Source organism: Astatotilapia calliptera, chromosome 2 (genome assembly GCF_900246225.1).
Source record: "Astatotilapia calliptera chromosome 2, fAstCal1.2, whole genome shotgun sequence".
Lineage (NCBI taxonomy): Eukaryota > Metazoa > Chordata > Actinopteri > Cichliformes > Cichlidae > Astatotilapia > Astatotilapia calliptera.
The window spans coordinates 27,286,989-27,391,932 of NC_039303.1; the positions used below are offsets into that span (position 1 = coordinate 27,286,989).

At 41.4% G+C, this 104,944-nt stretch overlaps 9 protein-coding genes and 1 long non-coding RNA gene across 14 annotated transcripts in view; 6 read left to right on the top strand and 4 right to left on the bottom strand.

The window, feature by feature from the left end:
* Positions 1–9,293: 9,293 nt before the first annotated feature.
* On the bottom strand, positions 9,294–12,484 carry LOC113035747 (uncharacterized). The gene is made up of 2 exons (XM_026191410.1): positions 9,970–12,484; positions 9,294–9,869 (listed from the first exon to the last, which is right to left on the bottom strand). Exon 1 carries the CDS (start codon positions 12,409–12,411, stop codon positions 10,342–10,344), a length of 2,070 nt encoding a protein of 689 aa, XP_026047195.1. The 5' UTR covers positions 12,412–12,484; the 3' UTR covers positions 9,294–9,869; positions 9,970–10,341.
* Positions 12,485–21,325: 8,841 nt separating this feature from the next.
* atp5po (ATP synthase peripheral stalk subunit OSCP) lies at positions 21,326–25,315 on the top strand. The gene is made up of 7 exons (XM_026191494.1): positions 21,326–21,411; positions 21,685–21,735; positions 21,820–21,930; positions 22,236–22,365; positions 24,053–24,165; positions 24,340–24,426; positions 25,061–25,315. The coding sequence occupies exons 1-7, from the start codon at positions 21,385–21,387 to the stop codon at positions 25,169–25,171; spliced, it is 630 nt and encodes a 209-aa protein (XP_026047279.1). The 5' UTR covers positions 21,326–21,384; the 3' UTR covers positions 25,172–25,315.
* A 315-nt stretch (positions 25,316–25,630) lies between these two features.
* On the top strand, positions 25,631–27,592 carry LOC113035771 (UPF0461 protein C5orf24 homolog). 2 transcript variants are annotated; one of them, XM_026191470.1, is made up of 2 exons: positions 25,631–25,883; positions 26,047–27,592. In XM_026191470.1, exon 2 carries the CDS (start codon positions 26,128–26,130, stop codon positions 26,872–26,874), a length of 747 nt encoding a protein of 248 aa, XP_026047255.1. In that variant the 5' UTR covers positions 25,631–25,883; positions 26,047–26,127; the 3' UTR covers positions 26,875–27,592. The 2 variants fall into 2 exon arrangements, with proteins under 2 accessions (XP_026047255.1, XP_026047266.1); XM_026191481.1 differs by having other exon boundaries at positions 25,633–25,883; positions 26,152–27,592.
* Positions 27,593–28,344: 752 nt separating this feature from the next.
* nsd1a (nuclear receptor binding SET domain protein 1a) lies at positions 28,345–41,908 on the top strand. Of its 3 annotated transcripts, XM_026191434.1 has the most exons (24): positions 28,345–28,611; positions 28,782–29,031; positions 29,597–30,462; positions 30,807–30,948; positions 31,095–31,267; positions 31,352–33,143; positions 33,239–33,354; positions 34,307–34,526; positions 34,631–34,734; positions 34,839–34,898; positions 34,998–35,192; positions 35,288–35,380; positions 35,490–35,613; positions 35,695–35,895; positions 37,280–37,459; positions 38,158–38,314; positions 38,407–38,612; positions 38,697–38,809; positions 38,902–39,171; positions 39,268–39,384; positions 39,496–39,637; positions 39,768–39,874; positions 39,982–40,186; positions 40,482–41,908. In XM_026191434.1, the coding sequence occupies exons 3-24, from the start codon at positions 29,614–29,616 to the stop codon at positions 41,249–41,251; spliced, it is 6,336 nt and encodes a 2,111-aa protein (XP_026047219.1). In that variant the 5' UTR covers positions 28,345–28,611; positions 28,782–29,031; positions 29,597–29,613; the 3' UTR covers positions 41,252–41,908. The 3 variants fall into 3 exon arrangements, with proteins under 3 accessions (XP_026047219.1, XP_026047210.1, XP_026047229.1); XM_026191425.1 differs by lacking the exon at positions 28,345–28,611 and having other exon boundaries at positions 28,618–29,031; XM_026191444.1 differs by lacking the exon at positions 28,345–28,611 and having other exon boundaries at positions 28,618–29,031; positions 34,310–34,526.
* Positions 41,909–42,607: 699 nt separating this feature from the next.
* On the top strand, positions 42,608–47,506 carry slu7 (SLU7 homolog, splicing factor). Its single transcript, XM_026191457.1, has 15 exons — positions 42,608–42,832; positions 43,064–43,220; positions 43,312–43,465; positions 43,553–43,633; positions 43,779–43,943; positions 44,045–44,110; positions 44,212–44,343; positions 44,869–44,966; positions 45,131–45,198; positions 45,648–45,787; positions 46,146–46,307; positions 46,400–46,501; positions 46,617–46,694; positions 46,794–46,913; positions 46,999–47,506. Exons 2-15 carry the CDS (start codon positions 43,072–43,074, stop codon positions 47,176–47,178), a joined length of 1,695 nt encoding a protein of 564 aa, XP_026047242.1. The 5' UTR covers positions 42,608–42,832; positions 43,064–43,071; the 3' UTR covers positions 47,179–47,506.
* Positions 47,507–49,389: 1,883 nt separating this feature from the next.
* c1qtnf2 (C1q and TNF related 2) lies at positions 49,390–52,311 on the top strand. Its single transcript, XM_026191506.1, has 3 exons — positions 49,390–49,562; positions 49,872–50,129; positions 51,314–52,311. The coding sequence occupies exons 1-3, from the start codon at positions 49,541–49,543 to the stop codon at positions 51,955–51,957; spliced, it is 924 nt and encodes a 307-aa protein (XP_026047291.1). The 5' UTR covers positions 49,390–49,540; the 3' UTR covers positions 51,958–52,311.
* Positions 52,312–55,675: 3,364 nt separating this feature from the next.
* On the top strand, positions 55,676–73,169 carry ccnjl (cyclin J-like). Of its 2 annotated transcripts, none has more exons than XM_026191518.1 (6): positions 55,676–55,951; positions 56,591–56,677; positions 60,113–60,323; positions 69,167–69,466; positions 69,558–69,717; positions 69,809–73,169. In XM_026191518.1, exons 2-6 carry the CDS (start codon positions 56,609–56,611, stop codon positions 70,320–70,322), a joined length of 1,254 nt encoding a protein of 417 aa, XP_026047303.1. In that variant the 5' UTR covers positions 55,676–55,951; positions 56,591–56,608; the 3' UTR covers positions 70,323–73,169. The 2 variants fall into 2 exon arrangements, with proteins under 2 accessions (XP_026047303.1, XP_026047312.1); XM_026191527.1 differs by having other exon boundaries at positions 56,594–56,677.
* A 3,422-nt stretch (positions 73,170–76,591) lies between these two features.
* LOC113029342 (gastrotropin-like) lies at positions 76,592–77,807 on the bottom strand. Its single transcript, XM_026180175.1, has 4 exons — positions 77,664–77,807; positions 77,394–77,554; positions 77,197–77,286; positions 76,592–77,068 (listed from the first exon to the last, which is right to left on the bottom strand). Exons 1-4 carry the CDS (start codon positions 77,728–77,730, stop codon positions 77,009–77,011), a joined length of 378 nt encoding a protein of 125 aa, XP_026035960.1. The 5' UTR covers positions 77,731–77,807; the 3' UTR covers positions 76,592–77,008.
* A 1,936-nt stretch (positions 77,808–79,743) lies between these two features.
* On the bottom strand, positions 79,744–90,538 carry LOC113035805 (alpha-1A adrenergic receptor). Its single transcript, XM_026191540.1, has 2 exons — positions 89,233–90,538; positions 79,744–80,936 (listed from the first exon to the last, which is right to left on the bottom strand). The coding sequence occupies exons 1-2, from the start codon at positions 90,194–90,196 to the stop codon at positions 80,383–80,385; spliced, it is 1,518 nt and encodes a 505-aa protein (XP_026047325.1). The 5' UTR covers positions 90,197–90,538; the 3' UTR covers positions 79,744–80,382.
* An 11,173-nt stretch (positions 90,539–101,711) lies between these two features.
* LOC113035813 (uncharacterized) overlaps positions 101,712–104,944 on the bottom strand; it is a 15,834-nt gene continuing 12,601 nt past the window's right edge. The window contains exon 3 of the long non-coding RNA XR_003274390.1: positions 101,712–102,160. This is a non-coding gene — a long non-coding RNA (uncharacterized LOC113035813). The remainder of the gene's footprint in view (positions 102,161–104,944) is intronic.

Genomic DNA, 104,944 nt, shown 5'->3' on the forward strand with positions numbered 1-104,944 from the left:
AAACCTATACAAGGTGTAGGTCTATTAGTTTCTGTTGTGGGGTTGGGTGTTAATACTGGAGATGCAAGATGGACAAGAAAAGGTCAAAGCCATCAGGTCCTTGGTTTATAAAAAAAATAGAGTAAAGAAGAGGAGAAATGAGCAAAAGATACAGGTAAGCAGATGTGTCTTTGGATAAAGGCAGGTATTATGTATCCTGAAACAAGATAACATTCATTAGTAGGGATTGGGAAAACTTTGTTAGCTACCTTTGTTAGCCACTTGGCTATGATAGTAAACAGTAGACAGACAGATGACACTGATGTGGCTTATTGACAGTGTTGGGACTAACGCGTTATTAAGTAACGCGTTACAGTAACTACGTTATTATTGTGGTAACGAGCACGGTAACTAGTTATTATGCCAAAACCAGGAACGCGTTACTCGTTACTGGGATTTAGATAGGGTCGTTACTCGTTACTTCGTGTGGTGGCTATCGCGGAGCTTCCACAGATTCAGTAACATTAGCAAGTGGGGGAGGCCAGCAGGTGGATGAAGGAAAAGGGAGGCAAGGGGAGAGACCCGAAGTGGCCGCTGGTCCGAGAGTGTCAAGTGAACTGAACTTCAGGTAAGAAGTTATGACCTGCAGTCCATCTGAGTCACATATAAACCAAGTTTAGGTGGAGTTTATTTTCGTACTGCGTGCTAGCTAGCATGACGGAGTTTCTATACAGCTGGGTGGGTGCTATGTTACTGATGTTGAACTTTATTTTGTTCATAAGGTTAATTATTAGAGCTGCCAACCGTTCCTTAAAAAACGGAATCGTCTCGTATTCAGAGAAAATATTACGCGTTTCTTATTGAGGTGAAAAGGAACAGTTTGTCCCGGACTTCAGCTACAATGAAAAAGACACAAAGCTGGATTTATTCTGTGTCTTTGCTGCACAGCTGCCTCTTCTCCTCTCATCCTCTCCCCCTCCCTCTCCTGTTTCTACTTCAATCATGAAACTGATCAGTGATCAGCTGATCGGCTCTCTTGTTTGTTTATCGCCCACTTTGCGCCAGAAAGAGGAAACCAGCGGATGTCGCGCTAAACAACAGCAGCACGTTTAAGCTTGATCAGCTGTTGTTAGAATTTATTTAATATTAATTTCTAGTATCAGCTGATGTTTGCTGGAGCCACAGCTGCAAAAAAGCTGCTGGTCATGATATCGGTTTGGTTATGTGATGAGATGGAAACATGAAGATGAAACCAGGAGATGTCCTTACTGAATCATCAGAGCTGTGATGGAGAAACAGGTTTACCTTTTAGGTCACATGAATGAGTTGAAGGGAAGTTATGAACTGTTTCTGAGAGACAAATAACACCAGGATCCTTTTCTAAGTAGCTGACAGCTGGTAACTGTGCAGGGGCGGGTCTAGCAAAGTGTTGCCAGGGGTCCATGTAGGGAATTAAAAGGGAAAGGGGGGCACAAGGAAATGCTTTCTTATTCTCATTTAAAATGTCTCACTTTTAAAAAATAATTATCTGAGTCTTACAACAAACAATTGATAGATTAATGCATATATACCATCAGAACAGTGTACATCACTGTCACAACAGCGTTTGTTTTCATTCAAAGGCTTTATGATTTTCCTATAATGGTGGGCCGGTCTCTAGTCATATTCCCCGGGATGATTTTTTTTTTGTCCCAGTCCAGCTCTGTAAGCAGCTCATCTTCAGTCTGGCGTTACCTACATCTTCCTATTCAGAAGGCAGAATTTCCGAGTTCTGAGTACAATCGAAAGCACCACGACTGCAGTTTTTGTGTTGGATGTAAAAAGCAGGCTAGAATCATGCGGCGGTCAACGACGGTCCAGGCGTGGGATTTCTCTCGTGGAAATGTGCACATTATTTTTTTCCTTTCTATTGGTAGGTGGCACAGTGCACTTGTGGCAAGTAAGCAAGCTAGAAGACTGGCAATCTTGTTGGGTATCCAGTTACGGAAGCAACACATTAACAAGAGAATTCTGAGTAAAACTAAAGTTACTTTCCCTAGTAACTAGTTACTCTGAAAGTAACGAGTAACTTGAAGTAACCGAGTTACTTTTGATAGAAGTAACTAGTAATGTAACTAAGTTACTAATTTAAAGTAACTTACCCAACACTGCTTATTGAATGTTTTGGACTGTGTTTAGCATAATATTAATTAGCCATTAATTGGGAGAGGTGTATTGTTGATTTGTCTGCTATTGTCAGTGTATGATGAATTATAATGGCTGTTTGTTGACCATTTGCATACTCTTGCTGAGGGAGTGCTCGCCCAGGGCACCAAACAGGCCACGAACGCCCCTGTGTGCAGGTGTTACATTCTGTAATATGTGTTATTTATGGTTATAATACGTCAAATGCTATAAGTATGCACATTTCATATAAACATAGTCTGTGACTTTCTTTAGCCCATATTTCAGTTACATAAAAAATTTAATTTTGATTTTATGCACTGTATAGCATATATAATAAATAAGCATAAGTATAAAATCCAGAAGCTACACAAAATGAGGTGGATCAGTTAGAAATACAAGTTTAACTTTTCACACTCTTTTTATTGAATAATCAAAATCTTATATGCTTTAATTTATACAAGATGTCAGAAATCCCCACTGCCATGAAGACTTGTTTGTTTGTTTTTTCTTTTACCAAAAATTTACTGGGTTAACCCTCTGGGGTCCAGGGTATAATTAGTCGTTTTTTATTATTTGTGATTTTACCTCTATATTTCAACTGTTTATCTTGCCTTGTTTGGTATCATGCTTTTCGGCACAATCTCGCATGTCTAAATAAATGTAAAGTTATTTTTTCATTTTAACATACTGTATTAACACAACTGATTTAAAATGACACAAAAACCCCATAGAATCCAAGTAGGCAAATTATTTGGGGGTTTTTGCAAACAGTAAAGTTTGCAAAAAAAATACCCCAAAATGCAGCCAATGGCTGAGCCATTTTTGTACAAAAGTTTAAAACCACTACTAAAACTAAAATTAAAGAACAATAGGGTATCACAATAAGATGTGACAAATTATTTGTGCTACTCCAAAAAATGCTTTGTTTCCAGCACAAGACAGAGGAGCACATCCAGCTGGAGACACATTGCAGTCTACCTTTGGTGGCCTCTGTCGCATTCACTAGTGCCCTCATTGTTTTACACACAAAGCAAAACTACACACCAAACATGCCAAATGTCACAAATCTCTCACATCTCAAAGCTCGCTATGGATATTACTGTCTCTCTCTCACTCACTCTCTCTTGCCACTGTTAGTCCCAAAACCTGTTCCCTGTTCCTAATCAACCGAATGCTGATTGGTCAACATGGTACATTGGTGCATTGATGCACAACAGGAAAGGGGTTGCATTTTTGTCTTGTTTTTTGTGTTTTGCTTGCAAACAGATAATGCTTGCAAGCGGTGTTCTTAGAAATCACAGTTTTTACCATTTCCTCCTGCGCTAAATGTAGTATTCAGAAAAAAGCATCACATGTGATGACCCTGGTTTTCTGTGGCCTATCAACACATATAGTTTGAAGTCCATTCAATTTCAACACAAGTTGAAATGGAGACTCAGCGTGGCTGCGTCTTGTTGCTCTGTCATCTTTAATCAGTCATGTGATTTGGACACGCCTGCACATCCATCGACCTGAGAGGGTTAATAAAACTCACCTTCATTCTTACGTTCATTTTTAATTGGTGGGGAGGGGATAACACTATGCCATATATTCAGTTTTATAATGTATATTCAATGTTCATTGTAGCTAGGCTCAAAGTGGTAATGCTATTTTATTTTAATAAACAACATTGTTATTGCAAGAGATTATTTTATGGTGGTAACTTCCACCCCATGCCACCACAGTAGGTCTGCCCCTGCTCCCGTCAAATAACTGCGCAAACCACCATGTCAAAAACATGCAGTGATTTATTGAAATGTGCAAAAAGTGTTTTGGATCATTGTCATGTTGAAAAATTAAGTTGTTGCCAGTCAGCTGCTTTCCAGATGTTATTGCATTGTGGATCAAAATCTGAAGGTACTTTTCTGCATTCATAACTCCATCAGTTTTGTCAAAGATAAGAAACACGGGCCGAAATACACCTCTAAACCGTAGAAGAGCCTCCATAGTTTTAGAGATGGCTGTAGACACTCACTGTTGAACCTCTCTCTCTGACCTCCTCTGTACATACTGATTTGAACCAAAAGTTTCAGATTTGGATTCATCACTCAATCAGACCTGTTGCCACCGAGTTTCAATCCAGTTCTTGTATAATGTGACATAGCTCATCCCTTTTCCCTGTATCCCTTACTGAAGAATGGCTACTTGACAGCCATCCTTCTAATGAAATCATTTCAGAATCAGAAATCAGAATCAGAATGGGTTTTATTGCCAAATGTTGAGCAGGTTTACAACATTAGGAAATTGCTGCGGTGCTTCAGTGCAAACATACTGTCATAAATTACACTAAAATAGACATGAAAATAAAAATAAGAATAAGAATTAAAAGTGCTAAGTAGATAGATATATACATGAGTGCAGGTGGTGATCAGTGCTAAACATGGAATGATGCAGTGAACACAGCGTAGGGTCATGTGTTAGTGGTGGGAACAGTCATACGATTTTTGTTCATGTGTCCAACAGCAGAGGGGAAGAAACTGTTCTGGTGCGAATGGACCGGAGCCTCCTGCCTGAGGGGAGCAGGTCAAACAGACTGTGTCCAGGGTGAGAAGGGTCAGCTGAGATCCAAGCTGCACACCCCAGTGTCCTGGAGGTGTACAGGTCCTGCAGAGATGGGAGTCTGCAGCCAATCACCTTCTCAGCAGAGCGCACAACACGCTGCAGTCTCTGTTTGTCCCTGATAGTGGCTTCAGCGTACCACACGGTGATGGAGGAGGTGAGGATGGACTCGATGATTGCAGTGTAGAATTGCATCATCGTCCGTGTTGGCAGGTTGAATTTCTTCAGCTGCCTCAGGAAGTACATCCTCTGCTGGGCTTTCTTAATGACGGAGGTGATGGTGGGCTCCCACTTCAGGTCCTGGGTGATGGTGGTACCCAGGAAGTGGAATGAGTCCACAGAGGTGATGGGGGTGTCAGTCAGGATGATGGGGGGGAGTGGGGCTGTGTGCTTCCTGAAGTCCACAATAATCTCTACTAGGGATGGGTATCGTTTAGGTTTTATCCGATACCGGTGCCAAATCGGTACTTTTGAAACGGTGCCGGTGCTTAAACAGTGCTCGAACCGGTGCTTAAAGAATGGAGAACACAAACTTTGTCCAAAAACCTCTCATGTTCAGCTGTTTTGGGGTTTTTTTGTAAAAAGATAACAATGTTAGCCTTTTCTGCAGCTATGGGGCATATATGGTATCACTCTTGGCTGGAAGCAGTGCTTAAACAATGGAAAAAACACAAACTTTGTCCAAAAACCTCTCATGTTCAGCTGTTTCCCACTTTTTCTTTGGTCATTTTAGCCTTTTTGTCCAGGGTGAAGGGAGTATCTGCCATCAAACAAGAGGACAGCCGCATGTAGCTATGATGATGTTTGCTAGTTCACCTTACATGCATTAATGTAATAACGTGGTTAGCCTACTCAACGTAAATTACACTCGAACAACATTAAGCGACTCACGCAGAGAAGAACGGCTGCTGCTGCATCAATATCCTCATCATTTCTGCTACACAAAGTCCACAAAGTCTTGAGTCAGTACAGAGGACTGACTCAAGACTTTGTGGACTGGTGCCAGCTGAACTACCTCCAGATCAACGCCAGTAAAACCAAGGAGCTGGTGGTAGACTTCCGCAGGCACAAGCATTCTCCACTGCAACCACTGAACATCCAGGGTATGGACATTGAGGCTGTGGACAGCTACAGGTACCTTGGTGTTCATCTGAACAACAGACTGGACTGGACTCATAACTCAGACGCCCTCTACAGGAAAGGGCAGAGCAGGCTGTACCTGCTGCGGAGACTCAGGTCGTTTGGGGTGGAGGGCCCACTCCTGAAGACCTTCTATGACTCTGTGGTGGCTTCTGCTATCTTTTATGGTGTGGTCTGCTGGGGCGGCAGCATCTCTGCTGGGGACAGGAAGAGACTGAACAGGGTGATCCGAAGGGCCAGCTCTGTTCTAGGATGCCCTCTGGACCCAGTGGAGGTGGTAAGTGACAGGAGAATGGCGGCTAAGCTGTCATCCCTGTTGGACAACGTCTCCCACCCCATGCAGCAGACTGTGACAGCACTGAGCAGCTCCTTCAGTGGGAGACTGCGGCACCCACGGTGTGGGACGGAGAGATTTCGCAGGTCTTTCCTCCCCACTGCTGTCAGACTCCACAACAAAGACTTTAACTGAACAAGCACACACATCCACACATGTGCAATAACACTAAGTGCAATAATCTTTTCTGGCATCGTTGTATTTTTACTCAGTTGTATATAGCATTCGTATTCTATTTTTATCTTATTGTATATTTTTATTCTATTTTATTCTACTGTATATAGTATATTATTTTATTCTATTCTGTACAGCTGTGTACTGTATTTATTCTTATTGTATTCTAATTTTTGCGTCATAACTTTTGCACTGTCCACTTCCTGCTGTGACAAAACAAATTTCCCACGTGTGGGACTAATAAAGGTTATTGTAGCACTTACGTGGAGTTACATAAAGTACCAATGGATAATTACTAAAGTAATAAGCAATTTGGGCTAGTGTCAGAAGACTGAGAACGACTCTTAGAGCTCTGGTACACGAATGGCAGAGAAACCAGACAAACACAGTTATGTGGCTTTAAAAGTACTTTAGTGATGTTAAGCCTTGTAAAAGAAATTTGTAAACAACACAGTATTACAACAGGTTTTAACAGAATGTCAAGTATAAAAATTTCCCCCAAAGTAGCAAAAAAAAATAGAATTAAATAAAATTGTGCACAAGTAAAAGAATTAGTCTTTTTTAAGTCCAAATGGTACCGGTGGGGCCCATAGAATTCGTCTGACAAGGAGTGTGTGTGTGATTGTCTGTCCTACCGTACTACTTGTACAGTAGAGGATTGTAGTCCATCAATGTGCAAATGAGTGTGCGTGTACATGTATATCGTCTCCTAGGATCTTGGGTTGGCTCGCCATCCAGTGAACACTGGAACACTCTGGGTTCTGGAATCGCTGACCAGGGCCCTGTTTCAGGAAGCCGGTTTAGTGGAAAAACTGAGTAAGTATACCCTGAGTTAACGAAAACTCTGGGTTTTCGGTTTCACAAAGCGAGTTCAGCTGCAGCCTGAGTGAGTCACTATGACGACACACTCCGTGAAGCTAACCTGCCCCCTAGCAGGTTTACTACAACTAACCCTGACTGTCTCCGCCCCTTTGTCGGAAACCTGACAGTAGGAAGTGTCGGACATGGCGTGCTCCTTCCTTGAAGAGCCAGTAGATCGTGAAGCCCAAATTCTCCGCAGAGCTCTCCGCCGGGAGAGAGTGATCAGAGCGCGTTTGGACATTTTATCATTTCCTGATGATTGTCTGTGCGAACGTTACCGTTTCTCAGCACAATCTATAATTTATTTGGATAACATCCTCAGGCCATATATTACGCATGTGACACATCGCGGACATGCTCTCAGTTCATTGCATATTATTTGTATTGCACTTCGGTTTCTTGCAAACGGGAGCTTTCTGTATAATATTGGTGACGCTGAGCACGTTTCCAAGGCTACCGTCTGTCGGGCAGTCAGGAATGTTACAGTTGCACTGAAACGTCTCCTGTACTCGTTTGTGGTGTTCCCCGGTCACAGACCCACAAGATTTATCAAAGAGGGATGCCACAAAATTGCAGGTATCAGGATGACCAAAACTTAATACATGATGTGGTGATACTTGAACTACTACTTAAATTTTACATTTATTCTCACGGTTCCCAGGCGTGATTGGCTGTATAGATGGGACTCACATGCCAATCATTGCTCCTTCAGTAAATGAAGGAGACTATGTGAACAGGAAGTCTTTCCACAGCATTAAAGTACAGGTACATAGTTCCCTGTAGCATGTCAAACTAACAAATTATTTCATTATAGTAATGGATGCTAATTTGTGTTCTCTGCACTGTGAAGATCATATGTGATGCTGCCAACATTATCACAAATGTGGAAGCCAAGTGGCCAGGCTCTGTGAGTGGTGGTGGTGGAGGACCCCCACCTGTTTTTCGGGCCTCCGCTTTTTTTCTAGTGGCCATAATGGGTCACATTTGAGCATACAGAGTAAGCAAATATGTACTTGTAATGTGCTCAGATAATTTCAATAAGTGCTTACAGAGGGGAAATTAATGTAGCCTCTAACTGTAATTGATTTACATCGGACAAACAGACCAAGCACTATGGCTCATAATACAATTACACCTTACCTGTTTGGACTATATTTTTATATTTCATTTTTACTTGCTACCAGGAACGTTGGGGGCCTGTTGGGTTGCACCTGCGCTCAAATCACATCACAAAGTAAAAGGTATAAAATACAAAATAAAATATAATAAAATAAGTGTTAAATGGGTGGAAATCCCTAGATCAATGTTTAAATTAACACTCACGCATTGACTCTGTCGGCTATGTTTTGCCATGCATGCTCACTTTCTTTTGCAGCTGTGGCTGTGTTACTTTTTTTCTGCAAAATTTGCATGTTATCAGCATATGCTGCCATCAGAATTTCGGCCTCAAGCGCTGTAAAATACATTGACCGCGCCTTCTTTCCCTCCTTCTCCATGGTAATTCGCTTAATCTGTGCTCCACTAATCAGGGCTTTATGTATCCTCGTGCGCGCGCTTAACTTGGGGTTAAAGCAACTCCGCGTTGATTGAACTAATTGTTATCAGCCTTTCTGAAACCGAATATTCCGAGTTGGACAGTTCGGGGTTACTCAACCCTGAGTATCGTTTTTCACTCTGAGTTTTCTAAACCGGCTTCCTGAAATAGGGCCCAGGTCTTTGGATTCGTCCCATATAAAAACCTGACCTATAAACAATGGCCAAATATATGTCACGTGCCCTTTAAGGATAACTCTCACAAATTAAACTAAAGTAGTGTCACAGTGCAGTAACTACTATTCAGATCAGCTATCATCAATTCAATCATCATCAGTTCAGTCATGTTGTACAACATTAAAATATCAAGTTTCAAAGGTCAAAGTATCAATATCCAAAATTTCACAGTATCAAGGTTCAATACTTATTTGTAACCTGCAGTAACATTAAAGATTATCTACAAGGTTTTAAACATTCAGGAATTATAGTCACCATATGATTCACTTTCATTGTAAACATTAATTACATCCATCAAAATAACTCACTGTACATATATATCTAATCACAAATAAATAAGTATATTACCCCTTTTAAGAAATGGAATAATATGCAAATGCTTATCAGAAATTGAACAAAGTGCAAATAATCAATTTCAATAACACGTAAACACAAGGACTCAGTCCACAAATAGGAGTATTAAAATAGACGTGCTTAATCCCGCTTGTACCATAGGCCTACTAGTACAAGTGGAAATACACTAAAAATTACCACCAAGTGTTCAATACTGAGTATTGTAAAACAACCGATTGACATCAAAATTTAAACAGGAAGCAGGATAAAGTCTGCTTACAATTATCTCTCATAAAGTTATTTTTAGCTGCTTTAACCATTTACAGCTTTTCACATGTTAATGACTTAGTTAATGCTCTAACTAGCATAACAACAGTGCGTTTCAGAGACATCGAACAACTGTACCCACACTCCGCACATCACGTGTCTGATTAGCCACATTTAGCTTACCGCCGTCGAGTGGATGCTCAGCATTTACATGGAGCCACAGCTCAGTAAACCCTCCGGTTTCGCTCTGCCCTTGACAACAACAAGTGCAAATACATAATTTGTAAAAAATATCAGTTTAGATGGTATTTCTTTTAACTCGTTAGAGGTTAATTTCTCCAGCTTACCGATAACAAAAGTTTTAGTCTGTCTGCTCTGTTCGGCTGTAGAAGCAAGAGACTGAAAACTTGGGAGCTGGTACTAAGGAGGGACAAGAGCTGCCTAGAGCTTCACCGATTGGCTGACATGTGAGGAGTGGAGTAAAACAATAGGCTCTCATCAGAGCTCATCAACCCTCTGAGAAACTTAACCCTTGTTTGACCAGAGCATATCATATATAATCTGCATCCCTTCTATGTTTAAATAATTATTTTGATCTCATTTCACTTTCATTAACCGGGCCAGTAAGAACAGAACAATGAACATTAAATGTTTTAATTTTTCTTCTCTTTCTGTTTGAGATGATTTTAGGAACTGGGTTACACCCTCCCCTCTTGAATTCATGCAAGTCCCTTTGCATGTCTACTGTGAACTGCATCATCTAAGAACAATAATTCAGCTTTAGAATTTAAAGAGTCAATGAAAGCTGTGGTTAAACCCTGAAATAATGATTTGACCACAGTGACAAGGGGATTTCCCAATTCAGCATAGTCTAGCCTTTTTGGTGGCTGGCGACTTCTTTCTGATCTTCGAACAGGAATTTCTTTGCTTGTTTGTTCATCTCTCTCTTTGTTTACCGTTTCCCTGTCAAATATCAAGTCCTCTCCTTCCTCATCACTCCCTAACATGTCCGAAAGAAGTAGGATTTGTTCATCCCTCATGTCAGGGCGATCCGTAGAAGGTAAGTCTCTTTCCTTTTCAGGTTCGTCATTTCCGGGTAAGTCTCTTTCCTTTTCAGGTTCGTCATTTCCGGGTAAGTCTCTTTCCTTTTCAGGTTCGTCACTTCCAGGTAAGTCTCTTTCCGTTTCAGATTCGTCATTTCCAGATAAGTCTTCCTCATACGAGGCTTCTCCATAACTCGGGTTCTGATTGTCATAAGGTTGGTTATGGTCAGCATGACTGGCTGGAACAACATCGGAGATGGTGTCTGCACAAGCTGGGGTATTACCAGCCAACTTGTCTTGATCTGCAGTCACATCATCTTGACCAAGACTTGATTTATGAGTCAGTAGAACATCTCGCTTGACAATGTACGCCGAGTCATCTGGCACTGATCTATCTGCAAACCAGTGGACTGAAACAATATCATCCTCGTCCGAGGGGTGATCTGCTCTTTCATTGTCTTTCTGAGTGGTCCGTCGCGTTCTGGGCCTTTTCTTGGGTTCTGGTTGTTCAGGTTTCACTTCCTTGGCTGCAGAGAGGAACCCACAAGGGAGTAAGAGGTCTCTGTGTAGGGTGCGTATGGGGCCATCCCCGCCCTCTGGTTTAACGGTGTAGACAGGGAGGTCTCCAGCTCGTTTCACCACCACATAGACGGTCTGCTCCCATTTATCGGCGAGTTTGTGTTTTCCTCGAATGCGTATGTTCCTGACCAGCACTCGGTCCCCGATTTCCAAGGTAGATGTGGTCACATGTTTGTCAAATCTGGTTTTGTTCCTTTCGGCTACCTTTGCAGCACTCCGTGTAGCTATTCTATAGCTCTCCTCAAGATGGGATTTGAGGTCCTTAACATATTGGGAGTGTGACTTGTTTTGTTGTTCTCTCACAGGTAAACCGAAAGCCAAATCGACAGGCAACCGTGGCTGACGCCCAAACATCAGCTCATACGGTGTGAATCCAGTTACCTCGTTCTTGGTACAGTTGTACGCATGAACTAAAGGCTTTACAAAATCCTTACAATGTGACTTGTCTTTGTTCTCCAGAGTTCCAAGCATACTTAAGAGTGTTCGGTTAAAACGCTCCACCGGGTTGCCCCTGGGGTGGTACGGCGTAGTCCGAATCTTCTGTATGCCTGCTACTTCACACAGCCCCTTGATCAACTGAGACTCAAAATCAGGCCCTTGATCGCTGTGTAATTTTTCAGGAATGCCATAGTGTACTATGAAATGGTCCCACAGACACTTTGCGACAGTCCGAGCTTTTTGGTTCGATGTTGGGATAGCGACTGCATATTTAGTAAAATGATCTGTGATGACAAGAACATCTTTCACATTACTGCTGTCTGGTTCAATGGATAGGAAATCCATGCAGACTAGCTCGAGGGGTCTTGTCGTCATGATATTCACCAAAGGTGCAGCCTTCTCAGGTAACGTTTTCCTGCGCACACACCTGTGGCAGGTCTTTATCTTTTTCTCCACATCTGAGGACATTCTTGGCCAATAGAACCTGGCTCTGACCAGATCGAGTGTGCGCTCTATTCCCATATGACCCATATTGTCATGTAGGCTTGTCAACACAGACTCTCGCAGGTCTTCAGGTAAGACCAACTGGTAATGTTTATTACCGCCTTCTCTTCGTGTTCTGTAGAGAATGTCATTGCACAGCTCGAACCTGTTCAACTCTCTCAGCAACAGGACTACGTCTGGAAGTTCTTTCCTCAATGTGGGAGGGGGTTTCTCCCCACTCTCCATCTGGGTAATAACATGTCTGATGCACCGATCAGATCTCTGGCTGTCTCTGAGATCTGCCGGTGACAGGTGGGGAATGATGTGTAAGCCTCCCAATGTTTCTTCCTGCTCAAAGCTGTCAGGTATAGCATCTCCAGAAATGGCAAGACTTTCGACAAGGGTTATACCTGCATCATCACCCAAAGCTTCAGAGGTGGTTGAATGATAAACAAACTGTCTCTCACAGATAGCATGAACAACGTCCTGATCGACTGAGTCAATATTGTCTGGATCTGACAGATGTTGTTTTGCGAACTGGCATATCCGGTCTCTCTCTTTTTGAGATGTAAAGGTCATCAGGTAGCCTGCCATGAGGACGACGCGAGAGTCCATCGGCATCTCCATTTTGTTTTCCAGAACGATACTGGAGTCTGAAATTGAAGGTAGAGAGGGACGCCAACCACCTGTAACTGGTTGCATCGAGTTTTGCTGAGGTGAGGATGTAGGTCAGAGGGTTTGAGTCTGTGACAACGGTGAACTGATTGCCATAGAGGTAGTCACTCAGCTTCTCTGTTACAGCCCACTTTAAAGCCAAAAACTCGAGCTTATGTGCTGGATAGCGGGACTCACTACTTGACAAACCTCTACTCGCGTAGGCGATAACCCGCAGCTGTCCCTCCTGCTCCTGGTATAAGGCTGCTCCAAGGCCCGTAGTGCTCGCATCCGTATGAAGGATGTAAGGCAGCTTTGGGTCAGCAAAGGCCAGGACTGGAGGCGACGTTAGCTTGTCAATGATAGTCTCAAATGCTTTCTGGCATGCAGGGGTCCACCGTCCATAAAACGGCTCCTTTGGATCATGATACTGATTACTCCTCCCTTTCGATTTGCAATGCTTCCTCAGTGGTGGATAACCGGACGTTAGATCGTTCAGCGGTTTCACAATACTTGAGTAGCCTTTAACAAACCGTCTGTAATATCCACAGAACCCAAGGAAGGATCTCAGCTCCTTAAGGTTCTGAGGGACTGGCCAAGTTTTAAGTGTGGCTGTCTTTTCTGGGTCGGTTTCTACTCCGTGTCGAGAAACAACATGCCCCAAGTACCGAACTGAGGACTGGAAGAACTTGCACTTCTCGGGGGACAGCTTTAAGCCATACTCCTTTAAGCGCTCCAGGACTTTCATGAGTCTGGCTTCATGCTCCTCAAGGGTTTTCGAGAAAACTATGAGATCATCCAGGAAAACAACAACTTCCTTCAGATTTATGTCTCCCATGCATCTCTCCATAAGCCTCTGAAAAGTACTTGGCGCGTTTGTCACTCCCTGTGGCATACGGTTGAACTCCCAGAAGCCCAATGGACAGACAAAGGCAGTCTTGGGCTTGTCACTCTCTGCAACTTCGATCTGATAATAGCCGGATTTAAGATCGAGTGTACTGAACCACTTGGAACCTGAGAGTGCGGTGAAGGTGTCATCCAGTCTTGGGAGGGCGTATGCATCTTTCACTGTTTGTAAGTTTAACTTACGGTAGTCAACACACAGACGTACCTGACCGTTCTTCTTCCTGACCACAACAATTGGCGAAGAGAATGGGGACTCGCTCTCGCGGATTACTCCAGTTGCGAGAAGCTCTTGCAAATGCTTTCGAACAGCCTCTATGTCGTGCGGGTGAATCGGTCGGGCTCTGTGTTTGAATGGTGTCTCATCTGATAGCTTAATGTGGTGTTTGACCTTGCCCGTCCTTCCAAAATCCAGATCAGTCTGGGCGAAGACCTCTGGCATACTGCTCAGCTTTTGAGTAATGCGGTCTTTCCAGTCAGAAGGGATGGGAGAGTCGGCAAAGTCAAATGTCACACTAGAGGTCCTGGATGGTTCACACTCTGATGGCTCACTCACAATTTGTTTGTGAGATAGGACAGTCTGTATTGCACTGAGTTCTGCAATCACACTCTTTGCTGGGATGGTAATGTCATGCTCTGACTCATTGGAAACTACTACAGGTAGCTTGCACAACTGGTTATTTGGCAAGTCAAGGAGACAGGTTTGCACCAAAAGCCCCCCAGGCAGGGAAGATACTGAAGGATATTCCAACAGGGCAGATCTCTCAGTGTAAAATTCCTTGATTGATACTGTCCCCTCAAGAACAACTGTTTTCCCAGCTGGGACGTTCACTTCATCCTTGCCACGCATCCTCACTAATCCAACGTTTTCATCTGAACCTTGCTTTTGCCGCAACTCCAGTACTTTGAGTACGGTTCTGTACCCATGAGGAATGGGATGGTAGCCCTCTGGGTTTGCCTCTCTGTACATTTCATACACTACATCAAGAGTGTTTGTTCCTATCAATACACAAGACTTCGTTAATGTCCCGGTGTCTGGGACTACTAGAGCTAGCGTTTTGACTTCTAGTTCAGCACCAAGAAAGTCTTTAGGAAAGGTGATTCCAATCTCAACATAACCCAGGTAAGGTACAAGCTGCCCATTGGCCCCTTCAACCTCCAGACGGTCATGTAGTGGCTCTATCTGTTGCTCAGACAAATACTGGTCATAGTAGGACTTGGTGACAGTGGTCACTTGAGAACCTGTGTCAAGGAGACAACTGCACACCTTACCTTTGATCGTGACTTGACCTGTACTCTTTGTGCCTATGAGCCTCTTAGGTAGTCTGAAAGGTTGTTCTCCAACATGGGATTGCCTCAAAGTGGCCTGTGCTCTTGGTTTAGCTTGACTTCCAGATTTAGCGGGACGATGTTGACCTGCTTCAGTCCCAGTTTGCCCCACAACTGAGACTGCGTCTAAAAATCCTGGTCAGCAGATGGAGTGTTTTGCATCTCCCAAATGCGACGCTTCTCTCTCAATTGCTTCCTCTTATCAGCGACAAGAGTGGGGTCTGGGTCATTACTGCAACTTGCTGAGATGTGGCCATCCTGACCACACTTGAAGCAGTACCATGGTTTTGGCTGGGTGCTCTGCCGCAAGTTGGCAGGCTTCGCACTTGTGACCTTGATGCTAGGTGTTGCCATAGCCATCTCACGTAAATCACACTCGGCCTTGTCCTTAGGCTTCGAGCTTTTCTTCTGTTTCTTTGCCATCAAATTAGCAAGCTGACTCTGTAGGGATGCAACTTGCTTCCTCAGATCTGTCAACGGGTCAGAATCAGATTGAGTCACTGCCTGTAGCTCACTACAGGTGCAAGTCTTTTGACAGTGCGCCACAACCCGCTGCCGGGTTGAACCAAGGTATTTCTTCATCCGTGTAGCTTTAGCTGCCAGTCTATCTTCTTCTGTCCGGAGCATTAATAGAAGTTCTGAGAATGTTGGGGGTTGGCTTTTCTTGTTTTCAAGATTAAGATCTGAGAGCAAGGTGTGGTCCCAACATCCACGACAAAACTGCTTGAGAATGTGTTTATCGGCATCCCCAGCAGAGACTCCTCCCCTCTTCAGAGTAAGGTTCAATGCGCCCTGAAGACGGCAGAGGTACGCAGAGGCCTTTTCACCAGGATCCTGAAGAGTGTTCATGAATTGGGCGAAAAGCTCCTCTCCATCTTCCACTGTTCCAAAAGCTGCATCCAACAACTGAAGGTAAGTCTCGGGTGTAGCTTCTGGGCTCAGTCTGTTGACAATGTCAGCTGCAGGGGACAACAAGCTCTCAAAGATCTTTCTAGATTTTTGAAGTTCAGACATGGCAGGGTCTTTCCTGAGAAGTTCGACATGTGAACGCCATGTGTCATAATCTGTCTCACCGCTGGGTCTGGGGATCCTGCCAGAGAATGACCGAAGTCTCATTGGAGAATATGAATGTGCAATCAAGTCATCTTTCTTCACGATGTGTTCCACAATGACTTTCTGAATTTCAGGTGGGTTGAAACTGTTTGCCGCACTAAATGGGCTCTTTTTGAAATCAACAGGTAGGTGTGGCTCCGCACCACCTTGAATCAATCGTACCTGGGGTGGATCTTCAGAAAACTGCTGGCGTGCAATCTCAGAAGTTTCAAGAGAGGGGTGAAGCTGGTTCTCCCTGTCTGGATCATCAACTTGCATGGAGGAGAGCATACATTCATCATCGGTCTCTGAACTCCCAATGATTTCACTGATCTCTGTCATCATCGACTTCAGTACCTCTTCAAAACTTTTGCCACTCAGTTTTGCCACCTGCTTTATTTCATCTAAGTAGGACTTAGTAGCACTGCCACCCACCTTGGCAGTGTAAACGCTGGAGAGAGCTCTTACATGGTATTTTACACCGGGCTTCCCTTCAACTTCATATGTGTATGGCAAAAGATCAGTTAAGGCATCAATGGCGTTACCACTTCGGTACTCGACGATCAGGTTTTTGAAAAATTCTGAGTTTGGATCTACAACTGGGACGGCTCTAAAGGTACCATACTGCTTCAAAAAGTCAAGAACCCCTTCATCATCCGATGAATTGAGTGTACCACTAACAATTACTGCATTAGGGACTTTGATACCTGAGCTCAATACAAAATCCATCTTGTGGCAATAGCAAAAGATGTTTCAGTGACAATACACACTTTAAGGAGGTTTCACTGCTGATATTCATGCACCAAAGAGCTCCTGGCTGGCTCGCCACTTTTGTAGCACTTACGTGGAGTTACATAAAGTACCAATGGATAATTACTAAAGTAATAAGCAATTTGGGCTAGTGTCAGAAGACTGAGAACGACTCTTAGAGCTCTGGTACACGAATGGCAGAGAAACCAGACAAACACAGTTATGTGGCTTTAAAAGTACTTTAGTGATGTTAAGCCTTGTAAAAGAAATTTGTAAACAACACAGTATTACAACAGGTTTTAACAGAATGTCAAGTATAAAAATTTCCCCCAAAGTAGCAAAAAAAATTAGAATTAAATAAAATTGTGCACAAGTAAAAGAATTAGTCTTTTTTAAGTCCAAATGGTACCGGTGGGGCCCATAGAATTCGTCTGACAAGGAGTGTGTGTGTGATTGTCTGTCCTACCGTACTACTTGTACAGTAGAGGATTGTAGTCCATCAATGTGCAAATGAGTGTGCGTGTACATGTATATCGTCTCCTAGGATCTTGGGTTGGCTCGCCATCCAGTGAACACTGGAACACTCTGGGTTCTGGAATCGCTGACCTGGTCTTTGGATTCGTCCCATATAAAAACCTGACCTATAAACAATGGCCAAATATATGTCACGTGCCCTTTAAGGATAACTCTCACAAATTAAACTAAAGTAGTGTCACAGTGCAGTAACTACTATTCAGATCAGCTATCATCAATTCAATCATCATCAGTTCAGTCATGTTGTACAACATTAAAATATCAAGTTTCAAAGGTCAAAGTATCAATATCCAAAATTTCACAGTATCAAGGTTCAATACTTATTTGTAACCTACAGTAACATTAAAGATTATCTACAAGGTTGCAAACATGCAGGAATTATAGTCACCATATAATTCACTTTCATTGTAAACATTAATTACATCCATCAAAATAACTCACTGTACATATATATCTAATCACAAATAAATAAGTATATTACCCCTTTTAAGAAATGGAATAATATGCAAATGCTTATCAGAAATTGAACAAAGTGCAAATAATCAATTTCAATAACACGTAAACACAAGGACTCAGTCCACAAATAGGAGTATTAAAATAGACGTGCTTAATCCCGCTTGTACCATAGGCCTACTAGTACAAGTGGAAATACACTAAAAATTACCACCAAGTGTTCAATACTGAGTATTGTAAAACAACCGATTGACATCAAAATTTAAACAGGAAGCAGGATAAAGTCTGCTTACAATTATCTCTCATAAAGTTATTTTTAGCTGCTTTAACCATTTACAGCTTTTCACATGTTAATGACTTAGTTAATGCTCTAACTAGCATAACAACAGTGCGTTTCAGAGACATCGAACAACTGTACCCACACTCCGCACATCACGTGTCTGATTAGCCACATTTAGCTTACCGCCGTCGAGTGGATGCTCAGCATTTACATGGAGCCACAGCTCAGTAAACCCTCCGGTTTCGCTCTGCCCTTGACAACAACAAGTGCAAATACATAATTTGTAAAAAATATCAGTTTAGATGGTATTTCTTTTAACTCGTTAGAGGTTAATTTCTCCAGCTTACCGATAACAAAAGTTTTAGTCCGTCTGCTCTGTTCGGCTGTAGAAGCAAGAGACTGAAAACTTGGGAGCTGGTACTAAGGAGGGACAAGAGCTGCCTAGAGCTTCACCGATTGGCTGACATGTGAGGAGTGGAGTAAAACAATAGGCTCTCATCAGAGCTCATCAACCCTCTGAGAAACTTAACCCTTGTTTGACCAGAGCATATCATATATAATCTGCATCCCTTCTATGTTTAAATAATTATTTTGATCTCATTTCACTTTCATTAACCGGGCCAGTAAGAACAGAACAATGAACATTAAATGTTTTAAATTTTCTTCTCTTTCTGTTTGAGATGATTTTAGGAACTGGGTTACACCATCTTATCTTATCTTATCTTACACTGGCAGGGCTAGGGGCCAGGACTCTATTCCTCGGGTTTTTGGGGGATGTTGCTCCGGGTCCGATAACTGGCAACCCACCCAACGTGCTCGGTGTGAGGTCTCGCAGCAACCTATCAAATACGGCGCATTTCTCGGCTTTTAAAAAAAACGCTATGCGTCGCCAGGTGTTTCATCGGATTTGAGGTGTTACCTCCTTTGACAGTATCACAGTATCAGCTTAAAGCACTTGTTACAGGCTGCTGAGTTTGCATCTTTTGCTGTGAAGTACAACCAGACTTTTGACCGCTTCGCCTTGGACATTTTTAATCTGTAGCTCTGCTCTAACTGAACGTACGTACCTGGCCCCGCCTACTATCCTGGGAAACGTAAAATGATTGGCTAGAAGTGTATCACAGCTCGGGAAAAAAAAGCACCGAAATAAAGCACCGAAATGTGCGCTGCTTTTCGGTCTGGTTACTACCGTTTATGTGATGGCACCGGACACCGGTACCCATCCCTAATCTCTACTTTCTTCTGGGCATTCAGCACCAGGTTGTTGTGGCTGCACCAGGACAGCCACAACAACCCTGCTGTAGGCAGACTCATCCCCGTCCCAGATGAGTCCAATAACGGTGGTGTCATCTGCAAACTTGATTAGCTTGACAGACTGGTGGGTGGAGGTGCAGCAGTTGGTGTACAGGGAGAAGAGCAGAGGAGAAAGAACACAGCCCTGAGGGGAGCCGGTGCTGATGGTCCGGGAGTCCGAGACATTCTTTCCCAGCCTCACATGCTGCTTCCTGTCCGTCAGGAAGTCAGTGATCCACCGGCAGATGGGATCAGGCACATTCATCTGGGAAAGCTTGCCTCGGAGATGGTCTGGAAGGATGGTGTTGAAGGCAGAGCTGAAGTCCACAAACAGGATCCTGGCGTAGGTTCCTGGGGAGTCCAGATGCTGCAGGATGAAGTGTAGGGCCATGTTGATGGCGTCATCTACAGACCTGTTGGCTCTGTATGCAAACTGCAGGGGGTCCAAGAGGGGGGCCGTGAGGGTCTGAGGGTCGTGAGGCTTCAGTGAACAGTATGTATATAGGACTAGATGCATCTCTCCAGTCAGGTGTCAGATCAGGTAGATAGTTTATTAAGCTTCCCACTTCTTTTTGTCTTCCACTTGTCTGGTTTCCTTAGATTTTTAAGGACACCATCCCAAGATATGCTTTTTTGGTAATCACCTAATTGGTGCAAAAATGCTATTTTAACTCTATCAAACTGTGTTAACTTTGGCTAAACACACAATTTAAAATTGGTTCTCTGGTAAGTTCTCTGTTATGTTTAGACACAACACTGGTTCATTCCTTGAGTTAGGTGCCTTTTTATGCTTGAACGATTCATATTTTTATTTCTTAACTACCTTAACAAACATCTTGCTTCTTCAGAAAATGTCCAGATTCAAGTCAAGGACTGAAAATGAGCGAAAAAGCAGCCAATGTACAAAGAAAAACTTTCAAAGTCCTCCAGTTAGCCTGGAGAACTACTGTTCAACAATGTTTTAAAACTTAATAAGAAGTTTACAAGTCTGGCTTCTTTGGAGAAAAACATAAATAAATGAGGGGTGACTCCATACTTTTCCCCCGGTACTAAATATTTTACATTTTAACCAGAAAAACAAAAATGAATAAACTGCTTTTTTAGTCTTTCTTAAAAGAAAAGCAAGAAGGTAGCGGGACACAAAAGGAATTATCCATGCAGCATTTTAGCATATAGAGTCACCTTGTTTAAATGTTAAAATTAAAATAGCTTCATAGGACTCATATAATGCATTCACTAATTAATGAGAAATAACTAAACTCACAAAGTATGCTTTAAAATGTAAAACTAGCAGCTCCCTGTCTCACTGTTTTTGTGTTCCAGTTAGTTGTTAGACTTTCTAAGTAATTTCCTCTTCCTTTAGTCACGCAGCTAAATCTGGGGCAAAAAAAGTGAAGCAGTGAGACAACTGCAGTTTATTAAATGACCACTTGAGGTTGTTTCCAAATGTCAATCAATGTCCATATACTCCCAACCATAATTTATAAAATAAACATCATGTTGTTTTCAACAATCTAATGCGGCTGTTTTTAGAGGTAGACAAAGTGGGTGGTTCTATGGTGGCTTTGTCCATCTTTAATGTACAGTCTCTGGTTTTAGCCTGTTAATGTGACCAGGCATATCCAAAACAAGTATTTTGTTGTTTTCTATTGCCTACTTATATCTTAAGAGAAGTATGCTATATTTCACCTAATACTCAAAAAAAGACTTCCTCGATGGTATATACATTTACTACAGCTTAAAATATTAATTACTACACATAATATAAACAAACAAAACAAACTTGTTTAATTCCGTAACAGCTTCTTGTTTTGGGGACTCTTATTCACGATGAACTGCACCGGAAGAACTACATTACCCACAGCAAGACGCCTTCCTCTAAAGCACACATGCGCAGTCGGTCGTTCTACTCTGGACAGCTGTAGGAGAAAATGGCAGCATTCATGCTAGGACAGCAGGTATGACATTCAGTTATCTCTTTTAAATTTTAACCTTTATAATAGGGCTCATTTTTGTTTTCATATCTTCCAAAACTTGTTTGGTGAGTTTTATTAATTATGCTGAGCAGAAATGAGCGCTGAACTTTCAAAAAGAATTCACACGAGGCATTTCACTTGAATGACTGCTAACGTGTTAGCCAACCAGCTAACTGAGTTAAACGTAAACGGTGCAAAGCGGGCTAATAATTCACCAGCTCAGGCTTTAATTTTCATACAAATATTATTTTGCAGGCACGCCAGTTCAGCACGTCTGTGATCAGACCTGCAGCCAAACTGGTTAAGGTGAGTGACGTGCAGTGCAATAACCTTCTTCAGTAATTTGTGACAGGGTGTTAAGGTAGCTTATCCCTGTAAATGTCCTTGTAGCCTCCCATCCAGGTGTATGGAGTGGAGGGCCGTTATGCCACTGCTCTGTTCTCAGCTGCCAGTAAGCAGAACAAACTGGACCAAGTGGAGCAGGAGCTGGGAAAAGTGTCTGTAAGTCAACAAAAAAGGAAACTATTTTTAATGTTGCTGACACTGAATGATGAAAATGATGCTTTACTTAATATTTGATCACAGGGTTATGTGCATATTACTGTGATATATTTAAATAGCATCGCAGGATGTTTAAATATATTGTTTGTTTGGTTTTTAATTAATAATGAGATTAGTGACCTGATTATTAAATATTGATAATCCAAGCAGTTTCGGTACCATCTACCTTTTGTCTAATACTTACTTACTTTTTTTTTTTTTTTTTTTTTTTTTTTTTTGCTGTTGTCTGCCACATTATTTTTCAGGCCCTGATCAAGGACCCTAAAATGAACAGTGTTGTAATGAATCCTCATGTGAAGCGCAGCCTCAAGCAGAAGACCTTCAACGATGCCCTTGCAAAGGCCAAGGTTTCACCCATCACTGTCAACCTCATCAGTGAGTGATCACAGACCCGTGTTACTGCTGGGACCCCTGTGTCATTAATCGTGTGTGTTTGTGGCGTGTACACATGCAATACATTTGAACCTAGTTTTGTTACATTTTCAAAGACAACAGTCCACTAGCATGTTCCAGATATGATGTTACCAAGGTCGCAAAGTAAGGAACATGTTGTTGCACGTAGTCGTGTGATGGTTGCAGCACTTATACATGCAGGTCCTTGAGATTTCACATGGTTCGTTATTCTTAATGCCCAATTGGGCATATTTGGTTTGAATATTGTTTAGGAACCTCTTTCTGATCAAAACATAAAGAAAGCCATCTTGTTAAGCTTAGTATCGGTCTGAAACCTAAAGGGTGTTTTCTTTGCATAGCTCTTTTCGACACTCTAACAATGCTTCCTTACTACAATCCTCATTCGTACGTTAATTAAGTTGCATATTACAGATCTGCTGTTGCAACCCCCTTGGAGAAAAAACAGAGCAGCTAGAAGTATGTTGATTATAAGAAAATAACATGTATATGAAAATACTTTGACACAACAGCCATAAGGTTTGGACCACATTCACAAGCTGTGTTTTATGGGGTCTACGGACCAGCTGCTCTTGAACATTCCTAGATCCAGGCTTAAAAGAGAAGAGGCAACAGAACCTTTTCAGGTGCAGCTCCTAATCTGTGAAACAGTCTACCTTTTCACATAAGAGCTGCCCAGACGCTCCATCATTTTAAAACGCTGATGAAAAAGAAACTGGTTATTCTCACTGGTTTACAGTCTAAGTTGAGCAGGTTTTCCCAGGTTTTTATTGTGCAAATTTTATTCTGTATTCCTATTTACTTATATCACAGTTTGATTATTTTTTTTTCCTCTTTAATCAAGGTTTATGGTTGTATTGTGTATTTTGGTGTATGTTTGTTGTTGATTTTGTGACTATTATGTCTATGTTGCATAGCCTGTACAGCACTTATTCAATTGAGGCTACGTCCACACTAATGCGTTTTCATTTGAAAATGCTTTTTCTCTGTTTTGGCCTCCCGTCCACACTGGGACGGCGCTTTCCCAAGGGAAAACACATACATTTCAAAACGGAGCTGTCCCGTCGCAGTGTGGACATTCGAAAACGCAGACTTTCTAAAACGATGATGCATTTTAGTCATGTGATGCAGTCATGTGACCAATTAAACAAAGATAGCGGAGGGCATTATACAGCAGTTGTTTTGATTGCTCTTGAACCTTAACACTCTCAATTTTGACAGCCCTAAAAAACATTAATATCAGTTTGTACATGCTCCAGATAGCTTTTCTTCAAATTCTTTAATCCTCACTTGCTTTTGCGCATGCGCAGGACTGGAACGTAAGCGTTTTTGGCCGTTTCAACGTGGACACACAACTCTGTGAAAACGACTGAAGACGCTAGTGTGGCTGCGGAGCGTTTATAGACGAAAACGCCGTTTTCATATCTATCCGGGCTAGTGTGGACGTAGCCTGAGTTGTGTTGATGTGCTATAGATGTAAACTTTGATTTGATTAAGGGTAAATGAGTGTTACTAGGAAGAACTTGGCAAAATCCCACACTGTTTACTTTAAACTGATGTAATACAAAAGCTACACTTTGCTCTGAGCAGATAGAAAAGTGGAGAATCTTGCTCAAACATGTATTGTCTTTTTTTTTTTCTCCCTCTTTAGATGTTTTGGCTGACAATGGTCGTCTTACTTTAACTGGGGATGTTATTAACGCTTTCAGCAAGATGATGAGTGCACACCGTGGAGAGGTGATCTGCTCCGTCACTACTGCGCAGGTATGAAATGGGTGTATATGCAAGATATGTTCATACATTATTTTTTTCAGATACTGAAAACAGGTCACATCACTTAAGCAATATTTGCTGCTGTATATATCATTTATTTTATCAATTGCAGTATTATTGATTTAGACATATTGTACCTTCATAATGAATGTTTATCCATTGCAGCCTTTGGATGAAGCTAATCTCTCCGAGCTGAAAGTAGCTCTTAAAGGCTTTCTTCAGAAGGGTGAGACTATCAAGCTGGAAACAAAGGTACAACTCTAATGCACAGTCCCAGAAATCTGTACATAACCATCTTGCTGATGAATTTTTATCTTCAGGGGAAAACTGTTTTTGTGCATTAGTCAATTCTAAGATGTGGAGTTAATTTTCTTGCATAACATGTCTTATCTCAGACTGGTGAGATAATGTTTAAGCGCACAAATGTAACAATTTGTATAATTTACATAGTGAAGCAAATATTTTCTGGAAACTTGCATTAAAGAAATATGAATTTAAAAATGTACATAATCAACTAGAGGAGTTTGTATTATGATTGGCTGTAAGATGAACATTTAAATAGTGAATTCCAGGAAATGGAAAAGCATCTGACATCTTTTTTTCCCCGCAAGGCTCTGAGATGTTGACAAGTTAAAATGTTCATAGATTTAAAAACCAATGTCCATTGTGTCCTCTGCAAAAGCCTTTAATTGTATATCAAAGAGATTTTAAACGCGGCTCAATCCACTATTTTAATCTCTCTTCCCCCCCCCCCCCCCCCCCCCCCCAAAAAAAAAAAAAAAAAAAATCTAAAAAATGGAAACTTGTGAAACAAGAAATCATTGTCTTGTAAGGGGAAGTCTCGTGTTCATATGTGTTGGCTAACAATCGACCTGTCTCTTCACAGTCGGATCCTTCCATCCTGGGGGGCATGATCGTCAGCATTGGAGACAAGTATGTGGACATGTCCACCAGATCAAAGATCCAGAAGCTGACCAAGCTCATCAAGGAAACTTAGTCCTGTGGACTTAATTTTGCAAAGACGACCATTGGCGAAGGGGAAACTTTGAAAATTGTAGATTTTGACCTGTTCCAGCACTGTTGTTGCCCTATAAATCCAGTGTTTGTGCTTAAAATGTTAATAAAAACTAAAAAAAATTGATCGCTGATGTTTGTTGTCTTTGTAAAGCACATATACACAGCTTCCATTATACTGACCAGTGATCTCATGGCCAGATTAGTTGATACATTGTCATTACTACATCTTAATAAATGTACAGTTGGTTCAAGACAGTGTGTCAGTTACATAGTTACCGCTGTGCTGTTGATACAATTATGGTTCCATGGCTACCACAGTTCCATGCTTCACTACTAGATACATTTTTGATACTTTTCCGATTCTACAGAAACCCATTACGTCACACGGATCAGTCCCTACGTTTCTTAAACGCTTTTATTGCGCATGCGCAGTTGTTGTCTGCTGGTTAAATTTTTTTTTTTCCTTTTCTTTTTTTTTCTGGGTGAAAATGGCTGCCACTCTCATCCAAACCTCTGCGTAGAGGATTAACTGAGCGTTGAAATATGCAGCAGACCCGCTTCGAGACAACACTCGCAGACGCCAGGGCGTAGTTTGTGCAGTGCCTTCACAAAGATGTTGTGGCCATCAGGGAGAGGAAGCGTAGACGAGTCGAAATTAACCCTTTCCACTCCAACGTTCACCAACAAATGAGGTACGAACTGTTCATCTTTCGCTCTTTGAGTAGTTCGGCGATCTAGTAATCCAGTAATCATTTAAATTTATTGTTATGCATGCCGTGCATTTTTGCAAACTATGACTCTGTTTGAACATGTTTATTTCGGACATCACTTATCTTTGTTTGTTTTGTGTTGCAGTGCTAAAAAGGCCTGTTTGAGCCACTAGAAGTCAGCTACTAAAAACTGGATTGTCAGTAAAACACGTGGCTTTTCTAGCTCATGTATTTCTATGTACCCCAACAGAAAATGATGCACCAAGTGACCACCAGCAGCAGTGACTATTGCATGAGTGCACTAACAGAGGACTGTCATCCAGGCAGCCACTTTGATTTATGTAGTACACAGTCCAACAAATTCTACCCCTCTCCGACAAACCCTGGTTTGCAGCTGTCCCTCGCCGGCCTTGCCCCTTTGCCACAGGGCATGCACAAAGCCATGGCGTGCCAGTTACAAGACACCCAGAATGACTTCCAGCCACAGGCTGTGAGAATCAGAGCCGGTGAAGCTCTAGGGCCTGAGGGCTCTAAGAGAAAGAAGGGCACAGCGAAGTCAGGGCGGAGAGGGAGGCCATCGGGGACCACAAAGTTAGCTGGGTACCGTACAAGTACTGGACGTCCACTTGGGACAACTAGAGCAGCCGGTTTCAAGACAAGCCCAGGTAGGCCCCTTGGAACCACCAAAGCTGCAGGATATAAGGTGAGCCCTGGGAGACCGCCTGGCAGCATCAAGAGCCTCACTCGCCTCAAGAAGCTAGAATTCGGATGTGACGGCACCAGCAAGCTGGACTTTAGCAACTGCAGTGCTCCCAAGAAGCTGGACTTCACTAGCTGTGATGTTTCATCTTTTCCATACACCATGATGGAGAAAAGAGAACTTTGTGAGCACGGTAGCAATAAAGTGGATGAAACCACAGAGATAAATTCTGCAGCTGCTTCCCCAGTGTTTGAAAAACATTTGGTTGCATGAAGAAGAGGACTAGAAGGAATTGTGGCATTTCATGTATGCTGGGAGAAAAAGTTGTTTTATCATTTACTGTGGTTCTAAGTTTTCATTGTACAGTGATTGGCATTCTCATCATCCTTTCCTAATAAACAGCTGAATCACAAATATGTTGCTCCAGTGTGGCAGAGGTGCATGCACATGAAATGACACCAGTCAGTATAGTTAGTGGTTCAGACCTCAGTAACCCTGATGTATTCCTCTGAATTGTGACATGTTCTCTTACTCTGTTCTAAGACATGAATATGTTTGTTTGTGTGACATTTTCTACATGCATATACATTTTAGAACAAAAAAAATTTAATGAAACCAAATCTTTCCCGAGCATAAATATGTAACCATGTAGTCGTCCTTTGTGTTTTGTCCGCTTGTCTATTATGTGGTTTATTTTGTGATACAATTCAGGAAAGCAGGAGCCCTGCGGTACGTTTTTATTGACTCAAACTGGTAAAGCTTAAAGCATAATACCCCCTTTGTTTCTGCACTTTGTAAATATAGTTTGCATCATGTATTGTAACAGCCTGTTTCCATATCCACAGTCACTCGATAAGCACTCCCACTTGTGCATGTATGTTAGACTGATCAGTAGAGGGGGAAACGACTAATGCTTTGTGGAATATGTAATAATAATAATAATGATTTCCTGTATGTGAAACCAAAATAAAAGAAAGAAATCGTCTTTTTCACAGTTTCCTGTCACTTGTAATTCTTGCTCTGGACACAAGGGGGCTTGAGTCCTGTGACATGACACTCACTTTATCATAATACCTTTATTTACACCTTGTTAGACTAATTTAGGGCGTACCGACGTTTATGATCTTACTTTTTGGGCGTGTTTTTACCAGGTACGTGACAGAAGAAGAGGTTAAAAAAACTATAGGTCATGTTTTTTTGGGTGAAGCCGCCATGATGTGAGCTGCGTCTTCAATCTTTGTGTTCTGTACATGATAATTCACCAAAATATAGAAGTGCACCGCCTTTGGAGACATAAACATACCACAGTGTATGATATTAAACATTTTAAAAGCCGGCAGAGGGTAGCTGCTCTGCTGACAAGTCGGCATGTAACTGCACGCTCTTTGATCTGAGGACTGGCCCACTGCAGCGAGCCTTTTGTGCTTCTCTGTTTCAGTTTGCGCGTTTGTGGATCTGCTTCAGTTAGAGCAACAAGACACGCAACAAACCATCAAAGTTACGTGCCGGCGGGCTGAAAACGGACGCCGACAGATTTTTTTTAATCACAGGAAACCAAAAGAAAGAAACCCGTTCATATGCTCAATGCCTCAACTCTCGATCGTGCTTTCCTGAGCGCCTGGCGGCCTGTTTCCTCATGTCAGCGCTCCGTGGAGAGCCAACATGGCGCGCGGAGAGTGTGATTTGACCGGAAAGGCCGTGTGGTTATTATCGGTGTGCAGTCTTTTTTTTCCTTCTTTCCTATATGGTCGATCTTTCTCCTCCTACACACACACAGGCACACACACCCGCACACAGGCCTGCATCAACTAGGAAAGTTAAACAATAGGACTGAAGGTGGAGGGGGGTTACAGCAGAAACGGGACAAACTACTTAGAAATCCGTTGCCTTCATTTACGATTACTACATACCAATAACTACTTCAAACTTCACCTGGGTGTGCACGCGTGCGAGCGTGCGTGTTTGTCGTGCGTCCGTGCTCGCCAGTGTGTGCACGCGTGCACGCGGAGGGTGAGTGTCACGGCCCTCTACAGACGGGGGGTTGGGTAGCATTGCGGATTGGTTACTGCTCACCAACACACAGCCTGGGCTTGTTTTAACATAACCAGGGGCACATCGACAAGCAGGCAAAAAATAATAATAATAACCATGTAGTAAATAAACTGCTGTGGCTGTTACAGGACCGGTTGTGGCTCACTGAAGACGTTGCGGCGTAATGGAGCAGTCGGCTGTTATTTTTTATTTAAGGTGACATTTTTTTAAGAGGGCCGACGCTGATGAAGCGAGAATGAGAGCCGTGCCTTGGCCTACTACTAGTGCTGCTGCAGCTGGGATTGTGGAGATCTGCTTTCACAAACCGAGAGAAACACTCGCCTGGTGCCACATTATCAAAGAGCAGCTGCTGGCTTCGCGATGACCGACCTCCAAACGGTGGGTTTTTCGCCTTTTTTTCCACGTGTTGATAGTGCGGTGAACTTGTAGTGCCGATCAGACCTTTTTTTCGTGAGTTAATAGTAGCTTCCTATGTCGGTGTGCGGCTGTAGCTTGTTTGTGTGAGCCACTGACTGTTTCTGTGATGGCTCAGTGTCACCTCCTCTACTACAGCTTCAGCGCTCCTCCATTGACTGTACAAGTCAGCGATCGCCGGGGTGACCCACATTTAGCAGACAAAGCGCTGTTATTTTCTAATAGTTTGTGAATGAAGTGTGTGAGCACGGTTGTTTTCTGTGTTTTGTCTTGTGCCGTACGACTGGCCTCTAGAATGGAGGCCATGCAATGTCGGCTTATCGGCGTGTGTGTGTGTGTGTGGGTGCCTGTGTATGTGTGTGTACGCGCGCACTGGCCATGGCTGGACCTTCATGGATATGCTTCTGATATTTATCACTGTACAAGCCACTTTGTTTACACATCTCTATAAGCACACAGGAGTGTATTTAGAGAGAAACTTCTATGGCACGTTTACCTTGTCTAACCCTGCCTGTGTTTCATTTGACAGGATGTAGGCATGACAACATGAAGCAGTCATACAGACCGGGTCTTAGGGTAGGCTCAGTGTTTGGCTCAGGCCCGCCAGAGCTGAGGCCCCACAATGGCCCTGTGAGCACTTCCTATGGAAACCAATGTGGCATTGTGAAGCGAGGATCAGACCAGTCATCAACTGTGCAGCTGCCATCCTCCAGCCTCAAACAACCCGCTTTACTAGGGTACAATCAGACTAACCGATCTAAAAGCTACAGTTCTTTGAGGAGGCCCTACGACCTGAACACTGCGATCAACAAACCTGACCCAGAAAGGGACCTTCATCCTCGGAACAACTTGCTCTGTGCAAGCCCAATTAGCGACGACGACGATGATGAGTTTGAGGCGCCAACTGTCCAGTTGCCTCCTTCTCCAGGCAACAATGACATGGAGCCTGTTGGGACTCTGCCGGACATGAGCAGAAATGGTTTCTTCCTACACAGTCCTGACAGCTTCGAGCGCTGTTCCCCCATTCCAAACGGATGCCTGCATTTTGAGTCCACACTATTTGACAGCAGCGATGTAAAGGGGGACGATGAGGAGGGGGACAGCGGCGAGGAACTCGCGCCTTTTGGCCACTCCCCACAGCCGAGTCAGGATCGAACTGTTACAGAGTGTAAGACCACATGCGACTCAGGGGTGGATAAAAGAACATACAAACCTACAGTCTTTAATCTAATGTCCAAAACTATATCTGAGCTCAACCCTACACTAAGCCCCAGCGCGCTGCCAGACATCTCCATGAGAGATGGGTGGAGTTTGGGTGAGGAATCTGACAGTGATGGTGAACTTCTCTCCCCTGTTGACCCAGGACTTATCTCACCAGGTGGCACCAACTCTAATGTGAGTATAAAACTCTTGAGATACAAACTTTGCAACTTCTGTACAACCAAATCCACACAAGTTTATGTGGCTATGTTATAATCAAGCATAGCTTAACTACCCTGAGCCACCAATATGCACGTACGCCATCTTCCAAGCTTTAAAATTTGACCCAAAAGAGTAGAAAACAGTTCAAATCTGAGGCCAGCAAAGCAATCAATGTGATGTTTTGTCATCACCATTAGAATTCAAAAGCGGATATCATCTATTATTGTCATTATACGTGACAAGAATTTTGATTTGATACATGCAGCATTATTTTTTTTCTGTATCACTTATTATTGTGTTGTTCTTGTAATGATTAGTCCAACAGCCCAAAGAAAAGGCCTCTTCCTGCAGTGAAATACTTGGAAGGGGATTTGGTGTGGGCAAAATTTAACAGACGGCCGTGGTGGCCCTGTCAGGTCACAAGCGACCTGGACCAGGGGATTCACACTAAGATGAAAGGTGAGATTTGATGTAAATACTGATTATTTGACAGAAATCCGTTTCATACAACTTGACTGTTTTGTTGATAGTTTGTTGACGGCATTGTAGTGTATGTCAAAGTTCACACTGCTCTTTCTTCTTTTTAAAAAAACATTTTGATCCAGTTCCCAGTCCTCGTCCTTGCCGGATGTATTTCTTGGAAACGATTGGCGAGATTATAGAGTCTTCCTGGGTCCCAGGGAACGTTATTCTACCTTTTGAAGGAGGCCATCAGTTTGAAGACCTTCCTGTTCTCAGGCGGCGAGGGAAGCAGAAGGAGAAAGACTACAAGTATACGGTATAATTTGTGAAGTGAATCTTTGAAAATCTTTTGTTTGCTCACTGTGAACAATATTTCAGTAACTATATTACTTCTCTGCAGATACCCAAAAGTTTGCTGACTGCGTGGAAAGTCAGTGTAGCAGAAGCTGAGTATCTGCTCCCGGGTCGGCAAAGGAAAAGTGAAACTGTGCTGTCAGTGTCGGTCAAAGGAGATGAACGTATACCCAGCCCGCTCCCTAATGAGAAGGGACACAAGAGCCCGTCTGTCTCTGTGGACTCCAGTGAACCTCCAGCATCTTCTACAGCCTCCAATGGAAACGAGCACCATCTCATCAAAAACTCTACAAATCAAGGCAATAACAATAAAGCTCAGAAGAAGAAAAAGAAGTGTCTGTCAGACATATTTGGTCATATAGTTAGTGGATCAAAGGAATCCTCCACAGGCCAGCTTCACACAGCACCGCGTGCACTGAAAGAAGAGCCGAAGGACTCGCCTTATGCTGACCTGGATTCAGTTCCGATGCTGCATCGACCGAAACGCACAGCGCTGTCTCCAGTACACAGTATAGAGGTCCAAAGAGAAAAAAGTTCAACAAAGGCTAAAAAGAGTACAGAAAAAGTGAGCCGGGGTGCAGACTCATTTAGCAGCTTAAAAAACAAAAGGACATCAAAAAACACAAATTCTGGCCAGAGGTTGGACAGCTGTGTTGAAAGTGAAAAGACCTCGGTGGATCTTCCTGCCAGCAGTGGCCTGATGACGAGGGCTCTGCAGGCGGAGGAAGAGACCGATTTCAAAGATGCAGTGGCCACGAGCCACTTCTCAGCAGAAGCCTCTGCTGATGAGTCTCCTGCTAATACACCTACTAATGCTTCCATGAACACTGAAATGTCTCCTACTCGGGAATCCTCCTGCAGTGTATCACTGTCTGTAAACCACAGCTCTCCAAAAAGGCGTGCAAGGAAGCTTGATAAGAAGCTAATTCGTAATGGCTCATGGATTAAGTCCAAGTGTGTGGTCACGACTGAGTCCACTTTGCAACCTGTTAAGATCAAGACAGAAAGCACTGTCAGGGATATCACAACCACTTCTCAGTCCTTGTCCCTGTCACCGATGGATTCCTTTCCAGATATCCAGGAAATAAAGTTTAAATCTCTTGCAAAGGAGGACAGCAGTGACTCTGAAACTGCTGCATTTCGTACTGATTCCAATTATAAATTCAGTACTTTCCTGATGCTTCTGAAAGACCTGCATGATACCAGGGAAAAAGAAGGCAAACCGCTGACAATCCCTCCATCACCTGCCCTAATCAAAGAGGAACCCCTAGTGATCCCTGCTTCCACAGATGTTGACACTCCCAATGGTTCTTGTGAGGGATTAACTCATGGGGTCAAACTTGAAAATGGCAAGTCACGCAAATCCACAATACCCCACAGGACAGAGGAAAGGACAAAGATTAGGACTAAAGGCATCACTGGAACTGACACCAACCACTGTGAAGACTCTCCTGTTCGTACTCCACCTGGAAGCTCAGAAAAGCAACGTAGGAAACAAAGATTACCCGCCAAACTTAAACTTAGCATATCTGGCCTTTCCTCCGACCTGGCCGACATGGCTTACGGCAGGGAGTTTGTTAGCGGCCATGCCGATTTGGCCGATTCTGGATCGGTTCCTGTTGTTGCTGCCGATCCTTCCACCAGCTACCTCGATAACAACTCAGAAGCCATGTTGGCTCCAAAGAAGCGCTGGCAGGTGGTTGAGGAGGCTGCCGAGAGGAAGGGTGAACTCCTGAGTGAGGCGTCTGATGAGATGATGGCATCACCAGATCTTGAACCGGGGGCTGAGAAGTGCACGGAGAGCGACTCGCATTTGTCCGACGGAAGCAGCTCAGCCGGTAAGACAAAGCGCTCCTTTTGAGCTTCATCTCCAGAGCTGGTAAAATCAGTAAGTAAATGATACATAATTTATTATTCTCCTATTTTTATTTAGAGAACAAACGCCTCCGGAAACCCACCAAACGTCTGTTGGAGTCGACCGAGGAGTACGAACAAATATTTGCCCCAAAAAAGAGATCAAAGAAGCACTTGTCAGAATCTTCCCAAATGGTAAGAAATGTATGATTCATTTTCCTTTTAATAAAAATGGAAGTAAGCAGCCTCTTTCAAGCTATAAATACAACGCAAGTGCTACCTGTACAGTCTTTAGTGTTGAGTTTGTTGACACCCTAAGGCTCCACGCAGTATATCCACAGGGGCCTGCTTTAAAGCAAAATTCATGCTTTAAAGCATGAATTTTGTGCGGTATCATTTAAAAGTGAATCTTTAGAGATGGGAACAATTTACACCAATAAAACAAGCAGATTGTGTCCATAACTCCCTCCCGCGTTATCACTGGGACAATAGAAAACAATCTGTCATGAAATCACTCCCAGCTGTTAATATTTAAGCCCGTTCACATACTCATCTGATGCTAAGCTCCAACCAGCTGGATTGGTGTGAGGATTATGAGGTCCTTGGAAAGTTTTGTTCCCTGGAAGCGGTCCCTAAGAACCTCTAGCTTACAGCATATATTGTCCTTAAAGGCATGTTTAAGAAATGTGCATCCTGTATATATTGTGCACATACAATACAATATAAGGTATAGCTGTAGCCTTTTTGCTTTTCTGTATATTCACACCCATTTTAAAAAGACAGATATTTCTGTTTATCCGGTTGACCCATCTAGAATTACCCACTCAGTAGACATAAAGCATATCTCTTTGTACTTTGCCAGAATTAAATAAAGTAAATAAAGTGAATTGCTTTCAAATCAGGCAATAACATCATTCTGATTATGCCTTGATACATCAGCCTATTGTTTTGACATTTAAGGTTTTTTGGGTTGAGTGATAATAAGATATAATTGTAGAAACAAATTTGATAAACAACAGCTATGGCTGCTACATGTTGCTGGAACATGTTGCCGCCACAGTGCACGGAAACGATTGCCCCGTGGTTAGTTTAAAACCTCTTATGTGATGGATTTCAGCAGTGCTTTGTTGTCAATGTGTACATTCAGCAGACTTCAGGGATTGCAGCACTCCACGACCTCAGCATCACGTCAGAGACTGTTACCCCAGCCTCTCCATCAGACGAGCCCGCCGAGGCTCCGGCACAGTTGGAAAAGAGTCCGTCTCAGGACGAGCTTTCTCCTGCAGCACCTTCGGTAGCTTCAGTCACGACACAGCCCCCCTTTGACCCAGACACCCCAGAGGAAACTGATCTACCTCCTGAACCAGGTAAATAAGCTAACAGCGTAACCGGTGTATTTACAACATCAACTATTTTTCCTGTCTCTTAGACGCTATTTTAAAATATGCAATACTGAATCGTTTTACTCCAGAGACGGAATTGTTAATCCAAGAAAGAAAGAGGCCGAGAAAGCTGTCGCACAAGGTGCTGGACTGTAGCATAGAAGAGGTGCCTGCTGCTCCTGCAAAGAAGAAGGTAACTGAGATGACATTAGGTAGCTAGGAGCGTTTGTGATGGGGACAAAAGCTTTTTCTGTGAGCGCTCTGTAGTAGCACTGAAAGTATTTTTTTGTTCTACAGGAGCAAAAACGTCACAGTGCAATTACGTCAGAGGTGAAGGTGTTGGTGAAGAAAAGACAGGTACTAAAACCTCGTGATGTGGTTTCTGTGATTCTCGTATAACACCAAACAATATTATACTAGAATTAATCATAAAAAAAATCTCATCATATTGGATAGTTGGGATTTGTGAAGAACGACAAGCCCATGTTCAGCACATCCTCTCCTCCTGCTGCTGCTTCTGCTGCCTCCAAGCCCCCAGAGAGCAGATCTCCAAGCCCCAAAGGATCCAAGACCCCTAAGCAGGAGGCTGAGGTGGAGGCCTGCAGCACCGAGGAGAAACAAAACACTGGAACACTAACTCCCAAGGCCGAGGTATGTATGTCGTGCTGATAAGATGCTGAGTTATTGGTCGTCCACCTGTGGTATTTCATTTACGAGCAGCACTTGACTAACAACTACCTCCGTAGGTGCTGCCGGCCGGCTGGAATGACAGTCTGTCCTCACAGGTGGATGTAAAAGGCAAAATAGGAGCTGCATCCTTGAAGGAGAGTGTCTGTCAGGTGAGAGGGAGTCTATCAGAAAGTCTAGATTTTCTGATTTGTGGCGCATTCCCTGTATTTGGGAGCAGTAAATCATTAGTCGGGCCTCTTCCTCCGTGTGTTTGAGCAGGTGTGTGAGAGGACGGGAGACCTGTTGGTGTGTGAAGGCCACTGTTACGGAGCTTTTCACCTACAGTGCATTGGCCTGTCGGCGCCTCCGAAGGGAAAATTCCTCTGTCGAGAATGCAACGCTGGTGGGTACGCCTGAAAGCACAAAAAATGCACGCTACGGCATACCTGAGTTTAATTCTTCTGGTTGTTAATGATCCTCTCAGGCGTTCACGCGTGCTTCGTGTGTAAGAAGTCCGGAGATGGGGTGAAGCGCTGCATAATCCCGCTGTGTGGGAAATTCTACCACACGGACTGTATAATGGCCTACTCGGCCACCCAGCCTCACAACAAAGGCTTCCGCTGCCCCCTGCATGTGTGCCTGTCCTGCCACATTACCAATCCCCTCAACATCTGCAGCTCTAAAGGTGAGCGCCACTGCTGGCTTTGATCCAACCAGCCATCTACTTTCTCCTCATCCAAGTTAGGCCTACCATACACCACAAGATGCTTCTATGTTAGTATGTTTTAAGATTTTGCTGAAACCAGGGTCGTTTTTTGCAAGACTTGAACCAGGTGACATGTGAGGTTTTTTAACAGGACAGTGAATTAAAAATAGAGCAGTAAAGATTTATTTAAAGTGTAGTGTTTTACCTTTAATTAGGAAATTAGGAAGGTTTAACAACTAGAATCAGTCTGGTTAGTAACTGCAGTCATTTGTTTCCCGGGAGGAGACAAAAATCTATTTTGTGGTTGCTCAGGAAGAGCATCAGATGTTCAAATTTGCCAAATCACACATGGAGCTACCCGCTGTGGCCAGACCCTTGTGAATAGGGGAGCAGCTTAAAGTGGCTTTTAAACAGCCCACGAAAATGTGCTTAAAAGTAGATCTCCAGCTGGCTGATAGTTATTCCTTCATTTTCACCGTGGTTTATTATTAAAAATTTGCATCCAGTCCAAAGAGGTGTTGATGCATGTAAAGGAAGTCTTGGATTCATAGCAGAAATAGCAGAAACTTTAGCAGTGAGCGCATCAACAACACCTTGGTTTATTCTTAAAAAGAAGGAATGCACTTATGAGCACTGCCCAACCAAGAAAAAAGGACCATGAGGACTAAAGAGAACGACTGAAGTGGATGATTGCAGAATTCTTTCCTCGGTTAAAAACCATCTTTTCAGAACATCTAGCCGAGTCAAGAGCACACTCGACGAGACAGGCGCGTCATTGTAAACATCTATAAAAAGGTGGCTTCATGAATGGAAATGCACAGTCTTTGTTTGCATGTCACTTGTTACTTTGAATATTGATGGCCTCTTTTGAACTCTGGATTATTTAAGGGCTTTGAATTTCATGCCTGGAGATATCAGGATTTGTTTCTGTGATTAAGCTTTTTCTTATGAATGACTCGGTGTCTTTGCATAAGCACAGGCTGACACTCGAGTATGTGATTCATTGCTCGTGTGTCATGTGAAATTAGGCACTTAGACTGAGATTTTTTTGACACTTACAGCCTCACCTACAGTACCAAGTGTACATCATAATCCTTGCTTTTTAGCAGTTTAAAGTGGCTTCATAAAATATTGACTGTGCAGGATTTTGGCATGTAATGCAGAGTTTTAATTCAGTGGACTGACGTGACTCCTTCAATGTGCTTTGTACTACGATCTCTCTTAATAATCCTGTAAGACTGAGTCTTATGTTCCAAATCCAGGGACAACATTTGGAGTGAAAGTGTTTTAAAATTGCTCCATAAATGGTATGTGTTGTTTTGTTTGCCTGAATTAAGCCGTGCTTCCTCTCACTTCCTCTCAGGTCGGTTGGCTCGATGCGTTCGCTGTCCCGTCGCCTATCACGGCAACGACAACTGCATGGCAGCGGGCAGCTTGGTGCTGGCGAACAACAGCTTCCTCTGTCCGAACCACTTCACTCCTCGCAAAGGCTGCAAGAACCACGAGCACATCAACGTTAGCTGGTGCTTTGTCTGCTCTGAAGGTGAGCGCAGTCTTGTAGCGTGTGCATATGTAAAAATGAGTTCAGGATTAAAACATGAGCTTTTAACAGACCTCCACTGTTCAAATGTTAAACAAAAAACACACACAAAGAAAGGCAGTTGTTCAGCGCCGGGCTTTATTATTAAATTCAACATAATGCGCTCCAAATTATTTTTATGCTCTCTCCCATTTTCCACTTAAATGCTCCCACTTGGCAAATGGATCTATAAATGTATTTCTGTTTCTTGTCTCTACTCACAAATCTGCCTCTGAAACCCAGCAGCTATAAAAACACACAGTTTGACTGCTGAAGTCACATGTTAATGTTTAATGCTCTTATTTCTGACACTGATTTAAATTAGTGCCACTGATCTCATTTAAATACACCGACTCACCTCATTTAGTCCTGAGTATCTACATTTGTACTGATTAGTGTCACTTGTAGTGGCACTATAATAAGTCAGTTACTGAATTAGCTTACCGCTGATGATAAATATTCAGCTTGGTGTTTATTTGCTGGCTTTACCTCACAAATGCTTACATTGGATATGGACTGTTCTCCCTTACCAACTTAGAAGAAAATTTGCAGGCCCGTGTGACCTTGTAATCACTGTTCAAAACATAACTACGGACTGTTGCAGGCCATATTATGGCGTGTTATAAAAAAGCTCCCTAATCACTCATGGGTTGCGTTTCTAGGGGGCAGTCTGCTGTGCTGTGAAGCCTGTCCTGCTGCTTTCCATCGGGAATGCTTGAATATGGAGATGCCACAGGGTAGCTGGTTCTGCAACGACTGCAAAGCTGGAAAGAAGCCCCGTATTAAGGACATCCTGTGGGTCAAGTGGGGGCGTTACAGGTAGGTTAACAACACTGGCAATCACACAGAGGCTCTGGCTAACAACTACTGGAGCCATATTTGTATTTCTGAAACCCGCTGTGTCTCTTCAGGTGGTGGCCTGCTGAAGTTTGCCTGACCAAAGAGGTCCCAAATAACATCTTAAGGATGAAACATGAGGTGGGAGAGTTCCCTGTGCAGTTCTTTGGCTCCAAAGATTTCGTGTGGACATACCAGGCCAGAGTGTTTCCCTACATGGAGGGCGATACTCACAATATAGAAAAAATGGGCAAGGGTGCAGATGCAGTGTACAAAAAGGGTGCGTGCTTAAGGTTGCTGAGTGCATCTTGATTCTTGGTGTAAGGTGCATGTTTAATAGTAAAGATCGTGTGTCTCTTTGTAGCACTGAACGAAGCGGCCGAGCGGTTCAAAGAGCTTCAGGCAGAAAAGGAGCTGAAGCAGCTTCAGGAGGACAGAAAGAATGACAAGAAGCCTCCTCCATACAGACACATTAGGGTACCGTTTGTACATCTGTGCTCATCTAGCCAATGGCAGAGCAGTTAACTGACGAGTGCTGTTAAAATCTCACCCCTGTCTCTGTTTCTTAGGTAAACCGGCCGATTGGGAAGGTGCAGATTATCACCGCTGACCTCTCGGAGGTTCCACGATGTAACTGCAAGGCGCTTGACGAGAACCCGTGCGGCATCGACTCTGAGTGCATTAACCGTATGCTGATGTACGAGTGTCACCCTCAGGTGTGCGCGGCAGGGGACCGATGCCAAAATCAATCTTTCACAAAGCGCCAGTACACACCTGTGGAGATTTTCAGGACTCTGTCCTGCGGCTGGGGTTTGCGTGGCTTCTCGGACATCAGGAAGGTGGGTCGGAAGTGAATCAAGCCAGCATTGATCGCTTTAGTTGTAACCACATTTTACTTATTCCTCGGTTTCTCCGTCTCTTTTTGTCTCTCCCAGGGAGCTTTTATCAGTGAATACGTGGGCGAGGTGATAGATGAAGAAGAATGCCGCGCCAGGATCAGGCACGCTCAGGAGAATGACATCTGCAACTTCTACATGCTTACACTGGACAAAGTAAGTATCTGAGTCAAATACCAACAGATGCAGCCTGAACGCGGCACGCTTGATTAACAGTGCAGATTGGATGACGTGTCCACACTGATTTGCGCTTTTTTTCCACTCCAGGATCGCATCATTGACGCGGGGCCCAAAGGCAACCAGGCTCGCTTCATGAATCACAGCTGCCAGCCAAACTGTGAGACTCAGAAGTGGACTGTGAATGGGGACACCAGAGTGGGGCTGTTTGCTTTACAAGACATCCCAAAAGGTTTGATAGTTTGTTTTTTGTTTGGGGTTATTTAATTATTTTAACATTTTTAGGAGGGGAGGGTTGTATTGAACAAGATCATCCAGATTATTTTAATTACACATCCGATCTAATGCAACAACTACTTTAGGTGAGGAGCTGACTTTCAACTACAACCTGGAGTGTCGTGGCAATGGGAAGACCGCCTGTAAATGTGGAGCACCCAACTGTAGTGGTTTCCTGGGTGTCCGGCCAAAGGTAAAACTTTATATTTATTCACAACTTTACCTTCAGTTAAATGATCCTCTGACCGCACTTACAAGAAGAGCTGCCTTGTGACCTTCCTGTTCCTCGTCCTCGTATAGAACCAGCCAGCAGCTGAGAAAATGAAACCTAAGGAAGGAAAACGGAAGGGTACTATGAAGAAGAAGACCAAGCAAGAGGTGACCAAGGAGAGGGAAGATGAGTGCTTCAGCTGTGGTGACGGGGGTCAGATAGTTTCCTGTAAGAAGCCGGGCTGCCCAAAGGTCTATCATGCTGACTGCCTCAACCTGGCCAAGAGGCCTGCAGGCAAGTAGACTTTAAGGAGAGCACACAATATGATAGCCGTGTGTAGCCAATCGTTTTTTACATCAAGCTCTCAGGGGGTTTGAATATCCTCAAGCATGCATGGAGCAAACAGAGGTGACTGGGTGGTTTCTGAGGTGAAGGTTCTCCAAAAAAGGCAAAAATAAAATGTAGTTTTGATGAACGTGAACTTGAAGAGAAATGTTAATTATTATATTTTTGTTAGCTATTTGTGAGTCAAAAATCGTACTATTTGCGCATGTTTATTGTATTCATTCCACATTTGATTTGCCTGCAGGCCGATGGGAGTGTCCATGGCACCAGTGTGACGTATGTGGCAAGGAGGCGGCTTCATTCTGTGAGATGTGCCCCAACTCGTACTGTAAGGAGCACAGAGAAGGCATGCTCTTCATCTCCAAGCTGGACGGCAAGTTGTCCTGCAGCGAGCACGACCCCTGTGGGCCCGACCCGCTAGAGCCAGGGGAGATACGTGAATACATGCCCAACACGACCTCCATGAGGCCCGGGGCTGTTGATGCGCCCGTCGCCCCTTCTTTCGTCCCAGTCACCAGACGAGTGGCTCCTTCCGCTCCCGTCTCTGCCCCGGCCAGCCAAGCGACTTCATCGAGGCAAGCGCCTCCTCCTCGTCTCTACATCAACACCAAGACTGCTACCTCAAGCTTCGTCCCCTCCGGCAGGTCCCACCTCATGGGCAGAACTGACGAGAAAGCTCTCCCCACTCCTGCCTCCTCCAAGGCAGAGAGAGAGGACGGGGAGGTGGAGGATGGGGAGGTGTGCGGGTTGGACGTGGACGGTGTGGACGACGACGATGAAGAAGACGAAGAAGAGGGCGATGAGGAAGAGAACGATATGGAGGAGATGGAGATAGTAGAGGACGAGGAGGATGAGCCACTGTATGGAGGAAATCTGCCAGAGGATGATGAGGAGGAGGAGGACGAGGGCGGGGACGAGTATGACACTTGGGGTGATTATGTGGAGGAAGACGACGGAGAGGTGGAGGGCGAGGACTCGGAGGACTGGGGGAGAGTGGAGGATGATGACAAGTGACTGTTCATTCTGTCCTTCCTTATATCTCAGCAGCAAAACTCAGTAGACATTGAAAGGCCTGAAAGAGTTTCATATTTTGGTACCTACTTGAATGCAACACTGCCTTCACTTTGGTACAACATTGCCTTCTCATCTGCACACCGCTGGACTGACAGCAGGGATGAGTACTGGTGCTAAGGCTTCGACGGCTGCTTCACTCAGCCCCTTTCTACTTCTGTTGATATGTATGTGTCTGGTGCTGTTTTGTTCTCTTGTTGTCTCTCTTAACAATGTTTACATTTTTTGGCCTTTTTTTTTTTTTTTTTTAAGAAAAAAAAAAACCTGTTTGGATTATAAGAAAAAAGGTGGGAAGCTTCACCTGACCAAACTGTCATCTTAAGGGCATCTTATGTTGTTGTTACTGTCTTAACTTTGTCTTTCCAATCAGAGGAGTCCTCAAAACATTGTTCTCACATGTCCGTGTTACAGTTAGGCAGAGGGAGTACCTGCCTGGTGCTTGTGACGAATGCAGAAATGAACCCACTGGAGTCTTCTTGCTATAAATGATCTTCTCACAACAAAAACTACCCCAGTTTCTTTTATTTGACAACAAGTAGCTCACAGCTCAGGAGCTTTGGCACAGAGAAATAAAAGACAAAAGCGTCATCTTCTCACAACCTAAACATGAATCACAGATGTTGCCAGTGTTGGTTTTATAACCGCTGCTGCTGTTGCACTGACTAAATTAGAATAAAATCCTTGTACTTACTAGATCTCAGTATCCAAGGATCTGTCCACATGTAACAAGAAGAACCTTTTCTGAAGCATCTTTTATACTCATACACATTGCTGTTACTGGGTTGGACCACCTTTATGCTTTCAGAGCTGTCTTAAGTCATCATGCTCAAGAAATCAGTGTGTGAGGATTTGAGCTTTGTGACGTGACACCATTAAGCAGCCATCAGAAGATGGGTACATGGTGTAATACAAGAATGGACACAATTACTATTTTTTTATTGCCAGCCAGATTTAATATGTCTACATGCTTAAATACACTCAGGTGCTGCCATGTGGCTAGCTAATTAGAGATTTGTAATAATGAGTACCTAAAACGTGGTCAGTAATTATGTACAGACACACAAGTTCATTTCACTAGGAGAAATCGTAAATTAAAGCCACATTAGCGACTAAATGTTGCATAAAACTGACACAGTTCTTCAGAGAAACACTTCTGAGTGAATTTTAACAATACAGTTTAAGCTATGCTTTTTTAGACTTGAGATATCAGCTCAAAACACATTCAAAGGGTTAGAAACTAACTTGCTTCGACTATTGATATGAAATTTCCCAAGTAAAAGAAAGTAAAGACCACCTGTTTTCTTGCGGTTGAGGTGCTGTACTCTGACTGTCCTCTAGAAGTCGCTGTTTCCGGCAGCGACTCCACAGAAAGGACGTGACGTAACTTTAGCTGATGTAAAATGGCGACGATCGCATTTTAGTCAAAACAACCGACTAGTTTTAAAAAGGAGTCAAATACAGGGAAAGTTGCTGATTTTACGGAAGGAATATAAACATCAAGTTTATTTGTGGAGCCTATTCAAGGTAAGTGAGTGAATTGGTTTATGAATTTTCACAGAAATTAAGTAAAATGCCTCTTCTACATGTACGTCATTCGGCAGTTAAACAGCTAGTTTGGCAAATACTGCAATAAAACCTGTAGTTTTAGCCTTTGTTTTAAGAAGTGAAACACATAATTGCTGAGTGTAGGTGAGTAGGACGGGTGTTTATACTAAACCCGTGACGGTGTCCCCGGCGGCGTGTTTCTGGCGGCAGGTTCAGTCATGACCGAGCAGACCAACGTTAACTCGGAGGGGATCGTGGGCCTGGATGAGCCCAAGAAGATGACCAGAGAGGACTGGAGGAAGAAGAAGGAGCTGGAGGAGCAGAGAAAGCTGGGAAACGCTCCAGCTGAGGTGGACGAGGAGGGAAAGTAAGTTTGTGCCTGTGCACAAAGTGTGTGCTTTCAGGCAGCTGATGGAAGGAATGGTGTGATATGTAACGTGAACGCATCTGTCCTACAGGGACATAAACCCCCACATCCCACAGTACATTTCATCAGTGCCGTGGTACATCGACCCATCAAAAAGGCCCACACTAAAGCATCAAAGACCACAGAGTGAGAGTGAGAAGCAGTACTCCGCAATCGGAGAGTGGTACAAGAGAGGCGTGCAGGAGGTGAGAATGAGGCAAGTTTTTCTCTCATGTGGACACAGAAGTATATTGCCACAAAATCTAAAAGCTTCACTTTGTGTCTCCACACAGAGTGCAGTTGTAACTAAGTTCCGTAAAGGGGCTTGTGAAAACTGTGGTGCCATGACACACAAGAAGAAAGACTGCTTGGAGGTAAAACTGATGAAAATGTTTTACAGTTATCTGCTGGAACAAATTAATATTCAGGGTTTTCTTATCCTGGATGTCAAAGGAGTATTATTATTATTATTGTTATATTATTTAAGTTAGCATCTTACCTTTCATTTTGTCCCACCAGCGACCCAGAAAAGTTGGTGCCAAATTCACAGGAACGGGGATTGCTCCAGATGAACACGCTCAGATCCAGCTCACCATGGACTATGATGGAAAGCGTGATCGCTGGAATGGCTACGACCCAGAGGAACATCAGCGCATTGTTGAAGAGTACGCCAAAGTAGATCTGGTAAGCAGACCAGCATGACTGAACTCCAGAGGTCAAAACATTGGTAAGCCAATGTTGTTGTGGTCCACCACCACATGATTGAATTCTTATTTGTTTCTCAGGCCAAAAGGACACTGAAAGCACAGAAACTTCAGGATGAGTTGGCCTCGGGAAAACTGGACCAGACTGTAAGTGCTCACTCACATTAACATGGTAATAATAAATTTTTCCCAGTTTTGGAGGCAAATATCAGACTGCAGTTTAATAACCTTACATTCTTTATTTGTAGGAGTGGGAACATGACAGTGAAGATGAGGATGAAGACAAATATGCAGATGACATCGACATGCCCGGTCAGAACTTTGACTCCAAGAGACGAATCACTGTCAGGAATCTGCGTATCAGAGAAGACACAGCTAAAGTAAGAGCCACGTAGTAAAACATTAGTCATTTGTGCTTTTTCTGATGATAAACTGTGTACACAGGGATAAAATGAATACAGAACACAGTGTTACTGCCCACATTATTGTGTAAAAGCTGTGAGCCACACCATGTTCCTTTTATATTTTTCTTACAAGGAGACAGTTGTATCGAGATCTTGTTTAAATTGTGAACATGAAAAAGCTTTGAATGTCCTTCAAGCAGGCTGGAGAACTATTACTGAAGACAACTTACAGAAAATACAAGAAGGCTGCCTAAGAGGGTTCAGGCTATGTTAATGAATAAAGGCAGTTATACCAAATTTTGATTCAGAGGGCTGTTGCAGTTACACAGACTCTGTTTTTGCGTCATGTTTTGTGTTTGATTTGTGTTTTCACGCTTCCTTCGTGTTTGTTTTCAAGCGAAATATAATAAAATCACATGACTTTTCAGCAGTTCTGTGTATGAAAGATGGGGTACTGCAGTTTACTAATTTCTCTGAACTCCTCGTGTCTGTTTTTCACAGTACTTGAGAAATCTGGATCCAAATTCAGCGTACTACGATCCAAAGACGCGAGCAATGAGAGAGAACCCGTACTCCAACACTGGCAAGAACCCTGATGAGTAAGTTATGGGTTTGTTTTTTGTTTTGTTTTTTTGTTGTTGTTGTTGTTGTTGTTGGGTTTTTTTTTTTTGTTTTTTTTTTAAATCAACAGAGGAATAGTAGAAATAGTCTCGGAGTAACTGAGTGGACACTGAAATCATTTTTGAACTGTTTTGTGTAACAGAGTGGGGTACGCTGGAGACAACTTTGTTCGCTACAGTGGAGCCACAATTTCCATGGCTCAAACACAATGTAAGTCCTAAAGTTATGGTTCCTTCTTTTCAAACACCTCACAACCTTAACTCTTTAGGTTTTGGAAGTATGACTTTACTTATATTGGAAATGAGTCTAGAGATTTATTTATTTTTGGCCACTGTGATCAAAACTGTTGAATGTTTGACTGGATTATAATAGGTTACCAAAAGTCATCCAAAAGTGGAAAAATCAGCATTTATAGAGTAAAAATCAGCTGCAAAAAGTAAAAAGCAGCCTGCTAACAATAGTGGTTAACATCTATACATCTATTTAGACACAGCTAAATTAAAGAGTCCCTCTCCTGTCACACTTATGTTATATATGAGACACCAAAAGGCAGGATCTTAGTTACTTAGTAAAGGATCATTATGATGAAATCTGAGCTTTTTCTTATCTGTTAGGACCACAGAGTGTAATTTGTAGCAATTGTCATTGTCTCGTGACAGTGTTTGCCTGGGAGGCTTATGAGAAAGGCTCCGAGGTGCATCTGCAGGCTGACCCCACCAAACTGGAACTGCTGCATCGTTCCTTCAAGGTCAAGAAGGAGGACTTCAAAGAAGAACAGAGAGAGAGCATCCTGGAGAAGGTACACGGCTGATATGTATTCATTTAGCAACAGGATGAGGCCAGGAAGAGTGAACTGTACATAAGAGATGGGAGAAACTTTCTTCAACCATCTTATGAGTGCAGATGTTGCACAGTTTGTCCACCGGATGGCACTCTGCAGCTTCTCTGTTGGCAGCATGTTTGAGAACACCACAAACAACCAGTCTATCTGAGCAGTCGGGCTTGGATCAGCTGTGTAAAGGAGAAAATAAATAACTACAAATATTAGGGATATCAGAAAGAAAAAAAAATATTGGCTGATATATCAGACCGAACTTCATATCAGTCACAGTCTGGGCTTTACTGATGATGTTTCTGCTTTTGTGTGTGACAATCAGTATGGAGGCCAGGAGCATTTGGATGCACCACCGCGGGAGTTGCTGTTGGCCCAGACGGAGGACTACGTGGAGTATTCGCGTCACGGCGCTGTGCTGAAAGGACTCGAAAAGGCTGTCGCTCGCTCCAAATATGAGGAGGACGTGCTCATCAACAACCACACTGTAAGAAGGGCAGACTGTAGCAAATGTGTGGCTAATTTTGTTACATTTTATTTATGTTTTATCCTAAAATCAAGATCATATCTCCTCGTTAGTGTATTTGGGGTTCCTACTGGAAAGACGGCTTCTGGGGGTACAAGTGTTGCCACTCCATGGTCAAACAGAGTTACTGCACAGGATCAGCTGGAATTGGAATTGTAAGTACATTTACTGAGAGTATTTGAAGCGTTTGTTTGATGGATAGGATATCAGTTTATAAAGTGGTCACAGATTTCTCACTTTCTGACTGTGTTTGTATATGAACCCCTGCAGAACAACTCAGAGTGCACTCCATTTGAAGAGGCAATAACTGAGCCACAGGAGGAGGAACAGCCCAAGACTCTGCTAGAAGTAAGGGACACTGTTTTTTAAAAAAAAAAAAAAATGCTGCAGTTAATGTTAATAAGCTTAAATGTAATGTTCATTTATAAAAATATTTGTGATCACCAGATGCATCAAGATAAGATGAAAGAGAAGAAGAAGAAAAAGAAGAACAAAAAGAACAAGAAGCGCGACTCCGACAGCAGTGATTCGGAGGATGAGGAGAAGAAGAAGGAAAAGCTGAAGAAGGTAATGTTTTTGTTTTTGTTTGACAGCCGTGTTTGTTTTGATGAGTTTCTCCGTGTCTGACCTCCAACCGCCGTCTCCTTCTCAGGCTCTAGAAGCAGAGGACAAGCGGGTGAAGCAGGTGGAGATACTAATGCAGCTGGATGAGAGGAAGAGGCCGTACAACAGCTTGTTTGAAGTAAAGGCGCCCACTGAGGAGGAGATGGAGGCCTTCCGCATGAAACGCAGCAGGCCAGATGATCCCATGGCTTCCTTCTTGGGACAGTGACCTTTTCAGTCCCGGCAGATTCCCCTAAACTCTCCCCAAGGACTCTACTAGAGCAGCTGCTCAGTAAAATATAAAATCCCACATTCACTCAAGTTTTGTGTTTTGGAAAGAAGTGCTGGAAAAACTGTGTACAGTATTTTGTAAAAGTTAATGTTGACACATTGTTTTGAAGCTGCATGTCCATAAAATGTGGAACAACAACAAAAGGTGTTTCGCTTCAACAGGAGACATTTAAATACTTTCAAACCTTTCAAATTCAGTCTTTACAGGAAACATGAGAAACGTAACTGCATTTCTTTTTATAATAAAATCCATTTGCCTGAATGTATGGTTTTTTGTTGTTCTTGTTTTTTGGGGTTTTTTTGCATGGGTGGAGGGTTGTACATGAGGTATGAGCAATGGGTGGAAACATGACTTGGGCGGCTGATCCTTTTAATTTTGCTGAACCTCAGTAGTTGTTGTTAGCATGGCTGTATATACATATCGTGTTTTCCAGTTATGGACTCCAGAGGAAACTTAAGTATGTGGGGAGATTTGTAAATTAGTACACAACAACAGAAAGTAATATGGAAAGAACAATTCAAAAGGCATTTCCAACATTTCTGTCAGGTCTGAGACTTCATCGATTTAAGTACTGATCTGAAGAGAAAGTGGAGGATTACTTCATAGTGACCTCCACTACAGGCCAAAATGAAACTGAAGCTGCCCTTCTAGTTTCTACCCTTCACTGAATCCCTGCTGTAGGGAACGGCTTGTTTATGTAATGTTCTCAGTGATCATGTTCCCCATGTAAGTGATCAGGGTCTAAAAACACAGTTCTTTGTAAAAGTACCCACCAGAGTTATTATAATTATTGTATTTTCTAATTATTTATTTATTGTTTTTAAATTTCATTTTGACTCTCTTGTTAGTTCTGACAGTGAGCCTGTGCGTTTCACTTTACTTTTTAATTGTTTTGCTTTTCTCAATATTAGCTTTAGCCTTGCAAAATATCATTTTACAGAGGGCAAATGCTGGAGGCAAGATTTAAGAAGATCAGTTCAAGTTTCACACAAAAACCCCACTGCTTCTGATAACAGTTAATTCACAGTCTTGTAGACTCTCATTAAAGATGTCCATTAAAAACTCATGGGGGCAAACTGTAACTTTACCAAAGTAACAAACAAAAACTAAAGACATTTCATCAATATTTGTATTTAACTTTAATTCGTTTGCCAGGATTACAAAATCATGTCAGTTAGTTTTGACACCCCCCCCCCCCCCAAGTCTAGTTTTTATTTTAGGTAACCCGGGTTTTCACATGTAAATTGAGTTTTAGAACTATTTGATTGCTTTTAAAAACCATAAACTGAACCTTGCAAGGTGTGTTTACCTTGCAAGGTTCAGCGACGAACAATTCTGGATAATTTATTTGGAAAAAAAAAGAATTAATTATGTACTTTTTAATTTTGCTTTTTGTAGCCTTGTGTGTTAAGCATAACTAGGGCAGAGATAAAGGGGGAAAGAAGGGAAAGGACTAAAATCTGAAATACCTAAAAAAAAAAAAAAAAGTCACCCAGAGTGTCACCTAATGGACTGAACTGAAAAATGAATGCAAACATGAGATGGCTACCTCTTCATTCACTGGGTGATTTTCTGGAAAGCCCTGATGAGGGTTCCAAGGTGGAGAAGAGGACACCAAAAACAAGCAGTCAATCTCAGCGTTCCTTATCTCAGACTGCAGGGAGAAGTCTGTCCTTGTGCTCCTCATTAACCAGGTGCACACATTATCCACGTGCATTACACATGAACACAGTCAGAAACCTAAAAAATGGCAGACGTGTTTTTTCAGTGGTTCCTCTTTCTTGTGTCTCTTGTTTTTTGTAAGATGTGCTCTACATAGTAGATTTATTCATAAACTTTACAGTGTGGGACAATTTTAGTGCTTGTAATAAGACAAGGAAACGTAAATGTTTTTTTTTTTAAATTTTCTTTTTCTATTATTGCAACATTTGACCACTTCTGAGGACATCAGTATCTAAATGCATAACGTGTAACAAGCGAAATGTTTCTGCTTTATCCTTTTTAGCCCTCGTTGTGTAATCTCTTGCTTCCTCACAGCAGAGTTTGTGAACCACTGATGTGTCACTGCTTCAGCTGTTGCACTGACTTGAATGTAATGACATCATGGTGAAAGTATTTTATTTTTTTTTTTTTGGCCTATCACTCGCATAAACAGGGCGGATGTTACGGAGACTCTGGGCTGCACATTTCTCTGCAGAGCTTCTCTTGAAGAATGTTGCCTCAATCGTTTGTTGGAAATGTAGGAAGGTTTGTGCACTCTGATGCAGAGAAAGGGCTCGGACGGAGCTGAAAAATACCCATGAGTCATAATTTCTCAACTGGTGAGTTCTTACTCTGTGCTTTTAAAATGGCTGACACACTCCTTTATATAACCTACTGTAAGCTGCATGCTTTTATGTAACCAGAACATATAACAGATGCATCAGATTTGTCATTAGTTACTGAGGGATTGCATGAAAATGGCCACACCATCTAGATGCCCGTCCACATGGTGTGTTAGGTTTTAGTCTCTGGTTGACTCCAGGAATCTTTTACCACATGTTTGCATCATCTGATCAGTGGCTGCAAAACTCAAGTCAGTATAATTATTGTAAACAGTTGCTTCCCCTTGTCTCTTTGTGACTCTACAGTTCCCATCATGCTCCAGATGTTTGTGATGATCTATGTGCTGTCAGTTGTCGTCTCGCAGTCAACAAATCCCCCATCTAAGAGAGGTCGGAATTTCACCATCCACTCATCCCAGCTGGTCTGCAGTCTGCCGGGCCCAGCGGGGCCTGCAGGGAACCCAGGAGCCCCTGGATCACCCGGGGCCATGGGCCCCATGGGGCCCCCCGGGACAGACGGCCAAGATGGGAAGGATGGAGACAAGGGAGAGAAGGGAGATCAAGGTAGTAGTTAATCTCTAGTTGTATGTTACTGTGAACTTGAATGATCTTCACATCATATATGTCACTGATCTGATTTTTCTTTAGCACCTCTCCAACATCTATGCACAGATGTCTGAAGTTGCAAGTTCTTAACTGTAAAGGGAATGTTTTTATTGCCATTTGACTTTTTTGGTCATTAGCTTCATATTCAGACCTTTTTCAGTTACTTAAACGAGCCTGTTGATTTATTATTTATTATCACAAGTTTTGAAGAGTCAAAAAACATCTAAACAGCCCTAACATGCCAATTAATATGCTCTTTTCTTTTGTCAGTGACAATTTCACAGGGAACGTTTTAGGCTCTTAAGAGCTTTTGGTCATCAAAACAATTAAACTACTCTCACAATTAACAGAACACTTTGAAAACAATCAGATATAGGGAAAAAATGAGGGTAATAGGCATGCTAGTCCACCATGTCCACACGCTTTGCCATGATACTGGGGGGCTCTCGCACTGCTCATCCTGTTCCTCTTTGCACAAAGGAGCAGACACCAGTCTCTAAGGACCTTATATGGCCTGTCCAGCTCTCCTAGAGTAACTGTCTGTCCCCTGAAATCTCTTCTATGACAGCAAACCTTATGCTAATGGCACGCAGTGATGTGTCATTCAAGAGTTGAACTACCCGTAGAACCTCTAGGATCCAGGTATCACCTCATCCTGGCAGTTGTTACCAGTGACCCTAGACAAATGCAAAAGTAGTGAAAAAACACAGTCAGAGGGAAAATGTCAGTGGCTTCCACCTGTAAAACCATTCCTGTTTGGGAAACTGTTTCATTGTTGCCCCTCTACTGCACCCAAAGCAGCTAAAAGTGATTCACAACTCCCTCCGTATCATTTAACTGACCAGATCAATATCACAGAAGTTTAACTGATTTTCTACACTCTGATTTAAACGTGTTCCTTTATTTATTTTGAGCACAGTATTTGTTTAAAACACGATTTTGGATTTTTTAGCCTTTATTTAGATAGAATAGTGAAGAGAAGACAGGAATGCTAGGAGGTCTTGGTGAGACACATGGTAAATGGACCCAGGCATCTTCAATAGCCTTAAAGAACATAGCTAAGCTGCTCAAGCATGTCAGCTATACTGGTGCCCAGATTATACTATTTTATTGTCATCTTGTTATTATTTATGTGTTATCAGGTGATCCAGGGAGACCTGGGAACCCAGGCAAACCGGGTGAGAAAGGTCGTGAGGGTATTATTGGCAAGGCCGGACCTCGGGGACTGAAAGGACAACGTGGAAAACCTGGAACATCTGGAACCTGGGGACAAAAAGGAGACGTGGGTGACATGGGCGAGGAAGGAGCTCCAGGTGGTTGTAACTGTGGCAAGCAAGCACGATCAGCTTTCTCTGTGGCTGTGACAAAGAGCTATCCTAAAGAGCGCACGCCCATCCGCTTCACCCGGATCCTGCTGAATGAAGGGAATCACTACAATGCCTCCAGCGGGAAGTTTGTCTGCGTTATCCCTGGAGTTTATTACTTTACCTATGACATCACACTGGCCAACAAGCATCTCGCCATCGGGTTAGTTCACAATGGGCAGTACAAGATCAAAACATTTGATGCAAACACTGGGAACTATGACGTGGCATCTGGTTCTACTGTTCTCCACCTGAAGGAGTCAGACCAGGTCTGGCTGCAGATCTTCTACTCGGAGCAGAACGGACTCTTTTTTGATCCTTTTTGGACAGACAGCACCTTTACGGGCTTCCTAATCTACCCTGACCAGGAATTTCTCAATGAAGCAGATAGAAAAGCAAATGCTCAGGATGAAAATGAATGAACTGTAATTAAGATTTATATCTAATTGAACTTCACAAGTTTGGGCTTTGTGGAATTTCAGTTGTTTAAGACATTCGTCACCAGGAGGCGCACTAGGAAAGAAAGAAAATCAACTGGAGGAATCACACAATAAAGCCTTAATAGTGAACAAAAAACATTTTACCTGAAATATTATGCCCTGTTCTCATAAAATATTTAAATTTATGTAACCCAAAATAATTTAATTCTGTTTCTTTTTTTTAAACTCCTTGATAGGAGATGGCACAGTGCCTTCTTCTTTTTCCCCCCTTTTTCCCTTTATTAACCATTATAAAACACAATTTGAAATAAAATCTAAATTATATTGTAAGATAAATTATTTTACAGTGTTTGTGTTTTTGAGTCAAAACTGGTTAGCACTGTCCTGGTCCCTGTGTGGAATTTTCATGTTCTCTCCAGGTTCCTCCCACAGTCCAAAGACATGCAATTAGGTGGGTCAGGTTAATTGGTGACTCTAAATTGCCGGTAGAATATAAGTGTGAATGGTTATCTCTCTCTTTGTGTTGGCCCTGGCGACTTGTTCAGGGTGTACCCTGCCTGTCACCTGGGATAGGCTCTAGCCCACCCCTGCAACCCTGAATTGGATAAGAGGAGGAGAATAGGTGGAACAGTTTTTGAGTATTTGTGTATGGTTCATTAACATGGCGTGTATTTTTGTGTTCAAGTTCATAATTACTTTCATGACACATAGAAGTGTATTCTATAAACTAACATCTTTTAAATAAAACTAATAAGCATTTTAGAAATCAAATAACTCATCTTAGAGTTTTATTAATTTAATTAAATGTAATTTCTACCGATTGCGCCACTGGAGTTTTGCACATACTATCAATTTAAATGGCATTTTACTTGAACACTTGTATTAACTCGTATTGCATCACTTTTTTATGCCCAAAAAATTATTTGAACAAACTGAAAATTTATTCAACTCAAAAAGTTTTTCTTCCAGCGAGACATGAAATTAATAAATGATTGTAAACAGAAATGATGCACTAGGATAAAATAATATGCATGTCATGCCAATCACATGTGTATCAAATTATATAAATATTAACCTGCAGTTTTGTATTTGTAGAAAATTTTAAAATTATTTCTCACTTAAAGTCATCATGCTCAAGGTTGCTTCACGGGCTGAATTGCTTAATAGAATTCAGGTTAACACTTAATAATACAATCTGTGATTAAGGGCATAATCCTCCTGCAATTAAATCAAATTTTAAGGTATTTTGTTTTAAATTATAATGTAATTTTCCTAAAAATACTTAAAGGTAGATACGTTAGAATAATATGTATGTATTTATATGTATTTGCATTTGCATGTATACAATTTTATGTAGCACATGAGTAATTTAAGTAATACACAACTTCATGTAACTTACAGGAGAGAAGAAATAGTGACATTTTAAGTCATTTTAAGTAGTGTCAAACTTCCGGGTATTTTACAGGAAAGGAGACAAAAATTATACTGTGAGTAAATTTAAATACTGCATAAACAATTTTAAGTACCATACTACATACTTTCCTGGTAATTGTGCCATCTTAAATTATAAGTACATTATGCTTTTTGGGTTGTTGGCTGTATTATAGAGTGAATTTAAGTTACGCATTATTTAAAATTACTTGTACATGAATTAAATGTATTTACAGTATAAATACTTCTTTGTTTTCTGTAAAAAAAACAACCCAAAACACTTTCCCCCCCTTACCTCACTTCAAGTATTTGTAGGTAAATATAATTACATTGTAATTTCAAATAAACTACATTCCACTGCAATTCCATTTAATTAGTCATGGGCCATACTGTAAAGTGTTACCGAATACAGGACAATGACAGACTACATTAAGGAGACAAAGGATTGGAGAAACACAAGAACATGCTGCACCTCCTGTGTTTCTTTACTTTTAGAGGCCGTTCATCACCATTTCATGGACCACAGGGGGATTTTTAACTGGGGTTTTATACTCAAATGTCTCAAAGTCATCTGTGGGTATTCACATCACACATGGAAGCAATTAATCACACTTGATCTAATGTGTTACTTAACTAAAGTATCCATAACCCATGATACTTCAGGGAAGAAATGCAATTCTGCATTTAAACTTGTGCTTATGTAAAAGTACAAATGCATCAATGGCAAACCTGAAAACTTCATTTTAGAATAGTTAGTCAGTGTAGAGCTAATTTAAACAATTTACCCATGTAAAGTGTTAATAGCTATTTGGAGTCAAATCTTTTGCAGTACGCTTCATGCAGGCACAGCTTCTGCTACAAACACTCAGATAACAGCTTTCTTAAGTAAACAGAAAGAAAGCAGCATTTTATTTATATACAGGCTCAGCTCCCCTGTTCTTATGTTTGCAAAATCTTCCTTTTTGTATAGAACCTGGAAGCATGCTGTATAATTCTCCTACTTAGATGGCTCTAGCTAAAAATAACCGAATCACTTCTAAAAAGTGTTATACTTGAATCAAACACTTTCCTTCAACAAAAATGTATGACTGTATGACTGTGTACGTGACAAATAAAAATTTGAATTTGAAAAATGTGAAAATATGATGCTTTACTCTCATCTCTGTCAGTGGCTCAGTAGGTAACCCAATGCACCACTATAGAGCCTCATGTTCCCATGCAGAGATGCTGAGTTTAAATCCCCCAAAGTCAGCCAAGAGTGATGTTTAGCAAAATGGACTCACACAGGTTTGCACTTAACGAATGCCAGTGTGATATCTAACTTCCTTTAAATGGCAGTTGTCATTATCAAACAAATATACTGAAGCAATTCCTCAGCTAGACCATATCCTATTCCTTCCCCTAAACTAATTCAAACAGATACCATACTGAAAGCACAGTATCTGCTTCACTGCTTTTGTGGTTCCCCGGGTTCCAGCATTTACTTGGGGATCATTTAGCTCAAAGCATTCAACCAATGTTTTTAAGAAGCACACACAAGCTCTTTATATCTTGCAGTTTAAGATAATTGTTAGCATAAATCTTGTGCCAGATAAACAGTTTATAAAGGCTGTTGAAGCCTGTGTATTGTTGTGTTTTTTGGTACTGATACAGGGGAAAAGCTTAGAGTCAGGGATACAGTGCTGTGACAATTATTTGCAAATTTCTCTATTTCTTATTGTTTTATATTTGTCATATTTACATGTTTCAGATCATTAAGAAAGAAAGAAAGAAAGAAAGAAAGAAAGAAAGAAAGAAAGAAAGAAAGAAAGAAAGAAAGAAAGAAAGAAAGAAAGAAAGAAAGAAAGAAAGGGGTCAGATACTTCTTCACTGGACTGAACAGTTAGCTCTCACACTTGATAGCATTAAAATAGACAACTTCAATAACAGCACTTCCAAAATCACTGGAATTCTTGCTCAAAGGGAATACTGTCTGGGATTTCTGTCTTAAAAGATAGGTAAATGTTTAATATAATATAATATAATATAATATAATATAATATAATATAATATAATATAATATAATATAATATAATATAATATAATATAATATAATATAATATAATATGCATTCGTTAACATTTTGTATATTAAATAAATGAAATGAGATCCTTTGCTGAACTGTAGCCGTTTGTAGTTCTAGCGGTGACCTTTAAAGACTACAATTCCCAGGCTGGGGGAGGAACCTCACGTCTAGCGCACGAGCTCTGTAGACCAACAGTAGCAGCTGGCTGAGCCGAAGAGGCTACTTTGTTAACAGCGAAGCCACCGGAGAGAAAACGGCTCAGTGGTTTCTCTCGGAAAAGTGTGAACAGTTTGGGGGAAACGGGGAACCCGAAGGCCTGTCGGTGGGATTTAACGGTGGCACCTACTCTGTTTTGTGTTATTAACTTTGTTTTTTCGCCGACAAAAAGAGGTCTTACTCAAAGTTGAGCCGTAGCGGAGTTCTGTCGTTCAGGATGTCGGACTGAGACAAAGGGGTCTGGGGGGCATTCCCGACGGAGCGGTGAGTGAAACAGGCGATAACTACCAAGACTAAAAAAAGAAAGAAAAAGTTTTCTTTGTTGCTGATTGCCGGAAAAATAATCTGAGTTTGTGATGAGCTCAGTATTTCTGAGCCTGGTGGGCACAGTTAACTTAAAGCCCGTCTGTTTGGCCGCAGTCTCGTGGTGTAGAATCGCCTTCAGTCATAACTGAAATGTAGGACTGGTTGGTGATTTGCCTTCGCGATGAACAACCACGTTAAAAAATGAGATTTTATGGAAGGCTGCTTTGATGAGACTGACCTACAGCATGGTCGAAGGGGGCATTTAACCGAGCCATTAGGTTTCCGAACACAGAAAATGGCCTATGCGGGGAAATAGACCTGTGCAGCGAGATAAAGGTGTTTAAAAACTTTATCAAAAACGCATTCCTCGAAAGGGTATTTATTTATTTATTTTTTACTGTCAACGAGAACAAAACAGCTAGCTTACTAATCCTACATTTTAAATTAAAGAGAACAGTTGTAGAAAGACTTAAATTCAGCTTTGCTTTCTTTCCTCTCATGTGGTAAAAATAGTCTCAACTTTCAGTGTGGTGGCTATACTGGCTTGGCCTTGCTTCTTTCTTCAAGTACCTGAACTTTGTCTGATTTTGCTTTCAGCAGGTAAAACTAGGAAAGATGGAGAGGGAGCTGGAATGGTGGAAGGATCAGTTAGCTGCAGATATCCATCAGTCCCTCCGCATTAAGGTGAGTTTGTCTGAACTAAGCTCTGTTTTAACAGGAAGTTTTATTTTGCCGACCTTCTTCTGACTGCTTGCGCTTAGGATAACTTAAATTCACCTTTAAAAACAGTAACCCCCCACCTCTCCTCACAGCACTAGGCTTTTGCAGCTGACATTTTCAAACAGTGAGGCCAAAATCAACAGTGTCTGTGAATTAAAAAAAAAAAAAAAAAAAAAAAACTTGCTACACACTGCAGTGCAGTGCTTATCTTTATCACCAGCTCAGAGGAAATCTAGAAAAACGCCAGCAAACATTGACAGTTTTACTTCTGCCTAATCAAATCCGTGAATTAAAGTGATTAACAGTGAGTCAACAAACACTGATGTTAAACTCTCAACTGCAGCTTTGCCAAAATTTGTTACTCAAATGGATTATAAGTGTTTAGTTTTAGTTTTTTAATTGCACCCTTTGCCTTGTTCTAAAGACCAAGTGATTACTATTGATTTTCAGAAGAAAATGTTAAAAGTAATTTTTCTTTTTTTGAGCAGTTGTGGCACGCATTTGAATCAGACCCTGAGCTGTATTGATATTCCACGACAAGATGTAATGTTGCGAGGAAAATATAATTACCCGGTCCTGCTGTCTATTTAAACATAGTCTAAATTAGATTACATGGAGGATTTAAGGCTCATTAATTGAGAACATCTTAATTAACCTCAGAGCGTGATCATATTTCTTCCCCATGTGTCACTTTAATGGAGACATCTGTCACTTTGCTGGCATTTTCATCTTCATAGTGATGGAGCTCAGGTTTAGAAGATCAGGTATCTTAAATGTGCCACAAATCGCAAGAATGTGTGTAGAATGAGGAGTGTAGCGTATCGGGTGGTTGTGAGCTGCATGTAATGAGTCACACGCTTACATAGCATTTGAATCAGTTTACGCATGCTGGACAGTGTCTGACTCAGAGTGAGCTGTCAATTACACTGAAAGTCTTTATGCAGAGCTGGAAACAAAACAACACGCCCACTCTTTTCTCATCTGTGACAATGAGAGACATGCTGTCCGTCTCAAGTGTTTCTAGTCAAATCTAAAGCAACTGTTTTCACCACAGTATGATATGCAGCACTAAATGATCTAAAGTTACAATACAGGAATACCTGGTGGATGCTGTGCAAACCTGCCTGTGTTGTACTGCAGTGAGTTAGACAGTTTCAAAGCAGGTTTTTCTCAGTTTCTAAATTATTTTGATCAGGTGACTGATTTGTAGACAGTTGTAGTGTTTTTTTTTTTGTTGTTTTTTTTTATACATTTTTTTTCTTGCCATGGACTTGAATCTTTTACCCAAATTCACAGGAGTCTTGGTCATCTACACAAGATCGCAGATACCACTAGATGTCTTCATGTAGAAACGCACTACAGTTGTTTCAAAGAAAATTGGGAATTTCTTTACAATCATTCCTTTACCTAGGCCATATTGGGAATAAAAGATATATAGGAAAGCCAATAGATCATAGAAAATCACATTGGGTTTTAAGTAGTAAAAGTAGATAAGAATCAAGTTAAGTAATAATAGTACAATAAAGAGGATTAAACCAGATAATGCAAATTGAAGCATGGGTACACTGTTATCCCCCGATTACATGTAATAAATGACCATAAGACTTTCATTTGAATTTGAACAGACCTCAAGATTTCAGATTTTGTTCTCAAGACTAAACTGTTTTTATGCTGAAATGACTGTTTAACTTATGGATCATTAACCATGCCAGATGAAAAAAGAATGCTGCTTTTAGATGACTTGAAAGCTGACATTTCTCTAAACAGAACAACTCATTTAAAATCTAGAGTAAATCTTTTTTTCCCCCCCAAAAATAAAATAATTGTCAGTTGCTTGGTTGTTTTATGTCTTCAGAAATAGTAAATTTCCATAAACCTGTAATGGAAAAGATTGGTGAGTCAGTGTCAGAACCGTGCGTAAAAAGGCCCTCACGCGGTCTTCACATTTCCTGCATGGCGCCTTTACCCCCACAGTCTCATCCAGCCTTAATGATGTGTGCTGCAGCGATAATGCCCTGATGTGGGAGATAGCGGTGGTGTGTAGCATGTGGCAAATTATCAGACATGCAAATCAGTAGGCAGCTGTGGAATCCTTAATTATGGTGCGGATCCCCCACAAAGGCTCCTCTGCACTCCTCGCAGACCCCCCCAGAGCCCTCCCTTCTTTTCACATCCACCCCCATTCTCCTGCTGCCCTTGTACCCCGAGACAGACAGATGGAGCAGAGTTTGGGGAGGACTGGCTGATATGATAGGTCATGGCACCGGGGGTTGGTGTTGCTATGTTGATTTGGTAGGGGGTACTGCTTATTTTTGAATTCCACTGAAGTGCCAGTCTGAAGACTTTTTTTTTAAAGTTTTGCATTCACAGCAAATAATTTTTGTGCAGCGTGTCGGCTATAATAGTACACATTTCCATCAGTGCATTTCAGAGAAACGGTTGATACTAGTATTGGCTGATCTGCCAGGTTTTTTAGCTGCTGCCCTCCAATTTGTGATTTATTTTAATGGAAGAATGATAAACAAGAATGGAAGGCAGTGGTTTGTGGATATATAATAACTGATTACTAGTCAGATTGGACGATTTGATCCAACCTAAGCTATGGGATATTCTTGAACAGCAGTCCCGACATAATGTGGATATTTTTCCTTTATTTTAAGGACTCCTTGCTGGCGCTAAAGAGATTAATCTGCCAATCCTTGATCTCTTATCAAATCCCAAAGCCCTTGTTTTTATGCATCCAAAAAAACATAAAAACATATTTGAGTATTAGTATCATGAATTCAGGGGGAATAGCTGTTCTGTGTACATGCAGTTCCAAATGTCTCCTATTTCTTACTCCGAGGCAGGTTTTGAAACTAGAAACTTGGTCTCTCTCCAGTTTTCTGTAGCTGATTGGGAAGATACTCAATGCTGATTCAATGCAAATGCCCCCAAGTGTCTTCATTCCACTTTGAAACACATGCAGCTAATTGAACATGAATAGGAGATGGGCTAGGGGTGAAACCTAATCCTATCTACCACTCAACCTCCACTGGAGGCCCTCCCCTTCCCTCCCCATACCACATACACAACTCATCACACACAAACCCTCACCCCTTTGTTCAGAGACCCCTGCAATGACCCAGATTAGCTCCAGTTTTCTGCTCCAATGGTGAATTAAATGAAACGGATCCAGGGTTGAATCATAATCAAGAGTTTTTGGTATAAAAATAATTTCCTTTCTTAATATGAGTATCATACCCACCACTCTCCTGACAGTAGTGAATCTAGTCAGCATGGCTCACCATTATTATGCATATTCTTTTCGACCCGCATGCTTTTTCATCACTGCTTCCTGCCCACCCTGTTCCTCTTACACCCCGTCATTAACATCCCTGTTATCTTTTCTCTCTTCAGGAGCTGAAGTTGCCGGCCTACCGGGCCCATTCTCCCCAGATTGGCATGCGACGGTACTTTGCAGACTTGTTGGCCATCCTGAGTAATCGCTACCAGCTATGTCCTACAGCACGTCACTTGGCAGTCTACCTGCTGGACTTGTTCATGGACCACTATGACGTGGCTGTCAGGCAGCTCTACATCATTGCTCTGTCCTGTCTGCTGCTAGCTAGTAAGTTCAGAATCAGCTTTTTATTTTCTCAAAACTTGCCCCATGCTTTTTCTATATTCCAGGCATTTAAAAAATATTTTCCTTGATAAAATCCTTACATGTAATCTCAAAATAATCCCATCATGCTTTTAAATGGATTAGAGGTCATTTCACACCTCTTGATAGCTGAACGTGTTATCACACAGGTAATAAATGGGCTGCTGTTCGTGTTGGAGAACAAGGTTTCTCTATCTTTCACAAGTTAGCCCCACTCTTCAAGTTGATTGGAATTAGTTTATTTATGAAGCCATGGCTGTTTGGATCTGTGTTTTTTGATACTCTGTGTTTTAGAGCAGTAAATGTAAAAAAAAAACAACGCTTGGTCGTGGTGCTTTTTCGCTTGTGTCTTCTAACATAAAAAGGACCATATGAACATATTAAGAAGCATGATGGTGATTTTCTTTCTTAAAACTCTTTTTTTTTTGTAGATGAAAGTTTTAGTTGATGTTCTAAATGGTTTTCTTAAGCTTTAATCTGATAGGAACCTTTACTCAGGTTAAGGTTTATGTTTTCATCTTAAAAAGTGTTATATGTCATCTTGTAACTACACAATGGTTGCACTGTGAGTCTGTTGTGCTAAAAGAAATGCTTTGACTGTGGTTTGTGCACAGATGGCACAAGGTGAAACACTTCCTGCAACTAAGCTATTTTGAGTTACACTCTAGAGATGCTTTTTCCCCTTCCAGCTCCACCTTCTAACTGAACCGTATTGACAGTTTACTGTTCAATGTGTTGGTTTAAGATAAAACCAGGTTTCCAATGTGACAGCATGATGGTTCCATTGTTTTTGAGAAACCGTTGGGATTATGATCATGCCTGCAGAACTTTATCTCTGTCTTTGATGCTAGTTGTAATATGATCTGAGTGGCTACTTCAGTTTGAGCCTGAGATGAACTAGTGTTGCACTTTCTGAGGTTAAAATGTCCTCTAATTAAAGCTGCAAAACATTTTGTTTAAAAAAACAAAACTCATTTAATTGATTGCAAATTCCAGCTTACCCAACATCCCAATACAAATCTAATTTACTACCATTAGTTGTTCACTCTCTAATGGCAATTTTCTGCTGTGATCAGCAGAGAAAATATGGAGATATTGTGTGCTTTCTTATTGTCAGCAAACACTTACAAAGACCAAATCCAGCTGTGATTTGAGCCTGCTAATAGAGGGATGTTTTCCATCACAGAATTCCTTTGTTCTTCCAAACTTATTAAAAATGCATCAGTGTGCACAGATGTGAATGCTTTGGTTGTAGTTGCATCGATTTTCAAGTTGTCTTTGTTTCTGCAAAAGTGAGTGAAGTAGTGGTTTAGTTTGATTAGTAACAATTTGCTTTTCTGCTCTGAAGTCAAAAAATGTTTCTTTTTGTTTTGTGTAAAGCAGGTGTGTTAATCAACATCCCCCCCTCCCCCCTAGTGCAGATTCAGGGTGTAGGTTGTGTGGTAGTTATTAGTGTCTGTATGCCTGTCTGGTGATTAACAGACTGTGAGGATTTCTGTACGTTAATGTAGCCCTTGGCATCATGGGTAATTAGACTAATGATGCTGTCAGAGTAAGACTCTGGAACGGGGCCCGTTCACTTGGGAGGGCTCAGTTTGTGTGTGTGTGTGTGTGTGTGTCTGTGTGTGTGTGTGTGTGTGTGTGTGTGTGTGTGTGTGTGTGTGTGTGTGTCTGTGTGTATGGAGTCGCATACATGCCGCTTTTGCAATCAGAAGTCTCTGTGGTGTGATAAATTTGAATATAAGACTTGAAAGAGTTTTTTTTTTTTTTTTTTTTTTTAAATCAATCTCCTGAGAATCCAAGAATAGCTTTGTGAGTTTGTTAATTTAGTGATATAATTATTATCAACTCAACCTGGAAAGAGGTTATCCTTCTAATCACTAATAATTAATCAATTTAAAAAAAAATCTTTTGATTGTGGCTTTCAGATACTAAGGCTTTCTCTTGCTCTCCTCTCTGTTCTCACTCCTCCAGGACTTGAGGGAGTCTCTGTCATGATTGATGAGGGCTTGAAAGTGCATTTCAATCAAAGTTGTCTCGGGTTTTCATCTGTGCCTTGGAATCTGGCCTAGTTATTGAACAACCTCCCCAGGTCTCACTGACTGGCTTTGACAGGCACATACATTGTCTTTCTTTAAACTCTCCTGGCTTTCAAACTCTGTTAATTAATCAGTACCTCTTTCATACTTCTCAGCAGTCACTGCCTAATCCTGTTTCTCCATTATATCTGTGTTTTTTGTGGGAACTTGTGAGTGCTTGTGTTTGCGCAAGGATGAGCTCCTCTTCATTTGTGGTAGTAAGGTTATGGTCAGTTTTTTATAAACAGAGTAAGTGGAAATGAGGTTTATTGACTGCTGATTTTTATTTTGAGAAGAAAGCCAATATATTCCCTCAGAATTAAGTATCTGTTGTGTTGAAGTCCTGCAGTGATACATCAGTCTTGTTGACATTTTTTTTCTGATCAGGACAGGTGAACTCTCCTGAGTGAATCTCAGTTACAAGCTCTCGCTGAAGGTGGTTTTCATATATTTTGTTCCATGAGCCCTACAACTCTTATTGCCTGTTCTTATTGTCCTTATCTTCAACGTTATGCTGCTCTGTTGTTTGTTAATTGCCCCTTGGGGATAAATAAAGTCTTCTGATTCTGATTCTACAAGAAAAGAGCATCCTGTGAAATGGCACAACTAAAGAGACTACAGCGTGCACTTACATAGGCGTCGGAGCCCGGGGGTGGGGAGGAACTGTGTGCCGAGGGGCACCTGCCATATGCTCTCCGAGTCAGGCCTCAAACAAAAGCCAGTCAATGCAAGCAGGCCAGCCAGCCAGCCAGCCAGCCAGCCAGACCCTTCCCATAGAGGGGGAGGGGAGCACACTCCAAGGGGTGGAGGTTGTTGTGTGTGCAGGCTGTTGTGTGTGTGCAGGCGTGTGTTTGTGTGTGTGTATGGTAGAGATTTGCCGTAAGCTAATGTCACTAAAAGAGGACATGGTTGCTGTGGCAACCTTGTGATAAACCCACCGAGTCCTTTCTTGTGGTCACCTCATTAAAATCCACATTCATGTCTGATCCATTTCAGAGTTTGCCATTAAAAGGCTGCCACTACTACCACCAACACACAGACATAAAACTGGCTTGTTCTGGTAATGTCCCTTTACCTTCTGCTGCTGCTGGCTCTGTTTCCTCCTCGTTCTCTCACCTTGTCAGGGTCGGGCAGAGAGAGCCAGTCCTGGGACAGGATAGCCAGTAAAAAGCACTCCCACATCCCTGAGGGGGTTGGGAAATGAGTGGAGCGGTACTTCAAAGGCAGGTTGACTGCTGATGTTAAACAGGGTAGAAAGGGAGGGAGAGGTGGTAGCCTGCAAAATGGGACATGTTAGAACTGAACCACTCGGTGGGGTACCCTAAAATGTTGATTAATAGGGGACCCACTTCCCTCTCTGTCCAAATATGTGATTCTGATTGAACGGTTCCACAAGTTTTCTTGAAAATGTTATTAAAAATATCCATAAACAGATGTGGCAGTTCATCTTTTTGTTTGAGATCTTTTTTTATAATTATAACCCCCAACTGCAGGCAAATGTCAATATTTAGTCGAATTTTGTGTTTTGTTGTGCAATGCCTGAAACTCCCCACGAACTACCTGTGTCACCACACATACTGCATGGCATTTCACACAGTCAGTCTCTGAATCCCCCCCACACAATCTCTCTCACACACACACACACACACACACACACACACACACACACACACACACACACACACACACACACACACACACACGCACGCGCGCGCAGGACTGAGTCTTCTCAGTTTCTCCCCGCTCACCCAACCATTCAGCATCAGGGGTCAGGGGTCGGCCCAGGCCTACATTGTAAGAGCTGGCAGAACCTGGGGTGTCAACACAGAGGTTCTGTGATGGAGCTGTGACCAATTTTTCCCTGCCAATGAAAGATGAACCGACAAATACATTGTGTTTAAAGAACAGGGGAAATTCCTTCATGGCTGTCAAGTTGAAGGGAGAAAGCAGGGTGAGCTTTATTTATGAGAGATTATCAGCATTAATTGATAGCAGTAAGAAATCCTGGTTGGGAAGTCATTCACATGTACCACAGGGCTGTTGGTCGATTTATCTGAAGCTTTGTTGTGTATAAAGTCTTTTTTTTTTGTCATTCAGGGCTTCTGGTTTAATGTGTCCTTTTTCAAATATATATTTAGATTTTCACCAAGAAATCTGGAAAGATGCTTTAATAGTTTTAGATGTGGTGGAGAACTACCAGGTGAAGAAAGTTTGAAGGCTGATCAAAAACTGGTAGAGTTGCACATTGTCAGCAAAATGGAGTGAAACAGAAAATGAGTCCTGTGTATGTGAGAGTACAACTATCAGGTTTTCTAACAGCCCCTATCACTCTAAACTGCTTTCCATCTCCACCCCCAACTCCCATTTTTCAAATGACACACCTGGGAGGAAGCCTTGCATCCTGGTCTTACCTCTTCCTAACCTTAACCTGTGACACACATCATTAAGTCTGAATATTTTTAACAACTTGCTCCACATTTTCTCATCATTATTATCACCAGTGTGTTCTGTGAGAAATAATAGGTATCTTGTAGTTGCTCTGTATGGAGAAGTACATGGTTTAGATGAAAAAGAAAGCTTTTAAATAAAACCCTTGGAGTGTCACTCTATACTCCTTACTGACTTGAGATACAATCATGTAGCCGTCTGCATTCCAGGTGAGCTGAACTCACAGGAGAGGAATGCATCATCTCTTTCATACTGGCAACAGTGAAACGGCACACTGTTATCCCAATAAAATAGCAGTGAGTAGATATGATACAATTTACAAAGCCAAACACTGTGATTAGTACTTGTATGATTGTATGTATCATTAGTACTGGTTTGTGTACACTTGTGGATTTAACAGTGTAGTGCTATATACGGTTTTGCACATTTGATTTTGTTTTTAATTTTTTAAAACAGACGGAAATGACTCTATAATGCTATTTAGCTCTGGATATTTATTATTTAACAACAATTTTATATAACAACAGTTTAGGTAAGTAATCAACGATTTAAATAGTATTTTAAGAAAAATGTCTCAAATTAGTCTAAAGTAATTTTCTTACGGTAGTTCATCTTGTCCATTGGCTCCTGGAAAGCAGTGTTAGATTTTAGGTGCCGTTGTAGGAGGAACAAAAACTATGATCCTAGAAATCTTAGAAATGGTATTCTGATGTCACAGAGTTTCTGCTGGAAACATGAAGTTTGTTTAATGTCCGATCCACCACCGCTCCACCTGTTAATCTCAAAAATAGTTCCTGGCCGCACTGTATGTGTGAAAATGACTTAAGCCTTCTGTTAGAGGAAATTATATACGTTTTCATTTTTGATTGCTGTTTGGATAAAAATGTGAAATTTGGGAACAACATCTTTCAATTTTGAGGAACCCATTGGCTATTTTTCAATATTTAACTTAATTAAAGCTAGTTAATCAGAAAAAGCTATGAATAGATGGCTGGATAATGTATAGTTACATTTTTAGTGCTCTTTTAGATAACATTTCCAAATGGTAACTGGTCTGATTTATTGTACTTCAGAATTAATAGAACCAGGAGCTACTTGTACTCTTAGTTGTAGGCTTTCTGATTTCATCTTTCTGTCATGGTGCAGGCTTTCTGTCATTCAGAACAAGATTCCTCAGACCCACCCATGTCTGTGATGGAGCGAGAGCTATGTTACACTGTATTTGCCACACATGAAAAAGACTTGCTGCTGCAAGTGTGTGTCAAATCTAGTGAAGTATAATTAAACTTTTTTGTTCAAGAGGAGGACTCTGTCATCGCCACTAAGCACAGTATCACAGTATGTGTTTAGCTTAGACAGTCGAACCCTTCCTCACACAGCCTCTTGAAACATGCTCTCGTGTACTGGGAATGGCAGCAATGCATCATACAAGAATGTCTTAATCTTATTGCAAATCAGAAACCGAGTTGGTGAGAGACACTCTTATTATGTATATGTTATGGCTGTTAAGGGTTATTCTCTAGTGAGCTGAGGCACGCAGAGAAGCATGAAATGTGCTAATCTTGATCATGCCTATCTGTTACTGTGATTGCATGTAGTTCAGACTTGTTTAATATGAAGTGTAAATGACGAGGATGGCCTTTCAGACACTAAGTTGCTATATTCAGATGCTGTCAGACTGCAGGAGAGGAGTGGGTGGGTGAATAAAGTGAATTTATTCACCATCCTGTGTTTTTTTTTTTTTTGATGATGTGTTCACTTATTGAAATGACACACTGTAATCTCCATGATATTAACTTAAACCTGTTTCTGGTTTAAACTCTTGTTATGGTTTGGCAGGTTTGACTGAAGATTATTTTTGGACACTCATTGTTGTAAACCAAAGGAATAAGCACAGAACACAATAAGGAGCTTGACTTGTGTGTCTTAGGATCAAAGAGACTGGGGTTATGTGGGGATAGGGGGGCAGTGATGCCTTTTTATGGCAGTGTCTGTGTGGACATAGCAGTCTAGGAGCAGACGGGGACCTGATCCAAAGGATATGAGGGTGAGAGAATGGGACAAGTGTGGACTGAGCCATGGACTGAATCTGAGTGGTTGTAAAACAGCGCTGTTTCTTTGTGCTTCCTGTTCTGCCTGATAGACACGATTACTGCTTCTCTACTAATTACTGTCTCACCCCCACATCCCTGCATGTTGGCCTGCCAGTCCCATTCCCTCTCTCTTCCTTCCCCTGCTTAATGGTGGTTTGCAGCATAGGTGATAAAATTTATACTTGTAGGAAGACACTCAAGACGCTCTACTAGACGTGGGCTCAAATATGAAAATGAGGTCTGTTGAAGACAATGACAGTATCAGGTAATTGTTGCTGTTTGCTTATAACTGTAGCTGGGAAAGGTTAGTAAAGCTCCTGTTTTCAGTGTTTCATTGGCCTTGTCTTAGATTAGAAGATTTACTCCTGCAGAGAGTTTTCGTTGAGTTTTCTGGATTAATGCATATTTTCGCCAAGCTGAAGTGTAACATTTTAATCCTACCAGCGTGATATAATGGGGTAACATTTTGTCTCCAGGCAGGAAAAATATGTATTTTTGATTATTGAAATGTCTGCAAATAAATTTTTATTCTCAATGTTATATTATGTAAATTCTATCCTTATAAAGAAAGCAAGAGAGAGCAAATCGGACATTTAGACATAAATATGCTTTAATAAACGTGGCAAGTCTGGTGGTCCTCAAAATTAAAAAATTAATTCATTAATCAGATTAATATTGGCTTATTGTTAAGCTATTGGGTTAACTGTATTTTTTTGCAAATGATCCCTGGCAACACGATCACATGCAGTCCTGTTGCCAGGGCCAAAGAAATATTAAATCTAGTTTAGAAACCTTTTCTCTGTTTCTTTGTCTGTAATACAGTACTGATTTATTTATGTGTTTATGTATGTATTTATTTATTGAATGCTTCTCTTAGGTGCTTCTCAATTAGACTAAACTGTATTAACTTGATCTGTTCCTATTTATCAGGTCTAAGCAGTATGAAAACATTTGTTGCAGAGTATTATGTTGTAATCATTGACAATATTTTTGGTGTAATTTATCTGCTAGGATCCACTTTTGTATGTCCACAGGAGGACTTATACTTGTTTAAAAACTGCTTATAGCTACATTATGTTTCATCCCGTAACCCATTTGTTTAAATTTAAAGTGTCTTATTGCACAGCTAAATGTCCAAGGCTTCTTCCCAATAATTAGAAGCAGTATTAAAAAAAATTGAGCTCTGATTTTGAGAGCCAGCAACTTCCATTGAAAGTTAGTAGTAAAAGCTGCATGCAGTTTGTTGCAGGCTTTAAAGGGAGTCTGTATCAGTGTAACCCGACCCCTCCTCGCCCTCATTCTTAATGTTTGAGAAGAGGCCTGTTGGACCCTTGGATTAAAGGCATAAACACCCCACTTCATTGGTCACATGGACCCCAGAGGCCTCAGGGCTGTTGCTATGGAAAGCAGGAAGTCTTAGGACAGGGAGGGGGGCTCACCAAAAATGACGATTCTCTAATGTCTGCGAGTGAGACAAAGGGACAAAAGTACTGAGGATTGAGCTGACCGTGTTTTTCATAGAAAGTCCTTTTATGGTCCACTGTAAGCCTCCCTGGGCTTATTAGTATAATCACTTTGCTCTATGGCCAGATGTTCGGGAGTAGCTAACTTAATTGCAAATTCTTAGTAGGTAATAAACTGCTTTAGAGCTAACCGTAAACCTGCTGCACATGATGGTAATCTTGTTAAAAAGAGGGAAAACAATTAATAAACATTCTTTAAACACCCTTTAACAGATGCAACTCATTCTGGTTCACATTTTCCATTCTTACTTACTTTTCTTCAGTACATGAGATGATGTTAGTTATGAATTGCATTTTTTGTCACCACAAGAGGTGCAGCTAATGATCGTTTAAATGAGTTGGTTCATATTTTATAAATCCATTAAAGCCTACAAAATTTTTTATATATTTTTAAAGATGTTAAAGACTTTTTTGTTCAAAATCTTTACCCATAACACAAAAACCATAGCTAAAAGTCTTCTGCATTAGTGTAATGCTTTATATTTTTGAGAACTTACAAGCTAAGTGCAATACAGAGGTTGCCTCCTTGAATACATATGTAAACTGTTACATAAGTTAAATAAATATTGGATGTTTCTATTTTTTTTTTGTCTTTATGGCTCTAAAGTCTGAAGGTGTAACTAAAGTTTTATAGCCACCCTCGCTACATCTTTGTTTCTTTGCAGGCAAATTTGAGGAGAAGGAGGACCGGGTCCCCAAACTGGAGCAGCTGAACTCTCTGGGGTTCATGTGCAGCCTAAACATAGTTCTCAACAAGAAGGATCTGATCAAAATGGAGCTCCTGCTGCTCGAGACCTTTGGCTGGAATCTGTGTATGCCCACACCCGCCCACTTTATTGACTACTACCTCCATGCCTCAGTGCAGGAGGGCGACCTCTACAATGGCTGGCCACTGTCCTCCCTCTCCAAGACCAAGGCTTTCATGGAGAAATACACACACTACTTCCTGGAGGTTTCATTGCAGGGTGAGTTTAAAAGACGGTAGTGAACTGTACTTTACTTAATGTGTCACACAGGTGTTGAACATAGAGTGATGATCTTTTTTCTCTTTTACAGACCATGCCTTTCTGAGTTTCAGGCCATCCCAGGTTGCTGCTGCGTGTGTGGCAGCATCTCGTATTTGCCTTCAGATTTCTCCAAGTTGGACAACTGCTTTGCATTTACTAACAGGGTACACATGGGACCACCTCACCCAGTGCATTGAGCTGATGTTGCTGTAAGGGACGCACAAACCCACACATTTCTTGATTTATTTCATTTTTGCAGTAGGTGTGATAACAACTGAAATATGTGCCTTTCCCTTTTAGTGCTCATGACAACGATGTGAAGGAGGCCAATAAAGCCAAATCCACACCTCCTCACCGGCCCTCCTCTCTGCAGTCCCAGCCGCAGACCTCTCACCTCTCTCCAGTGTCAGCCATCCAGAGACCAGCCTCCTCCACCTCCTCCACACCACAGCTGCTCTTTCAGCCAGATAGCTTTCCGCACATTTCTCAGCATTCCCCATCCCTGTCCCAGCTGCAGGCACTAGCTGAGTCCCAGGCTTTGGGGTCTGTGGTAAACATGTCTCAGGACTTTCTTCAGAGTCACAGGATGGGTCTTCTAGCTGGGGCTGCCTCCATCACTCCTGCGGGGGTGTTCCCCTCCTACCCAAGCCTAACCTCAGGTCTCCAACCGGGGACTCGTGGGCTGCCGCTCCAGGGCCCCATTTCTGTGCAGATGGCCCTTGCTGGAGAGCCGCGACATTGTCTGAGCATGGCTTACAGTGGGAGCTACCTAGGGGCTCATCACACGTTCACAGCCGGCTGCTTTGACAGGTGACGCCAGGAGACGGAGAGGGAACGCAAACCCCCACGGGAGTCCGCTGATAGAGACCTCCAAATCCCCAAACACCCACTTACAGACCTCCTCTCTCTCTCCGTCGCCACCGCAACAGCTTCAGCTTGCCCAGCTCCCTCGTCCCTCTCACAGAGACGCCTCAGACGCAAACAGAGGTCCAAAAGCAAGAAAGATCCAGTGGAAGTCATCACACTGACATGACAAATGCTCCTCTGCCTCATGAAATACTGAGGCGCTGTGAAATTCTTATCCCTATATTCCGAGCTGACTTTATAAATCTGTGTTATTTTGAGACTGTCATCACTGTGAATGAGATGAAAGCAGCCGTGTGATCCAACACCCACCTCATTCAGTGCCTGTTCTCAGTTGTGATAGCTGAGCCAATTTTAGAAGTGCACAGAAGACAAAGTATGTGATAAGCATATCTTGCTGCTTGACGTTTTATTTTTTGTTTTTTTTTAATTACTAATCCCAAAAATTGAACATGTTATAGAGAAAATTTGGCTGATATTGTTTTTTGTTTTTTAAGCCACCATTTCAGAGAGATGAAAGAAATGGAGGCTTGTTGCTGACGTGGCAGAGCACAAAGAGACTGTATGTCAGTGAAAATTTTACTTGTGTCTCCTGCACGTCATTGAACATTGATCTAATGAGCTGAAGGGCTTCTCTGAGAATTCCTCACAACATAAGACCTCAGAGGGGACGAAGAAGTCATTGTTCTGTGCGCAGCAGGTGAAGTCCGCAGCTCGATCAGGCGTGCGCTATTTTTATCCCCGCCTCCCTCGTCATCTTTTTTCTCTCTCACCTCCAAAGTCGAGCCTTGTGGCTGAGCCCTCACGCATGCAGGTGAACGTGTGGCTCTGTTAAAGCTGCAGGCTTTGTCATGCTAAAGTTTTAATTTCTCCAGCACCACTCAAAGAATTAAAAGACAAACTGATGTGACTGGACCAGCATGGTGAAGGAGACACAACGCTGGTGTGTGTTGTACATATGAATTGCTGCTGCCTTCTGAACTGTTGGTTCTGTGTCTGTGTTAATGACTGAAATGTTTACATGAACCACTAAGTATCAGGGACTTTAACAAGATTATACTTGAATATGATGCCATTGAAACATGTCATAGCTTTTATTTATGACTTTTTTTTTTTAAATATTCATTTTTGATATTATGTAGTTTTTTGCCAGCTTAGAAATCCACCGTTGGTCAGTTAGTTTTTTTTTTTTTGTTTTTTTTTTTTGTAACTGTTCATAGAAACAGGCTCAGGTTTTAAGGCTGAAGCTAGCAGCCTTTCCTTCATTATTCTGTGCTTATGCTTTAAAGTGGATGCTAATTCAGCATCTGCGGGGGCTGTTATACTCTCCTTATTCATCACTGGACCATACTGTGTACAACTCAGTAACTGAATGCATGAAATAGTCTGCTACATAGCTCAATAAGCCCGCGGTCGCTTGTTTGACACACCAGTATCTACAGCCTGTTGTTTCTAATTGTTCCACATTTCTTCCGTCTTCCCAGTGCCGGCTGGTATCATAGTGATACTGTAACTTTGCCGACTCCAATTTTCGGGATCTTTTTTTTTTTTTACTATATTTTGACTGAATTAGGGCTGCAAATCATCAATTTGGGTTTTAGGTTGAGTAACTGTGTGATATTTCTGAAATCGCTTAAAAACATTAATGATATTAATTGTATTCATACTTTTTTTTTAAACTCTACTTAAATATAGAAAATCTGCAGTTATATATCGCAAAGAAAAGCAGGCTGGAGTCAGGAAACATTTAAAGTACACATCAGTGAATCTGTTCATTGTTCCAGCTCTTGACTGAACTGATAGTGTCTTCTCAGCTTTGTAGAAAACTGATGTCTTTCTGGAAGAAGTGTAAACTCAGATATGCTACTTGGAATTTCTTGAACCTTGAATTGCCTATCGTTTAAATGTCCCGACTTTTCACTTCATTCTGGTGTTAGTTGTGCACGTTGGGCAGCCTCCTCATGTCCGTGCCTTGTCCTGAGCAGTTGTCAGGCTCACAGACATGTACAGATATTTGTTAGACAACACTACATGAAGCTTCCTGAAACAGCATTACCCAGATTAATATAATCCTGCATCCACCAAAAGGACTTGTTGATGTGTTTCAGTGATATAAACCATGATACTATGCCTTTATGTTTTCTAACTCTGTGTACAGTTTTGTTGTATTTTATGCATTCCATTTGTCTTCATTATATTTTAGTTCAGTCTTTTTCTGATTCTTTCATTGAATGCTGTTGGTGTGAATTAGTTTTTTGTTTTGTTTTTTTAGCTAATTTTTATCTTTCTCATAATTCAAGAGCAACTTCTCATTGAGGTGTCAAAGGTGCAATACGTTGTTTTTGTTTGTTTGTTTAAAGTGACCACAGCCATCACTGTCTCATGTTTACCACTGGTTCATCTTTTATAACTTATATAAGTTTTAAAAATTTTTTTTATAATTGTGACTTGACTTGCTGTAAGTTGGATCTCCCCTAGAGGGGGGCGGCGGGTTCTGAACACAATGAATATGTTGCATATTGCAGCATCAGGCTTGGAAGTGATAGATCTTACCGAATGCATTCGTCTTTTAGCCAGTTTAATCATGCTTTTTTTGCTTTTCTTTTTTTCCATAAGAAATGCTGATGCCAGTCACACCAAACAACCCTCGTCTAATGTGATAGTAAAAATGACACCACAAACATCCAACTTGTATTTTTATATTCTTTTTGTAGCCTTGGTTTATGTGACACTGAATGATAAAATGATCTGTTTTTATCATAAAGTGCCATGAAAAAAATAAACACAAAAGACTGAAGTGAGTGTGTGAAAGGTGTGTTTCTTCTCAAGTGCCTGCAGCTTTTCGGGTGCACACGGTTCCCACTGTTACTTTGTCTTAGAGAGAAGACAATGTAACAACTCCTGCAGGTTTTACACACAGCCCTCCAGTTGTGACCACATACTGTCACTGCAGCTCACCATTCATTAAACCTGCCCTGCGTTAAGCTAAAGCCAGTGGAGCAGTTTAAATACATTTATTTAAGTGCTGTTACTTGTGTTCTAATCATTTCTTCTGCTTTAAAATAATAAAAATACTTGGCAGCTGTGTTTAGATCTTTTTGAGGCTAAATGCAGAACTAAAAGTACCAGACGGTAATTCTTGTCTGATTATGCATGAATGCAGACTAGCATGTGCATACTCTTCCAGCACTTTGCAGTTAAGTTCAAATCTATAGCAAATAATTTAATCAGTCAGTCCCACACTGTAACCACTGGTGGGGTAGTAAAGGAGCATCACTAATCAGCGTGCTGATGAACAAGTTAAGCCTCTCTTCTACTCCTGCCGTCCACCTCCGCAGCTCCATCAGTGCTTTCTATGCTGTGTGGCATTTTGACATATAGAAACCTATTCAGTGATGGGGCTCTCTCTGACAAACAAGACATTATCCTGTTGTATAATACTTGCAAACCGACCACCCTCCTCATGTCGCACACACAATAGTGAACTCTTAGAGACCGCTGAGCCTTAGCTTTGTTCCCTGCAGCACAGTGGCATATTTATCTTACTGTGGAACTGAGAAAATCTGGAACGTTGTTGTCTAATCATGTTTGCTTGCAAATATTTAAAAAATTTCAGTTACAGAATCCTAAAGAACCAACAAACAAATAAACATGATACCACTGTGAGGAATTTTCCAGATCTTCAGTCTTTAGGGCTCGTCTGTAGAGGTGTGGATGAGGGGAGGGGGAGGGTGGTGCTCCAGGCGTCAGTTTGTTAATGGATCATTTTCCTGTAGGCTTTTGTATGCAGAGCTACAGAAGAAAGCTCCCGGCTTCCTTTGAGTGTGTCCTCAGGAGAAAAGGGGTTGGGTGAGGAGGGGGATGCAGAGAAAGCTGCTCACCTCATGTCACAATGCAACATTTAATCAGTGTTATTGAAGGGCTTCTACTGTAATTACATCTAACACATGGCTAGAAATGTTTTGTTTATAAAGGTTAATTTGGGTGCTACTTATTTAATACAATGGATATTTTTGTCTTGGTACAGCAGGGGAGTGCTAGATATAGTTTAAAATATCCAGTGCTTACTTTAGTGGGTTCATTGTCTGATTAATACAGTAAGTATCCATTGGACAGTTTTATATAATGTCATGTAAATTTGTAATAACTGTGTATATAAGTTGACTTGACAGTAAACAGCATGGTCGATCATGTATCATGTATTTCCCCCTGTATCATTATTTTATTTCATTTTATTTTATCCAACCTCACTTAAAAACACTGATTCAGAAGCACAGGTGTTCTGTCAAATACACCTCCCACCCCCTCTCCACATAAGTACACATGACAAGAAAAAACCCCACATGTTTGATGTCATGCTCAATAAAAAAGCCCAGCTACATGATAGGAACCTTATGATATGAGATCATATGCGGGATTTTAACCACACACTAGCTTAAAACTTGACAGATTATAGATGGTGATTACAGAGGTTCTGATTTTTCTCTTTCATGATGAAATGTACCACTGATATAGAAGTGCATTAGAAGTATATATGCATAAATACGTCTTGTACATTTGCCACTGTCCAAGTGAGCACAGCCCAGTCTTATAAGACTGATAAGTTTTTTTCAACTATATTTACTTTCCTTTGTGTGTGTTTTTTTTTATTTTCTTTTGCATTATTAAGGCAAATAATTCCCATAGTGTTTCGAAACAGACTGAATTTTTTTTTTCTCTTGCAAAGATTGAAATCTTTTTTACTCTACGCCGAGAAATTGATTTAAAAGCCAAACTCTTGTTTTTATGAAGAAATAGGGCACCTCCTAGTGGTGAGATTAGAGAAACGCACCTGTAGCCTGGAGTGTCGAGCACAAAAGTCATATTAAAACCAACAGCCACAAAACCACATGCTGAGGGTGAATCGGACGGACTAGACGTGCAATAACCGAACAATCGGGATTTTTCTCACTACTAAACTGTGCTGTTTCAGTCTTTCCTCTCTCTAGAGGTTTTAGAATTGGACTCGGTCCTTTATCTATGACTAAAAAAAACATTTATTTTGGAAAACATAATGTACAAGGTCTATAATTTCAAGGCAGAACTGGAAGAGGAGATGTAGCATCAGTTACCTCTCATCATCCCACTAAAACCTAATGGGATGGGGAGAAGCACAGATGTAAATACTTAATGTCCCACGTCAATGGTTAATTAATAGTTTTGATGAATCAAAACACCACAAACTACAAAAAAGATTAAAGATCCACCTGAAGCAATCTTTACTAGCAGGTTTATTTTGCACAGATGTGTATGGGGTTGTATTTATGAAATCTGTCCCTCCTCGGGTTTTCATGTATCAAATGTGCACAGAAATATATTTTCCCATTTGTTAAACTGGCATTGAATTTGCTTTGAATTAGTTTTTCTGCTTAACTGACTTTATTACAGTTTCGAGAACAAGATAAAAGGATAAAATAAAGTAAAGAAAGTAAAAGAGAAGTTGACTTTGAGTTCAAGAATCATTTCGACACAAAAAAGAAGTGATGAAAATGACAGGAAACTTTGCACTTTAAAAACTGATGCTGCAGAAGTTCTTCCGCGGTTTATCTTGTTCATCAGCGCATCAGCTCTGTGGTATCACCGTCAAGTTTCAGGGAAAATATGAAGATAATAAAAGACACAGGAAGTTATTAAAATTATTGTACCGCTTGTTTATGCCTTTAAGGTGTACTGTGGCTTTCCTGACGATTCATATCATAAGCTAAACGAAGTGCTTTATGTGTTAATGCATAAAAAAAGATAACATGTTTTGAAAGGAAGGGAAACTGAAAAAGCATCAGATGCACAGACTGTGGTGTAATATGAGCAAAAGACTCATTTTCCTCTCTCTGTCAGCAGATGTGGTTTTACTTCTGTTCTTTGAGACCAGCTGTGGAAGATTGCACTGCGTAAGCGAGTTTCATTCACTGGTAAAGAAAGATGAGAATGGTGATCTTTCACAGGACGCTCTGTAATTACGGAACAAGGTCTCGCAAGTTTGAACAGAGTAAGAGACCAAATAACAACACCTTAAGGTCGCTGTGTGCTTGCAGCGTTAGAATCAAAGGGTAAAGTGTGACTTTAATAGTCGTAATAATAAAGGCCTTTATGTCAGTGTGAGTTCAGCCCGTGCTGTTCTTCACATCACAAGAAGACAGAGGACAGAGCAGTCAAAAAGACTGACTAAAAACTGATCAAGTATTCTGTTAGTTATTCAAATCATAGTTTAATAATCATGAAAAACAATCATTCAGTCTAAACCATGTAAGAGATCACCCTCTGCTTATGATTTCACATGAATGAGACATACAAGTAAAAAAAAAGGCTGTAAAACAACACATAAAGAAAGTGGATGGAAAATATGTTGACTTTCAAAATCAGAGCACAGTGGCAGATCATTAGCACTTTGAAGGTAAAACGGGAGATGTTCATTGGATCAAAAATGAACACTGTTTAAAAATACAGTACATAATGTTGTTTGGCCACTTCTGCTGTGTTGGGCCTAAGTTTCAGACCCGTGAGGCCCAGCGACGCTCTTCCTCGGCCCATTTAACAGGCACTGTCATGCTTCACCTTCTGCAGCCTCTTTTCCATCCAAGCGTGTTGAGTCTCGCGGTGTTAGATCCTCTTGTTGATTCTTTTGAAGGTTACACCCTTCTCTCCTGGAGTTACGCAAGTCTGCATACGCAAAAAAGGAAAAAAAAGAGGATTAAAGATAATCTGGTATTAAAAGAGCAAATGGATTTATCTAAGGGATTATTAATCTCATTCAAAAAGTGCAGTGAATAAGTGGCTTCTTCTCCTACCATTACTAGCTTGTCATCAACGATCTCTGCTGTGAAGAGGTACTGAGGGAACTGACATGAAATCTTGTTGCCTTCCATAGTTACAGGCGCCTTAAGAAAAATATCGTGGAGCTTTGGTTACATGAAGATTTCATTAAAAGTTGTGAACACTGTCAGCTGCAAATCCTAAGTTTCCTCTGTGCATTTTAGTTCCTCACCTTGAATTTGGATCCTGTCATCGTCGTCAGCTCACATTCTTGACCAACAATAAATGTATTGGACCAGGTCCAGTTCGGGATGGTTTGTGTCCAGGTGAAGTTATTCCCGTCTTGCACCACTTCAGTCACCGCCTTGTGGTCTGTCTTGGCATTTTGAAGACCTGTGAACAAGCGGGTTATATCCCAGAGCAAGAAGTCCAACAAAGTGTAAACAAATGATGCCTGACATTAGTTCATTTGTGGCTTAAAAAAAAAGAAGCATCCTCATACCAACTACTTCCAGAAAATCCTCATAATTCTCTTGACTCTCAAGCTCATATTTCCCACTGAACCCCATGATGCCAAAAGAGCAGAAATAAAAAAAGGGAAGAAGTTCTTGAGTCAAGAAAGGAGTGGCCTGCTCCCGATGAACCACCTTTCTGTTCCTTTCCACTTACACGTTTCTAACAATGTGTCATCCCCCACACGTGGTATTTTTCCTAAGACTAGTGTCACAAGCTGCAAAGTATGTCCACGCTCCTGCCTGTATCAGGTTTTTCCAGCCCTTCGCTGATGTAAAAAAAGGACATCTGCATGTTTGAACATGTGGTGTAGTAAAATAGAAGATAAACACAGTATGTCCTAATGCCAGCATCATGTCAAAGGAGGTCGTTCAGGTGAGGTTAAGCAGTTTACACCAGAAAAGAACTTCCTTCAAATGAAAGTAGAAGCTACTGTTTTGTGGATTTATTGAGAAATAATGGAAAAAAAACTGTGTGTCATTCCCCCTTGCTCTCTTCCTGCTTTCCTGTCTGATCTCTATTGCTGTGCTGTGAAAAAAAGCTGTTTGGTGGCTAAAAACCAGCAAAAAAGTGAAATCCAATTCCACAGAACAAGTAGCCTAATATATATATTTTTATATCACCGTTAAGTATAAAAGGAAGATGCCAGAATATTCACACCTGAGACTGAATATGTGACATTTTTCTGAAAAAGATTTATTAAAATGAATAAAAAGAAACATGCAAGACGTTTGCACATTTCTGTTGGTGCTTGCAGCCAGGAAGGTATTTAATCTTGAAAGGAGGTGAAAATAAGGTGAAAACAAGGCTGCTGAATAAGATGTTAAAGCCCTCTCACCTGAATGTGTTAAATCTTGGACCTTTGCGAGAGCAATGGCTTCATTTCAGCTGGTAATAAAGAGTGAAACGCAGTGCTAATTTATCTCCTCCTCTGCTACCTGCAACTCTTTGTAAGCTCCACTCACCTTCCACTCTGAAGCAGAATAAACAGCTGGTCTCTCTCGAAGTGCTGAATGTACTGTGTTGTACTAAGTGGTAAAATCCATGTAAATTATTAGCATTTTTTTAAATTACAAAGTAAAATCACTTTGTTATCTTGTTATTTTTAAACAGCTTCTTATGTGGATTGTACAGATTCTTTAAATATAATGTGTTTTATGATGTGTTGGTGATCTATAGACATGCTGGTGGGTGGATATTGTTGATATTATTGAGGCACGCTAATTGCTCAATTTTTTATTTTATCCATCCATCCATCCATCCATCCATCCATCCATCCAGCCAGCCAGCTTCTTCTCTTATCCAGTTCAGGCCTGCAGAGCGAGGAGCCGGAGCCTATCCCAGTTTTTGGGAAAGGTGCAGGGTATGCCAGGATGCTGTGACGTGACAATACAAACCACCACTTTACCCTTATTACAAATCAAACAGTGTAACTGTGTGTCTTTGTACCTGTAATGAATCACAGACAAAGCCTGCTTTGAATCATTGGTGGAAAGGACCAACGACTGTCAAGGAAAGTTCCAGGAAGTGTGACTTTATGAAATACATAAAGGACAAAATAAAAAGGTGGATTTTGCATCTTTTAGTAGATAAAAATTTAACTGCTGGATCATTTTTGCTGCTAATGTAATAGAGTATGAGAAGCAGATAAATTAACATAATAAATCTTTAAATATGTGTAATGATTACTTGTATGTGTTGAATTTTTTGACAAAAGTGCAGACAATCCCCTGAGTTCTGTGTTAGTTTTTGTTCTTGAGGTTTTTTTTTTTGCACTTTTCTGATCTTCTTCATGTTTCTGTCTCCAGTATTGGATCCTCTCTTTTATATCTTCTAAAAAATCTGATTTATCACACTCTTAATTGGTAGTTGGTGATTAACACTTTAATAACAACTGATCATGAGCTGTGTTTACGTTAACTATCTATATAATGAGGAAAACCTTTTTTTTTTAATCTAATAAACACCATCTGCTTCTGCTTCTATCATCAGACTGATGTTAACACCTCGGATAATACCTGAGAGAGCTCTTTGTTTGCCAGAGCAAAGTGAGAAATGAAGAATTGGCCTTGAAGCAGAATTCAAGCAACGTTCTACTTTTATTTATTCATCACATTTCTACAAACATACAAAGAAGATGATATGGGATGATTGTGTGCACAGCAGATAAAACAGGTTATACTTTATTTCCACAATATACCATAAAGATACCAAGTGACTGCAACAGAACAGTGATCGTTTGTCTTTCCACGCTTTTTACACGACTCGGGTTCTTCGACACGTTCGCTCTTGTACAGAGCAGATGTGGAGTTGTAACTGAAAGGGAGTGAGAGGCTGTGCTGGATGGAGGTCCTTTCAGTCTTTTCTCCTAGAGTCTGAATAAACAAAAAAAAACATGCATGCACAGATTTGTGTCCAGTCCCAAGAGGGCAGCAAACACTGTGTCAGAGCTGTTACTGTCTACTGAAAGAAACTCTACTTTCAATCTCAGTTACAGCAACATGGAACAACATACCTGTGATACAGCAGCATAGTCAGTACTCTTCACCTTACATTGACAGCTTATGACAATGATAATCCACTGACTGATGAATGATCATGGGATCATGTACAGTGAAGCCTGTGAAACCCTACCTCCCTGCTCTGTTTGTTACTGTGATCCCTATAAGGAATGAACCAGTAAGTCTCATCTTAGTACGACGAATGAGTCACACTTTGTCAACAGGCACAATAAGGTCTTTGTTGACCCCTCCCTTATCTTTATTCTTCACAAAGGAGAAAGAGAAAACTCCTCCTGTAGTTTCCTCAGCGGTTCTCCCCCCTCTCAGAGCTGTCGGCTGGCAATCGATGGGGCTGCCGGGCAGCAGGTTGGGGGTGGAGGGAGTCGGGGTGGTAGCTCCCCAGATGTATAATGCTTCCCCCTCAGGGCAAGGCGGCAGACCCATACTCAGGTAACTCGGGCTCGGGCTGGCTGAGGACGGCAGAGTACGCTGGCTTCCGTTCAGACAGCCGGAGTTGTGGTCCGTTGAGTTTTTGCGTGAGTTTCCAGAGGAGCTGAAGGTGGAGGAACGGTAATTATACTCTCTCCAGCCGGGACGCTTGCGCTGGTGACACTGGCATTTCAGGATCCGGATGAAAGCCAGCTTGAACTCGCGGTTGTAGCAGGGGTAGATGATGGGGTTCAGGCAGCTGTTGAAGTAACCAAGCCAGAAGATTACTTTGAAGAGGGATTCAGGTGGCCGCAGGTGCACATTAAAGGACCCTGGGACAGCAGGGGGTAAAAAGAGAAGCTGCTCTTAGTCATGAATAGTAAGCATGGCTGATGTAGTCGCCTACACATTCTACACATTCACCAATACAACAAGTGAAAGATCCTTTTTTTGATCCAGGGAGGAGACACAAACTGGGATCTGACAGAATCTGCCAAATCAAACATTTGGAGCTATTGTGAATAAGAGAGCAGCGGCTCTGTGCAGAAATCCTAATTTCTTCTGTTCTTTGGCTAGTTCACATAAAACTAACATCAATCCTTCTATTTTCTTTCTCTTATCTAGTCAGTAATGTAATGCGGTGTGGTGGAGGGGTTGGAGTCCAGAGGCCCCATTATAGCTAGCTAGCTTCTTGGCTAACACATAGACAACCATTCACATTCACACCTAAGGCCAATTTAGAATGGCCAGTTTAAATAACCTAACGATAACTCAGGTGATACCGTGTGATTAGGAGCTAAAATGGGTGCCTACCACTTTAAGGATGTTAAATCAATCACAGCAGCGGTTTAGTGACTTGAGGGGCGTGGCCTAAGTAGACGGCAGTGTCATGGTTTTCTGACCTGTACACAAGTAAGTTCTTATTTTTGATTATATCTAAATGGAATTCATTATTACCTCTTTAGTTTGTAAAAGATAAATAAACCGTCAAGTGAAATCGATTTTTCTATATAAGAACATGTGTCAGCCATAAACTCTTTTATTACCCTACACATATTCTAACGTCTCAGTTTTCACTATTTTCCCTGAGCTTTTTTACTTGTTTGTATGCAAGGCCGTCAATTAAATCTCAGAAAACCAGCCTGCACAGTACAAATGAAGCCAATTAGCTGAGTTCCTAAATTTTAGACTCCAATTAAGTAACGCTTATCCTAATAATAAAATAATGTTAAAAATAATGTTGTTAACTAGACTTCGATTGTTACTGTAAAAACAAACTATCAAAAATCTCTGATATAATTCAGATTTGAAAACTTGGGTCTTTAAATGACTGATTTATTTTCAGAGATATGCGTGTTCACCTTGTGACACCCTTCTGCAACTCCTTCGTAGTGGCAGTGCAAGAGTCTCTGGGTGTTGCCAAGGCTTAATTGCCAATTGTCTACACTTCCAGAGGTGTGGGTAAAGGCATGGCTGAGGATAGGTTGGGGGAGATGACACTTCTTCTCTTCAATGGCTCTCTGGGATTTTTTTTTTTTAAGTTGACGTCCCATCCATCCTCTTCCATTTATCCTTCTCAGGGTTCTGTTGAGGTTATTGAATGATTTATAATAAAAACAATGCTTCTGCAAACTCTGGTGTCAATCTCCACTTTATGAACAAGTCTCTATTGTAGATGAGACATTAGGTCTCAATGGGACTACCTATATTAAAAAGGTTAAATAAAAATAATAAATAAAAAAGTTGTGGCTTTTGAGCCGGATCGAAACAGCTTTTTTAATTTAAAGATTGATCTGATGGCTAGAGTAATTCAACAGTTAACATACTAAAAGTGTTGTTTACTCAAAGACCTTACTCATTTTAGGTAGTATCATGTGTTCTCACTGTTTCACCAGCAGAGATTCAGGGTTCATGACAAGCTAAGCTATTCGCCTTCTGACTCAACCTCCACACTCGAAACACAGTCGTGAAAGTTGACCTTTTCACCTGAAGCATCCGAAGTTGAGATTCCAACGACCTTGTACATGTCGGAAAAAATGTGTATTAAGTTGTGCTAAAGAAATGTTTTCACCAAATGACTCATGAATAAGCATGCAGTCCTGAGCTACATTTATACTGAGCGATGATATGCTCATTTTTGCTAAATTTGAGGATTGAATCTCTCCTGTGAAAGTCAGCAGAGGTTATTTATATATTCTGTAAGGGAATATGAAAGTGTACTATGGCACCTCAGAGTCATCTGGAGGCTGAATAAATGTAACTGACAGAAAGTGATCAACATGGATCAATTACAGCCATTTAATTAGGTCGTTTTAAGATCATTTTATACTCATTACACATTACTGAGACTTCCTGGTTTAGTTATCCTTTATTGATGTTGCATCATATCCAACAGGTGGCAGCACTGATTAAGATAAACAGGGTTTTTTTTACTCTTAGACCGTTTGCAGTCTTCAGATGAGGATGTGAAGACAGTTAGTTCCATATGTTATTCATCATTACAGAAAACCTTGTATTTAGGAAGGCCTTCACAAGCAGATAATGTGTTTCCTTAAAAAGAAAAAACCCAAAACAAAGTAAAACAATACACTTGATCAAGAAAGCAGAAAAGGTGAGCTGACCCTGAATTCCCTTTTAGATAAATGCTCTGTGGGAGAGACGAGCTGGTCTGAAAAGGGGGAAAAAAAGTTGAAGTGAAATGACAGTTTGTCCTGTCAGAGGTTATGGAGGTTACACTAGCAACACAAGTGTCTCCTTTCTGCACGGTGCCTAGTGGCCTTGTCTGTGTTTACACAGGTAACATGGCTGAAGCTGTGCAGACGTGATCGTTGGTCAGACTCGACACGAAAAACGAAATGATATCATTCTGAAAGAGTATGAGGCAAGTTTGCCATGTATGATAATGAGCAAATCTGGGCTGGGTTAAATTGCATTAATCTACCCCCTGTTGTGCTTTTTGTCCTACTGTGGCTGAGCTTAAATACAGGAAGGATATCTTACAAGCTAATGAGGTGAGAGGGGAAGCCTGAAGACTAAAATAGGGGATTAATAAGCACAGCACAGCGTGATTAGTGTGAAACAGACACATTGTGCGTTTGCGCGCGTGTTTGTGTGTAGGCTGATGTGAGTAAAACAACGTTTCTTTACACCAGCCCACATTCCTAAATTGATATCACATTCCTGGATAGGCTGAGGATGCACCACGATCTCAGGCTTTCAAGTGTGAAATTACCTCTGACAACCAGAGACACCTCAGCTTACTTCTTCATGAAAATCAGATCAACAGCTTTAACGATTACTCTAAGCTGTACAAGGTGCATTATACACAACACAGCCAAAGGGTGAACTGACGCAGGTACCCGGGTCAAAAGCACACTTTGATTTTGATGTCGCAATAACAGGAGAGCATGGAACCAGACGTGTTCTTTCCAAAACACACGCACGCACACGTACACGCTGCTGTGGACAATTTGTAATGTTGATGAAAGTGATTATTTGACAATATGAGGAAATGTCGCTTTCAGCTTTCATCCTAATGAGTGGCTCCAAGTACTAGAAGCTGTCTCTCTCTCTGTGTGTGTGTGTGTGTGTGTGTGTGGTAGCTAGACTGTGAGATGAGACTGCTGTCTGAATGAGTCTTGGCCCCATAAACTCCAGATGAATCGGTGTCTTCTTGGTGGCTGGTATTTTCACATGCTATTTTCCCCTCTGCTCGGCCACTTAAATGTGATTACATAACTGTGTGAGCTATGAGCGTGATTGGGATACAGAGGAGGGGATTTGGTGAATTAAAATATGGTCATTCCTTCGTTTCTCTCCATGTCTGTCTCTCTCCATTCATCTCCATTTGTCAGTGTGTTTCTCTGTGTAGTAGCTGGCTGCAAATCAAAAGGATTTGACTGCCTGCATCACATCTCTGCTTATTCTTTTCTCACCCATAACCTTTTGAAACTGATCAACCCTGATTATTAAATATTTTGCGTGCTTACGTTCTGTAACGTCTCGGTTTGGGCGACAGTTGTATAAATCTACACCACGTGCATCTGGATTGGACACCGAGAGCAGCATCCACACAGGCAAAACCGATACGAAGCACCGTCTCCATCCTCGGAAACCCCCTTTAACAACATCCCGATCATCCCACAGAGAGTATAAGTTGGGACCCTGCCATCATGTTCCCGTGTCTCCTTTCAACACAAACGTGGGATAAAAGTGTAGGAAGCGCTGGCTGACAGCAGACCTTCCAGTGTCCAGACATGGTTCATGTTTGTGTGTTTAAGTTCTGTGTGAACGTGGTCCATTTTTGTCCTCTTTCAAGTGTTTATGTTTAAAAGCTATAGTATAAACGGCAGAGGAGGCAATGAGCTCAGCCCTGGGACAATAGTATACAGATAAATGCGGGCGGGTTGCGGCCTCACCCTTTCTGTTAATAGAAATGTTTGCACCTCCTTCCTGAGGACAGGCACACGCATATTTCACTCTGAAACACAGGAACATCTTAACAAAACATGGCATCCTGTTATTCTAACTAATTGAAGTAGTGATGCCTATTCTGTGCCATGTACACACACACACAATCTCCTCTCACACATCCTGTTTCATAACACAGCAGTAAATATGATTAATATGTCTTGATCTGAGAGGAAAAAAGCATTATTGCCCTCTCGCTTTGCTTTCAATGAAAACCGTAGCGTGAAGCTATTTTTGGAAAATTGAGCTGACATCCCAGAGACCCCTCGTCTTCACCCCGATACCCCGTGGCACCTCCTGCTCTGCTCTGCCACCTCCTTTCTTTTTCATTGCTTTGATACTTAGCTCTCTAATTATTTTTCCTTCTCAAAAAAGCATTTGAGTTAACCCTGGAGCGCACAGGCGGGCCAGCTCAGCGGCCTTAAAAGCCAAAGAAGCTGTCTGAGAATCCCACAGAATTAACTGCTTCTGCTCAAAAAATGAGGAAACAACACCTCAGGTGTTGGATTCTCTCACATTTAGACACGCTGCTTGCACCACTTGTTCGATGCGAGGCCTTCACAGGACATTAGTGCCTATGCTGGCTGTGACAGAGCTGTGGGAAAATATGTGCAATGAAACACTAAAAACTTTTCTTTGGATGAGCGCAGAGATGAGGACAAGTGTGAGGATAACAGTCGATCTGGTTCTAAAATATATTTATTTGTGTGTATATTTATTTAAAGTTAAACATTTTTTCCCCTTTAATAGCAATATGAAGAAACCTTTTCTTCATTTATATCTATGCAGGCCTGAAAAGTCAATTAACTGATTAGTCACTGGAGCAAAAATTAATTAGTAACCTCGCTGATAACTCAGAATTACTTTCAGTTATTTAGCAACCAATTCAATATGAGCTGCACTCGTTTTACTCATGTGGGCAAACTGACTTTTGTTGTTCAGTAAATCTTGTAGATTTTGTAGATTTTAATTGTTTATGAACAAGATAAACGCATGAAAATGTCTAATTAAGCTGAAAAAACTATGAAATTCATCTCATCACAGACATGAAATAAATAAATATTTGTAAACAATCATAAAATCTGCTTCCGTGCACAGTGGCCTTGGAACACTTTAATTTGCATGTGAACCCATGTTGCTATAGCTTTTGCTGCAGAGTTGCCTTAAGCTATTATCTTGCATGTGTTATATGAGACCTGCTTAAAGGACATATGAGATTTGAAAGGTCAGTGTCAGTGTAAATAAATAGTTATCAACAGTAAAAGTACATCATGGAGTGTACTGGCTGCCCTACTGCACCTCTCACCCTATGACAGCTGGGATAGGCTCCAGCCCCCAGTGCAAACCTGGACTGGATGGATGGATGGATATAATCTAACTTAGATATTTGGATGAAAATGAGTCTTTAGGGAAAAATAAAACACCATGAAACAAAATTAAAAGACTGGAAATCGGCTTCAGTCTGGGTCAGTTTGTCAGATGAGTCAACACAACAAGCATCAGGAGGCACTGGTGCACATGATTAATGGAAGTGGGACGTTTACATGACTGTAAAGTTGCCTTTACAAATTGTTGTGTTTGCACTGTAGTGCCTACTCTGAACTTCTTCAATCTTGTTCCCGAAAAATCAAAATCAGAATCAGAATCAAATAAACTTTGGAAACTTGCTGAAGCCAACCTGAAGTGAACGCAAGCTTTACATTTTTAAAAGAGAAACAGCCAGACTAATAGGCTGATACATTCTAAGTTTAGGTATGACGCTTTTACCGACAAATATGCAGATGCTGAAAGTTCACAGCAAGTGTGTGTTAGATTTTGGACCGCTTTTCGTCCAAAGTAGCTGGTTTGGAGTACACTAACTTAAAAAAAATTTGACGTCGTGTTTATAATCCTGAGGTTTTTGCTCCAAGTTAAAGGCGTAAAAGGAAAAAGGACACTTTAAAACCTGAAAAGGAATGACTCAAACTGTGGGAACCGTTGCTGCCTGCTTGCCATTTATGTACAATGACAAAAAAATAAACTCCACAGTAATAACAGACGTTGCGTAAGATAGGTGAGACCTGTAGCTAAGGGACAGTTCACATATTTCTTCACAGGTTAAAACTTGATGGATCTGAGGTTGCAGTGGCTCCTTTTGGCCAGCCTCACTTTGATCTCTGAAAGCTTTTAATTGTTTAAAAAGCTGCAGTGATGGATGAGGCAGAAGCATCTGCAGCCACGCTGACACAATCGCTCAAGACACAAACGAGCATAACTTGCAATGCATTCACATAAACACGGATAAATATTTCATCACCCATCCACTGCACACCAGCGCACACACACACACACACACACACGCGCGCACACATCACCAACCACATGAGTTACAATACGAATCAGTGGCAGTGTGCAGAGGAAGGAGCAGGATAATAACAAGTGTGAAACAGGAAATCCCACTCTGTGGGTGGAGGCTCAGATCAACACAGGGATAGTGCCGCTGTCCTATCAGACTTAAGACGTGAGTCACACCAGAGAGCAGAGAGCAGGACAAACTTTAACTTCAAAACAACATCTCCCACAAATCTGCATCTGAAAATAGAGGTGCCTCAGGGCCCCGGTTCAGCTCCCTGGGTTGAGCAGGCGACCCAGGCTAACGCAGAGGTTTGAATCTGCCCCGAGGCCTTTTACTGCTTTTTTCCCCCCTGCTTTCCTGCCTTCTCTAGACTGTCCCAACACAATAAAAGCTAAACAAAATAAAGGCTAAAATAAAATATGTTAAAAAGAAAGGGAGCTCGGTGCCCAGCTTTGACATGACTATATAGTAGCACCATTCTCTGCCAGAGTACTCTCTCTGTGGATGCTTTTATGAATCTCTTAAGCCACTTAAAGTGGGCAGTAAATAAAGCTGCATGGTGCTTTGTCGCAATGTATCAGTATTCTACACCAGAGACTGTAAAGAGAAACTTGGGGGCTGGTTTTTGGCAGTGTCTAAAGAGGGTCCTTCTGAAGTCCACCCCTGAATGTAGGCGTAGAAGCCTCTCAGAACTGCAAATTCAGAACTTTGTAAAATCACATTTGGTGTGTACATTCGGTATCTCATCCAGGATGCCTTGGGGCAAAATAATCCCTGCCATGTAGCACTGCATAGTGATCCTGCCTCAGGTACTGCGTGTGTGTGTGTGTGTGTGTGTGTGTGTGAGAGGACGTGATGAGCTGCAGCTTGAAGCCAGGTGCATAAACACACTCCCTTATAACGACGCTAAATGAACACATGCAGACACATGGCTGTACACAAACATATACATATAGCCCACGGTGCCCCCGCGGGGTTAATCCCCACACATTCAGACCATCCGGCCCATTCTTGAATACAGCGCTTGTTTTTCAGTGAGGCCGTTTCCCCCTCCCCTCCCAAATGCCACTGCTAAACAAAGACTTGATGTTTTCTCAGCCTGCAATACATTGCTTCATTTCCACTGCAGTTTTTTAAACATTCATGCCAGAGTGCTGTTGAATGCTCGCCAGCGCCAGTGGCATCATAAGGGAGCCTCAGCAGGCTCCACAGGCTTCTGAAATGACTGACCAGAGCAGAGAGAGGCCACCTACCACTCACAGTGTATTTAGTGCAACAACAAATCAAATCAGACACTGAATTACGCTGAAAATATTTGGATGAGCTCTCAGTGAATTCCACTTCCTTGAAATGTTTTGGCGTTTCCAATGGGGCCCTGATTTCAGAGAAAATGGTGAACTTTTAACTTTGCAACATAAACAGAGGCTTAGGCCAGATCAATGATATAGATTCATTCATTCTGCGTCACATATTGCTACAAGATAAGGGGTTTTACTTCAGCAGTAATGGCTAAACCCGTAGAGCCCACCGAGACGTTTAATGACAGCAGAGCAACCCAGGAGATTCTGTGTGCGGCAGATATGATTTGCAATGCCTGCAGCAGCGTTTAACAGCAACAGTTTAGCTTCCCAGAGACATTTATGTGACTGAGATGTATTTTCTGCAGGCTGTTTTCGACCAATTAAATATCTGTTTTTAAACTGGCTTCCAGGGGGAACAAAGGTTGTCGATGTCTTTTTGCAAATTGCTTCATGTAAAAAAAAAAAAAAAGTATAGTCGTGGGGCGTACAAAAGACCCCCACCGAGTGACGTACGGAACCTACCTATGGGTAAGGCGAGAAAGAAGGGCAGCCAGCAAAGGGTAAACATGCCGACCACAACTCCCAAAGTTTTAGCTGCTTTCTTCTCCCGGGAGAATTTCAGCAGTTTTACCGTGAGCGAACTTCTAGCCTGGTTCGCGCGACCCTTCCCCGTGCCAGAACTGCCGGGATCCTCGTGCACCTGAGATCCCTTGTGGATCCTGAGGGTCAACTCGCTGGAGTTCATCCTCTCCCGCATCACACCTGCCTCCAGGTTCTTAGTGGTCCTTTTGGCGACTATGTAGACGCGGCAGTACATGGCGAGGATGACGGCGAGCGGGATGTAGAAGGAGCCGAGGGACGAGAAGAGGGCGTAGAACGGCTCCTCGGTGATGGGACATATCGTGTCGTCCGGCGACGGTGGCTGCTTCCACCCGAGCAGAGGGCCGATGGAGATGACCACCGACAGCGCCCAGACCCCAAGCATGGCCAGCAGAGCCCGCTTCTCCGTCACGATACCCGGGTACTGCAGCGGGTGGCTCACTCCAATGTAGCGGTCAATAGATATTACGCACAGGCTCATGATGGACGCGGTGCAGCACAGCACATCCACCGCCGCCCAAATGTCACAGAAGATCCTGCCGAACACCCAGTAGTCCAGGATCTCCAGGGTGGCGGACACGGGCAGCACGGTGGTGCCCAGCAGCAGGTCGGCGATGGCCAGGTTGATGATGAAGTAGTTGGTGGGGATCCGCAGGTGCCTGTTGCACACCACAGCGAGGATTACAAGGATGTTGCCCGCAATGGCAAACACGATGAAAGCCCCGAGTACCAAGCCGAGCGGGATGGCTCGGGTGAGGTCCATCTCGCTGCGCACCGTATGGTTACCCCCAGAGCTGTTAGTGAAATTGAACTGGGAAGACGCCCCGTCGAGTTTCGAGGAACCATTTTTCCACAAGTCTGTGACATTGTCAATGCTCAGACTCATTTTGACTCACAAAGTCCTCCATAGCAGGCTCCAGACCACTTGTAGCTTTAAAGAAAGGGCTTTAACACAAACTGCCAAAACGGTCTATGTGCGCATGGCTCACTGCGCTTCTTCGAATTCGCTTCCAAACGTTTTATCAGAGAAAAGCGATCATTGTGCAGCCGCACGTTCCCCATGCAGTCCGTCTCCCCCCACTCTCCTGAGAGGTTAGTGGAGAAGTGAGGGGGGCAGCAGTCATCTCCTGCCGCCTCTCCTCCGCACACAGCGTTGCCATATATTGACCAAACATACCTAAATACGCGCTTATGAAGTGCGCGTGACGCACTGCACGAAGAGCAGTGATTGCGCAGAATACGCACATAGTGTCGTTGCTTCACTTTCTTTCTTTCTTTCTTTCTTTCTTTCTTTCTTTCTTTCTTTCTTTTGACTTTGCAGGACGCAGTGAGGAATCGCGCTTTTTGGGTGAAGCACTTCATTTGTGTCCGATTTATTTTTCCCCACGGTGGGAGGGTGCTTAACTGGGCATTTACAAGTTCCACAACCACATAACTTTGTGAGAGTAAACCTCGTTGGTGCAGTTTTTTTTAAAGGTACTTCTAGCTTGCTTGGCGGTACGCTGGTAAAAAAGTGTTTTGTTGACAGAGAAAATAATGACATAATTTTAAGCCAAGGTGTCCTGACTGTAAGAGATACTCAGTTTCAGTGCGGTAAATATTCAGGATGTTCCAGCAGTCAGCTTAGATGGTTAAGCCTTCAACTTCAAACCGATTAAGTTCAAACGTAGATTACACATCACATACAATCCTCTCTCATATGACAGCTATCTCTCGTGAATTATATTCCTAATTTGGTAAAATGCAAGAGTTCCTCAGAGTAATCTCATCTTGGGTATACCGTATAAGTTAGGAAGAAGTGGCAGGCTTAGTGGACTGGCACATGCGCATTCCAGAGACAGGTTCCTCTCTTAGAAGCACTTTATAAAAAGGCCAACCACTATGGGTCTAATTTCCACAAAAGTACATTTTTTTTTCATGTTTATTGAATTACAAAGAATATATATGTACCTACAAATAATTACCAGTACATAAACTAGAATATAAAAGCAAAAATTAAAGGTTTACAGGAAAGAAGAAAAACAAAACAAAACAACCCAGCAGAACTTTAAAATAATGTCCCACTATTAATAATCAGCAAGGTGTCAAAAAGTGATTAATTTATAATTTATATGGCATTACTCCTCCTTAGTATACCATTTATAAATAAAAATATATGTTCACGATTATAACTACAGCACTGACTGTAGTCATAAATAATAATAAATACAGATCTAAACATATCTGTATTTATAAATGATATATTAAGATGGAGTAAATATAAATGATGAATTACACACTCAGTATTAGCTTTCCAAATCTTAATAGTGACATTATAAAGTGCTACCAATAATTCTGCTGTAATTTTAGTAGTTAGTTACTTCCATGTATTTATAACATAAAATCAAACAATATTTCCCCCAATGTATTCTGTAAATACTTATTCACAACATAAAGAAAGGAAATATTGTTTGTTTTTATGTTAAAATGCATCAGATTTACACCCTATTTAAAATTTCTTTCCTGGAAGAAAATAACTGAGGTTACTCATTACTTAAACACTGTCAGATTAATTACTTCTTCTTTCCTGCAAAATCTTGAATATTTACTCCCTTATCCAAGTGTGTGTATTTGTAGGTAACTATAATTACATTTTTAATGTCAGATAAAATGTAATAACATTCCTTTCAGTTTTAGGGAAATCGTACCTTTAATCATGGGCATTATTATAAAGTGCTGCTGAGCTGTTTAACTATTTATGCTACACAGGCAGCTGACCAACACACAAAGGTGTCCTCTGATAAACCTGAAGTTGCATGCGTTACGATTTGGTGCTCTGCAAAGTTGGCTTTTATTCACAGACCAGATTGTTTGAAAGAATTTGTCATGTTTAATATTTTCGGGAAACAACACACACATGACCTGCAGCAACGACCTGAGTGGTCTCCTTTGGACAAACTAATTAATACAGGTTAGACCAAAAGTATGTGACTAATTTAATATAAATTATGTCAAAAGTGCTGAAAATGAATTCTCCATTGTGATGTCATCGTGTCAAACATTTTCATAAAGATAGTCATGAAATATGCAGGACTCATGAAGTAAAATGTGTTTCTTTTTCTTCTTTTCTACTGATATACCAAATAAAACTCGCATAATTTCTGAACTGAGCATTAAGAGGTTCTTCATGACTAATATGTGAAGTGACTGCTTCCACCTCCTGCATATTCACAAGGCTTAATAGCATCCATCTCTTTAGAGTAGAAAAAATGCAAAATAATCCGAGAGTGAAAAGAAAAGTAAAAGCATTTAATGGTTTTGGATACGACGATTTCACGGCCAAAATTGTTTCTCTGAAAAACAACCCAAGTGGAATTTATTTTCCCGCTAAAAGGAGAGAAATAACTTGCTCTCCAGACTGGTTTATCTCGACATTTTAAACAAATAAGGAAGTGAAACACGTAGACCTGCATTCGTTGATCTCGTCCTGCAGGTTTCTCCATGTTTTTCAGGGCACAGTCACTACTTGTTTATGTTCCTCTCAGTGCACTTACACCAAATATGTGCCAAGAAGATTATTTATCATTTAAATCTAAACCAATTCACAGCATCAGTGAACACAGAGCGCTTTCATTCCTGTCAAGTCCTAAAGATTATAAGTTTATGAGCTTAATTTTTTATTAAGTGTAAGAACGATCAGTTATCCTGATAGAGCTCATAACAGAAGCTAGTGTTCAGTCCCCCCGCTATGTGACCAAGGCTTTAAACAGCTTTGGTCTTATCAATGTTTGAAAGTTAGAAGGTCAAAACATTTAAGTCGCCCAACACAAATAAATAAATGAAAAGAGTTCATGGAAGCACTTTTTCAGCTAAATCAGGGCTCAGAAACACTCCTAACTAAAAACCAAGAGGCTTCTTTACCACGTGGAGCAACATTCCTTCAGAGGAGGATTAGGAATTAGCCTCTCAATCCTTCAGCAGGCACCAGAGTACTTAAGTATTTTGTGCATCTTCCTTAAAAGAGGAATCACCTGGAATTATCTCAAATAGTATCTATGACTGGATTTTACTGCATTTCACTGACCATTTCACTTGATTGAATACACTGAGCCTGCAGATAACATAAAAGCTGCTCAGCGTGCTGCCAAGTGCCCCGGGTGAGCAAAACCTTTAGTATCATTTGCTGAAAATTCGACTTCAGCAGGAGCATCCTCCTTTCGCTTTATGTGCTTCTGTGGTGAGATTTGCCTCAATTTCAAGAGGATCACTTTTTCTTCTTGGCAGGAAAAACAATATAAATCTGGAAGACAAGGAGCAATTTGCCTTCTTTTGTACAGACACAGGCTTCTAGTTTTGCACAGCATTCTGTCATTATTTTAATCTATTTAACATGAATCAAATGAGATTAAGAAAGTAGACAGTAGATAAAAACATACCCACATTTATTTTGTTCTGAAACGTCAAAGATTTATGTAGTGTTTGCACAATCCTGTTTCTCTAAGTTATATTTTAAGGACTGATTGTGAAACACGAATGCGAGAAGGAGGCTTTGCTTGAAACTGACATCTCTGTGGAGAGCTGCGTCCCTCTTTGACCTTGTGCTGCTCCTCTTCAAAAACCTGACCTCTAAGTGACGTGGTGGCGGAAAAGCTGTGGACGCTCACACCATATGTCCAGTATTATGCAGTCCAATAAAAGAGAACAACCCAAACACACGGTGCTGGTTTAGGATCAGCACAGCGTGACCGGTGAAAATAGACAAACAGACACACGCATACAGTTTTTACTTATGTAAGAAAGTTTCTTATTTCACAGGATTCTCTCCTTATGCTTGCTGTGGATGTTTTTCATACCATCGATAGGCACGCAAATGCCAGCTGGTAGTGAAGCCCCCACATACACTTAATCTATAGCTGCCCACCTGGTTGAGTGGGCTTCTGTAGTTTAGTCACGTAGCCTCTCCCAGACCATATATGGGTGATGTTGTGTAATACTCAGAGACATTGAAAATACTTTTTTTGTTGTTGTATAACTGGGCTTTCAGATTAGTAGCATGATTTTTTGGAATGACCATAAATAGACTCGAGGAGCCGAGATTCAGAGACAGAAAATGCGATCTGCTCTTCCAGGATTGTCACTCTTTTCTTCGAGCATCCATCTCATACAGAGATGTTTTTTTCTTTTCTTGGTCATCAAAGTAATGAATAGCCAAGAACACAGGCTCCTGCTCTATTGTAAAATAAATCAGGCTTGGATATTCAGCGGATGCTAGCTTTAGAATAATGTTATTAAAAAGTATCAATTAGTGGGAAAAAAGCAGTGAGTGACAGCTCACTGGGTGAAAATGCCTTGTTGATGTCAGATTAGAGGGGACTGGCCAGACTCCTTTGAATTGATAGGAAGGCAACATTATTTTTGCAGCCAAGGTGTGCAGAAGAGCATCTCTGAGTGCACAACATTCTGAATCTTGAAACAATACAGCAGCAGGAGACCACACCAGTGAACAGCTAAGAACATCAAACTGAGGATTACACTTTGGGAAAGTTTGGGAAAATGGCCTCATGGTAGGTCAGAATTTTTCTTTTCTCCCTGTTTCCTTTGCTTATGAACGACCTCCTGACAGCCACTCTTCCACTGAAAACCATTTCTGATGAGGCTTCAGTGAACAGTAGATGGATTAATCGAGGCGCCACATGCATCTCTCAGGTCCTGTGTCAGGTCTTTGCTATATTTTTTCCTATTTCTTAAGGGCATGACTTTCAGATATTGTACATCTACTGTAGATTGTTTTTTAGGCCTGCCAATTCTCCTTTTGTCCTCCACTTTGTTCAGTTTCCTAAAAGTTTAAAGACACACTAATGGCTCTTTTGGAATAACCTTGTTGGTGCTAAAAATCAAATTTTATGCCTGTCAGACTGTGTTATCTTCTTCACACATTCAGCTAAAGAACAAATTATATGCTGTTGCAACAGGCTGCTAGTAACAAAGTGCCTTAAGATACAATTTACAAGAAATCACAACCATTTCTTCATAATTTAGGAACAGCTGGGGATGTTTTATAGTGATGTCTAACATATTGTATATGGGACTATAGAGCGAGCATGAAAGAAGCAAAATGAGAAAAACAGAAAGCAAACTGAACAAAACATAGCCATTAGTGTTATCGCACTCACTCAGTAAGCATCACGTCAGTGGCTTCCTCCTTAACTGACTGAAGCCAGAATCATCCATCAGGCCGCAGCGGTGGCTCGGGGAACAATCCTCCACCTGGATAACTGCATGTGGTTAAAGTGGTGCTTTCTCTGTAGGTACAAGCTTTGTGGAAACAAATGACAATCTGAAAGCAAGGCTGGATTTAGGCTTTGTTATCATTAGTTTCAGGTAGAAAAGACCAAACATAACTATAGGAGTGAAAATGCTGCTTTTAATTAAACCAGAAACCCTCACAGCTTCACTAGTAAATGATTTTTACACCAATAATGCAGCAAAGGGCTGCTTGCTGTGGTGAACCACTCCTGAGGTACCCTGAGGTCTGTCAGCCATTTCAGATGGTATTGGCATATTAATTTGCTTCTATCAGTTGTTTTTATCCTCATTGCCAATCCACTGCTTCCATTGCCAACGAGTTGGCAGTTATCACGTCATTCAGTGTTTTTTGTTTCACCCTGCTGAATGGAGGTTATGTGCTCAGTTATATCAGGTTAAAATAGCAACAAAATTCTGCATTTAAGGCTGGAGGATTGGCAGATTTAAAGTCTTTTGGACTTAAAATAATGACACTATGATTTGTTTTCAAGTGCTGGCTGATAAGGATTAGGAAAAAGTAATTCCCAGTCAGTGGAACCATACAGTTTTCATAGGGACAGCCAGGCTGAGACCATCTCCTTACTTTCTTTTTCACTGTAGGTATAATATTTTTGGTCATGCAGATAGAAGTGCACTTTGAACTTCCTATCTATAACAGGCTTTAAAAAAGACTTTCAACTGATTAAAAAAACATCAAATTTCTCCCTTTCATTGTTGCTAGAGTTCATAATAACTGGATGCCAATTTATAGGCCGGTCGTGTGGAGAAATAATTCCTCCTTTTTGAGATGGTTGTTACTGGCTTAACTCCAGCAGCATAAGCCGTTGTGTGGTCCCCTAATGAGCTGTGTGCGGTAGCCAAAATTTAGGCACTGCTGGCCACCACTAGCTTTGAGATCACACTGTGCAAACCACACGTTACCACACATCTCTGGCTACCCTACCATGATGATTACCACTAGAAATTATGCCCTTCTTCTCACATGACCACTAGTCACCATAATCTTTATAATCAGTGTTGGATTACAACAATATACTGACCCTGATAGAAGGTAGTGAGGATGACTTTTGATACAAAACGATCATTCGCTGGGTTGAAATTGTCAGAATGGTGCTTCTGTGGTGCTTTCAAGTGTCTCCCAGTGTCCGATTATCAAATAAAGCTTTCCATATGTATCATACTTAGAACAATAAAAGTTTCTTAAAACAACTTCTCTAAAGGGAGGTCCCATCTGGGTTTGTTCAGAGGAGCAGACGATTCACACCTCAGCTCATACACGTGACAGCCATAAGCGTCTGGTAGCACATTTCCCATGAACCACAGCACAGAAGCTAAACCCACGCTGGCTTTAATGTTTTCATTTCCCTGGCAACAGACATCTGGGGCAACTGATTAATGTTTCCAATTCAAGATAACATGAAATATTTGGGCAAAATACCCATATGTCTGTCCTGGTCTCCTATGATTGTCACTGTAAATGGGAAACAGAGTTAAAATGCCCTTTGAGACTTTGTTATGGATAAATGAAAGCGGGGAAGGAAAAAAATGTATCAGCTGAAGCTACTCAGAAAGTTATCAATTCAGCCTTATTTTCTTGTGTCTGACATACTCCACTGGATATCTATACAAAAAAGTCCAGACATGGACCAAATCTTTTCACCTAAAATGAAAAAAAAAAAAAGAATAGTAGCTATTTCCTTTCCCAATAAGTCAAACTGCTGATTTTAGAAGTTTGGCAATGTTTCATGAATGCCTTTCTGCCCAAACTGCTTTCTGCTGCAAATTGAAATACCTGCAGAGACGGTGGATATTAAGAACGCAGCCGTGACAAGCCGCAATATAATTTAATATGCTTTACAATGTGTGCACTGCACATTGCCTACCCAGCTCCCTTACCGTGTCCTGCTGGAATTTATGTCTGAACAGCAACCAGACATCTTCCCTGCATTTTTGCACTCCTTCTCCAGTTTCTGGGTTGCATCAGTTGCATTGCAGTAGCGTTTAAAGGAGAACAGTAATGGCGTGAATAATGTTGTATTTGGTTTGAAGTAGCGGGATTTATAGTATTCTTGTCAGTAAAAGTTTTTCATTGTAATAATGAGGTGCTTTCGGTGGAATGGTGGAAAAACCGTGAAACCATATGCACTTCAGAGTCAGGTGGTTTTAACATTAGACAGAGAAGTATCCAACACATACTTCACCATTTGTCATGCTTTTCTTTTTTGTTCTCATTATTTTATTTTCATAATTATTGCAACACCGAACTTGAATCTATCTAAGTGTGCTGCTGTGGTTGGTTCTAATATTGCTGGCTGCTGTGCGGTGTCATTACCTGTTGGTTACACTGTAACATGAACTTCCTCTGCTAACGAAATCGAGCCTGTTGACACAGCAACTGTTATCAGTCCGATCAGACTGATTCATTTGTTTTTGTCTAATGTGAATCGAAGCAGTTTAAACTATTTGAAAATTGCTCTCGCACTTGTGGATCTTGGATCGGCGCTGTACAATAATTTAAGGACAACAAGATCCCGGTGGTTACATCACAGCTTCGAGGTGGCTCAGCAGCAGGCATCAGTCACTACAGACTAATGAAAAGGGAAGAAAACGGATTTCATCAATGCTGCTCAGCTGCCAGTTTGCCAGAGGAGACTAAACTGTTTTGGCTGCACAAAAGAACAGATGAATAGCCCTTTCTCTTGCTTGTAAAAAGCCCAGCACATGATTGAGTTTATCTGGTAGAAGATACATGGAAACACTATCTTTTGGCTCAGCATCTCTCTGACATTCACTTTATCTGCTTCCACCTCTCTCTGTCTCTCTTTCGAGTCGTTATACGTTATAATCCCTGCCCACACAGTTACGGTCACAATGACTGCCTGTACAGTAGCATAAACCATACAACGGGACATTTATTGATACGGGATCTGCTCTACTGGAAATGCACAGCTGGCAAAGAAGCGATTTCCTCTCTAAGTGTAAAAACTGCAAGTCTTGCACTATCTTAAGTGCTATTTATATTTGAAAAAATCCCCCCTAAACTGCAGCCAATGAAGGTAGGAATGGATCACTTCAATTTGATAAAATCCTGTACAGTTTCTGGCTGAAATGCTCAAGCCTGCAAAATCAGTGTTAGTGCAAGTTGTTTGACAAAGACAAAAGACCCTACTGTAGTTGGGTTGTCAGAAGGTGAGTCCATCAGAGTGGATTCCTGGCCAATGATGCTTAAGGCTGGAAATGGCCTGGCAGGAGCCCAGACCGTACATAGCCTGAGTGCTGCTGAGTGGACACTTTAGCAATGCGGTGAGATCCGACCATTAGATGATTGCCTCTGTGGTTTTGTGAAGGGGGTGAGACTTGTTATGTCTTTAAAGTTTCCTCTGAAGGATCACGATGAGGTCTTTGATCCACCATGTTCCACCACAGCAACTCTGGAAAATCTTAAAAACGACTCTGGCACGATATGGAAAAAACACTAGCAATCTGTCATTGCAGATTTAAACGAGCGATGCCTTTAGTCAGTTCTTTAGTCTATGGTATGTAAATTAAATTGCAGCTTTATTTCCCCATAAAAAAACATCTAGTCTCTTTTTACTCTGGCATGCCGTTTCACCTCCGCTTTGCAAAGATGTGATAATACACTCTGTCAAATAGCCTGTTTGTGGCATTCTCATCGTATTAAAACCTGTATTGTAGTAATCTGGTAAACAAAAAGCCTCTGTTCTCAACATCATTATTCCAGGAATACCAGCAATCAATGTGAAGGCACCATGTTACTGCACCTGGAAATGGACGTAAGTAGCAATTTGTTGATGTGGAATTGTCTTTCAAATTCAAAAGAAAGTGCAAGTATTTGTCATTAGAATTTAAGATTGATTGTCACTTTGGCACAAGTTGTGATTAAAGAGTATGTAAGACTACAAATGTGTTAAGTGTGCAGTGTGCATTCTTTTTTTTTGTCATTGTGGAAAAAATGGAGCTGACAAACTAATATTGACATGTGAATAAAAAGCAATCAGATAAATTATAGTGTTTCAGTTTTCTTTGTTCATCCATCCTGCAGCTGATGCAACTGGAATCACAGTTACAATAAATTAAAATCTTTACTGCGCTGTTTTATTCACTTAAGGTCCTCATTTCCGGCTTCAGCCTGTGTCTCAGTACATCAAGGAAATTAAAAGGGCAAGAAAAGGGAACGGAAACCTTTGTGAATCAATTGCTGAATGATAAGGACATCTCTGTACGCTAATCAACTGTGGGGCTGCAAACTAAATCTAAACTTGGCGCTGGACCATTAAAGTTAAATGAATTGCTGTCAGTAAAAGCCACTCATTTAAGTTATGCACTCACAATATATCAAAGAAATGTTTAGGTTGTCTTGCTTGTCTGGTATAGAGAGAGTAGAATCAATAAGTTCAATAGGAGAAACAAAGATAAAGTTTAGATAAAGTGACACTTTCTTGGTGAGCTGCACACCTTTCCTGACAGGTTATGGATTATTTTATACAGTATTGAACACAGGTGATATACTGGGAAATTTAAACCACAATCACGGCTCAAAGAACGACAAAGCAGTTAGCCCATATCAGATTCTGAAGCCATGAAGACATTTGTGAAGCCTGAGAGTATTAATCACACTGACACTGCCGTTCCAACATAAACACCCTCAGTGTATAACTAATGATGTTTCATCATTTCAGTTGCACTTTAGTCCTAATTAGCAAACATTAGCATGCTAACACAGTTAACCCAAGATGTTGAACTTTGTAAACATTAAAAGTGCTAAACCCTGTCACTGTGAGTTGTTAGCATGTTGCTGCTGTTACTGCAACTTCTGCATGTGTGTGTCCGTTTCATGTTTTTGAGAGCATGAAATGTCCACAGTGTACCGTGATGTCTGTTACATGTTCTGCCGTGATACTGGGTTGACTGATGTTAGTATTTGGTGGTCCCATACAGAAGCACTAGCATATGGCTCTAGAGTGTTTACACTTTCACAGTGTTTCAGAACAAACAAATCAGTCATTGACTTCTATAAAACACACTTTTCCCTAAACAGATATCAGGATTGGACATCGTCTTCAGTCTGACTTTGTGTTTTGCTCGTCTGTCTTAGGATATTTGTTGTGGTTTGGAGTGTACATGATGTACTGCAAACAGAGCCAATGTTTTCAGCCATCTGCCTTCCCTAATATGAGCCATAAATCTTTATGGAATTTGGCTCATACCTTTTTGGATTCGGTAAAAACTGCAAAATTTCCTCGCAATTATTTTATTTCCTAAACTGTTATCTGCTTCAACTGACTGGTGATAAATCTTGATGGGCTTTTTTGCATGGGTAATTACACATGAATTACCCATTAAGATAAGAAATGTGCATTGTCCAGAGGATAGCTTGGAAATATCTTGGAAATTGACCTTTCTTTATCAGTTATTTAACCCAGAGGGAGTAGTCCCAGTTTCTCGTTAATCGTCCCCCCTCCACCATGAAGTTCTGTCCTGCGGTATTAACTGTCAGTATAGGCAATTTGTACACAAGATATCAGCCGCTGTGTTTATATTGCTTGTTTATCCAAGTAAACTGAACAGACCCATTTGTGGAAGAGCTAAGTTGGGTCATATCAGCTCAACTCAGAAGCCTTAAGGAAAGGTTATTGAGACTGGGTGAAGGTGATGACTCTGCAAGCCCCAGGTTGTCGAAATTATCCAGACAAAAGCGTATGCTCTGATAATAATTGTACCCAAAGAAACACATGCGTGTTGCTCTTACTGTTTCCCTTTTTCACTGTGGCAATTTTTTTCCACTGTTGTGGTTTATGTTACAGAAACATGTCTTTAACCTCAGCTGAGAATTTTGTACCTTAATGTTATAGTAGAAAAAGGGTCAATTTAAGAAAGGGGAAAGGTGGATTGAAATTAATTGTTCATATTTTACTAATATTCATTCATTTACTTGGAAATGGACTAGTATTTGTACAGAGTTCCCAATCTCAATCACCAATAAAAGCTTTAACTACAGTATTGTTAGAAAAGAAAGACTTCACAGGACTCTATACATGTGAAGTAGTCAGACTCGAACGTCAAGGAATGTGGTAGGGAAGCAGACTACGCAGACATTTCGGGTTTCCAGAGGTGAGCAATTTATTTACAGTGAACTCCATTTAATAAAACTTCCCCCCCCAAAGTAACTCAGTTAACAAAACTCAACGGTACATGGCTCTGGTAACACAGCTCACCTCTCCTCTCTCATCTGAATATGGCAGAGACTGGCAGCCCTTCAATTAGCCCAGCCAGTACCACTCACTTGAACTGAGGGATCTAAAACTTTACACAGATGATTAAAAAAGACAAAACCTCCTCACACGTCTAATTAGCACATTTACACAACTAAATGGCTCTATTAACAAAAAGAAAAAGATTCAACAAATCCCTTCAGAGGAAGCATTTCTATGGAAAAAGAAACCCCTCCACTTGGTTCGACCTGCTGATGTCATGTGTGATGTCATCAGGACTTAAAATGAGGAAATGCTAGGGGGCATTTTCCCACACCTGACCCTCATGAAGACTGAAAAGAAAGAACAAAGTAAGTATGAACAAATGACTTAATCTGTAACACAATAAAATTGCAGAATGTTTGTTTTGCCGGCCACAGAACGCTTACACAAACGAACCCGGGATAGTTAGTGCAGCAATGTTACTTGACAAATAGCAAATCATAGCAAATAAATAGAAACAGAATAATGTGCAAAAAAAGGTCAACACATATGGGACAAATGGAGAGCATTGCAACTGCTCAGCCACTTTGTCACAATACAGGCTTGTGAAAATGTAAATACACCTTTACTGCTTCCATGGGAAGCACCTAGCTGCAAGTAGCAGGTAGCCACTACTAGCTGCCTCTTGGTGTTGCTAATCAAATGCACTTGATTGACTGATCATAAGCAAGTGTCAGCACCTCTATAAAAAGAGTTTGGCAGTTTATTGGTCTGGAGCATTTAGGTTTGTTTCAACACACAGTTGTGGAAAGTTCATGACAGCACAATTAGAAATATTGAACAAGCATAGTGTGTTTGGAAGAGTTACCAGAAGAAGGTCTCTTCTCTCTGATAAGAAATCACCGGATTGGCTTAGGTTTGTAAAGTTGCATCTGAATAAACCACAAGACTCCTGGAACAATGTCCTTTGGACAGACCAGACCAAAGTAGAGATTTTGGGCCAGTAATACATAGCGCCACATCTGGCAAAAATCAGCACAAACACCTCATATTACCTGTCAAGCATGATGGTGGGGGCGATGATAGGCTTAATTTATAGCCAAAGGAATTTGGGACCTGGCAGTCATTGAGTTGACCATGAACCTCTCTATATACCAAAGTACTTTAGAGTCATCCATCCAATCCATCCAAGAGCTAAAAGTCAAAACCGGGTCATGCAACAGCATAATGATCCCAAGCACAACACCAAAAAATAAAAATCAAGGAGTTACCATGACCCAGTCAAAATTCATCAAAGTTCAACCCCACTGAAATACTGTGGCAAGACCTTAAGAGATGACTCCCTGCAAAACTTCAATAAACTGAAGTCCCTTTACCAAGAAGCGTGGACCAAAAGTCAACCACAACAATATGAGAGACTGATAAAGTCCAACAGAACTTCAAGTTATTGGTGATAAAGCTGGTTTGAAAAGCTGAAGCCACTGACTCACAGGGTGCACTCAGTTTTTCCAGGACTGCTTTGAGTTCTGTAAAAACAACTTTTTTTGATCTCATATGTGCCCAACAAACCAAGCACTCTCAGAGAACTCACCAGGCACCGGCAGAGTAAAGATTCAAACCCAGAACCAAGGTGCAGGCAAGACAGAGAACAAAACTTAATGTATCGGTAAGGTCATATAACCCCATATATGGTACCTTTTAAACTGTAAGAAGTATAAATATGTACTGTTTGGCGACGTGTGCCTTTTGGCCTTTTAGAACCTACACGTTGTAACCTTGAGATGTAAGAATTAACCCTTGGGGATACACTCATGCTGACTGTACCTTTTAAGGTCATAAATTGAATTTCAGTGTACCCCTATTTCTGAGAGTGTAGAGATTTTCCTTCAGGTCCAGCTGCACCGTGCTCATCCCACACTTATTTTCCGTCTCCAGTGAAAATTTATTTTGGGGTGCTTTAAACACATCAAAGGTTCTCTGCTCTTCGGAAAACGTCTTAAATTTTGAAAGGAGACACCTATAGTATAGTTAAAAGCAGGAAAAAAAATAAGAGACATTCAGGAATCTATGGAATGCTTTTCCAGTAAAGAAAATATGCAAAGAAGACAACATTTCTTTTGGGAAGAGACACTCGTTCAGGATCTGTTTGGATAGCCTGGACATGTGACATTGAAAAGATATGGCACACGTTGATATTACCGAGTGCAACCAGAGAGTGCAGGTCCCTGAACTCTCTGGTTACACTAGGCCCCCCTTTAAAAAAAAGAAAAGCTGTCAGTATATATCAAACTAGTTTTTCCTCATAAAAACATTATGCTCTTAGAATCCCCCTCTGCCGTTCTTGCATTTAAAAATATCTATAACGCAGCTGTGGCTTAGCTGGTATGTGTGTTGCTCGAGTTGAAGGTCATTACCCTGTACGAGTTTCCGTCACATCCCCATAGACATGGACATTTTGTAGCATCAAGCAGCTGAATAAGTGTTCATCAAGAATAAAACCATAAATTCTTAAAGTACAAATGGCATAAAAATCACTTTTTTAAAAAAAAAATAAAAAATTACACATCCAGTAGATTTAGAGCAATTCAGTCTGCAGCCCATTTGTACCCATGTTTCTAACTTTGTTCTGAATGTAAATCGTTATTTGCTCACATTTAGCTCTGTTTTGTGCTTCACCAATCCCTCTCCAGGGAATAACTGGCTCTTCAGTTGCTTAATGGTGCACTTTGTTCACCAGCTATTTCCAGACTGTACCTGTCTGCTGTTTGGTGCAGTGTTTTAGAACTTCTGCCATTTTCCTCTTTGGTTACCGGTAAAAAAAAAAAAAAAGATTTAAAAAAACCTCTGTAGTTATTATTTTTGTATCTACTAACTCATAGTGCATATAAAAAAGGCCGATTACATCTGATTTCAACTTGTAAAACTTGCACTGCTGACCTCCCTGTGTATTCTTGTGCTGGAGTTATCCAGCCTTTACCTCTATAAAGACACAGGTTAGTGTAAAACTAACAAAAATCATAGTTTAAATGAAAAGAACTGCAAAAACAGACCCCAGGTTGAAGAATCCTGAACTTTAATTGATAATCTGATCACCTTTAAATAGTCAGGCCGTCAAGGCAGATGAGTTCTTCTGC

What these genes read in the sequence shown, in the direction of transcription:
- LOC113035747 (XM_026191410.1), bottom strand. Translation starts at nt 12,411, where the DNA reads ATGGAGAGTGGGGAGAAACCCCCTCCCACATTGAGGAAAGAACTTCCA.
- nsd1a (XM_026191434.1), top strand. Translation starts at nt 29,614, where the DNA reads ATGAAGCAGTCATACAGACCGGGTCTTAGGGTAGGCTCAGTGTTTGGC. An exon ending in GATTCACACTAAGATGAAAG is followed by an intron (nt 30,949 to 31,094) that starts GTGAGATTTGAT and finishes ATTTTGATCCAG; the next exon opens with TTCCCAGTCCTCGTCCTTGC. An exon ending in CCTGGCCAAGAGGCCTGCAG is followed by an intron (nt 40,187 to 40,481) that starts GCAAGTAGACTT and finishes ATTTGCCTGCAG; the next exon opens with GCCGATGGGAGTGTCCATGG.
- c1qtnf2 (XM_026191506.1), top strand. Translation starts at nt 49,541, where the DNA reads ATGAGTCATAATTTCTCAACTG. An exon ending in GAGTCATAATTTCTCAACTG is followed by an intron (nt 49,563 to 49,871) that starts GTGAGTTCTTAC and finishes GTGACTCTACAG; the next exon opens with TTCCCATCATGCTCCAGATG. An exon ending in GGGAGAGAAGGGAGATCAAG is followed by an intron (nt 50,130 to 51,313) that starts GTAGTAGTTAAT and finishes ATGTGTTATCAG; the next exon opens with GTGATCCAGGGAGACCTGGG.
- LOC113029342 (XM_026180175.1), bottom strand. Translation starts at nt 77,730, where the DNA reads ATGGGGTTCAGTGGGAAATATGAGCTTGAGAGTCAAGAGAATTATGAG. An exon ending in TGACAGGATCCAAATTCAAG is followed by an intron (nt 77,287 to 77,393) that starts GTGAGGAACTAA and finishes ATTTTTCTTAAG; the next exon opens with GCGCCTGTAACTATGGAAGG. An exon ending in TTGATGACAAGCTAGTAATG is followed by an intron (nt 77,069 to 77,196) that starts GTAGGAGAAGAA and finishes TTGCGTATGCAG; the next exon opens with ACTTGCGTAACTCCAGGAGA.
- slu7 (XM_026191457.1), top strand. Translation starts at nt 43,072, where the DNA reads ATGACCGAGCAGACCAACGTTAACTCGGAGGGGATCGTGGGCCTGGAT. An exon ending in ACAAGAGAGGCGTGCAGGAG is followed by an intron (nt 43,466 to 43,552) that starts GTGAGAATGAGG and finishes GTCTCCACACAG; the next exon opens with AGTGCAGTTGTAACTAAGTT. An exon ending in TGCTCATCAACAACCACACT is followed by an intron (nt 46,308 to 46,399) that starts GTAAGAAGGGCA and finishes TCTCCTCGTTAG; the next exon opens with TGTATTTGGGGTTCCTACTG.
- atp5po (XM_026191494.1), top strand. Translation starts at nt 21,385, where the DNA reads ATGGCAGCATTCATGCTAGGACAGCAG. An exon ending in CATCACTGTCAACCTCATCA is followed by an intron (nt 22,366 to 24,052) that starts GTGAGTGATCAC and finishes CTCCCTCTTTAG; the next exon opens with ATGTTTTGGCTGACAATGGT. An exon ending in CTATCAAGCTGGAAACAAAG is followed by an intron (nt 24,427 to 25,060) that starts GTACAACTCTAA and finishes GTCTCTTCACAG; the next exon opens with TCGGATCCTTCCATCCTGGG.
- ccnjl (XM_026191518.1), top strand. Translation starts at nt 56,609, where the DNA reads ATGGAGAGGGAGCTGGAATGGTGGAAGGATCAGTTAGCTGCAGATATC. An exon ending in GTCCTGTCTGCTGCTAGCTA is followed by an intron (nt 60,324 to 69,166) that starts GTAAGTTCAGAA and finishes GTTTCTTTGCAG; the next exon opens with GCAAATTTGAGGAGAAGGAG. An exon ending in TGCATTGAGCTGATGTTGCT is followed by an intron (nt 69,718 to 69,808) that starts GTAAGGGACGCA and finishes TTTCCCTTTTAG; the next exon opens with TGCTCATGACAACGATGTGA.
- LOC113035771 (XM_026191470.1), top strand. Translation starts at nt 26,128, where the DNA reads ATGTATTTCTATGTACCCCAACAGAAAATGATGCACCAAGTGACCACC.
- LOC113035805 (XM_026191540.1), bottom strand. Translation starts at nt 90,196, where the DNA reads ATGAGTCTGAGCATTGACAATGTCACAGACTTGTGGAAAAATGGTTCC. An exon ending in CTTTCTCGCCTTACCCATAG is followed by an intron (nt 80,937 to 89,232) that starts GTAGGTTCCGTA and finishes CTGCTGTCCCAG; the next exon opens with GGTCCTTTAATGTGCACCTG.